The sequence below is a fragment of the Mytilus galloprovincialis genome, chromosome 1 (genome assembly GCF_965363235.1).
Source record: "Mytilus galloprovincialis chromosome 1, xbMytGall1.hap1.1, whole genome shotgun sequence".
NCBI lineage: Eukaryota > Metazoa > Mollusca > Bivalvia > Mytilida > Mytilidae > Mytilus > Mytilus galloprovincialis.
The window spans coordinates 87701065-87823201 of record NC_134838.1 but is presented as its reverse complement, the minus strand read 5'-3'; the positions used below and the strand labels follow the sequence as shown (position 1 = coordinate 87823201).

Here is a 122137-nt window from a genome sequence, read left to right as displayed (position 1 = left end):
CTGAAATTTTATCCCCAACAAGTCAAAATCGTGCGGGGCAATTGGCAACAAACGAAAAGCCGCTTTTACGTCACACTGACTTAATCGGGCAAATGTTTTGTGTCTATTAATCAAACATGCTGCTTCGTCCACTGAACTGTACTGCACTGAACAATGATCTTTATCAATAAAATCGTTTATTGAATTATTCTCAGGATAGGATAAATGTTGAATAAGTCTGAAATCCCCATCCTTTTTTGGCACTAGCCCCATTGGTGATACCTGAAGTGTGGGAAAAGGTGGGTATCTGAAAGGACCAGCTATGCGACCAAGTTTAACTTCCTTCATTAATTTTTCTTTAAAAATTTTGGGTAACTGTAATGCACTTTTTAAATTGGAACTCTCCCTTGGTTCCCTAGAGCCAAAATATTGTAATGAAAAACCGTATTTGAAACCAGATATAATTTCATGTGCTACATTGTTAAGTGGGTAGAATTCTAAATAATTTTCCAAGACTGATACTTTTATAGGAGTATTTCCCAATGAATAAAAATTAATACTTTTTGTTATTTCTTCCTTGCGCCCGGTTATTACATTGGGCTTTTCTGTGTTTGCCACTGCATATTTCACATATGTGTTTAAACCTACAACGAGGGAAGTAGGGAGCGTCAGTACCATTATTATAGTATTTACATGACATATTTACACTTCCACTAGTTACCTGTGATTTTTAATGTGTTCTATTGTTTGGAAGTGTAGCTGCATTTGAGTTATAATTACCACGATTTTGTGTATCTGTTCTATAACCCTGTGATTGCACTGACTCACTGTTGTGTACTGTGGGAGATGTGATGTGTAATAGCCAATATTCACCGTGTATATTTCCCCAAGATAAATTAGGATTCTTTTCTATTTTTAGCCTAAATTGCTCGTCATAGGTAGCCCAGTTTTCTGACCTAGTTGCCGCTAATCTTATATCGCGCATATATTTCAACAATTCGTGTGCCCGCGCCCGTGTGCTGTATTTCTCAATGTAGACACTCATAAAAATCATGAATGCTGAAGTCCATTCATTTATTGACAAATAAACCCCCGACGATCTTTTTTCAATGCAAATTTTCCCCCTTTTTAATTTCAAATCGCCCTCGTCAACCTTTTGTCTCACAAAATTGAATTTGGTTCACAAAATTGAATCTTGTCTCACACAATTGACTTTTGTGTTTTAATTTCCATATCAGGTAACAAAAGTCAATTTTGTATGCAAATAAGTTTATATTTGCATACCTTTTTGACAAAATTGACTTTTGTCATGACAAAATGAATTTTGTCTACAAAAATGAATTTTGTCTACAAAAAAGAATTTTGTCATTACAAAATTGAAGTTCTCATAAAACAAGTCTGAATCGCATATTTTTGTAAGACAAAAATGATTTTGTTATGACAGAATTGAATTTTGTATACACAAAATTGATATTGATTACAAAAAGTGCAAGTCCCATTCGGCGCCCCGTACCTACTCTGTACTACAATTATCACTGTATGTATTGTCACCATCGAGAAAATGCTTTTCTTAAAGTAAATAACATAAACGATTCCAATGTCACTCCACCTAATGATTATTTCTTAATATCATGTCAGTGGTGATTGAGGTAGCTGATAACACCGAATAAGGACTTAAAGTATAGTCAAAATCGGCAAGAAAAGATTCGTGAATCAAGATTGTTTTGGAGAAACAAAAATGTGTCGAAATCTTATATAAACGTATGCCTTTTATAAATGTCGTTGACAAGACACCATTAAAGATAATTATTAATATTTTTAATACGCTTATTTCAAATTTAGAAGAAATACATTTTAAATTAACCTTTCGCAAATACTAAAAGCCGAATGATCTCTTGATAACAAAATTTATAAAGCATTTTCCATTTTCAAATGTTGGAAAATATATCCTGATATAGAAGGTGAAAGTTTCTCTAGATTAATATCTACTGAATATTACATAAAATCTAATTTCGATTCTGTTGAATGTTTTGCGATTAAACGATACGTCCCAATTATGTTTACACCATTTTATATACTTATACGGAGTTATTTCTTTCCAAACAATATATCTTTCGTCTGAAGAAACAACCATGATGAAATCAAATTTAAATGAAAAGTGCTTCAAGGCAAAGTAAATGACATATGTTAGGCTATTATTTACCCAGATGATATTGCAAACTACAGTGTCTTAAAACATCATTTGATAGTAATCGTGTGTTGTTGAGGTTTTCTTTACAATCGTCCGTTTTAATATTCCTTAAATGTTTTAAACTGAAACAATCCTTCACTTGATTTATTATATTGAAAACGTATACAATGCACACTTTTGCGAGACAGAATTAGGTATTATTCTCTCTGGATTCTACTATTTTAAGAAAAATTGTATTGCCAGGCAAAGAAAGAACAATGTATATTAAATAGGTCAATTTTCAATTGCTGAAAAAGAGATTTCTTGTTTGCGATAAAAATGTCATAAACCAGAGAAAAAAAAAACATTACATCCCTTTATTCAAGTTTAAATTAACCAAGTAACTTGATTTTGATGCGTTTTGTTATTTGATTTTGTCATATGATTATGGACTTTCCGAATTGATTTTCCTCTAAATTCAGTATTTTTGTGATTTTACTTTTTGATACACTGACACAGTTATTTTATTTCTTGCTTCATACTAATACAATAAATTTCAATCAAACTTGATAGTGATTAATAACGTTAAAATCTAGACAAGGATTATAATAGTGGGTTTAATTTCACCTGGTAGTTGACCCGTTGTACTCTATTTTCATTTGATCGGCAAAATGATACAATTTCTTGCACATCTTATCCTGTGTAAAAGTATTTTTTGCTGAAGAAAATAAAAAATTTTGACGATATATATGAGTAAGATAATGCATATTGTAAGTTTTTTCTTGTCTACTCTTATAACACAACTTTGGGTTTCAGGTTTACCCAAAGAAACACAAATCCTGACACCAAAAGGCGTGCTATACGACAAGAAAAACTTTAAAATATATTCATAAAAAAGTAAAATAACAAAAATACTCCGAGGAAAATTCAAAACGGAAAGTTCTTATCAAATGACAAAAACATGTTTAAGGGTAGAAAACATTTGATAAAGCAACACAGTATCAGAATGTTTGTGGTCAATAAGACAATACACGAATAAATATAAAATTCATACCATTTTTTAATTAATTATTTCGTTTCTTTTTCAATCCGATTCTGACAGTGAGATTGATGATCGTTATTTTTTTCTTTCTTCGCTCAATACTTTAATTTTGTTCTGTTTGTTTGTGGAATAAGATTCTTTTTCATTTATATATAGAAGTTAAAATGATTTTTTCGCAAAAACTACCTTTAGAAGTTATGCATAACATGATTGAAACAACATTGATTGCTGGATTGATTAATTGATTGATGTTAAACGCCTCTTGTGTATTTTTGTTGTCTTTTTTTTTATAAGGAGGGGAGTATTAATTGGTGAAGGGACCCGGAGATCCGGGAGAAAATCACTGATCTCCTGTAAGAATACTTTTATTACTAATATAATTAAACAGAGAAACATTCTCTGGATTTTCATGTAAATTTGAATTTTAGAAATTGACTATAATGGTAATTTGTATTTATAAGAGAAAAAAACACCAAATTAATTGCAATTAATTTAATACATTCATTCATCCGGTGTGGCCAACACAATTGTATTTGTTATCTACCGTGTGGAGTAGTAGCATAGAACAAAAAGAAAAATATCAGAATACAGAACTCCAAGGAAAAATGAAACGGAACGTCCCTGAACAAATAGCAAAATCAAAAGTTCAAACCTCGAGACTCAAACACATCAAAGAAATGAGAAACAGCTTTCATATTCCTGACATGGTACAGTCATATCTTTTATGTTATAAATGGTAAATAAAACCTGGTTTGAGAAGTTGTGAATATCGTATAATAGATAAATCAAAATTACCTTAAAAATCACGCGTGATAACTGATTAATTGTACCTATCAAAACAGCAGAGAAGCAAATTCTTGTGGGATTTTATACATGTCATACTTTGTTAGGTTTGATTTCATTATGATGTATAAAATCAGTTGTACCATTCAAATATTTGCAATCTTCCGATCGTTATCGCAAGTAGGAGTAGAGTGGGCAGAACATTTAAAAAGTTATATTATATTGACTTAAAGGAAGAAAAAGTGAAGAAATGCAAAATAAACTTACATGACAGTTAAATGTATTGACAATATTACAACATGGAAATGGGTGTGCGAGCTATCAACCATCTGGTATAGTTAGTTATTAATTGGGTATAAATTGAGTATCTTCTACGTAAAATGATAACAAAGAAGTCTCATTTACAACACATCATTTTACAATGGCAACGTTACATATTTAAATGCCAAAAATTATTTCAAAAATTTTACAGAAATTGACAACGTCCAATTTGATTAAAATCAACAGCAACTGAGATTAAAATCTCATATCAAATTATCCCGTGTAAAAGTATCTGTGGCATACAGTTTAATATATTTTTGTCGTGTTTGAGATAATTATTTTAAATTGTCATTATAATGTATGATCTTGTACCTGGGATGTAAAGATCAACATCAATAAGATGATAAAATGTTTAAACCAATAAACAGTAAAAATCAAATGTTAACGTCTCATGTGGTCCTGGGGATGTGAATAACAAGTTATTTCATACAATAATAATGTTCATATTTTATCAAGAAAGAAATAGTCTACTTTTATCCTGGCTGTCTAAATTATTTGATTCATAAATTATGTGGGCCTATGGATGATCAGCAATGAAGGGAGTAATAAACGGTGTCGAATTTTTAGTCATTTACACAAGATATGGATTGATAAGTTGTATAAAAGTATGCGTATTCTTCAAGTTATGGATTTCTTTTTAGTAGAAAATATATGCAAATCGGGAAAATGTGAAACTAGATCGAAATATCAATTGTCAATACTGTACAATCATTGAATTTGAATCGTTTTATATTTAAGATGTAAGCTTCTCATAAATGGAAGGCCTTAGCCTCGAAGATATCAGATGATAACATCTTATATACATAGAAGTAGTGAATAAATATTGTACATGTTCTCTGTCTAGGAGAGGGCTATGAATCAATCAAATTAAGGTCATCATTCAAGAAATTTTACGGTCGCCATCATGAGCTGATTGGCCATTATGACAAAAATGTGTCAGAAATCATATCTGATCTTCTTCCTCAGTCATAATAACCTTCCATCATTATCGAACTGAACAAAGAAATAACACGACGGGTGTCATATACGGTGCAGGAAATGCTTACCCTTCCGGAGCTCCTGATTTCACTCCCGGTTTTTAGTGGAGTTCGTATTGTTTCTTATTTATTATGTATAACTGTTGATGTAAATGTCCTTTGGTTTTTTGAGTCTTTGTTTACTCCTTTGCTTTGATTGTTATTGTCTCTTACTCTGAAAACAGCAACTAGTTTTTAGGAATTATATTTTGAGCTTTCTGTCTGTGACTGTGGTCTTTAATAAGATTTATTTAAGACATTTATTTTTGTTTCTGTTTACCCAAGGTTTTGTTATTTATTGTATTATAGTTATAAAGTTAAATGCTTTTCTTGTATTAATTGTTATTTATTGACGCTGTTAAGGTCACACCAATTCAATTTCTTGTTCTGCGGATTTTTGGACTCCAAAAATTGGGGCGATCAAAAAGTAAAATCACAAAAATACTGAACTCCGAGGAAAATTCAAAACGGAAAGTCCCTAATCAAATGGCAAAGTCAAATGATAAAACACATCAAACGAATGGACAACAACTGTCAAATTTCTGACTTGGTACAGGCATTTTCAAATGTAGAAAATGGTGGGTTGAACCATGGTTTTAAAGCGCCAAACCTCTCACTTGTACGACAGTCGCATCAATTTCCATTATATTGACAATGATGCATGAACAAAATGTCACAAATAGGGGTACAAATACTACACGGACCCCACTAAAAACTAAGGATGATTTCAGGTGCTACGGAATAGGAAGCATATTCTGCTCCAAATGTGGCACCCGTCGAGTTGCTCATGTTGTTACAATGCCGGTAAATAGTCCAATTCGGTAGGTCACATTCGTGAAAACAGAAGGGGATTGTAGTTACGACATTAGGAACATATCCGATATCATCTGTAAACAAAGAATATTCCCTAGCAAGCGATTCGATAATTTTAATGAAATAAAATTCAATTTGCAAATATTTGAGGCGAAGCTTGAAAAGTAAAGGCGATTTTTTTTATTTTTTTTTTTTTTTTTTGTGAAAACATAAGATAATAGGTTTTGACAATATTTATCAAAATAAGATGGTTTAAAAGTTGATTTATCACATGTACTTTGATATGAAGTGTTCTTTTTTCCTGTTCACCATGAAATATTCAATTATTTCAATTGCTTTAGATGATCACCATTCAATAGTCATAAATGTTTTTCCTCCTTCATGGGATACGGCGGCTGTCTTGCAAAACACCTGTGTTTACCTCTATTTTCTAATCTTCACTCATACAACCGAAAAAGTATCACAACGATTGTATGCGTAAAAATTCTTTTAATGACAATTTCATTTTATTTCATATCCTCAACCCAATAACAAATGATAAAAAAAAACAATTCGAATAAAAAAAAATCATTATGGCATTTTGTTTTTTTCATACTGACTTCATCAGCTCGCCCTTGTGGACTCGCTTTATATCCTTGCTGATAAAATTAGTATAAAAAAACTAAAAATCCATTGATTCTATATATATTGTGCTTATCATTTAATTATATTGTGCTTAACATTTTAATATTTTCGTGCAAATCATATTAATAAAGTGTGCATTACATTTTGGTTTATCAAGGTTATTTTATCATTTCTGTGTATATATTGTGACTAACGTTTTAACATATTAAGGTTATTATCTTAAATATTGTGCCTAACATTTAAATATATTGCAATATGTTATATTTTTAATATCATTTCAGTTATTCTGTATAATTTACACAATTCCTGAAAATTTTAGACTAGTTTCAAGCTATCTAGCAATTCTCATCCTGCAATTCTCTTTATGAAAAACTATCCTGCCATTCGTACGCGTCATCCTGCAAATGCGTTTGGAAAACTACTTGAGCGACAATTTTATTTTTCTTTAAAATCATAGTTTTTGACTTTTTTGTTCGAAAACAAGATTTTATATCCCATTGTATGGCACGCGGGAACCACATTAATGAGATAATCACAGATTATCGGCGACAATGATAGATGATCGGTCGACCATTATAGATGTACGGCGTAAAGTATACTTTACGGTTGTAAATGCATTTACGAAATTATCGTCGACCATCTATCATTATCTAACATAAATGCATTAACGATCGACAATATATGATAGATCAAAGCGAGAACCACATTATTGGATAAGAACAGTTTAACGGCGATTCGTAAATATATTTACGCCCTGTTTTCAGTAGCAATTCATATGTACCCAATCACAATGCGTTATCGACCATGCTAATTAATTCCGACCAATCATATCCATCGATACAAATGTCAACACATTTGGCCGCCATTTACAAACAAACTGCAAAATAGATCGTCTAGCTCGTTCTCATCAACCATCAATTGACAGTGTGTTAGAGCGCGTCTCAACAGTCCTTCTTCAAACACAAAGAAAAGCTCAATGTGGGACACTAGATCCTGCCAGCACGGATAAAGAGCTTTCAGAATTAATTGCAAATATAACACGAATAGAAGGTACGTACATTTGCATCACTGTACAGTCTTTATTTACATCATAATCTGCAGTCAGCACCGGGGGAAATTTTAAAGATCGCACACGTTAATTATGGATAAATTTTATTTCAATGTTGATCTGAATATATATAAGAGTACTACATTGTTACACATGTTACATTGTAATACAGTTGTTTTGAGAATTAATAAATCTACGAAATAAAACTACAAAAAAACAGCATCCATGTTTTAATGTACAGTACGTATACCTGGCCAAAAGTATTCGTCACCTACATTTTTTTGCTATATAATTCATGTAAAAACACAATTTTTCAATGAACAATGACAACCCTCCATCCAAGTCACAATGTATTAAAAGCTAACAATTATAGGTCAGAGTACGGTCTTCAACAAGTAGCATTGGCTCCAACGAACAGCAAACAAAAGGGCCCCAAAATGACTAGTGTAATACAATTTAAACAGGAAAACCAACGGTTTAATCAATATAAATAAACGAGAAACGAAAAATAACCTCACCAACGCACGACAACCACTGAACAACAGGCTCTATATCTATTATCTATAACATCTCAGAAAACTTCACTCAATATATCATAAAACAAATGTTTTAAAGATGATTGGTATGTAATCTTAAAATTTACCCAAATTATGTTTTAATAAAAGAACGTGTTTCTCGGACAATGTACCTCATGCATGTTAAAGAGCGGATATTGGAAAGTTTCAACTGCGAGATTAAACACACTTGGATAGTTGTCTCATCGGCAATCGTACCTCATCTTTAACTATACATTTTGGATAAATGAAATTTTAAGACTGCAATTTTTTGTTTTTTTTTTTGTTTGTGTTTGTTTGTGTTTTTGTGTGTGTGTGTTTAGGGGGAGGGGAGATATCATGCTTATACAAAGCATGAATTGCAAATAAGTGTGATTTTGTTATACTCCTTACTATTCTGAATCTGAGAAACATTTAACAAAATTGCAACATAATAGAACTCCGGATTTCCATTTTAAATTGAATGTGAAAACATGTCATCTGTGCAAACGTTCTAAATTTTGAAACACCTGCGATGTACATTTACCAAGGACAACTATATGATAATGATGTCGTGATTAATTATACGCAAACATAATATCATTTTACAGCATTAACAACACAATATATTTATAGTTCTCTTTAAATGGGCAAAAATATATAAATCACCATCAACCTTAAAAATTTCAAATCATTAACTTTCTTATTATGTTACATTTGTAAGTGCATTGATAGGGTAGTTGCAATTATTATCCATTGTGAAAGGAGAGATATGCGATCTGTCCTGCAAAATGCAAGACAGTTTTAATTGAATTGTCCTCTTGTTTGAAATCATTTTATGATATACTATACTCTATATTATATCAGAGTTCCACATAAGACAGCTGTGGCGTTCCATAGTTTTACGTGCCTACTTTTTTTTTTCGTCAATATTTTTAACAAAATTAGACCACACCACACAGTGCTGATATATTAGGTACACTAAATGTAAAATTGATTACCTTGATATTGATGTTTCGCCTTTTGTTAATGGTCATTCGAATAAACCTTCTAAAAAAGTCGCCGAAATTTTAGTTTCCTCTATTGTGAGATTATTCGACGAGTTTAAAAACTCACCTAAAATTAATAATCACTGACCACACTTTGTTGTCAATTATGTCAATGTATTTTAAGGCATTTATGCTCCCTTCAAGAAAAGTTATAGTTCACATGCCATAGTAAGTAATACATCCCCATATCATCAAACTATAGTTGCGCTGGAACGGAGGGCAAATACAATCCATTAACCACTCTTCTCCGACTTTTCTCTAGACACTGACTGAGGAATTTTGCCAGATGACTACGTTGCACTTATCATTGAATATCACTTTACTCCAGTTTGCATTTCCTGTTTTATGTAGATTTCCTCTGCAGTATGCCATTCGTTTTTTCTTGTTGACCTGGCGGATACGATTCTGTTTCTTAACTGACCGCGTGAAGAATCCATCAAAATCTTACTTACGTTCAACAGATCTTTTGGAGAAACGATAAGACCACATTATCAGCGACGTCATATTGTGTCAGGAGACATTATCAAGCTTGATTTCGTCATGTGTCAAACTGTCTTAGGAAAATAGATAAGACCAGTTCTACAACAATTAATAGATAATTTTCTACGTATAGATATCGTACAAATATCAGCCGCTCGACACCAATTGAAGTTTTTTATTTCGTTTGCTGCGCTCAATCGACAAAAAGTTTCACATGGTGGCTCGTGGCTAAAATTTTACGATTACAAAATATGTAGAAAAACCGATAATCTATATTCTTGTGTCTTTTGCTTTAAATATACATCAATGATCTTCTGATAAGGAAAAACTCTGCAGGTAGAAGATCTGCTTTTTAGTTTGATATATTCCTCAAACTTGATGTAGATGAGCAACTTCAAACTAAAACCTATAACACTGTGGTCTTTTAAACATTACAATTGTTAACTTGCTGTTTCTCCGATGTTATATATCTTCTTTCCAGTCGTATCTTGTTTACATATATGAATTAATATTTGCTCTCGTGCATATCAACACTGTCGGTTCTTCTTAAACAAGGATAATCTCCTTTCAAAAACACTGCCCCAACTCAGTAATGATAAAGAACGATTGAAATCAACACAATGTAAGTTTTAGGTCTTAACCGAGACTTTGGTTGAAAAATATGATGTGTCTTTGTCTTAACTCATAGGTGGCATATCATTCGCGATCTTTTGTATTTGAAATCCGTGTCGGTGCCTTTTACAGCTGAATATACGGTATAGGTGTTTTTATATTTGTAGGTCGCTCGTTTGTCAATAATTGCTTACAACCACTTCAATTGAACTTTGGTTGTTAGTTGTCTAATTTTTTAAATCATACCACTTCCCTGTATTTGTATAGTTTATTAAGGAATATCTTGTATTACATTTCATCTTATTTTGCCATATTGAAATAAAGATTTATTTATTTCCGTGGCCATCAATTTTCGTAGATTATGAAATTTGCATTTTCGAGAATATTTGATTTCGTGGTTTTTACCAATATCAGCATATAAATCCTGTGAAAAAATTGTATTTCGTTGAACATTTAAAATTGGTGATCACATAAACCTACGAAATCTACGGAAATTAATATCCAACGAATAATAATGATTCCACAGTAATTGATAAAGGAAAGATACATAATATATAAATTAAATCACAAAAATACTTAACTCAGAGGAAAATCTAATCGGAAAGTCCATAGCCACATGGCAAAATCAAATGACAAAACACATCAAAACCGAATGGACAAGAACTGTCATATTCCTGAATTGGTACAGGCATTTTCAAATGTAGAAAATGGTGGATTAAACCTGGTTTTAAAGCGCTAAACCTCTCACTTTGATGACAGTCTTATCAACTTCCGTTAAATTTACCTCCATTTTTCATCGAGATTTTCCCCGAATATTCAATAGACAATATATCTTTCTTTGTTAAACTGCTGTAACAATGTTTTGTTTAAAACTGTCCTAATATTTTTAGGCGGATACATATAAATATGAATCTAAATCGCTATGGGCGTTCTAACCGCTATTATCACGTTGATGCACTATAGTTTGACCCTAATTTACGAATGTTAGACGCATAATTACTAATGTTTGACGCTTAAGTACTATAGTTTGACGCTGATGTACGAGTGTTTGACGCTAAATGACTAACGTTTGGCGCTTTAGTACGATTGTTTGACGCTGAAATACGGTTTTATAACGCTGAAGTACTATTGTTTGACAATAAATTCAAGTTGTAATGTTATTATGTTAAAAAGTGATAATTTTTTTTATTAAATGACAAAAGCAAAAGCTCAAACAAATCAAAAGAATTTATAACGTCTTTCATATTCTTGATTTAATACAGGCATTTTCTTATATAGAAAATGGTGGATAAAACCTGGTTTTATAGCTAGCAAAACCCTCACTTGCATAACAGTCGCATCAAATTTCATTATATTGAAAATGATGTGTAAACAAAACAAACAGACATAATAGATTGAAAAAGTAAAAAATTGTAACTTCGAAAAAATAGTAAACAAGCAGCTGACTGACCATAAAACAAACAGAAATCAATAGACATGCAACAGTATACAAACAACAATATAGAATTCTAAAGACTGAGCAATTGAATCCCTCTAAAAAGGGTTTGTGTTCGGAGGTGCTCCACTTGGATTTTTGTATAATAATGTATTTTAAACTTTGACAATGCAAACTTATATGCTATCATAAGTTTCATACAATAACGTATCAGCTGGATAAAAAAAGTATCTCACAATATGAATTTTTGATAAATTGCATAGTTCTCTATTTTCACTTTAAATAAATGCAGGTATTTGTCAAGTTCCTTAATAACCCACATTAATCACACTTGTTGAACTAATATGAATATTTTGCATGGTCAATAATATCCGGATGTCAAGGTTAGTTATTTGCCTCCAAGGCCAATATCGATATCAGCCACAGAAATCCATACTTAGCCCCCGAATTTGACTTCCGGTAACATCTCAATAAACAATTATTTGTAAAGAAAAAGTCATCTGAAGGAGCCATACAATCGGCTTTATCCCAGTGTCATTTCACGATGCAAGAAATGCTAAATGTTCTCATTGTTGAAAACCATACTGTGACCTATAGTAGTTAATTTTTTGTGTCATCTGGTCTGTAGTGGAGAGTTGTCTTATATGCATTCATACCACATCTTCTTCTTTATAATAACAAACCTTCCCGTAAATGTTGAAGTCACACATGTCATAATCGAAAAAATATGACGCCACAATGAAAAAGTGATTGTTTTACGACAAAACTTTGTTTACTCACTGTTATACATGTTTTTGGAATTTTTGTTTAAAATATTCAACATAATTTGATAGATGCTTTTTTATCCAGCTTGAAAATATGTGATAAATAGATAATTGCATGTCATTTTCCATATTGACCGTTGTATCAAGCCCTCGGGCTTAATATAGGATACGTTTTCAGCGACGTCACAATGTGTGCAGAGACGTTATCAAGCTTGCTTTCATCAAACGTTAAACTGTCTAAATGAGGAGGAAGAGGCCATTAATAGAAAGATGAGTAGACAATCGGGGTTTCCTAGAATAGATATTGTAAAATATCAGCCGCTCGACACAATGTGAAGGTTTTTAGCTCGTTCGCTGCTTCCACTGGCCAAAAAGGTTCACACTGGCGTTTGGCTGATATTTTACAATATAAAAAAGCAAAAAATCTAATGATCGATATTTTTGTGCGTCCTTTGCATTAAATATACCTCAATAAAACAAAGATAAGGTAAAACTCTGCAGGTAGAACTAGAAATGATTGTGCATTGGTCATATCAACTTGTAAGTAGTCAATTTATAATTTCTCGGCAGTAATATATTTTCTTTCAAGTCGTATCTTGTTAACATATCTGAATTGATATTTGCCCTCGTTCATATCAATACTGTCTTTTCGTAAACAAGGATAATCTCCTTACCAAAACACTGCTCCAACTCAGTAATGATAAAGAACAATTACAATCTACACAATATTAGTTTAAGGTTAACACCGATAATTGGTTGAACATTATGATGTGTATTTGTCTCAACTCATAGTCGGCATATTATTCGCGATCAGTTATATTTGAAAACCGTGTCGGTGCCTTTTACAGTTGACTGTACTGTATCCTGTGTATTGGTGGTTTTCATAGTTGAATGCTGCTCGTTTGTCGATTACTTTCAATTCATATGAACTTTGATTGTTATTTGTCTCATTTTCAATCATGACACTTCTTTTTAATTTTATTAGATGATAACTTGTTTTATATACAATCTAAAAAAACACCGAGTACAATTTAAAAGACAAAACAGTATTTATAAATATAATTATATGTTGTATGGACCGCCTTTGTCGTTCTTACCGTAATTATCACGTTGAAGGATAATAGTTTGACGCTAATGGACTATTGGATGACGGTTAAGTAAGTGTTTGATGTTGAAAGACGATTTTTTGACGCTGAGTACGATTATTGGTCGCTGAAATACGATTGCATGACGCCGAAGAACTATTTTTTTACCCTTAAGTACGGTTTTAATGTTTTCTTATTAAACAAAGATGTATTATATTATCTACAATATTTTTATGTTCCTGTGTCGATAAAAACGTATTGTTTTATAATTTAAGTTCGTTATCTTCGTCAGTATGCAGAGGAATAAAATAGGAGGATCTAGCATTTATCGGTAAACTTTTACTGGGAACATTCATATTAAAAAAGGTATTCTTGTTTATCAAATGTTCCAAATAAAATTGAGAATGGAAATGGGGAATGTGCCAAAGAGACAACAACCCGACCATAGAAAAAACAACAGCAGAAGGTCACCAACAGGTCTTCAATGTAGCGAGAAATTCCCATACCCGGAGGCGTCCTTCAACTGGCCCCTAAACAAATATATACTAGTTCAGTGATAATGAACGCCATACTAATTTCCAAATTGTTCACAAGAAAGTAAAATTAAAATAATACAAGACTAACAAAGGCCAGAGGCTCCTGACTTGGGACAGGCGCAAAAATGCGGCGGGGTCAAACATGTTTGTGAGATCTCAACCCTCCCCCTATACCTCTAGCCAATGTAGAAAAGTAAACGCATAACAATACGCACATTAAAATTCAGTTCAAGAGACGTCCGAGTCTGATGTCAGAAGATGTAACCAAAGAAAATAAACAAAATGACAATAATACATAAATAACAACAGACTTCTAGCAGTTAACTGACATGCCAGCTCCAGACTTCAATTAAACTGACTGAAAGATTATGATTTCATCATATGAACATCAGGCACAATCCTTCCCGTTAGGGGTTTAGTATCATACCATCATAACATATATGAGAAGAACATAACCCGTGTCAAACACCGTTTAAAGAGGTGTACATTATAAAATGATTAAACTATACTATTAGTCTTATACTTACTTGGGTGATGATTAAGTAAGTGTTTGACGCTTAAGGGCGCTTGTTTGGCGTTGAAGTACGATTATTTGACGCTGAAATACGATTGTATGACGCCAAAGAACTATTGTTTGACCCTTAAGTTCGGTTAAAATGTTATCTTATTAAACAACGATGTATTATGTTATCTTGTTTATCAAATGTCCAAAACACCGTTTGAAGAGGTGTACATTATAAAATGATCAAACTATGCTATAAGTCTGTTACTTACTTGGATGACGGTTTCGTAAATGTTTGACGCTGAAGTACGATTATTTGGCGCTTATTTAACAACGATGTATTATATTATCTTGTTTACCAAATGTTTCAAACACCGTTTAAAGAGGTGTACATTATAAAATGATTAAACTATACTATTAGTCTGAAACTTAATTGGATGACGGTTAAGTACGTGTTTGACGCCAAAGGACGGTTATTTCACGCTGAAGTACGATTATTAGACGCTGAAATACGATTGTATGACGACGAAGAACTATTTATCTTATTAATCAATGATGTATTATATTATCTTGTTTATCAAATGTGCCAAACACCGTTAAAAGAGGTGTACATTATAAAATGATTAAACTATACTATTAGTCTGATACTTAATTGGATGACGGTTAAGTACGTGTTTGACGCTTAAGGACGGTTGTTTGACGCTGAAGTACGATTATTTGATGCTGAAATACGATTGTATGACGTCGAAGAACTATTGTTTGACACTACAGTACGGTTAAAATGTTATCTTATTAAACAACGATGTATTATGTAATCTTGCTTATCAAATGTCCAAAACACCGTTTCAAGAGGTGTACATTATATATCGATTAAACTTTGCTATAAGTCTGATACTTACTTCGATGACGATAAAGTAAGTGTTTGACGCTAAGGACGGTTGTGTGACGCTGAAGTTTGATTTTTTTTTACGCTAAAATACAATTGTAAGACGCTGAAGAACTTTTCTTTGAAACTAAAATGCGGTTTAAATGTTATATTATTAAACAATAATGTATTATATCTTGTTTATCAAATGTTTCAAACACCGTTTGAAGAGGTGTACGTTATAAAATGATTAAACTATACTATTAGTCTGATACTTACTTGGATAACGGTTAAGTAAGTGTTTGACGCTTAAGGACGCTTGTTTGACGCTGAAGTACGATTATTTGACGCTGAAATACGATTGTCTGACGCCGAAGAGCTATTTTTTGACACTAAAGTACGGTTAAAATGTTATCTTATTAAACAACGATGTATTATATTATCTTGTTTATCAAATGTTCCAAACATCGTTTAAAGAGGTGTACATTATAAAATGATTAAACTATACTATTAGTCTGATACTTAATTGGATAACGGTTAAGTAAGTGTTTGACGCTTAAGGACAGTTGGTTGACGCTGATGTACGATTATTTGACGCTGAAATGCGATTGTATGACGCCGAAGAACTATTTATCTTATTAAACAATGATGTATTATATTATCTGGTTTATCAAATGTCCCAAACACCGTTTAAAGAGGTGCACATGATAAAATGATTAAATTATGCTATCAGTCTGATACTTACTTGAATGACGGTTAAGTAAAAGTTTGACGCTTAAGGACGATTGTTTGACGCTGACGTGCGAGTATTTGACGCTGTAATACGATTGTATGACGCCGAAGAACTATTGGTTTACGCTAAAGTACGGTTAAAATGTTATCTTATTAAATAATGATGTATTATATTATATAGTTTATCAAATGTTCCAAACACTGTTTACAGAGGTGTTCATTATAAAATGATTAAACTATCCTATAGGTCTGTAACTTACTTGGATGACGGTTAAGTAAGTATTTGACGCTTAAGGACGGTTGTTTGACGCTGAGGTACGATTATTTGACGCTGAAATACGATTGTATGACGCCGAAGAACTACTGTTTGACACTAAAGTACGGTTAAAATGTTATCTTAGTAAACAACGATGTGTTATATTATCTTGTTTATCAAATGTTCCAAACATCGTTTAAAGAGGTGTACATTATAAAATGATTAAACTATATAATTAGTCTGATACTTTATTGGATGACGGTTAAGTAAGTGTTTGACGCTTAAGGACGGTTGGTTGACGCTGATGTACGATTATTTGACGATGACATACGATTGTATGACGCCGAAGAACTATTTATCTTATTAAACAACAATGTATTATATTTTCTTGTTTATCAAATGTCCCAAACACTGTTTAAAGAGGTGTACATGATAAAATGATCAAATTATGCTATCAGTCTGATACTTACTTGGAAGACGGTGAAGTAAAAGTTTGACGCTTAAGAACGATTTTTTGACGCTGAAGTACGAGTATTTGACGCTGTTATACGATTGTATGACGCCGAAGAACTATTGGTTTACGCTAAAGTACGGTTAAAATGTTATCTTATTAAATAATGATGTATTATATTATATTGTTTATCAAATTTTCCAAACTCTGTTTACAGAGGTGTTCATTATAAAATGATTAAACTATGCTATAAGTCTGTTACTTACTTGGATAACGGTTAAGTAAGTGTTTGATGCTTGAGTACGGTTGTTTGGCGCTGAAGTACGATTATTTGACGCTGAAATACGATTGTAAGACGCCGAAGAACTATTGTTTGACACTGAACTAAGATTAAAATGTTACCTTATTAAACAACGATGTATTATATTATCTTGTTTATTAAATGTCCCAAACACCGTTTAAAGAGGTGTACATTATAAAATATATAAACTAGGCTATTAGTCTGATACTTACTTGGATATCGGTTAAGTAATTGTTTCACGGTTAAAATGTTTATTTTTAAGCAACGATGTATTATATTATCTTGTTGATGAAATGTCCCAAACACCGTTTAAAGAGGTTTACATTATGAAATGAATAAAATATACTATTAGTCTGATACTTACTTGAATGAAGGTTAAGTAAGTGTTTGACGCTTAATGACGATTGTTTGACGCTGAAGTAGGATTATTTGACGCTGAAATACGATTTTATGTAGCAAAAGAACTATTGTTTGACACTAAAGTACGGTTAAAATTATATCTTATTAAACAACGATATAGTATATTATCTTGTTTATCAAATGCCCCGAACACCGTTAAAAGATGTGTACATTATAAAATGATTAAACTATGCTATTAGTCTGATACTTAATTGGATGACGGTTAAGTAAGTGTTTGACGCTTCAGGACAGTTGGTTGACGCTGATGTACGATTATTTGACGCTGAAATACGATTGTATGACGCCGAAGAACTATTTATCTTATTAAACAATGATGTATTATATTATTTGGTTTATCAAATGTCCCAAACACCGTTTAAAGAGGTGCACATGATAAAATGATTAAATTATGCTATCAGTCTGATACTTACTTGAACGACGGTTAAGTAAAAGTTTGACGCTTAAGGACGATTGTTTGACGCTGACGTGCGAGTATTTGACGCTGTAATACGATTGTATGACGCCGAAGAACTATTGGTTTACGCTAAAGTATGGTTAAAATGTTTTCTTATTAAATAATGATGTATTATATTATATAGTTTATCAAATTTTCCAAACACTGTTTACAGAGGTGATCATTATAAAATGATTAAACTATGCTATAGGTCTGTAACTTACTTGGATGACGGTTAAGTAAGTATTTGACGCTTGAGGACGGTTGTTTGACGCTGAGGTACGATTATTTGACGCTGAAATACGATTATATGACGCCGAAGAACTATTGTTTGACACTAAAGTACGGTTAAAATGTTATCTTAGTAAACAACGATGTGTTATATTATCTTGTTTATCAAATGTTCCAAACATCGTTTAAAGAGGTGTACATTATAACATGATTAAACTATATTATTAGTCTGATACTTTATTGGATGACGGTTAAGTAATCATAAGTGTTTGACGCTTAAGGGCGGTTGGTTGACGCTGATGTACGATTATTTGACGATGACATACGATTGTATGACGCCGAAGAACTATTTATCTTATTAAACAACAATGTATTATATTTTCTTGTTTATCAAATGTCCCAAACACCGTTTAAAGAGGTGTACATGATAAAATGATCAAATTATGCTATCAGTCTGATACTTACTTGGTTGACGGTGAAGTAAAAGTTTGACGCTTAAGAACGATTTTTTGACGCTGAAGTACGAGTATTTGACGCTGTTATACGATTGTATGACGCCGAAGAACTATTGGTTTACGCTAAAGTACGGTTAAAATGTTATCTTATTAAATAATGATGTATTATATTATATTGTTTATCAAATGTTCCAAACTCTGTTTATAGAGGTGTTCATTATAAAATGATTAAACTATGCTATAAGTCTGTTACTTACTTGGATAACGGTTAAGTAAGTGTTTGATGCTTGAGTACGGTTGTTTGGCGCTGAAGTACGATTATTTGACGCTGAAATACGATTGTAAGACGCCGAAGAACTATTGTTTGACACTGAACTAAGATTAAAATGTTACCTTATTAAACAACGATGTATTATATTATCTTGTTTATTAAATGTCCCAGACACCGTTTAAAGAGGTGTACATTATAAAATATATAAACTAGGCTATTAGTCTGATACTTACTTGGATATCGGTTAAGTAATTGTTTCACGGTTAAAATGTTTATTTTTAAGCAACGATGTATTATATTATCTTGTTGATGAAATGTCCCAAACACCGTTTAAAGAGGTTTACATTATGAAATGAATAAAATATACTATTAGTCTGATACTTACTTGAATGAAGGTTAAGTAAGTGTTTGACGCTTAATGACGATTGTTTGACGCTGAAGTAGGATTATTTGACGCTGAAATACGATTTTATGTAGCAAAAGAACTATTGTTTGACACTAAAGTACGGTTAAAATGATATCTTATTAAACAACGATATAATATATTATCTTGTTTATCAAATGCCCCGAACACCGTTAAAAGATGTGTACATTATAAAATGATTAAACTATGCTATTAGTCTGCTACTTACTTGGATGACAGTTAAGTAATTGTTTGACGCTTAAAGACAATTGTTTGACGCTGAAGTACGATTATTTGACGCTAAAATACGATTGTATTACGCCGAAGAACTATTGTTGGACAAAAAATATGGTTGAAATTTTATCTTATTAAACAACGATATATTATATTATCTTGTTTATCAAATGTCCCAAACAACGTTTAAAAAGGTGTACATTATAAAATGATTAAACTTAACTATTAGTCTGGTACTTTCTTGTATGACGGTTAAATAAGTGTTTTCGCTAAAAGACGGTTCTTTGACGCTGAAGTACGATTATTTAAGCTGAAATACAATTGTATGACGACGAAAAACCAATATTTGACACTAAAGTACGGTTAACATGTTTCTACTTAAACAACGATGTATTATATTATCTTGCTTATCAAAAGTTCCAAACACTGTTTAAAGAGGTGTACATTATCAATGAGTAAACTTTGCTATTAATCTAATATTTACTTGGATGACGGTTAAGTAAGTGTTTGACGCATATGGACGGTTGTTTGACGCTGAAGTACGATTATTTACGCTGAAATACGATTTTATGACGCTAAAGAACTATTGTTTGACACAAAAGTACGGTTAAAATATTATCTTATTAAACAACGATTAATTATATTATCTTGTGTATCAAATGCCCCAAACACCGTTTAAAGAGGTGTACATTATAAAATTGTTAAACTATGCTATTAGTCTGATACTTACTTGGATGACGGTTAAGTAAGTGATAGACGCTTAAGGACGATTGTATGACACCAAAGAACTATTGTTTGACACTACAGTATGGTTAAAATGTTATCTTATTAAACAACGATGTATTATATTATCTTGTTTGTCAAATGTCCCAAACACCGTTTAAAGAGGTGTTCATTATAAAATGATTAAACTATGCTATTAGTCTGATACTAACTTGGATGACGGTTCAGTACGTGTTTGACGCTTAAGGGTGGTTGTTTGACGCTGAAGTACGATTTTTTTTTACGCTGAAGGACGATTGTATGACGCCTACGAACTATTGTTTGACGTTAAAGTACGTTGAAAATGTTATCTTATTGAACAACGATGTATTATATTATCTTGTTTATAAATTGTCCCAAACCCCGTTTTAAGAGGTGTACAGTATAGAATGATTGAAAAATGCTATTAGTCTGATACTTACTTTGATGACGGATCAGTAAGTGTTTGACGCTTAAGGGTGGTTGTTTGACGCTGAAGTACGATTTTTTTACGCTGAACGACGATTGTATGACGCCGAAGAACTATTGTTTGACACTAAAGTACGGTTAAAATGTTATCTTATTGAACAACGATGTATTATATTATTTTGTTTATCAAATGTCCCAAACACCGTGTAAGAGGTGTACATAATAAAATGATTAAACAATGCTATTAGTCTGATAATAACTTGGATGATGGTTCAGTACGTGTTTGACGCTTAAGGGTGGTTGTTTGACGATGAAGAACGATTTTTTTTACGCTGAAGGACGATTGTATGACCCAAAGAACTATTGTTTGACACTAAAGAACGGTTAAAATTGTATCTTATTAAACAACGATGTATTATATAATCATGTTTATCAAATGTCCTAAACATCGTTTAAAGAGGTGTCCATTATGGAAGGATTTAACTATGCTATTAGTCTGATACTTACTTGGATGACGGTTAAGTAATTCTTCGACGCTTAAAGACGATTGTTTGATGCTGAATAAGGATTATTTGACGCTGCAATACGATTGTATGACGCCGAAGAACTATTGTTTGACACTAAAGTACGGTTAAAATGTTATTATATTGAACAACGATGTATTATATTATCTTGTGTATCAAATGTCCCAAACACCGTTTAAAGAGGTGTACATAATAAAATGATTAAACTATGCTATTAGTCTGATACTTACTTGGATGACAGTTAAGTAAGTGATAGACGCTTAAAGACGAATGTATGACGCCGAAAAAAACTATTGTTTGACACTAAAGTACGGTTAAAATGTTATCTTATTAAACAACGATGTATTATATTATCTTGTTTATCAAATGACCCAAACACCGTTTAAAGAGGTGTTCATTAATAGAATGATTAAACTATGGTATTAGTCTGATACTTACTTGGATGACGGTTAAGTAAGTGTTTGACGATAAAGGGTGGTTGTTTGACGCTGAAGTACGATTTTTTTACGCTGAACGACGATTGTATGACGCCGAAGAACTATTGTTTGACACTAAATTACGGTTAAAATGTTATCTTATTAAACAACAACGTATTATGTTATCTTGTTTATAAATTGTCCCAAACCCCGTTTTAAGAGGTGTACAGTATAAAATGATTAAAAAATGCTATTAGTCTGATACTTACTTGGATGACGGATCAGTAAGTGTTTGACGCTTAAGGGTGGTTGTTTGACGCTGAAGTACGATTTTTTTACGCTGAACGACGATTGTATGACGCCGAAGAACTATTGTTTGACACTAAAGTACGGTTAAAATGTTATCTTATTGAACAACGATGTATTATATTATTTTGTTTATCAAATGTCCCAAACACCGTGTAAGAGGTGTACATTATAAAATATATAAACTATGCTATTAGTCTGATACTTACTTGGATGACAGTTATGTAAGTGATAGACGCTTAAAGACGAATGTATGACGCCGAAAAAACTATTGTTTGACGGTTAAGTAAATATAGTCAAGGTTAAGGGTGGTTGTTTGACGCTGAAGTACGATTTTTTTACGCTGAACGACGATTGTATGACGCCGAAGAACTATTGTTTGACACTAAATTACGGTTAAAATGTTATCTTATTAAACAACAATGTATTATATTATCTTGTTTATAAATTGTCCCAAACCCCGTTTTAAGAGGTGTACATTATAAAATGATTAAATTATGCTATTACTCTGATACTTACTTGGATGACGGTTTAGTAAGTGGTGTTTGACGCTTAAGGGGGGTTGTTTGACGCTGAAGTACGATTTTTTACGCTGAACGACGATTGTATGACGCCGAAGAACTATTGTTTGACACTAAATTACTGTTAAAATGTTATCTTATTAAATAACAATGTAATATATTATCTTGTTGATAAATTTTCCAATACCTCGTTTTAAGAGGTGTACATTATAAAATGATTAAGCTATACTATTAGTCTGATACTTACTTGGATGACGGTTCAGTAAGTGTTTGACGCTTAAGGCTGGTTGTTTGACACTAAAGTACGATTTTTTTACGCTGAAGAATGATTGTTTGAAGCTGAAGTACGATTATTTGTCACTGAAATATGGTTTTATGACGCTAAAGAACTTTTTTTTCACACTTAAGTACGGTTAAAAATATTATCCTATTAAACAACGATATATTATATTATTTTGTTAATCAAATGTCCCGAACACCGTTTAAAGAGATGTACATTATAAAATGATTAAACTACTATGCTATTACTCTGACACTTACTTGGATGACGGTTAAGTTTTTGTTTGACACTTAAGTGTGGTTGTTTGACGCTGAAGTACGATTATTTGACGCGGAAATACGATTGTATGACGCCGAAGAACTATTGTTTGACACTAAAGTACGATTAAACTGTTATCTTATTAAACAACAATTTATTATATTATCTTCTTTATCAAATGTTCCAGACACCGTTTAAAGAGTTGTACATTATAAAATGATTAAACTATGCTATTAGTCTGATACTTACTTGGATGACTGTTAAGTAAGTGTTTGAGCTTAAAGTCGATTGTTTGACGCTGATGTACGATTATTTGACGATAAAATATGATTGTATGACGCCGAAAAACTATTGTTTGACACTAAAGTACGGTTAAAATGTTATTATATTGAACAACGATGTATTATATTATCTTGTGTATCAAATGTCCCAAACACCGTTTAAAGAGGTGTACATTATAAAATGATTAAACTATGCTATTAGTCTGATACTTACTTGGATGACAGTTAAGTAAGTGATAGACGCTTAAAGACGAATGTATGACGCCGAAAAAAAACTATTGTTTGACACTAAAGTACGGTTAAAATGTTATCTTATTAAACAAGGATGTATTATATTATTTTGTTTATCAAATGACCCAAACACCGTTTAAAGAGGTGTTCATTAATAGAATGATTAAACTATGGTATTAGTCTGATACTTACTTGGATGACGGTTAAGTAAGTGTTTGACGATTAAGGGTGGTTGTTTGACGCTGAAGTACGATTTTTTCACGCTGAACGACGATTGTATGACGCCGAAGAACTATTGTTTGACACTGAATTACGGTTAAAATGTTATCTTATTAAACAACAATGTATTATATTATCTTGTTTATAAATTGTCACAAACCCCGTTTTAAGAGGTGTACATTATAAAATGATTAAATTATGCTATTACTCTGATACTTACTTGGATGACGGTTTAGTAAGTGGTGTTTGACGCTTAAGGGGGGTTGTTTGACGCTGAAGTACGATTTTTTTACGCTGAACGACGAGTGTATGACGCCGAAGAACTATTGTTTGACACTAAATTACTGTTAAATGTTATCTTATTAAATAACAATGTAATATATTATCTTGTTTATAAATTTTCCAATACCTCGTTTTAAGAGGTGTACATTATAAAATGATTAAGCTATACTATTAGTCTGATACTTACTTGGATGACGGTTCAGTAAGTGTTTGACGCTTAAGGCTGGTTGTTTGACACTAAAGTACGATTTTTTTACGCTGAAGAATGATTGTTTGACGCTGAAGTACGATTATTTGCCACTGAAATATGGTTTTATGACGCTAAAGAACTTTTTTTCACACTAAAGTACGGTTAAAAATATTATCTTATTAAACAACGATATATTATATTATTTTGTTAATTAAATGTCCCGAACACCGTTTAAAGAGATGTACATTATAAAATGATTTAACTACTATGCTATTACTCTGACACTTACTTGGATGACGGTTAAGTAATTGTTTGACACTTAAGTATGGTTGTTTGACGCTGAAGTACGATTATTTGACGCGGAAATACGATTGTATGACGCCGAAGAACTATTGTTTGACACTAAAGTACGATTAAAATGTTATCTTATTAAACAACAATTTATTATATTATCTTGTTTATCAAATGTTCCAGACACCGTTTAAATATTTGTACATTATAAAATGATTAAACTATGCTATTAGTCGTATACTTACTTGGATGACTGTTAAGTAAGTGTTTGAGCTTAAAGACGATTGTTTGACGCTGATGTACGATTATTTGACGATGAAATATGATTGTATGACGCCGAAAAACTATTGTTTGACAATAAAGTACGGTTAAAATGTTATCTTATTAAACAACAATGTATTATATTATCTTGTTTATCAAATGTTCCAGACACCGTTTAAAGAGTTATACATTATAAAATGATTAAACTATGCTATTAGTCTTACACTTACTTGGATGACTGTTAAGTAAGTGTTTGAGCTTAAAGACGATTGTTTGACGCTGATGTACGATTATTTGATGATGACATATGATTGTATGACGCCGAAAAACTATTGTTTGACACTAAGGTACGGTTAAAATGTTATCTTATTAAACAACAATTTATTATATTATCTTGTTTATCAAATGTTCCAGACACCGTTTAAAGAGTTATACATTATAAAATGATTAAACTATGCTATTAGTCTTACACTTACTTGGATGACAGTTAAGTTAGTGTTTGAGCTTAAAGATGATTGTTTGACGCTGATGTACGATTATTGTACGATGAAATATGATCGTATGACGCCGAAAAACTATTGTTTGACACTAAAATACGGTTAAAATGTTATTTTATTAAACAACAATAAACTATATTATCTTGTGTATCAAATGTCACAAACACCGTTTAAAGAGGTGTACATTATAGAATGATTAAACTATGGTTTTAGTTTGATACTTACTTGGATGACAGTAAATTGATAGACGCTTAAGGACGAATGTATGACGCCGAAAAACTATTGTTTGACACTAAAGTACGGTTAAAATGTTATCTTATTAAACAACGATGTACTATATTATCTTGTGTATCAAATGTCCCAAACACCGTTTAAAGGGGTGTACATTTTAAAATGATTAAACTATGCTATTATTCTGATACTTACTTGGATGACGGTTAAGTAAGTGTTTGATGCTTAAGAACGATTGTATGACGCCAAAAACTATTGTTTGAAACTAAAGTACGGTTAAAATGTTATCTTATTAAACAACAATGTATTACATAATCTTGTTTATCGAATGTTCCAAACACCGCTTAAAGATGTGTACATTATAAAATGATTAAACTATGCTATTAGTCTGATACTGACTTGGATGATAGTTAAGTAAGTGATTGACGCTTAAGGACGATTGTTTGACGCTTAAGGACGAGTGTTTGACGCTGAAGTATGATTATTTGACGCTGACAAGCGATTTTATGACACCGAAGAATTATTGTTTGACACTAAAGTACGGTTAAAATATTATCTTATTAAACAACGATGTATTACATAATCTTGTTTATCAAATGTTCCAAACACCGCTTAAAGAGGTGTACATTATAAATTGATTAAACTATGCCATTAGTCTGATACGTACTTGGATGACGCTTAAGGGCGATTGTTTGATGCAAAAGTACGATTGTATGCCGCTAAAGAACTATTGTGTGACACTTAAGTACGGTTAAAATGTTATCTTATTAAACAACGATGTATTATATTATCTTGTTTATCAAATGTCCCAAACACCGTTTAAAGAGATGTACATTATAAAATGATTAAACTATACTATTAGTATGATACTTACAAAAAACATCGGCATTACTATAAGTCTAGGAGATAATGCAATGGTTCAAAGTATAAGCCCATCAATCAAAAGAAGAACTTCAGGTTAGAATTGATTCAATTGCGGACCATGCAAGCAAATGAGTAAGATGATCACAAACGGTACACTTTATCTTAAAGGATCAAAGTTGATCGGTGATACATTCAGAAGCACGTTCAATATCTATGACGTGTGATGATTACGCAGATTTCTAACCATTTTAAGTTACCACGGGATGTGAATGCTTTATCTTCATCGTCACGACAAATATAATGTTGTTCGAGTAAAAAAAATCTTCAACAGTATTGCTTTCATGTCTCATTTAAGAATGGGATGCACTGCAAAACTATGAATCTCACATACATCAATCACACAATAAACACTATCCTCGAAAGATAAGAATTTTATAAATCACATATCCGTCTCATTTATCCTCCGGTAATGACATAACACATGATGATGAAAATCTACCATTTTCAAATTAGACTTCTAAACTTCATGAAATATCTATAATATATTTGGTTGATATTGTCCTAAAATTGAATTTAAATATAATAATATGTAAAATAACAAAATCAGTATAAATTCGTTACACAGTGTTCAATTGTCCTAATACGGAATTTATCGCGTCAATTTTATTGAACCGATAAATTCTCGTATAATGACAATTACACACTGTGTAACTATTAGTGTATTTGTTTCAACTCATAAGCGACATATTATTTGCCATCTCATATCCCTGCAAACCCTGTTGGGGCGTTTTACAGCTGACTATACGGTATTGGTGTTTTCATAGTTGAAGGTCGCCAGCTTGTCGATAATTGCATGCATCCACTTCAATTAAACTTTGGTTGTTAGTTGTCTCATTTTTCAATCATACCACTTTTCTGTGTTTTATTTTTTATTAGGTGATACCTTGTATGACATTTCATCTAAATTTGCCATTTCTAAAAAAAAAACAGAAAGTACATTCGAAAAGACAAACAAACACTGAAATTGTCTATTGTTTCTAATCTCACGAATATACTGCGGATTCATTTACTTTTGTGGGCATCAACTTTCGTAGATTGAGCGAAACTTGCATTTTCGTGGTGATTTGAATTCGTGGTTTTGCTTTTATCAGCATATACAGCCTGTAGAAAATGTGTTTTTCGTTGAACATTTGAATTGTTGACCAACTTAATCCACGAAACCCATGAAAATTGACATCCAACGAACAATAATGATTCCACATAACTAATAAAGAAAAAAACATTTTATATAAATTAACAACAACAAGTCTTTTTATCCCCATTTTTCATCGAGATATTTTCCGAATTATTCCATTCTTAATATAGCTTTCTTTGCTAAAATTCTGTAACAATGTATAGTTTAAAACTGCCTTAATGTTTTCAGGTGGTAATATGAAATTGAATCGCTATTGGCGTTCTACCCGCTATTATGTCGTTGACGTATTATAGTTTGACGCTGATGTACGAATAATTGACGGTTAATTACTAACGTTTGACACTTAAATACTTATGTTTGACGCTTAAGTACGATTGTTTGACGCTGAAATAGAAGTTGTAATGCTATTATGATGAAAAGTGATATTTTTTTTTTCAATGTCTTTTTTAATCAAATATCAAAATAAAAAGTTTAAACAAAAAAACGAATGAATAAATTCTGTATTATTTCTGACTTGATACAGGCATTTTCTTATGTAGAAAATGGTGGAATAAACCTGGTTTCATAGCTTGCAAAACCCTCACTTGTAAAACAGTTGCATCAAATTTTATTATATTGACAACAATGTGTAAACAAAACAAACTAATATAGTAGGTTAAATATGTCAAAAATAGCAACTTCAAAACAAAAGCAAATGGCAACTGAATGACAAAAAAACGAAAACAAATCAATAGACAAACACCAGTATACATGGTATACAAAAAGCAACATAGATTTCTAAATACTGAGAAACTGCAGGTGGAGATTTATTTTCCCGAGGGTATCACCAGTCCAGTAGTTAGCACTTCTGTGTTGACTTGAGTTATCATTGATATGTTCATAATTTTAAATTAACTGTTAGCAAAACATTGATTTTTTGACATACTAAGGCTTTCTACCTCAGAAATGGATTACCTTAGCTGTATTTAGCAAAACTTATATAGGATTTTTTGGTCCTCAATGCTCTTCAAATTATACTTAATCTGGCCTTTTTATCATTTTTTATTCGGGCGTAATTGATGAGTCTTTTGTAGACGAAACGCGCGTCTGGCGTAAATATAAAATTGTAATCCTGGTATCTATGATGAGTTTATTTAATTTCTCTAAAGATTGTTGTAATCAGAAGTGTTCCAACACGGTTATTTGTATAATAATGTCTTTTTATCTTGACAATACCAAGTTATATGCTATCATAAGAATCTGTATAATACAATTCGTATCAGCTGGATAAACAAAGTATCTCACAATATGAAATTCGATATTTTGCAAAGTTCTCTATTTTCACTTTATAATAATTGTAGGTATACGTCAGGTCCATTCATATATAACCCACATTTATCACACATTTTATACTAATATGTACGTTTTTGCATGGTCAATTATAGCTGGAAGTCAAGGTTGGTTTTCTGCCCCCGTGGCCAATATCGATATCTGCCTTCAAAATCCATATCCAGCCCTCGAATTTGACTTTAGATAACCAGTCATTAATCTACAATTTTTATGATAGACTTCAAAACTTTACACATACCTAAAAAAATTATTAATAGCAACCTAATTGAATTCCAAACATCTGTAGAATGTACTACAAAATCTGAAATCATTATCATTCATAGAATAACTAATCGAAAAATTCAAATAAAGAAAAATATTCAACGAGTGACCAAACAACACATTAATTCATGAATGCGCGTAGCGCATGAGTTGTTCGGTCACGAGTCGAATATTTTCCGATATTTGAATTCTTGAATTAGTTATTCTTTTTTTACATTGACAACATGCTTTTATGATGAAATTTAAGAAAGAAGAAAATGAAAGAAACTATATCTTTTACTTCGCACTCACAATTTGTTTTGATCCGACGTCTTGACAAAGAATATTATTATACGACGTCAGAGAAGTAAAATAACCTCGTTTATTTCACATTAGTAATCAATGTAATTCATTGCTATGTTATTATGCATTCAATTACATTTGATTACACTTTCTGGTGATTGCAAAACTATTTATTGAAATTCTATTCTGAAATTAAAAACATCCTTTGAGCCGCTCGACACAATGCGAATCTTTATAGCCCAACTAATACTGCGAACATGCGTAATATCAAATGAATTCTTGTTTATCAAATGTTCCAAACAGCGTTTAAAGAGGTGTACATTATAAGATGAATTAAACTATGATATTAGCAGAATACTTACAAAAGCCATCGACATTGCAAAACAGCTCGAAGAGTTCTAATCCAATGGTCCAAAATTTAGCCCTTCAAATAAAACAAGAAGTTTAGATTACCAATAGTGTAAGTTGCAGACCATGCAAGCAAATGAGTCAAGTGCAGTCAGATTGTCCCAAAATGGACACTTTATCAAAAGGGATCTAAGCTGATCGGTGATGCATTCAGAAGCACGTTCAATATCTATGAGTACGATGAGCACGCAGATTTCAAACTTTTTAAAATGCCGGAAGATGTGTTCCGAACACCATATTTATATTAGACTTAATTTTATACACACCTATAAAGAACATCAATAGTGATGATGTATATTGAAAAAGCAGTGTAAATCAGATTGAATTCCAAAAAATATTTAAAGCCTATTAAAAAGTCACCAAAAAAAGACGTTTTCAGCGACGTCACAATGTTTTTAGAAACGTTATCAAACTTGCTTTCCTCAAGCGTAAAAATGTCTGAGGAAGGGCAGAAAGGCCAGTATAAGAAGGGTGAACAGATAATCTGGTTTCTATGTAAAGGTATCGTAAAATATCAGTCGCTCGAGACAATGTAAAATATGATAAACTTGTTTGCTGCGCTCATTCGCCAAAAAGGTTCACATCGTGGCTTGCGGCTGATATTTTACAATATTAATAGTAGGAGAACCGATACTCTATACGTCTGTGCGTCTTTTGCTTTGGATATAACTCAATGCACCTCAGATAAGAGAAAACTCTGCATGCCAACATTGTCGGTTCTTCGTAAACAAGAATAATCTCCTTTAAAAAACACTGCTGCAACACATAGTCAGTGCCTTTTACAACTTATTACACGGTATTGATGATTCTTATAGTTGAAGGCAGCTCTCTGGTTGTCAATTGCTTAAACCCACTTTAGTTGTTAGTTGTTTTATTTTCAATCATACCACTGCCTTTTATTTTTATAGTTATTAGATGATTCTTTGTTTTATATATTACCAGAATTTACTTTATCTTAAAACAAACGAAGTACAATTCAAAGACAATACGGTATTTATAAATATATATATAGGTAATACCCGGCCACCGAAAGCTTCATTTTGAAACCCTGGTGGTTATGTGGTCTAGCGCGCCGGTTACAGTGCAGGCGATTTGGTGTAACGATATCTCAGTAGCATGGGTTCGAATCCCGGCGAGGGAAGAACAAAATATTTGCTAAAGCAAATTTATAGATCTAACATTGTTAGGTTGATGTTTAGACGAGTTGTATATACATAATGTACACAGCCATGTATCACCATCACTGCTGGTGATCCGATGGATAAATCTGTTGTAGAGATGTCACTGGTTCAAACGTACTTATAAATATAATTATTGATGTGACTGTATCGTACATTAATTCGTAGGATCCTTTACTATAGATAATTTAGCTGATCTGTAAAAATAACATCTTCATGCCTTATATATCATGTACAGTAGTACGACGCTAGATTAAAACTAACGTGGATTGGTAACACCCAGCCACCGAAAGCTTCATTTTTAAGCCCAGGTGGTCGTGTGGTCTAGCGCGCCGGTTACAGTGCTGGCGATTTTGTGTCACGATATCTCAGTAGCATGGGTTCGAATCCCGGCGAGGGAAGAGCAAACAATTTGCGAAAGCTTCCCTCGCCGGGATTCGAACCTATGCTACTGAGTATATATTAGAAAAAGCAAAAATAGTTGTGCGGAAACTGGATATGCAAAAGGAGAAAATACGAATGGAAATGAGTAACAAAATGCTATAGCTTTATCGTTTTCTCATAAAATTCAGAAAGGAAATGGGGAATGTGTCAAAGCGACAACAACCCTACCATAGAGCAGACAACATGCACACATTTAATAAATTGACAGTAAAAATCAAATTGAACTGTTATGGAAAGAAGGGACACTACTTAGTAGCATTGCTTGAAAACATTTACCCAGAATTGTAGGTACTCCGTACTCATCCGTACCTTGCCCGTGTTTGGCTATAATGTTTTGTCCTTTTTGGTTTATAGCTCTTCATCTTTTCAATAAGATTTGGATTTTCAAATATTTTGGCCTCGAGTATCATCATCATGTTAAGATGCGCATCCGGTGCAAAACATTTTGTACCGTTCATTTTGTTACAGACACACGCAAATGACTTTTGAAAATACTAGATAGTTTAAACAAATCTCCATTCTGTTAAACGATCTTAAACCATAATGAGTAAAGTACATTTTTCACCATATGTACTGCAGTTTTGGTTTACGTTTTTGTCATGAGAAACTTATTTCATGACACAAGAGCGAGTCGTTATTAAACCTTCCTTTAGATATGATCCTGATGTCACCTATTATCACCCATATGGGTTCATAAGAAACACTTTGATCTTAATGCCCATTTATTAACAGAGTTACAAAATTATGCTGACACTGCTCTTTTACCCATTTACAGATCAAAGGTAACCAATCATACCAATACTTGAGCGCATATATATGCAGATGAAAAGTTTATGTAAAAAAAGTTTATGTAAAATAAAACGTAATTTTTCAACCCTGTACACCATTATTCCCCTTGTGGAACCGAAAAATCGTTAAAAAATTAACCCACTATTCTTTTCAAAGTAAAAATGGTAGCATATATACGCTATAAAGTTATTGCTTTGCGATACCAAACGGCATAATTTGGTAAAAGTAAACAAAAAGGTATTACATGCTACACAGAGGAACAAGTAGTCAGTATGCTGAAGTTTCTTCTATACAACATATTTGTTGTATTTAGAGGTAGAATTTTTCAACAAATTGTAGACTTTCCTTTGGAAACGAACTGTGCGCCTCTACTTGCCGACCTCTTCTTATTTTCATATGAGTCTGAGTTCCTTCAGACACTTGTCAATAACAAAACGATACAAAAAACCCTGATCTTTTAATTACACATTCAGATGTATTGATGATGTTCTTTCCATTAACTATCCAAACTTTTCTGATTGAGTTCCATTGATAAAAAGGAGAAAATACCAGAATTTATGACAAACGAGAAAATTTCAATTTTGAAATTATAGATTTTCCCCATCTGAGCAGCAATATACCAATTTCACCTGCATATGGGGTATACGTTTTCCATCTCATTCGGTATTTACGAGACTTCAGCTGCTACTCAGTCTTTACAAAACGCTTTCAGTGTCCGAGCAGAAAGTTGATGAACCAGAGTTATGTCAAAGAATTCGTCGTAAGATACCAAGATCGTGTTGATAAATATTCCTTATCAACTTCACAAATAATACATGATTGTCTTGAAGTTTATAGGTTCGTTGTCTATCATCTTACATGTTACATGTTATAGTGTTCTTTTTATTGGTCTTTGTATATTTTTAACCTTCACTGTTTTTTTCCAAATTTGGTTATATCCTATTTGCGAGACTCAGTAATTATACTTCCCGCCATGGTGCTATGTTCATTTTTAGTCTTGTCTTTCATTTTCATATGTTCTTTATACATATTGTCTATATACCGTTTTGTTTTTCCTTGTTGAAATAGTTAGTTATTGTTATAGTGAAATTGTACCTATATTATGTCTGTTTATTTTACTCACACTTTGTTGTCAATATAATGGAATTATATGCGTATGTCATACAGTGAAAGGTTTTGCTAGCTATAAAACCACAGGTCTAATCCACATTTCTGTGCCAAGTCATGAATACGACATCTGTTTTCCATTTGTTTGGTATGTTTGAGGATTTGATCTTGCCATTTGACAAAGGACTTTCGGTTTTGAATTTTCCTTTTGAGCTCGGCATTTTTGCTATATTATTATTTTCGGTCACCTGAACATTGTCATTGACATTATTTCTTGGTTCAGAGACTGCGTAAATACTGTACAGGTTTTGTCACATCAATTTATAACTTATTATGAGTTATATGATATTTATGATTGAAATATGAGTCTAAAAGATATTGGCAACAAAACCACATCCCTTTGTTTGAGGATTTGATCTTGCCATTTGACAAAGGACTTTCGGTTTTGAATTTTCCTTTTGAGCTCGGCATTTTTGCTATATTATTATTTTCGGTCACCTGAACATTGTCATTGACATTATTTCTTGGTTCAGAGACTGCCTTTTTATACACCCGTTTATGTGACGTATCATGGTATACTGTTGACCGTCTGTCCGTTGTCAACATGTCGGTCATTAACCCAAAAACGCTTTAACTTATATGCATAAATCTTTGGTGAATTGTTTATATCTATAGACGTGAGCTCCCCAAGTTTCGTTTTTAATAAATTTCAGATTTACTGTTTCCGAGTTTTTGGGTTTTATTCACTACCAAGGTAACTATGATGAACAGACATTAGACTTGTTATAGATTGTTCGTACTATAGTTTTGATCAAACAGACATAATGTCATGTAATCTAGGATAACAGACTTTGCCATATACAACAAGAGATGCGGAATTATGTCTGTTTTTATTGTCGCTAAAGAGTAAACCTTGACATATTCCCTAATAAAGCTAATTTGCAATTGTGTCTTCACTGCTATTATTGATAATGCTGGTTATGTCTGCTTCACGCTAAAGAACAACTTTTAATTTGTATATACTCTATAGTACCGTATCTTGGAAATAAAATATAAGAATTTGATCAAACCATAATTGGACAGCTGAAGCCTCTTTAACTAGATATAAGAAGATGCCAATGAAAAAAATTTCCATCCAAGTTACAATTCATAAAGGTAAACCATTATAGCTCGAAGTAGTCTTCGTCACGGAGCTTTGGCTCACACTGAGAAACACTTATAAACCACATCAACAAACAACAACTACTAAACATCAGACTCTTAACTTAGGACAGTGCAAACAAATGCAGCGGGTTTAAACGTTTTGATAGGTACCAACCTTCACCCTTATCTGAAACAATAGTGTAACATCACAACATAGAAAGACACACAAAAAATGTCAATTGAAATGACTTAACTCAATCAAAAAAAGTAAAATCACAAAAATACTGAACTCAGAGGAAAATCAAATCGGAAAGTCCCTAATCATGACAAAATCAAAATTATTGACAAAACAAATCAAAAACGAATGGACAACAACTGTCATATTCCTGACTTGGTACAGGCATTTTCAAATGTAGAAAATGGTGGATTAAACCTGGTTTTATAGCGCTAAACCTCTAACTTTGTACGACAGTGTCATCAAATTCCGTTATATTTACAATGATGCGTGAACTAAACAGACATACTAAATAAAATAGTCAAAACATGGGTACAGAATTCATCATCTTGTTGCAATTTTAAAAGAAACAATTCAACAGAACACAAAAGCATCTATCAAATTAATAACACATTCATTGATGTGTCTGACGTCAGAAAATTTATACTTCACATATTTTTGTCATTCAATTAAGAATTGAATGCTTCTTTTTGTAACTTTATTGGGGTGTAAAAGCGTTGACCAAAGTACATTTTGTATGAAGCGCAGAAGCGCTTCATTCTAAAAATGTGCGCACGGTCAACGCTTTTACAACCCTATGAAGTTACAAAAAGAAGCATTCAATACTTATAATTACATTTTTAGCTAGGATCATAAAAACACGATTTACATCAAGTTTTTATTTAATTTACCTGTGCACTTTATTATGGGACCTCGTGTCATCATGAATGATAAGTTTTATTGTGTGATACAACTGCTTAATACCGCAGTCCCACTAGGCCACGATCGCACTACGATCTGTTAAAAAAATGCAAATTTTGATGATCGTAGTACGATCGTGTAGATCGCAGTAAGGTCGTATCACGGTCGTGGTTAGGTCTTCAAGATCGTGATGAGCGTGGCCAACTTTGAACATGTTCAAAACAATCGTGGTGCGATCGTGGCGAAATCGGGTCGTAGTAGAAGCGTAGTGAGAGCGCACTAAGGTCGTAGTAACATCGCAAAGGTCGCTGTACCATCGTAACGAGAGCGTAGCGAAAGCGTGATTCTGTTCGGAGAGACTGCACTACGATCTCACAGCGACGTTATTACGACCTCACTACGACCATCACGTTCTCACCGCGACCCAACTACGCTTCCACTACGACTATACCACGTTTACACCACGCTGTTCAAGACCATGGTACGATTCTAGCACGCCCTTGCCGCCCTTAACACGCTCTTCTTACGACCTGACTACGTTCATACTACGACCATCATTCTCATTGTCATTTTTACATAAAATATTTTATATACAATGTATCTACAGGTTTTGTTTGTCTGCATGTAGTTCTTGTCCATTTTCTCTAACGGCTCAACTATGCTTTTCGTTTAAAAAAAAATATAAGTAATTTTTGGGTCCTTTTATACCTTGCTGTTCGGTGTGAGCCAAGGCTCCGTGTTGAAGGCCGTACCTTGGCCTAAATTGGTTTATCTTTATAAATTGTTACTTGGATGGAGAGTTGTATCATTGGCACTCATACCACATCTTCCTATATATATTGACACATCTGCATGTGTCATCTCTGCTATCGTTCACTAAAATATCGTCATTTGAGCTTTATGTACCAGCAAAAGGTTGTAATTTAGGTTGGATTGGTCGGTCCGAAATCTCGCTTGATCAGGATTCGTTACTATCAGAGCTCCGTCTGCATCTACATCAACCCATACCACAACGCCCACGTGTTCTAGAAGATTGTGGTGGCATGACCGAGAAATCTATGTATTTATCAGAAATAGAAGGAATGGAATTGTATTGATATGGAACACGATAAATTAGTAAGATCGCGGTATGAACGTATTATAATCGTGGTAAGAACGTACTATAATCGCAGTAAAAGCGTGGTAAGATCGTGTTGCAATCGGATAACTCGTGGTATGGTCGTAGTGAGAACGTGATGAGCGTAGAAATATCTTGATAAGCGTAGTGAGGTCGCAGAATAAGCGCGGTGAGAACGTGGTATAATCGTAGCGGGATCGCTGTAGAAGCGTAATGAGGACGTAGAAGCATCGTGAAAGCATCGGAAATTTACATTTTCATGCCGCTCATACTGCGATCTCACCACGATCTGAATTTATTTTAGATCGCGGTGAGCGTAGTGCGATCGTGGTCTAGTGGGACTGGGGCTTAAGGAATAAGACGTGATGTGCAGTTAGCCAATCAGAATAACGTATTATAATGAAACATACATCTAATGTAATTATTGATTATACAAACAATTTAAAATTTTCACGTTGGCAATGTTAGCATACAAGGTTAAAACATCAAAAGTATGTAAGAATTAATTTAAGAAATAGTCCGAGATTTAAAATAGTCCAAAAGTTCGATAGAATTTATAAGAATTGACAAATGGTTCATTCCACTGCGTGATTGAATAATTTTGACGTTTGTGGTTTAACGTTTTTTTCTATTTTATAATAGAAATATAACATAATGACATTTTATAGAGCAATAACATACTGACGGAATCTTTTAAAGTACAGTCACGTTAAAAGACATATTAACAAAGTGAACATACATTGAACGAATAAATTTGATTTATGATACAATGCAAATACATTGTAAAAAACTAATAATTTGTAACTGAATTTTATTTTTTTTCAGTTTTGATAATGACTTAATTGCTTAATTACAGCACTTACTATAACAAAAAAGGGAAGGAATTTTCCCGCCTTCAACAGAAAATACACATAGATTGGGTCCAGTTTTGATACGCTATCTAAAATCATTTCAATGTTTCAGTGATGTATCTATTTTGATAAACATTTGAATGGTTCATAACGTTCCAACTGCATTATTCAAAATTTGCCAAACGTCATTTTATACTTTACTGATGAATCTTATCATTTGCCTTCTCTACACGTATTTTGACTTTGATTCATCAGTAAAGTATTAGTATACAAAATCGAGACAATGCCAGTTTGGAGAAATTATCAGAAATATGACTATGTTTTATCAAGAGAAGTCCCTTCAATGGAACTTTTGTATAGACCCAACTGTCTACATTACAACGCCCCTCCCATCCCACCCCCCAAACAAACAAAAAACAACCCACAATCTAACCAACAAACAAACTTACAACCTAGTGGTCATGTAGGCAAAGAGCAAGTCTGAAATCATAGCTCTAAAATTGATGCAGACTACAACATTTCATTTTGTACCAAATAATCTTTATCAAAGATAAAAATAAGAGTCCATTACTTTCCATTCTCTGATCATGATGTCGTAACTTTTATTATCCGGACTTGATATTTTATTAATTAATTCACTACCAGGTACAAAAACTGGCAAAAAATATTCATTATGTTCTACGTTTATATTTAGCATATTTGCCAGTATTCCAATATAGGCATCTTCGATTCGAATAACTTTGGAATAAGGTATTGCTTCCCTTAGTGTTTTTATTACCTGCATATTTGTTACTGCTGTTCCTCCAATCAAATACGGAGGCCAAACATCAAACTCATATTCGTTTACTGATATATACCATTTGGAAGAATTTCTGCGATACGGTTTTGCAGAAGTAACTTTAAACCTACCATTTTCATTTCGAATAATGGTATACTTTTAATTGCCAAGTCTAAAAGGTTTTGTTAATTGATCATCCTATCATCATCCACGAAATGTATAAACTTTGCCTGGATGTTACTATCACACAACCAAGCAATTGAGAAGACAGTTTTAAACACGAGGTTATCATATGTATCTTGCATATCGAACTGTAGAATATCATCGTGATGTTTTGATTCAAAATCAATAAATGATTGTAAAGGTTCACTGTATCCGATGATAAATATCGTCAATGTACGCATTCGGGTGTTGCTGCCCCATGTCTCACGAATGGCGGTTCTCTGGCTAAAATTTAACACGGAAGATTTTACAAGGTAGATCATATCAACATATCCGCATAGGCGAGATGCACATTTCCTTTGGAGCGGAATATGTAGAAGTCTATAAGAAGAAGTTAGATTATTCAATGGGTGCACCGATGTTTTCGCAGTTTTTCTAATTTGATCTACAATATCTGTCAAGTTGATGTTGATTTACTGCGATTGTTCAAATTCTCTATAACTCTGTATTTTATTCATATCTTTAATGAAGAATATAATAGACCCCATAATACAAATAAAACAAAATATATGCCTGAAATAGAAATTAGTAGAATCGTTTACCATTTCGCTAAAGTAATTTAGACGGCAAAAATAAAACGAAGAATTAAAACTATTGTATTTTTGGTTGTTAAAATACCTAAATTACGTGGAGACAAAAAAATATGAGTATAACATACAACATTTGAATTATCAATGCATTTTTTATCCATGTAGTAAAGTAAATAAATAGCTCGCACGAGGGAAAGAGGACGGGATTGTAATTACCACAACTAGAACACATCCGTCGTTATCTTTGAAACAGATGATTCTTAGCAGTCAAAATACTCGTGATGGCTTCCATAAAATTTTCGAATGATTTCTACTTTCCCACTCGGAACTTCAATCCTCCATCAAGAAAATCGTGATAGGTTATGCAAGTTCTGGGATATCGTATTAACTAAGAGATATAAGCTATAAATGCATAGACGCTGCTGGAATGTTGCTACGATAAAACCATCTCTTTTGTCGTAAAGTTTTGTTCTCCACGGACCCTCATTGTTAGTTTCTGGATGTTAGTCAAGATATAAGTCATACTTTACTGTATACATGTTGTATCCTTTATTTCAAGTTCGATGGAATAGATGCATTCAACATAGTTATTAACTTTGAATTATTCAGAAAAAGGACATCATCTCAAAAAACTGGGATAATGCTAGCTTCTTTTTAATTTTTTTCTTATAGGATCATGAATGAAGTCAGTCCATATGAATAAAGGATAAAGTTGAAAAGAGGAGCACACGAAGATGTCGATTATCTTCGAAAAAACACGTCCTCTGAACGTAACAAATTTGTTGTCAATTAAGAAATCAAACATCTTCCTAATGCTAGTTTCAGATAATTGTTCGTTTGAATCAGAACAAAGTACGATTTAGTCCTCTAGACAAAATAATTGTGTCTACGTTGGCCATCTTTTTTTAATGAAGCAAATTATGACAAATTCTTTTAATAAGTCTTTCAGTTTTCAACGATAAATACTTGTGTAAAGAGTATTCAAGTGAAATATTTCAATAGTATTGAAGGGAGAAATTTACTGATACAAATATTTGGAATCCGTGCATCGATAAAACACATAAATTGTTAAAATGCGCATCTGATGCTATCCAAATAGTGTAGTAAATATTATCAATAGCTTACAGAAAGAAATTTTATTATATGAATCATATTCAGTTACAAAGATATCTTATATCTGATACCGATATATGATTTTAAATGTTTTATGCCAAACGATCACTCCTGAGAATATATGACATAATTCTTTAGGTAAGCACGGTTGCTTTTGCATTCCGGAATTTAGGTTGCTTTTTTATGTACTCTACTTAAGTCAATGTATCTGAAAAGTGTGATTGGACACAAAAACAGTATCAACTGAACATACTTTCTTAAACAGAGGGATGAATCAGGTGTAGGGAAAAATGAAATAATTTTTACATACAGGTGAAAATAATTTTTATATAATTTTTTAAAACTTTTTATTAACTGCATGATAAAAGACATGAAAGCACTAGTGGCCTCAGGTTTTTGAGGATTGCTGATATTTTGATAGATGTCTGAAATGTAGTAAATCTATAAGTGATATAAAGTAATATTTATGATATTATGATTTTAGACCGTGGATTTGAATCGACAAATTGGCAATCGGAACAAAGCCCGCATGACAAACAGGTTGCTGTATACTCATGCCAAACATATCTACAAGGATATGAATTTGTTGCAGTGATTGATTTTGACGAATTCATTGTGCATGATAAATTTATGTCATACATGACCATGCTGAAGGTATGCAAATAATACTTATCGATATATTGACAATTAAACACAAGTCACACAACCGAAAGCCACATGGTAGATTTGATAACTAATTATATCAATTTTAAATCCTAGAATAACATATATTTCGAAGCAATTGGCTTTAAATGTCATTTGTTAAAAGAAAGTACACACTCTAGCTGTTTAGAGAAAAATACATAAAACAACCTGATTACTCCCACCCCTAAAGAAACAGATAATCTACATATCTACCAAATGAATAGATATTTTTTTACTAGATTCCATACAGTTGAAGTTTAATGTTGCACGTTCGAGGCGCCTTTCAGGATGTACATTCACCGAGAAGAGACTTAATTAAAATAACTAAATCAATCTAAGATAATTTATTCACGGACATATTTTGTTAGAATGAAGTAATATGTGAAACAATACTTGAACAGAACATGTGTTGAATAAAATGGCTCTTATTTTTTGCTACTGATAAATTTTTTTTCATGTTTAGTTAGAAAACACATGTTTTTAAGCGCTCAACAATGGTAGGTGGTGCAACAGCATAACATTAGAACATACTGTAAAACCCATTCGTAGCTTAATCCAAAAGATCAATTTGAGGCAAAAATTAAATTCAGTTGTAAATGTCTAGACTCCATAAATCGATTAGCACAAAGCAACGGTATAAGCTTACTTTCAGCTCATAAAAACTAGTTCAAATCCAATAACAAATAATACATACACCAATGTTCTCCCTGACTTAAGTATCAATCAGTACATATCCAACGGATGTAGCTTTAAAAATGTTATAAACGCAAGACTTTGTGTTAAGCAAAAAATAAGTAATAGTTTGTTTATAGGGATCGTGTTCACATTTACGGTTTCATAAACAACCTCATCGTAACAATTTTGAGTTGAAATCACGTGTTTTGATAAGAACTTTTCAGGTAGAGCTTAACGTTTTAACCACCTCTTTGTATTTATGAGATAATTTGGTAAAGTTTAATTTTTTTTGTTATAATGAAATTCCTACCTTAAACTATTCCAGTAATCAAACATAAATTACGTACATTAGAACAAAACAGTTCTGAAATAAACAATCCATAAGAATTGAACGGACAATCAAAAGCACGTAATTCATCCAACCATCCTTAGATGTTGACACTACAAAACAAGCTATTTTCATTATTTTCGCATGCTTTATAACAAACATTATTACGAAGTTCTGTTATGAAAGTGAGAGAATTAGTTAAAAGCACAGAAAGAGAAATCGTAGAGCACTATCAAGACGCTGAGATGAAACGAAAAGTGAAGGTTGTTTTGTAGTTTACGAAGTCAGTACATAGTAAGGGCTGTCAAACTTTCAGAGGGGGCTTAGAGCTGAACAGTAGCAGTAACATAATTATTTATCATTTGACTTGATGTGGAGCGCACGGCTTTGAAGTAGATGAATGTATAATTCATTTTAAGGACTACTATGTAGTTTTAATGTTATACCACTTCCACTTTGTCAGTCCTTGAATTTTGTTTTAGTCCTAGAAATCTGCTTATTACTACTCTTTTTTTTAAATTTCTAATTTATTTTAATAAAATTAAGACATTTATTTGAATAGGAAAAAAGCATCTTTGGTTACCTGACGACACTCTTTCGAATTAATTTTAGACGGTGGACAATATTTTGGTCCTATTTTAGAAATTATTTAACCTATCGGTCTTAAACAAGGGTATGTTACGATCATTAAAATGTAGTGTATAAGCTTATAATAAGTGCGAACTAGCGAATAGAAAAAAGTAGTAACTAGATGGGTGTTATTCCCTCAAATTCCTATTCATAGGTTTTATAACTTATTGAGAGAAAAAAAGCATAATTTTAGATCTTATGAAACAACTGACCTTCATCGTGTTATTTGCGCACCTTTATCATGTATTTATTATAAAGGTCTCGATGTACAAGAACATATAATGACCCCCATGTGACATATTCAATGTTATGAAAAGGTCAATTTCCATATAAGCGGGAGGTTTGGCTAGTCATAAAACCATGTTACACCAATATTTGTTCTGTCTTTAAATGTCATGAAGCAATACAAGAATATGGCAATTGTTATTAAGCCATTGTTATATCATAGTTCGTTTCTGTGTGTGTTCCATTTTAGTGTCGTGTTTCTGTTGAGTCGTAGTTGTCCTCTTATATTTGATATGTTTCCCTCAGTTTAAGTTTGTAACCCGGATTTGTTTTGTTTTTTCTCAATCGATTTATGAATTTAGAACAGCGGTATACTACTGTTGCCTTTTTTAGATAGTATGTTGCCTAGTATGTTGACGTTTACCTTTGTATAGCAGTTGAGTGTTTGTGTTGTTCCGTTGTTTTCCTCTTATACTAGTAGTTGATGTGTTAAGTTCGGTTTTTGTGTGTGCCACGGATTTGTGTTCGCTCAATCGATTTATGTTATTGACCAGTGATATACAACTGTTGTCTTTATTTCAAACAAATAATTGAAATCGAGCCTTTTAGAGTGTATTTTTCTATGTTTGTTTCGCAATGTTTATATCTGCAATATTAAGAAACCTGTCATAAAATGTCAGTAGGTGTTGTTTCATCAATGTTCCACATTTAATTGCTTCTCTGATAATGCGAACTCCAGAAAAAAATCCGGATTTATTACTTTTCAATAGTCTAAAACTATATTATCTTATTTTGACATTTAATAGCTTGATCATCAATAAAAAAGTCATTAGTATTTGATAGTCCATGAAACTTCTTTGTACAGTACAAAAAGGATTGTAACATGACCTTCGATGTGTGTATTAAAAGTCCCGTTGTCCTTGCTTTATATTTACAGAAATGCCGACTTTTTTTGGCACGTTATGTTGACATATCATTCAACTACTTCAAAAACATGTCCGAATAGCGATTCTGAAAATAATAATGCTATTTGTATATGCATATTGAAATATAAATGTGGGTATATGTCGACCGAGGGCTTGAATTTTATAACACTAAGATAGGAGATATGTATTGTTTTAGAAATAAATTGCTCTGTTTATATAACATCAAGTATGTACATCACATTATATATTGAAAGCAAAAAGCACTGTTACACTCTACATTGCGAATGAATTGTCTCAATATTATCTATTGTCATGAGAACACAGTTATTTCGTAGTGCATTTCTTTTAGAAAATGCATTCAAATTAAAAAAAGACGTAACAAAATTTGACCTTTCTCAACTGGACCAAATCACTACTTAACATAAAGATTCAGCACCCACATTTTTTTAACATGCAATTTCATCCCCGTACTTAATAATTCATTAAATATAAAAAAATTAATCGGGAAAGTGTATAAAAAAGATGCAAGTTATACACTGTTCACACAAGGGACTATATTCGTAGACAACGAAAATCAAAGGACGATAACTGTGTCCTTGGACCTATTCACATAAACGTTATTATCTATATTAATGATTTGTAATTGTTCATTAAGACTATGCATGTATTGACGATCAATATAATAAATTCAAAGGACCTGCTGAAAATGGAAAATTCAAAGTTTTTTTAAAGTTTTTTGTCATCGTTCCATTGTCCCGTGTCCATTGTGTTGATAAGTCGCCATTACCGAGTGATGTCACATGTTATCTTTTCTCGAAAAACATCACCCTTACCAATTTGGAAAATAATGGTTTGAATTGTTTTATGCTCCCATGAAATAACGACTATTAAAAAACAATAAAACAACTGATGATCTATTATTTCTATTTTCTATATAAATCACTAAAACGTATGCGTCGACACATCTGATACGACTAGAAACATTTTAAATACCAACCTCTTCAAATACAGATTTTTCAAAGTAGGCTGCCGCAAAAAGAAAGAAATTTGAAATAGAAGCATGAATAAATGGATTAGATATATTGTTATGTTACATATAGTTTGATTAAGCCTTAGAATTATTCTGTCAATTATTCTGAAAAGGTCCATATAGTTAATAAACGTAGTTGACTCATGAAAAGTCAATAACCTATAGATATTTACAATGTCTTGTTTAGAAGTGTTTTTTTTACATTATCTTTCTTTCAGTCAGAATTATTACCATCGTATCAACAGGCCGCTGCATTTACGCTCAATGTTTCTTTCTTTATAACGGATTGGGGAGTGTCAGGAGTAGAACCGTTATTAACAAGTAAATACATACAAGGGACGACTCCACGGTTTGAGCGCTATAAAAATATATATATTCCTAAAAGAACACAAAGCATAAACACTCATGAAATCCAGCCTAAAAAGGGATATAAACGGTACGTATCTTTCTTTTAAGATTTTACTAAAGTTTTGGTTCTTGATTTTAATAATATTGAAAGTCAATTGAATACACCAATGTCTATAAATCTTATAGGCTAGGATCTATCAATAATACACTGCAAGGTGTGAAAATGTATCTTATAAACATAACTTTAAGTATGTGAGAAAGTTCAAATATTTTTTAACTGGCATAAGTAATATTTTTAACTGGCATTAGATATATTTTTTATCTTATTGTTCAAAATAATCTAAAGTTTAGTATTGTGTATCGACTGCAAAGTATTGAACACAAACCAGCTCAAATATTTTATAAATTTCAATCATTACTAGTCAGAAGGTCACATAAATCATTTGTACAATTGTATACTGACAAAACAAAAACCAAATGATTTGCAATCCTTCGATTCAGGGGAGATAATATGTTTGGGTTTTGTTTCTATTGAGTGTTGAAATAAGGGTTAATGACATAATTTTGTTGGGTTTTCCTCTTATCCATTTTCTTTGTAAACAGGTCATCAACAATTATTTTTTTGGTTGTTAAAAAAAAAAATAACACATATTATCATATACTTAGACGACATAAAATATGATTTTTACTGTATGCTAATAGCATTAAATCAACGTATATTCCATATTTTTCGAATCGGTTCTTAGCGGGCTGATATGAAAATTTTATCATATGCTTCGACTGTTATCACATGCCTTTCCGTAATGTTATCGCATGGCATTCCGGTGATACTCGGCGAATTCCGGAAAATACACCTCAATGCTACGTTTTCAGTGAAAAACATTACAAAGAAGTGTAAAAACAGTTATTTGGATACTGGAAAGTATATTGTGTAAAATAATGAAAAAAAAAAAAAAAAAAAAAATATTAAATAAATGCATTTTTTAACCGTTTCAAACATAATTTAGAAGTTCCTTTAAAAAAATTGACTTTTCCAAACAGTGTTCATTATATATATTGTTGATGTTTATTTTTTTTGTCGATTCGTTCATATTAAAATGTTTTCTTCTCTGTTGAGGCATATGATAGAAAGATTTCATATCGAATGTACTAAATTTGGGGTTCAACGTCAGTGAACGTTCACTCTTTGAACTTCTATTTGGGATCCACGTACTAAAAGGATCAATATATGCATCTGTTATTTTTCTCCATTGTTGAAGCATATGATAAAAAGATCATAACATGTCATCTTTCATATCGCATGTATTATCAGCCCTCGGTCAATATCAGCCCTCGGTCAATATCAGCCCTCGAGCCATGCGGCTCTTGGGCTGATATTGAACCTAGGGCTGATAATACATGCGATATGAAAAATGCCATGTAATAATTTGATATTATTCTTACTTTTTTATTTATGAAAATTTTTATGTTTGCACAGTATTTACCAAGGTTTGTTTTTGCATGAATATAGATTAATATAAACTTGTTTATTCAGGTACAATATAACAGCTTTCTGTTTCCATAGACAATTATATGATTCAAAGTGTAATCAGAGGAATGAAATATATAATTTTTACTGTATATCTATATATATCTAAACTATGTAAATGACTAAGGATACATTAAAAAAACCTCCCAAGATTGAATTCTAAAAGAAACGGAGAGAGGCATTCGAATACTTATACATATTTACCGACTGCAACACACGCATTTTACTGAAATTAATCTGGTTTTATCATAATTTATAAGAAGTGAAAAATAGTCTTCAATCGCTCTGAAATTCAGCTTAACCCAAGTTTATATATAAGAGACTTATAAGTTGCCAGTTTTTCACATACTGTCTTGGTTTATCCCCAATGTGGTATACAAGTGATTATTCCCCTTTTTGAAATACTGATATTTCACCCATATAATACCCAAAGTTGATTGACTGTAAAATAAATATGCCTAAATCTATGAAAAAACATCTTAATTTTCATTTCTTTTAACTTCTATTAATTCTGAATAAGAAATTTTCACCTAAATGGTATTCCTTCATTTGTTAGATTTAGAGCATCTAAATATGAAACTTCCTTATTGAGATCTACGTTTTTCTAGTGTATCGTTTTTTTATACAAATCTTTATAAAAGTGTTTGGCTTCTATAAAAATCTGTAAATATTTGTTTTCTACAAAGACTGTAATTTTTTACTAGTCGTGGGATTGTTTTATTGAAACAATTCTTGGTTTCTAAATTGAGGAAATATTAAGATGATCTTTCATTTTCTGCTACCCATTGCAATATTGAATACATATAATATCAACACGCATTATTCTGGTCTTTAGTGAGAGAAAACGGCTCACTATTCTCCAAGTAGGTCAAAACATATGCATTATATTTCAAATAAAAAAGTTAAACCTTAAATATGAACAAGAGTGTTCCTTGATTCTCACTCAAAAGTATAATTGCAAAATTATTCATGTATTACTTTTTATTTTAAAAGATTCCAAAACGTCAGTAGTTTCAATACAGAATGATGTATCAAATAAGGCAATAAACAAACACGTGTTTGGTGTGGAAGGGTCAAAACAATAGAACATATACTCCTGACTTTTCCGTATACATCAACATTTCGGATAGACAATAACTTCTGCATATTTGAAAAGATAGAAATAAAACTAACCTTTGAATAGGTTTGGTTTTATTTGGTATCCTAACACAAGCAGATAAAAATCACATACGATAATTTACAATTCTGTAAAACTTTAATTAAATATATAGAATAAAATTAAGAATGTAAATTAGGAATATGTCAAAGAAATAACAACCAGAACAAAGAGCAGAAAACCGCCGAAGGCCACCAATGGGTGTTCAACGGGTGTCTTCCCATTTATCCAACTTTTTAATATACGGTATTATCATTTAGCCAACTTTTTATTTTTGTTAATTATTGGGTTGTTTGTTTAGTAACAATAAGGTGTATTTCTAAAATTTGACAGTAAATTTGTTCCTGTATGTTTTTATATTATTTAAAATATATATATATATATATATATATATAATAGGCGATAGAAAACTTGTTACATTTTATTTTTAAATAAAATTTAGTATATTTCAAATAATAAATAAATGTTTCATCATTTATACAGAAGAAACCCACAAATCAGCAACATTTTTATATTAACATTTTATGAAAGTAACAAGTGTGGACACATTTCAGTTTGGATACTAATAGAACGTTTGGGTGTTTGAAAGTGTTTTCTTACAAAAAGCTTTTAATATCAAATCTACATAATGGCCAACGTACTGTGATTGCTTCCCGTATCATATGTACACTCCTGTAAATAAATTTTGTGCATGTGCTTAAAAATAGAGGACCATTGTTCGTGTTCAGCATATTTGCTAATCAATACAAAAATCTAAACATTGTTCACAAGCCAAGCCCATATCTTCAAGTGTTAAATTAAAACTATGTAACAGTATTCAGCAATCTTTCCAAAACATGTGAATGAATGAATGAATGAACTCTATTCTTATAAAACTACATTTCATAGTTAGCTCATGTTGTAGTATATACAGCCATTCAATCCAAAATTCCATTATTGCACAAATGGCAAACCACAAGTAAGAGTACAACTAATTCCTCGTGCCAGAGGTCACTACCTAGTAGTTTCAGGCTACAGATATTGTGTTAAGACCAGAAAACAGGGCAGAGATGCAGAACTTGTATGCTTGAAATGGACTGCCCTGGCACCGTAAACACCACAGATAATGTAGTTACCAGATTTCCAAGAGACCATAACCACCCACCATCACATGCAGATATCAAAGCCAAGCTATTCTTGTCACACTTATCAGAGAAAGCACGCTCCTGCCTAGACCCACTACCAACACTCTATGACAGTGAAATAATACAGTTATTTCAAATGATTTTACATTACATCAACTAAATGTCAGTTGCACATTTTAACATGCTATGCTAAATAATACTACAGAAAATTTGTGTACTAGAAGAAAATAACCCGTATCATGTCAATAACTGGTTTTTGAATGATTGTTTAAAGGTTTGGTTAGCTTTTGAGGTGAGCAAATAATTGAAACAAACCAATATGATAGCACTAACATGTTATTTAACAGAAAACTTGTGAATAGAAACAACAACCTGCTGTTTCCTTTATTGTCATAACAACAAGAATAATCAACATATACACCATATATTATATCAATAAAAAATGTAATATTTATCCTTGTCTCGCAAACATATTATGTTATCATGTATCAAACTATTTCAGCTATGTTTATTTAATATATTGTATATTTTTTGCCCATATATTATATATTACATTTTGCATAAAATATATTTAACCAACTATTATTTTCATGTGCAAATACCATTTTTTATTTCAGGTGTGACAGTCATAGTATAATTTCATTTACAATGCACACACTTATCATACAACATTGTCATATACCATTCGAAACTGTTTAAACGGTTGTCAAATATTCTTAGCATGGATGCAGTATAAGTCAAATTCAATCAAAACTTCAATATCTTAACTTCCAAGGTGTCAGCAATATTACATATTGTTTCTGTCAAATAATAAGATGATCGATGAAATAAGAAAGCTTTTAGAATCGAAGTTTACTGTATCTAAAATAACGTACTTGAAGATAAAATCGTGTCCTTTTCAGAAATCACAAGTACGGCAATTTTGAGTGTTTCGTGTTTCCTTGATTTTTTATGCCCCATTTATGGGGATTATGTTTACTGGTCTGTACGTCCGTCGTTGGTCCGTTCGTCCGTCTGTCCTGCTTCAGGTTAAACTTTTTGGTCGAGGTAGTTTTGATGAAGTTGAAGTCCAATAAACTTGAAACTTAGTACACATGTTCCCGATGATATGATCTTTCTAATTTTAATGCCAAATTAGAAATTTTATCCCATTTTCACGGTCCACTGAACATAGAAAATGATAGTGCGGATGGGGCATCCGTGTACTTGGAACACATTCTTGTTGCTCTTTTTTGGTTTAATCTTTTTGGGGGTTTACCTACGTTTGTTTTTGCGTATTCTGATTCATCAAATATCAAATGCAAAACAAGAAAAGAAACCACTATAGCAAGCAAATACTGATTCTTACAAGATCGAAAGATCTGTTAGTGTATATACACTTAAATTTACCTTATGCCATAGTTTCCAACAGCTCATTTCACAAACCTGTGAACATTAGCGCATGGGATACATACAATTTATCAATGTTATCATCATTCAGACATTTTTAACAGCAACATATTTTTATTATTTCTGTTTGAGGAAAATATGCTTTCAACATTTATTCGAATTAATTTCTCTATTCGTATGAGACAGATTGCATAGAGATGTTGCCTAATAAGTATCATTTGCTCTGCTATTACTAGTAATATATACGGTTTTCAATTAAGACAATTTTTTAGAATTCCAATTCAATGGATGTTATTTTACATTTATAAAAGGAGTTCCTATGGGAAATTGCATTGTCAATATTTACAGAAATGCAACCTTAATCCGTATAGTGAAATAGTTATCAAAGGCACATTAACCAGGTTTATAATTGGATACGCCAGACGCACGTTTCGTATACATAAGACTCACTAGTGACGCTCAGATAAAAAAGTAAGACAGCCACAGTTAATCACACTTTATACTGATTCTAGAAAGTGTATTTTATTTGGCAAAATATAACTAATGTTACAATGGTATACAAAATGAAAACAAGACTATAAAAACACCATGCGTCCAAATAATACTTCTGGATCTGTCATTTAGGCTTAACGTTTAGATTATGAAATGAAGCTGCAGAAAAGACAGTATATACATCATTATTCATTATTCAACTATTTCCTTTTCAGAATTCTAGTAAGAACTCACAATGTTGTTCTATAAAAGTGGAGTAAAACACCAACAATCAATCAATCAATAAAACACGAGAAAAAGAAAAATGGTTATCACTTGAACAAAATATCCACAAAGACGTCTGTCTGGTATCCTGAATGTACCTCCTAAATAAAATATTTTCAAAACAAAGGATAAATAAGATACCAAAACTTGTGTTCTATTGTTTAAGACTGCAATATTTTTCCTGATTTTAAAAATCATGTATAGTTTTTATTTCAATCGCTATAAAACCTGGTTCAATCCATCATTTTCTACATATGGAAATTCCTGTACCAAGTCAGGAATATGACAGTTGTTATCCATTCGTTTGATGTGTTTGAGCTTCTGATTATGCCATTTGATTATGACTTATATCTAGAAATTGACTATGAGTGTCGGTTGAAAAAAAAAACTTTACGACAAAAGAGATGCTTTCAGCTTCCCAATTGTTACCTTCTCATTTTGAAAACCAAGAGATCCAAATGGTGAAGTTGTAATCATCAATTCGTTAATATTACGGACGCCATCACGAGTTGGTTGAACGTTGTGGAATATTCGTTATACTCATGATATCGGATATGTTCCTTATGTCGTACCCACAATCCCCTTCCCTTTTTACGAATTTCACCTACCGAATTAGACTATTTACCGGCTTGATAACAACATGAGCAACACGACGGGTGCCACATTTGGAGCAGGATCTGCTTCCCCTTCCGTAGCATCTGAAATCATCCCTAGTTTTTGGTGGGGTCCGTGTTGTTTTTCTACCCCTATTTGTGACATTTTGTTCATGCATCATTGTCAATATAATGGAAATTGATGCGACTGTCGTACAAGTGAGAGGTTTAGCGCTATAAAACCAGGTTCAACCTACCATTTTCTATATTTGAAAATGCCTGTACCAAGTCAGTAATATGACAGTTGTTGTCCTTTCGTTTGATGTGTCTTGTCATTTGATTTTACATTTTAATAAGGGACTTTACGATTGATTTTTCCTCGGAGTTCAGTATTTTTGTGATTTTTTGTTTCATATTAATACGAAGTCTCTGTTGCTATTCCTTCATCTTTGTCATCGAGTTTATTGCTGTTTATCATCTGAAAGTCACGATGATGCATTCAACACGGAACAAAAAAAACGTCGTCATCAATAGGCAAGTGAAAGACGGCTCCAGTTCACTAATTTGGATAGACACACACAGGAAATTAGAACACTTAAAACAAAACAATCCCTAATGACAGGCGTTAACCCCAAACAAACCATGCAACACACCCTTTAGTAACCAAGGCACCGGACGAGAGGCGAGGGACCGGCGACCCCGTAGAACATCCAATTCTCTAACAACCCCGAACAATACAAAAATACCAACCTGTTTAAAACAGAGTTTTAAAACTGCTAAAATTTTAGAAATATATCTGTTCATATAGCAAATTACTTATTATGCTAGTATATCTGTAGGACTCTAAAATCCGACGGTACTCTAAAGTCTGATGGTCACGCTAAAGTGCGATGGTCTACGCTAAAGTGCAATGGTGTTTCATGCTTGCAAGCGATGGTTGTTTGTTTGCTTAAGTGCGATGGTTGTTTTCTTGGTTAAGTACGAAGGCGATGAACCAATAGGGTAAGGTTCGAGGGATGAAAACGTTAACTGCAATGTAAATTTAAGAATGATTTAAATGTATCCATAAGCAAAATACAGGATACCTATGCGTATACTTTATATTGTATTCATATAGTTAAATGGTCGACTGCAAGACACAAAGTCCTTCTTCCAGCACACGAAAAAAAACCAACACATTTGCCTCAGCCGAACCAAGGTAAGGTTTAGAATTAAGTCATTTACATCTGATTTACAAGTTGTCCATCAAATATTTCTAATTCATCTTCTGGCTTGTTCATTTGTTGTTTGTATACACATACCACTGTGTATACCACTTTAGCGCAGACCATCGCACCTTAGCGTGACAATTGTAATACAGCGTTCCCCAATTTAGAACCCTACACATCTATTCAGTCTCTGTTGTTAATACATAACCTATGTCATTTATGAAGTTTTAGAATAGTACAAGCGTTGCGGTGTTCGGTTGTAATGTATATTTATTTCGAGATTATGATAGTTAAATAAGAGTAAATTGCTATGACTCATTTTACAGCATAATCATACTGATGAAGGATATCTGTTATCCAAAGTATTTATAGATCAAATACTTTTAATGTTTCCTTTTTTGAATATAGTCGTTTTGTACACGTTTTAGTCGTTTATATATTTATAGATAGATAGATATTTTTATTTTAAAGTACAACTGGTTACATATACATGAGATACAATATATTACAATTTTAAACATATAAACATGTTTATTTATACCAACCAGCCTTCAGAGGCTTATGATGCAATGTCATTTATGTTCGAAAATTTATTTGAAGAAATTTCAAAATCATATTTATTGTTATTATATCTGAGGCTTATTTCTTATTTGATATAATGTAGTTTCAATAAACCAGTTGTGTTTAATATTGAATAGGAAAAAAAAGATGAAAATATCTAAATAACTGTTGGTTTGATAATGTAAGGGTTGTACATGGAAAATTAGAAAAATAAGAGTTGTCTCTCTATGTACATATCCACATTATATTATGAAAAAAAAAAGAATTTGAAATAAAAGATAAAGAGAAATTATCACCTAGAATTGACTAAATTCTGACAGTTGATCTATATAGACAATCTTCCTATATCTAAGTCTAAAATATACTTTTCACATTTTTTGTCTTTTGGAAAATGTTGTTCGTGCTGTATTTAGACACCTCTATTAAACGTATTAAAATTGCGGTTTTTATCCAGTGCAATCATTGGTTTGAACGTTGTTTTCAATTTAGACTATTTATATGTTTTCGTTTAGGCTTGTATTATATTTTCCGTCGGGTGATTATGATCCAATCCACCTATTTCGACTCTTTTAAATTCAAGAGTCTATCCTTAATTGAGATAAATTGTATGGCCTTCCAAAAACCGTTTCGATCCCTAACATCACTGAAGAGACATTAATTGTCGAAATCCGGATATGATGTACAAATGTTTGCACCTTATGTTAGTAGTATATCATCTTCTTTGTATTTGTTTTTTGTTTGGGATTAAATAAATATCAAGATATCTTTTGTTACATCTGGTGATCAATTCATTTGGCAATCGCCAATGGAAGTCAGCAGGGTTTAAGAACATCTGTTGTTCGACCTGTTAGTCAAATGCGTTTGGTTAAAATATACTTTTCTGGAATTGTTAGCAATATACCAACTTCACCTGCATATGGGATATACATTTCACAACTTATTCGATATTCAAGAGCTTGCAGCTCCTACTCAGACTATGTAAAACGTCATCAGTGTCTGAGCAGAAAGTTGATGAACCAGGCAGGGGTATGTCAAAGAACGTCTCGTCCTTTTTCTGAAAAAGTTCGTCGGAAGGTACCAAGACCTTGTTGATAAATACTCCGTATCAACTTTACAAATAATACATGATGGTCTTGATGTAAAGATTCTGCGTACTGACGTTGTTTATCATCTTAACAACGTGTTATATTGTTTTCAACTGTCTTTGTTCTATTATAAATATTACTTTTACTGAAGGATTTTTGCTGTGATATCCATTTAACGTGGCTCGGTACTTATACATCCCGTCAATGTGTTTGTGTTTTCTTTCATTTTTGCTGGTGTGTCTTGTATATGCGTTTTTATGTTTTGTTGGTTTTTATAACGTGACTCTGTACTTTAAAAGATCCTATCAGTATGTTATTGTTCTATAATATGTCATTATGTTATATTTCTATTATAAATTAGAAAATACGTGGAACCATAAACGTCAAAATTATTTTATTACGTAGCTGAAATGAACCATTTGTGGATTCTTATAAATTCTATAGAAGTTTTGGACTATTTTAAATATCGGTCTATTCCTGAAATTAATTCTTACATACTTTTGATTTTTTAACCCTGTATATATGCTAACATTGCCCATGTGAAATTTTAAAATTGTTTGCATAAACATTGAACAACAAAAATATGTGACGTATAAATTTTCTGACGACAGACACGCGAAACTGTTTCTTTTAAAATTGTAACACAATGATGATTGCTGTACCCATATTTTGACTATTTTATTTATAATGCCTGTTTAGTTCACGCATCATTGTAAATCTAACAAAATTTGAATTTGTCGTACAAAGTGAGAGGTTTAGCGCTATAAAACCAGGATTAATCCACCATTTTCTACATTTGAAAATGCCTATACCAAGTCAGGAACATGACAGTTGTTGTCCATTCGTTTTTTATGTGTTTTGTCATTGATTTTGCCATGTGATTAGGGACTTTCCGATTTGATTTTCCTCTGAGTTCAGTATTTTTGTGATTTTACTTTTTAGCATTTCACATTGGTATCGTTCAGTGTATGTCAATTTGTGTTACTATGTGTTTTGATTGAGTGAAGCCATTTCAATTGAAAGTATGTCTGTCTATGTTGTGATTTTACTCTTATTTGAGATAAAGGAGAAGGTTCGGTACCATTGAAACGTTTAATCCCGCTGCAATTATATGCACCTGTCCTTAGTCAGGAATCTGATGTTCAGTAATGTTATGGTTCATAAGTGTTTCTCGTTTCACGTTTTTTAAATATAGATTAGACCGGTGGTTTTCCCGTTTGAATGGTTTTACACTAGTATTTTTTGGGGGGCCTTTATAGCTTGCTGTTGGGTTGATTCAAGGCTCCGTGTTGAAGACCGTACCTTGACTTATAATGGTTTACTGTTATAAAGTGTGACTTGAATGGAGAGTTGTCTCATTGACACTAAAAATACATCGTCATATAACTATTTTTCACTTTTTTGGTCTTTTGAAAATGTTGTTTATGCTGTATTTAGACCACTCTATCAAGAAATTTGTTTTCTATGCATAAATATAAATATTGCGGTTTTTGTCCAATGCAATCATAGGTTTGAACGATGTTATAAAAATTTGGAAAAATCTAATGTAAAATACTTAGAAAAAAAAAAATTTGTCCAACATCTTATTTGACAGAATTCTTTTATGAATCGAAAGATGATAGTTTGATAAAAAAAAATGAAGATCTGGTATGATTGCAAATGAGACAATTCTCCACCAGGGACCAAATGACACAGAAATTAACAACTATAGGTCACCATACGGCCTTCAACATTGAGCAAAGCCAATACCGCATAGTCAGCTATAAAAAGGCACCAACGTTACAATGTTAAAAAATTCAAACGAAAAAACTAACAGCCTAACGATAATATAGTTCAAGCATGAATTCTTGCGTAAACATTACAATGAGGAGTACACACACATCTTTTAATAATTATGTTTTTTTTTGTTTTTTTTTTAAACGCTTAGCTGTAATTGGCAACACTTTTAGGAATTTTGGATCTCAATGCTCTGCAACTTTGTACTCTATTTGGCTTTTTTAACATTTTTGGATTGGAGCGTCACTGATGAGTCTTTTGTAGACGAAACGCGCGTCTGGCGTATATACAAAATTTAGTCCTGGTATCTATGATGAGTTTATTTACAACCACTGGGTCGATGCCACTGCTGGTTGAGATTTATTTCCCCGAGAGTATCACAAGCCCAGTAGTCGGCACTTTTTGTGCTGACATGAATTATCATTGATATTGTTATATTTATAAATTAACTGTTTACAAAATTTTGAATTTTTTGAAATAATAAGGCTTTTCTACCTCAGGCATAGATTGCCTTAGCTGTATTTGGCAACACTTTTAAGAATTTTGGATCTCAATGCTCTTCAACTTTGTACTTTATTTGTCTTTTTTTTTTTTTTTTTTAACTTTTTTTGATTCGAGCGTCACTGATGAGTCTTTTGTAGACGAAACGTGCGTCTGGCGTATATACAAAATTTAGTCCTGGTATCTATGATGAGTTTATATTCATCTACTTTTGAATTAAATTTTATTTAAACTTTCTTCAAAATATAATTGAACAAGTGACATATCTTGACTTTGGCTTTGCTTCAGTGCCACATCTATTTGCATGATTAAGATATGGGAAACATAATTGAGAAATCCGTGATACACAGACTTTCTGTTTATGTTGTCTTCAGATTAGGGAAAATAGTCCCTCTGGCTTCGGACGCATTACATTTTTAAAGTGTTTGTTACATTGTATTGTTAGGCGATTTTATGTAAGCTTCTATATTGAATATGGAAAAACTAGTTTACAAACAATTGTGATTTGAAATAAAGAAAACAACGAAATCATTATTATTTATATGTAATACCTAATTGTTCTCTCACTTTGAGGACATTCTTTTCAATGTGTTTACCAATAACGTTTATGTCATCTTGCGTATATTGTCTGAAATCTGCACATATATTTCCGACTTTTTTCTTTTTTCCTTTGTTTAGAGCCGACAGGTATTTGACAAAACTATTTGCACAAGACCGGTAATGATGAAAGTCTAAAACAGTAGATGTTGCTGTATGTCTGAAATAAACTGTCGTTATTAGTTGAAGGGATTACTTATACTAAAGAAAGGCAACCACAAATGATGCAAACCAGATGGTGAACAAAACAATAAGCAAAGCAAAAACACTTAAAATTTATTAAGAAAAACTTAAGATTTTGCCTTTTTTGTAATTTTTCTTTTTACAATGTATGCTATACATTGTAAAAGGCTACTTTGTAGGGTTTAATTTGACCCCTTTCGTAAGCAGCTGGCTTTTTGGAACTTACCAAATAGTGGACGTTTGAGTATCTTTGTTCAAAATTCTTTAAGTGTTGAAATAGTTATATTAAATAATTACATTGCATGCATGTTTCATTATAATACGTTATTTTGATTGGCTAATAGCAATATCGCGTCCTTCTGAAATTGACATTCATTACATAATGAAATGTAATATTCATGATGACACGAGCTCTCACAATAAAGTGCACAGGTAAATTAAAGAAAAAATTGATAGAAATCGTGTTTTCATGATTCTAGCTTAAATAAAGACAACAGTGGTATACCGTTGTTCGAAATTCATAAATCCATTGAGAAAAAAAAAAAAAAAATCCGGGCTACTAATAAAAACTGAGGGAAACGCATCAAATATAAAAGGAGAACTACGACACAACAGAAACACAACATTAGAATGTAACACACACAGAAACGAACTATAATATAATAATGGCCATTTTTCTGACTTGGTACAGGACATTTTAAGAACACACATGGTGGTTGAACCTGGTTTTGTGGCATGCCAAACCTCCCGCTTTTATGGCAATGTTAAATTTAACATTAAAATGACAAAATTACGTGACAGGACAACAATACAAATAAATGGGAGAACATTTAGGACAGAGAAACACCCGAATAATAGCTAACAAAAGGTACCAGATTTAAAATTTAATACGCCAGACGTGCGTTTCGTCCACACAAGACTATCCAGTGACGCTCAGATGATAAAAGTTCGAAAAGGTACAAAGTTGAAGAGCACAGAGGACCAAAAGTTCCAAAACGTTGCGACCAATACGACTAAGGGTTTCTGCCTGGGCTAAGAACATCCTTATTATTTAGAATATTTCATACTTTTGCAAACAGTAAATTTTATAAAATGACTATATAATAGATATACATGATAAAACTGGAAGGTGACTAACTACAGAATAAAAACGGATACATTACATAAAACCACATAAACTAGCACATGAAAATACACAGCCGAGTTAGCCAAAGCCATCAACGCAGTGACGTCACATTTGAATTTCTAAACTGACGTCATATTTGAATTTCTAAAAAGATTTCTCAAAAATAAGATAGAATTAGGATTATTTTGAATAATTGAAAATTACTATACTAATTAATATCAAATTGTGGTAGTAATTAGATAATTAATTGTATTATCTAGCTATGTCGGTGTTTCTTCTGAATCGAACTGTAAACCAAATATATCGTATAAATTTCGTTGATCCAAACTAAATGCTAATAAATGAACTGGATGATGATGAATTATCTTTATCATAACACACGAAAACAACAGAAAAAAAATAAGATTTACAACTACAAACGTTAAGACATTTACCAAAATCCGATGAGAATAAAAAATATAACATCAAAACTAAATATATGAATTTGGGAAAGAAAGGTATCGTGACACGTCTTATAGCAATGCGAATTCACACTCAGCAAAACAGTCACAATCGGGAATAAGTCACGTTAGGTAATTAATTAAAAGATCAGACGACATAATGACAAACCACAATCTAACACTTTGTAAAAATGTCCTTAGATAGTTTGGACAAAGACACATCGTATGGATTAACCAATTCGTCATAAAGTCCGTAAAATTTACGGAGTGTCATTTTTAATCTGTTCTCCTCATAAATTTGTTGGAGTAGTTTCTGTGTTAGGAGCACACTCCTGTATATGAAGTCCGTATATTGTGAACATGCACGAGAATAACGTATCAACTGAGATTTGTAAACGCCATACGAAGGGGCAGAAGGTATGTAACTGCTAAGAAAGGTAATTATTAGTATTGTCCATTGACTTCTATATATTTGCAGAAAATAATTCTTAAAAATTGTTTTTTATAAATTAATAATTTTTTCCTCGATGTATGTTAATATATGATATATATACGAACTCTGACTATCAATTTCATAATTTTTGGTCAATAATTAAAAAAAGTTTCCCATTAGGACTCTATGTTAATTTTATTTTTTGAAGTGTTGATTACCTGACGGAGTAAGTATAAGCACTGTAACGGCTTATAACTGATTACATGACGGAGTAGGTATAAGTAGTGTAACGACCTCCCAACCAAAACAAAACCAAAATACATGTGCTTTTAATGATTGTTTATTTGTACCATGTGACTTTGTATATTTACATATTAAGATGACCTCTACTGACCATCAAACAAACTTAGATTTCATGTAATGTTATTGTAATGATTGTTATATATATGAAAGGAAACTGCAATTTCTATTTTCTGTTTAAAAAATATTAGATATAGTAAAAACTATATAAAATAGTATTTTTTAGGCAAAGGATAGGAAAATGAATATTGTTTTATATGTTTACCTTCATATGTTATGTTAGTGGACATGAGTTATGATAGAATTTACCAACTATAAAAACTTTTTTTTTATTCTCCTAAATTGATTGCTTCCAAGAAAAGCATTTTGCACATTAATAAATAACTGAATGTATATTAACTTTAGTCTGTTGTTTTAATAAACTTTTCATAGCCTCTTTGTATTGTTATACAACTCCCAATGCTAAACGCATGAAAAGCTTGTGTATTGTAAGTTAACTTGTATAATAATATGAAATCAATAATCAAAACTATAAAGTGATGATAATTTTCATTGATGTCCTTTAATATTCAAATCGGTATAGTCACATGGTACAGATAAACAAACATTAAAAGCACATGTATATTGTTTTTATTTTGGTTGGAAGGCCGTTACACTACTTATACTTACTCCATCAGGTAATCAAGACTTCAAAAAATAAAATTAACATAGAGACCTAATGGAAAACTGTTTTAATTATTGACCAAAAAACATGAAATTAATAGTCAGAGTGTGTATATATCAGATATTAACATGCATGAAGGAAAAAATGATTGATCTATAAAAATGAATTTTTAAGAATTTTTTTCGGCAAATATATAGAAGTCAAATGGACAATATTAAATGCTTCTTTTTGTAATTTCATACAAAATGTACTTCGGTAAACGCTTTTATACCCCATTGAATTAAAAAGAAAAAGAAGCATTCAATTCTTAAATAAAAGGATATATCTCCCACATACAAATTTCCTATTCCTTGTTAAGATTTGGCTATACTTTAGGTCTTTTGTGGTTAAATCAGCTGTTCAGGAAGAGGTGCAAAAGATACCAGAGGGACATTCAAATTCATAGATCGAAAATAAACCGACATAGCCATGGATAAAAAAAGAAAAAGACAAGCAGACAAATAATGGTACACAAGACACGACACCAAAAACTAAACACTAAGCAACACGAACCCTTACACAAATGGTGGTGATCTCAGGTGTTCCGGAACTTTCTTTTCAGGTGTTTTTTTTTCAAATATTTTATTATTGATCATCAATAAGGAAACTTAATTGTCAAAATGCTCATCTGGTGTTTAACATTGGTACCGTTCATGATATTAAAGTCATATGAAACGAATGTTATGTTTCATTTCAATTTGTTTAAAGGCAAGGGCCAAAATATGAAGAAAAAAATAATTGCACCATACACTTTTTGTTTTACATAAATGACGAATCCATAATGAAAAACAAAACAAAAAACGAAAAAAAAAATATAAAAAAAAATATCACATTTTCTATTTAAATTTGTTTTTGCAGCTGTTAAATAATTTGGTGCAACTTTTTTTTTCTCTCAGGCTCGAGTAACACTATCTACCAACATTTTTTTCTTTTCTTGTTTCAAGTTTCCCCCTCATATTAGCGATACGCAATGGTCGAAGTTCTTCCGAAATATTTCGTTGCTAAGGACCACTGCATACGAAAAAATAACAAGAAGACAATTATTGAATGGTAGTATATTTCTAAAAATAAAGGATTCTCTTTAATATCGAGATATTAAGTCTGACTTATGTTTGTTTCATGTCTTAACACACAGTTGATAATTTCAAAAAAGATATACACAAATAAAAGTATGTTACAAACTTAAAAGGTTTTTTCATTGTATAAATTATGATACTATAATCGATATTAAGCGAAAAGACATTTCGTTTATTTCAAATACATATTGAATAAAACTTATATGTGTTCATTGAATTAACATAGCTTTCTCAAAACAATTCATGTAAATATGCTTATAATACAAACAAATATGAAAGCTCGTGTTTCAGGTCAAAGAACAAAATCTTTTCGTTTCTAATTATAAAGATCCCTTTAGGTCTTATTTTGCCATTACGTCGTAGCTTATTCTTAATTGTGCATGCAGCGTGTTGATTAGCAACTAATCAAAACATAGCTTATTCGTTATTGTGCATGTTGTGCGTTGATTGAGAACTATTTCTGTCGTACATTGTAATATTTTGTGACAGACCTTCATAAATTAAAACTGAAGCAGACTTGGATTGGTTGTCATGCACTACATTTGATTGATGAACTTAACAGAATTTCCATTTTCAGCCGACCCCTAAAAATTACTAAAGTAATAAACATTTGATATCCGTTTGTATTCTCCCGACAAACGGTTAAACCTTTGCCAAAGTTTTGCGACTGTTTGGCTGTGCAAGTCCAATAAGTTCGCAGTCACGTCCACTCGCAATAAGGAAGTTTTATGCTATGACTCGTGTTGAGAATGTGTAAAGCCCTCTGTACGTCAAGAACCCTTACAGCAACTTATTGGTGGATCCGTTCGTGGATAGTTGCAAGGCTAAATGTCTCTCCTTATTCAGTATACATTTTCTTTCTAGTGGCAGTCTGATTTTTTGCACACTCATCCAGACCGGTTTCTATAATACGAACTACTGTTGTATTTATTGTTATTTTGTTCTCGTCCTGAACATGCATTAAATATTTGAAACTGGCCTATTAGAAGCCAACCATCAATAAATCAATCAATATTAGTTTATTAAATTTTACGAAAAAAAACATTGAACGCCTCTGATGACCAATATTGCGACAATATCGCCTCAGTCTGAATTTTATTATTTACTCCTGCTTTTGTATTATAAATTCTTTTTAGCAAATTTTGCAGACAGAAGTTTACAGTGTTATTAGCGCTCATGCTTTATTCATATATGCTCTATATCTATAAAAATGTTAACAATTTTTTTATTACTTTTCATCAGAATTTGCTGCGTATGAATTTCTAGTAATTTGTTGAGTTTTTCTAATATTTTCTGTTCTGTATTCAAACTGAACAGCAATAATCGATCACCGGTAAACTACTATGGCCTCCAATGAAACAAAATTTCAACAGTTTCATTGTTTAAATAGACCATTGCATATAATTATTTAAATTTTTTACCTTCTATATCCACTGCATGCCGTAAATCCGTGAATAGTTGTCGATCCGACAACCGTACGTTCAGGCATGTATACGTATTTATGTCTGTCGGAAACTGATGTAGTGCTATTAAGATATCTGCTGATAAACAAAGTACTTGATCGGTTGTAAGGTGTCCATGATGTGACATGTAATTTTGGGTTTAGCTGAACGCCTGCTGTTGATTTGTCAAAAATGTGCTCCTGCAATATGCAAAATATATTTGAAAGGATGCGAAAATGACAACAGCATATGGTATTAAATGAATCGAGTATAACTATAGAGATACAAATTAACATCTACTACGACAGTAAATTCTATATTCGTCATGCTAACATGTGTATATTCATCATTATCGCGGTTGGTTCAAGGTCAATTGGTATAATGTCATGGTCTGTTGACTTAGAATTTTTGCATATTTAACTATTAGTTTGTGATTATGTCAGTTAATGTGGTAGGTCAACGTTATTTGGCATGTAGTTGTATAAGCATTGTCTGATCTAATTTTGAAATAAATTATTTGGGCCCGCCCCCTCAGTCATGTTTTTTTTACTTTGAAACTTCAGTTTACGGCGAAGCACTTGTAGTAAGTCAATGATATTTGGTATGTATTTTTATACGCATTTTCAGATTTTATTTCTATGTACATTTTTGTCCCTGTCCCCCGTCAAAAATAGCCTATTGAGTTTGAAACCTTTCCTTAGTTGACATTTATAAGTTTGTGATTAGGTCAGTTTAAGAGTAATCATTAGACTAGTGGTAGGCTAATGATAATTGATGTACAGTTGTATAAGCATTTGCAGATCTCATTTCCATGGAGAATGTTTGGTTCATACTCCACCAGCATGGTCTATTAACTTTACAACTTTTACTCAGTTTACATGTATCAGTTTGTGATTAGATCAGATTAAGATGAACACGTATGCCAAGTCGATGGTATTTGGTATGGAAATGAATTTGTAATTTGCAAGTTTCATATCCATGGAGATTATATAGCCCCACCCACATCATGGTTCATTGATTTCGAACTATTTACATAGTTTACAAGTCAATGTTTGTGTTTAGAAAATAGTGAAATAAGAAAAATACCTAGCTCCTAGAAAAAATTTTACGGAAAGTATAATCAATCAAATGACAAAATCCAAAGCTGAAAGACATGAAACGAATGGATAACAACTGTTATATTCCTGACATGATACCGGCATTTTCTAATGTAGAAAATGTTGGATTAAATCTAATCTTATAGCTAGATAACCTCTCACTTGTATGACAGTAGAATAAACGATTTTTGAACAAACCAAATAAACATTTGATAATAAGAACATTGTCAAAAATAGAGGTACAGCAATCAACATTGTGTTATAATCTTAATCACTATAAAACAAAATAATGTGTCAACAAAGAAAATCAAACAGTCATATAGACAAAGCACATAAACAAAAACGAAAGACAAAAATACAAACATTTACCAAAGCACAATGAAAAAAATATGACAGGATGTATATATACCGAGCTATGTCAAATGGATATTACGAAAAAAAAAAACTAAACAATAAAAGTAATAATTTGCAAAAACAAATAAAAGAATAATTTCATAGTAATTGAGGATAAACAACGTCAGTAACTTTGATTTCTCTTTATCTTTACATGTATGTGATTCATTAACAAAATTACTGACTCTCATTTCATTTCATGAAATTGACAATAATATAAGAATTTGATGGCATTTAATCTTACATTCGAAAACCTTACTTTTAAATGGGTCTGAAAATTTCTTTTACATTATTTCATAGACCTCTATTTTTCTGTTAAATTGGTAACAGATTTGATAAATCAGAAGAAACCATAAAGACGATGCTATTCAATTTTGTACTTTATTTGTCCTTTAATTTTTTTTTTTTGTATCTATATATAAACCTGATGTGATGTATGATTTGTTAATGGAAGATATACGTACCAGGGATTTCCTCAGTGAAAACCCAAACTTCGTAATATTTGGCACCACAAATTCATCCTTGTCGCACATAATGACATACTTAAATCCAAGAAGTCTTGAATTGCAATCAAGGGAAACAACTTCTTTGTCAGTCCATTGCCTTGCATTCTGCTCCCCAATAAGTCTAGGATATTTGTCTTAAATTAATATAAAGATATGTTTTATTTTTTTATGGAAGTTTAAATAGTTTGCAATAGAAACAACAATACAGTAAGATTGTAAATTCATGAAACCTCTAATAACAACACAATTATTTAGAAAACAAACAAATCACGTTCCTTACGAATAAACCAACAAAAAACTGTAACAATTAAACGAAATAAAAGAACAATGCAGTTTGATCCAATATCGTATTAATCCATCAAACGGTTTTCATAGCCCATAATAATATATACGTGATTTTTAACTAAAATTTCATTATTATTCAATATGATGCATGCTCCAATTAGATGATAAGGTTGTTTTCTTATATGTTGTGAAGATTTTCCAAATATTTAACACTGTTCTTAAAAGAATGATTTTTTTTTTTTGCTTTTATAGAACCTACAATTTGTATATTATTATAATCTTATTCTACTTATAAATAAAGATGGATAGATTTTAAAATTTGGATTTGATTGAAGTTTCAAATTTTATTTTATAGTTGAAATGTAGTATTAAAATGTAATATGATTTGAGACCTAATTTATGTGAATATTTTGAAAAAAATATCAATTCCTGAAAAATATAATTATAGAATGATGTGTGTTTAGCTTACTTTCGTTTATAAAGAAAACATATTCGACCAGTAAAATAATAATATAAGTATTTTGTTTAGAGATACAAAAAGTAAAATAGCAAAAATACTGAACTCCGAGGAAAATTCAAAATCCAAAATCAAAATCTCAAACACATCAAATACATGGACAACAACTGTCATATTTATGACTTGGTAAATGCATTTTCTTCAGTAGAAAATGTTGAATTAAACCTGGTTTTATAGCTAGCTGAACCACTCACTTTTATGAAAGAAGCAGAAAATTTCATTATACTGAAAACCATGTGTGAACAAAACAAACAGACATAATAGGTAAAAATGTAGAAAATACGGGTACAACCGTTTACATTGTGTTATTATCTTATCACCATAAAACAAACAACAATATACACAACCATTTATCTTGGCACAATAATACCATGACGAGATGTATAAGTACAAAGCCACGTCATATGTAACAAAGAAACACAAAAAAGGCATAAAGACAAAGCGTAGTAGTAAAAAGGAATAAAACCAATCTTATTTGACAATGAAAATTAAGCTTAATAAAATTACTTAAGACAGCAGAGGAGATAATTCTGTTTTAATTGTTCATTGCTAAGACTTAGATAAAGAGTGAGTTATCTATACTGATAATTTATGATGCCTTTAGTATGGTCAAAGGGTCAGAGTTGTCCTACTTGATTGAACGATAAATTGTTGAAATTAGATAACATGTTTTCATGTGCAGAGAAATTTCACTGATGACTAGTGCATGGTTGGATTGCATCTTTCTTATTGGTCAGTGATCTTGCGGGGTCTGCGCGAGTTTTCATGTTTTTTTTCCCCAACCTTTGCTATTTTTGGTCATTTATTCAATTGATATGATGTTAGTTGATGTAATATTGTATTAATTATGTATTATTATTTCGTATTCGATATGAACTTTTATGTCAAATGTTTTATTTTCAAATGTAGCTTTTGCATTTTATGATTTTAAATAAATGACCTTTTTTCGACAGTTTAGTTTTAATATTATAAAGCAAATCAAGCTCAGATTCTGTCCTGTGTATACATAGTGTGTTTATGATATCTAGCTGTCTGTCTTAAATAACAATACACAAATTATAATAGAACAGAGCAACGTCGAAGGAATATTCCTTAAACAGACTAATTAATAAAAATAATATTCATAAAGACAAATAAAAAAATACTTTAACATATTATTAAGATGTCTAACATCGTCAGTGAAAACTAAAAGAATAAATCAAATTGAAATTTTTTTATAAAAATATAATGGCCTGCAGTATAAAGTGTCTAACATATATAAGAAATTAACAGTTTTGTATATAAGACTTAATTTTTCGATATATTTATTTACAAATGTGCTTGATTACAATTGACTTTGGTATATATTACGGTGATCGGCAGTTGGAAAGGCATTTGAGCTGTTGATTCATTTTAAATGAGATGAATATGGACTGTATAACAATAACTACAGAATATGACGGCAGAATTTTGATAATGCTGAAGTATATCTGGTATTTATATTTACACAATTTGTAATTTGCCAGAAAATTGTTCACTATACTAGGTCAAATTTCCAAACAACTACAATGACTTTTTTAAAACTGCAGCTAGCTGTGTTTATTTCCTAAATACAGTAAGATATCTATATTTTGTATAATGTCAATTTCATCATGAAACACTTTCTCCACAATCAGGGGCCCATTGAGAGATGAAAAAGTTTGACATTTATGTTGCGATTTAAACATCTATCCATTTATTAATTTAAGTTGCAGTATAAAAAAAATATTAGGTCAATGTCATAAAAATATAAACTTTTTTGTATTCAGCGTAAAACTGGGGAACGGCTCGGTAGAACCTCGCTCTTCCCCAGCTACTCAGCCTAATACAAAAAAGTTTACATTTTCCTGACCTTGACCTTATATTGTATATTAGCGGTTTTGTTTAATTCAATTGCATGCATGTTATAATTTGTTGATGGTTTATGTAACACCATTTTGGCTAATGGATCCAAGCCATTGTTACTTGAATCAATTACGTGTTAATGTCGTTATTCACAATTTTGGCAGAAACTTTATACAACTGTCACAAAAGTGGAACGAATAGCTTAATAGAAAAAAAAGGCTAGGTTTAATCCACCATTTACACCGGAAAATACCTGAAACAAATTAAGAATATTACAATTGTTCGCATGTTGTTCATTTGTTTCGATATTGTCGAGCATTGGGACGTAATGTTTCATGACTTTTTTTAATACATATTTTGAAAGTAAGTTTGTTTTAAAAGACAATAAATTAAAGAAATAATATAAAGCAAACACTCGACCACATACCTTTTTCTGGCATATCAAACTCTCGTATCACTTCAGCAAGTCCTATTGATTCATAATAGTCCAGCACTCTCACTGCATCACTGTTAAGCTCCTGTGTATACGTTAAAATTTTATCCACACCTAGTAAACGTTGTGCTTCAAACCACTCGACTAAAATAGCAGCATTTTGGGATCTATACGATATAAGAGAGCATATAGCTATTGTAGAGTCATTTGAACCCAGTGGTAATGTTACGTGTACATAATTTGATATGTCATATTGACATGTAGCTTTCATATCATTTATAATTGATACGTATTCAATCAAGTTGACCTCTACTGGAACTGGACATCTATATTGAATTCTGCGAAGTGGCATTTGTGCATATATACTAGACATTTTCTGATTCGAATTAATAGATAGTGGTTTTCCATTTTTTAAACGAAAGCAACACGTGAAATGATGGCTTTTCACATGATATTCCCACCCGTTTACAATAATGTCATATTGATGCTTTACACAGTTTGATAAATTAGTATATAAAGCAGATGTAAGAAATGCCTTTCCGTCCGATGTCGGCGTAAACTGAAATGTTGTTTTTGTCTTTTTTGTGTCGGGAATAAGCGAAACATTTTTAAAATGAATGTCACGATAAAGATAATTATGATTAATGGTGATAAAATAAAACAACACAAAACATAATAATGCAGATAAAGTTCGTTTCGTTATCAAAAGTTTAACTTGCGAAATACTAAATTTCATGATAGATCCAAGATTATATTCTAAAACAAATTGGAACAAGTAATGATGTATATTGATGCGACTATAACGAAACTTAATGAAAAAACATGAAAGTGAAATCAATGGACCATGACGTATTTTTGAATTGTTGTTCAACACACAATAAATTTGAACCGTAACAGTAGTAACTTCAAAAAGAACAAGACTTAGTGGAAAATGGACAGTATTAATTTTTAGAAAGGGTAGTTTCACATAACCGTTTACAGGTATTTATGAAAAAGATACACTTTATTACAAATTCTAAACATTCACTGTTTTATATTAGTATTTCAAAAAGACGGGTATTTTACAATATTCAATTGATCGAAGTTATTGTCAATCTATAGATAGTATATTATACTTGTGATGAGAGTACAATTTTCGTAAATGGAAAACAATATTATAACCGCTAAATTCGTTTGATACTTCATTAAGATGAAACATGATTTATCTATTAGTTTCGAAATGGATTTAAACAATCTTTCAGTTACTGAGAGTAATCTTACGTGTTCATATTTTTTTGTTACCGTCTATAGAATTATTTTATACAACGTTCAAATTTTATAAATACACTAAAAAGGTACAAATGCAAACATAGACTGAAGGAATAGCATGAACTCAAAAAGAAGTAAGATAAATTGTTGAAACAGGATGCCTCATGTGATTATGAACAAACTAGATTCTAGAACATATCATGATGATATAAATATACGATTAACGACATTCTTTCACTACTTAAAATACCTTATTTTGATGATATCTTTGTTCGGTGAGAGAAAATTGTAAGGTATTTGCAACAAAATAGTCTTATGACAAACCAATTATACCTAACGTAAAAGCAAAAGAAAATAAGATTGTTTTGCCGGCAAAAACCAAAAACAAAACTAGCGACATGTTTCCATAGTCTGATATCTTGAGGTTCTAGTATGGAAGTGTAATCTGTAATTGTGAAAATTGTATCCTATTCCGGATTTTGACATTTTGACAAAATGTTGATACGCACGTCGGGAATGCATGTAAAGCAGATGTCACTCACCCTACCGAGGAACATTTGCTCCTGCAATTCCCTCAGTGTTTCTATAGAATAAACAGGTGTCTTATTATTGCCAACTAGATAGCTCCCCGCCAGAAATCAAATGTCGTAGATGTAAGCGACAACTTGCCACTGTAAGCATTCAACAATGAGCAACACCCATAACACAAAGAACCTAATATTAGCCAATGGAGACAAAAAGAGAAAATAAACGGTGTGATTTAGGAACAAAGGAACTTTTCATTTTTGAAAATATATATATTTTTATTTCATACCTTTAATTGTATTCTAGGTGTAGTTTTGATATTTTGTAAGTTTGTAAATTTAAATTATTCTATTAAGGTGAACACTATACACAATTGGTATGAGTAACATAAAATATTATGAACTAACAGAAGATAAAACTTTTCAATACGGTATGTACATTGAAGATGTAGGAATTTTATTAGATTTAATGTGTCATAGTCTGCGTCTCACTAATAATTGTAATTGTTTTCTATTTTAAAATAAGATTTATCAAACTACAACCATATTAAACAAATTGTTGTTTACAAAGATTTTATGTGAGTATGATTTGAAATGTATTAACCTACATTTTTCAGATGTACGTAGAACCTTTTCAAAGGAAAACCAGACAACATGCTTAAGATTATTCACATGCAGCAGGGTAATTTTCGGAAGAAAGTTGTACGTCTGCTTCCATTCATTATATCACTAGGACTTGTATTTCCAATGTTTTGTTACATAAACAGCAACGTCAGATCTTTAAAGTTTAATGTAAAACCCTTTGTGATATATGATACTACAAATGACACAAAAGATGTTCTTGAAAAGTTAAAAACTTACACAAAACTTAAAAAAATACACACTAGCTCGCAAACAACTGTTGAACTAAATCAAACTTTAAGTAGCAGTACTGACAAACATGATCAAGAAGAACAAATAGATGGGCAACACAAATGCACTGGGTGCTTTTCAGAGAGCATTCACTTAATTATCGATAATAAGGACATTTGTAAACCTTTAAACATGTCTATCGATATATTGGTTATGATAACGTCTTCTCCACAAAATAAGTTGATTCGAAACGCTATAAGAGATACTTGGTTGAAGCATACGAAAATGACCAAAGGTAATATTAGATATGTATTTCTACTTGGAGAATCGTCAATGACTAAAGAATTAGAGAAGGAAAACTTACAAACAAAGGATATTATTTTGGGAAGCTTTAGGGACACATACAATAATTTAATTATAAAACATTGATGAGTTTTCAATGGGCAACAAAACACTGCAAAAATGCACAGTTCGTTATGAAAACGGATGATGATGTGTATGTACATATTCCTGAACTTAAGAGAGTCATAAAAGGCAACGCTGATGCGTTAAAAACCGCCGTTGGAGGAAGCTGTTATCGGGTTGCAAATCCTATACGAGATAAAGGGTCAAAATACTATGCTTCATTTGAAAGCTACCAAGAAAAAACATATCCGGGGTATTGTTCTGATACTGGATACGTCACAACTTTAAACGTCATCACAAAAATAGTGAAAATATCAAAAGAAGTTCCGTTTTTTCATCTTGAAGATGTGTATGTTGCTTTGTGTATCAACAAAATTGGATTAAGATTATATCATATTATAGGTTTTATGCTAGCTTATGATTTTGATGTTTGATGTTGAGACGTATCTGGGAAGTACCTTGTACTCAAATTAAGTATGACCGAACCATGAAAAATAAATTCAATATATGTTGATATTTTTATAGATGAGCAATACTAATAATGGCAAAGAAGCAATAAATTTAATATTTCTAATTTTAATAGGATCGATATCTGAAAAACGAACTTTTATGCACTAAGAGAGCTTTAGCAAATTTGAATTATGGAGATCAAATTGAATGTTTTAATTACTTATGCCGTTTTAATAAGTTGTCATAACACAAACCATATTATCTTTCAAACATAAAAGATATTATAGTGGTAAAATAAACTGTCAGTGAGAAGGCACATGTATCACTATTACGGGCTACATTAATTACACCCTTTCAGTGGGTAAGGGTTTTCATAAAAAGTGTGTTGTAACCTATTCGTTCCTTTTTACCGTTATTTGACACATCGTTGAATAGTTATTCCTTCCAAGTCCATCATGGTAATTTTTTCAAAGGCACCAGGATTACAATTTAATACGCCAGACGCGCGTTTCGTCTACATAAGACTCATCAGTGACGTTAAAATCAAATAGTTATAAAACCAAACAGGTAAAAAGTTGAAGAGCATTGAGGACCCAAAATTCCAAATAGTTGTGCCAAATACGGCTAAGGTAATCTATTTCTGGAATAAGAAAATCCTTAGTTTTTCAAAAAAAAATCAAAAATTTTGTAACAGAAAATTTACAAAAATGACCATATAATTGATATTCATATCAACACCGAAGTGCTGACTACTGGGCTGGTGATACCCTCGGGGACGTTACGTCCACCAGCAGTGGCATCGACCCAATGGTGTAAATTGTTATCAAATGTACCAGGATTACAATTTAATACGCCAGATAAAAAGTGTTTGTTCACGATCTAGAAGTCAAAACTTAAATGAATGGTAACTTCTATGGACTGGTACTTTCTTTATAAAATTGCAATAATACATAACGTAATGTCAAGGTATGATCAAATACTAACTGGTCTTTCAATTATTGTTTACGATCCTGAATGATATGATATAGTTACGATAAATACGTTTTTGTCAAGCGCCCAATGATAACTATTTTCTGTTTTCATTGACGTCAAATAAAAATGTAGATGTTAGGCTACGAATGCAAATTTCAATGTTTATATTTAATATATCACTTGTTTTTTTGAAATAAAGACAAGCTTTCACAATTTTATGGATTTATAACGGCCAGCATCATCACATCGTTAAGCATTATTCAGTGTCACATTAGAACTCATGCATACCGCATCTGGCTGTCAAGTTGATCAGAACTTCAAAATAATAAATCTTCTAGTCAACTAATCTGAATAGGTGCAGTATGTAACAATGAACTATGCGATAGTATTTAAAGTTCATCATCGTCATAGTCATCATCGTCTTCATCAGCGTCATCATCAGCGTCACCATCATATTCGTCGTCATGTACTTTGCTGTATATAACCAAAACTATATATAACTATAGCTTGCAAGTTCATAAGGTTAAAGTTTTCACAATATCAAGACCTTTGATTTTTATAAATGATCTATATGTAACGATATAGAAAGTTTACATTGAAAGATGGAACCATCAAGCCTGCTCCGAACATGTCCAAAAAATATAAATCCAGAACACGGTAATACCACTTTGTTCGGATAAAATCCAAACAACAGAAAGGTTGTGTTATCAGCTGGGTCATCTGAAATGAATAATCGAAGGGTCCATCTCGGTGCAAAGATATTTCTCATGTTAGTCACACAAGAATCTTCACTAACAAGTATGTCGAGCGTGTACACTTAGAAAATGTTACTAGATCATAATCTATTTTCTTCCACTCAATTTTATTATCGGCAAATTAAGTTACATATGTCAACTTTGCTGATGAAAGAATCGTAATACCTTTACATGTGAATAACGATGATAAAAAAGCATGCACTAGTAATCCGGGCAATGCATGTAATGATGGATAAATGATAAATCATCATGGAGTTTCTGCCAATTTGCAAATAACTGCGAGCACATCAAGGTGGCTGCTTTGTGTTTTTGCCTTTAATTTTTTTTTTTTTTTTTTTGTTTAGATATTGAGATAGTAATTGTTTATGTATATTGTTATTCTCTTGTAGCACCATACGTCTGCTTAAGCTGTAATACATTGTTTTGTCTTGCCAATGACCTTAGTTAGAGTGTTTGAGTGCTTGCAAACTTCAATATTAACATTTAAGGCCTGTATGATGCTTATTCAAATCAGAATCCGGTTGTAAATCAGTGCATTTGTAATTTGCTGTTTTTGATATTGTTTTTCTTATGTTCAATGTTTTCTACATAAATTAGGTCATAATTTTTTCCCTTTGTTTCACATCTTTTCATGTCGGGTCATAATGCTGATTTTACGGCGTCACAGCTGTCATTTAGCATATCGAAAAAATCAATCGTGACAAAATAAGAAACGGTGGATCTAGTAATGTATCGTAAAGATTATCTCATTAAGAAGACACATGCAAGGCCAATAAAAGATATATAATATCATGCACCACGTTTCAACTCTAGATTCTACTGACGGGGAAAGGTAACACTAGGCCACTGAAAGCTAAATTTCAGTTCAGTCTAGGTGGAATAATGCTCTAGAGCGCTTGAAACTGTACATGCTGTGTTGTCTCGATATCTTAATAACATGAGTCTAATCATGGTGAGGAAAACAATAATATACTTCAGTAAATTTGCAAATTTAACATTGTTGTGCTGGTATGTAATGAATAATTATGAATATAATATGCGTTTTAGTTATATATCATCTTCACTGCGATCCTATAGATGGATCTGTCGTAAAGTTTTCACTTGTTTAGACGTTTTTATTATATTAATATCTATCTATCTATATAAATAATTCGCCTAAATATCAGCCCAACAATGTTAGATCTGCAAATGTTGGTTCTTCCCTGACCGAAATACGAACTCATACTACTGAAATATCGTGCTACCAAATCGCCTTGCACTATTACCTGCGCGTAAGACCACTCGACAACCTAGGCTCGACAAAAACAAGCTTTCGGTGGCCGGGTGTTAACTTTCCTCGTCAGTTTTAATCTGGAATTGTAACACAGTCAATGTTATATAAGATGAAATTTTCCAGATTAAGAAACTAACGTAGAGAATATTACGAATTAATATAGGATGTACCCACTAAAAACAATTATATTACAAGAACGTCTGAACTAGTAACAACTCTACGACAAGTTTTATCTATCGTTGATCAGCTACATTATCTATCGTGTATATGTAAAAGAAAGAAATAATTTCAATTATGATTCATAACTATTTTATAGGCTCACTGAGTTGCATGAAAACGTTGTTGACACTATTGAATCAAGGCGGCATTCTCTTTATTATCCAAACTAGTAATGACTGGTACTAAATCTCCCGCAGTGAACTGGAACATGAACTTAATAATTGAACAAAATATCAATCATGCTTGCGATATTTTGAGACATTTAAGATCGGTTCAGTGTTAAAACGTTTCAGTAGTACACACTGTTATAAGCGAATCCCCCCTAAAAAAAAGCAAAACAATATTAAATCATACTTTTTTGTATTTCATCGTTTGACTATTTGTTCTGGACGAGATTGTACTATAGTGCGATGAAATGTGTACTTAAAATCTTAAATTATTGCACAATACAGATAAATTGTGAACACGTTTTTCTAAGAGCAATTTTCATCCTTTCAATTACAGAAAACAGAAATATCCATATACTGTGGATTCATTATTAATCGCTGGATACGCATTTTCGTGGATTTTGTTGTGACAGGGAAACTACGAATTTAAATGTTCAACGAATTGCATATTTGCTGTATGATTATATGCAGACTTTTAGAAAACCACGAAATTAAATATCAACGAAAATGCAAATTTTCCTCGATTCACGAATATTGGTACCCACGAAAATAAATTAATCCTCAGTAGTCACACGTCTTTTGGGATAATACATTTTTTTTCCACAATCCATGTTGTTAAGTTTAATTTTTGACTTCTTTTATACTTCTTATTGAGTTTTTCACAAACGGAACAATACATAAACTGCAAAACCTCCTGTCGTGTATATCCATTCGAAAAATATTTATCTTTAGCTTTCAAATAATTAGTGTAAGCAAATTCATTACTTCCTACATTTTTTAAGTACAAGGCAAGTTGCAAAGGCGATCTAAAATCTAATGAAGAGATAAAGGTGCCGTTAGGTAAAATATCCTTTATATTACTGGCTCCTCGGTAAACAGGAATAAAGTCAAAACCATCCTGATATAGTCTAAACACTTTTTCAGAAACGTAGTCATTACAGATGGAATTTTCAAACGCCAAGTAAAACTTATATTCTTTACTCAAGTCCTTAAAGCATTTATCACTATTCCAAGAAGAGGAGCATGTTTTACCACATTTCCCATATATATCTATTTGTATGGATTGCATCATCTTTTTAATATACTTGTACCTATTTGATACTGCTTTACAGTTGCTAGCTACCCAGGCAACACTTTTTGACTTATTTTTGAAAATATTTGTATAATTTTTTTCACTTTGCGAGTGTCTTCTGTTCAATACCCCATATGGAAAAGATATATCAGCATCAGATCTGTAGCTGAATATCCAATCAAATTTATTGTCCCATTCCTTTTTCAAAAAGTGCTTTACAGTATGTGATTCAGATTCATATGACATGAATACCCATATTTGACCGGCTGTTTTATTTGGAACTTTTACATTCATCTCTGTGTGATGAAATAATAAAGCATCACACATTTCATGCGAATTGTCATCTGATGATTGACGGATTATGCAATTCTTAAACGCACAATTTCTAAATTTATATGCGAGGATATCTTTTGAAGCCCAGATAGGTTTTGTGTGCCACATTATTGAATACACATGGTCTATATTTGTGTCTTCATTACCTGTCTGTATGTTTTCAATTGAATGTGCCATTTCCTTCACTGTTGCTGTGAACCTTGATTTATTGTATGGTCTCAAAAAGTGATGAAGTTTTCCTTCGACTAACATTGCGGTAAAGTTTGTTTTAAAACTACCATCATCAAAATATCCATAAATCATCGTAATTGAAAATGCTATGAAAATGCATATTCCAACGTACTTTATAATTGTTTTGTTGTTTGTAAACTGCATCTCAAGGACCCCTACAAGATACAAAAACCATACATTTTTTTAATACTTTCATACAAGAAAAAACGAGAAAAAATTAAAATTTACACTAGTAAACAAATAGTAGTCTTCAATTGTCATTTTGATCTTAACAGCATCTTAAATAAAGGAACCAGTAGTAGTATATCGCTTTTCAAAAGTCAAAAATCGATTGGGAGAAAACAAATCCATGTTTATACAAACTAATACCGAGGGAAACACACCAACTTTATGAGGAACACAACGAAAAACTGAAGTGGAACAAAATGCCACATACATAGAAACGACATCAAACGAATGGACAACAACTGCAATTTTCCTGACTTGGTACAAGACATTTTTTCAAGAAAAAATGTTGGGTTTAACTTGGTTTTGTGGCTAGCCAAACCTCGTGCAAGTCAGGAATATGACAGTTGTTGTCCATTCGTTTGATGTGTTTTATCATCTGATTTTGCAACTTGATTAAGGACTTTCCGTTTTGTATTTTTGTGATTTTACTTTTCATGACAATGTTAAATATATCCAAAAATGACAATATTACAGGACAGGAATACAGTTCAAGTAAGTGCAAGAAAATTCAGATCAAATACATAAATCCATAAGATAATAGTACGTTTTGGCATGTTAACCACATAATAACAACGAATACGTTTAATGATATATAGGAGAAAACATAAAAACAGCATAATAGAAATACGTACTGTTCGTCACACGAATTTATCAACGCCTCAAAATGTGACGTCACAGGTAAATTTTAAATCATTTGATATAAATCAAGATGAGGTTCGTAATTATATTATTTGATGTTTTTTATAACAAATACAAGAATATTAATATAAATTTAAGAAATAATTCATTGGGGCTTGAATATATATCGTGATTTTACCACAGGTTGGCCCTTTATGACAAATATTTTACCCTGGCATAAAGGGACAACCCGTGATAAAATCTAGATATATTCAAGCCTCCATGAATTATTTCGATTCTAATAGGACAAATACGGCAATTCTTTTGGATTGAAGCGCTCTAGGCGGAGGCAAATATTTGCCGTTCCCATAAAAAACACGCACTATTAAATTTGCGTAAAAGAACGGAGCTAACTGAATTAGTGACATGCTTAAACTATTTACAATAGCGTATTAAGATCGTTTGAAATGAATTTAAATGATAATTTACTTATATGTCTTATATGTTTAAATAAAAATTGCTTATACCACATTTTAGCATTGTTTCTTTACGTTTCCTTGTAATGATTTTCGGTTTCACAAGCGTGTATTTTCCCGTAAAATGCTCATTTCTTACGTCATCGTTCTATGACGTCGGGAAGCTCATTCATAAAAAACCATAATACGTGGGAGTACGATGGGAACAGCCCAGGTAGTGTATTCATATTTTACCACGATTGTGTACTCAAAACGTTTGAAGGACGTCATCTTAGAATGTGTTATATATAATAATATAATATAGTAATTAGTTAATTAATTGTATTATCACTGGGGTAAAGCTGATGACCGTAACTGCATTCATGGTCATCCAAAGATGTCGGATGAAAAATTAGGTCAGTGTCTGTTAATGGGTTTCTATATCATTTTCGTTATCAGCATTTCCCCAGTGATTATCTAGTTATGTTAGTATTTCTTCTCAATCAAACTGTAAATCAAATTAATCATGTACACACAGTTACTTTAAACTGAGAATAAACTATTCAGTCATAGTGAGCTTTTGGTTTTCCATTCGCTTGTTCAGTTAGAGCTTTTATTTTTGCCATTTGATATTGGACTTTCCGATTTGAATTTCACCTTGGTGTTCGTTATTTTGTTATTTTATTTTCAGACTTATATATTTTCCAGACAATTTGTTTGTAGTCGTTTTAGTACTGTTCAAGAGCATGTCAATCAACTAGTATGATGTTGATTTGTATAGCTAATTACTGATATGTACACTACTAACGAATACTCTGTTCTTAGAATATAGCAACGAGCTCTCGACCAATGAAAGTGTAGAATTTGGTGTTCCTTAATTGTGAAGAATGAGTGTAAAGCATGTTCTTAGTAAAAAATTATCCTATTGGGTAGACCTACTTACAATTCAATACGAATAGTTTTTATAAATGAGTTACAACTGCCCTGAAGCATATTTACCAGATTGAAAGGACTTATCACAGTGATTGGATTTGACTAAAAGTTGCATTGTGAAACAAATAAAAAATCAAAATAAGGTTGAAGTTTACTGCTGCAGTAAAATTTGTTCCCATAATGTTATGAAAATAAATGACTTCAATTAATTTACCTAAAAAATAAACAAAAGAGATTAATTATTTCCAATATTCCGATAAAAAACACAACAGAATTTTGATTTAAATTTAAAACTTTTGAAGGCATTTTATTAGAACATTTCCCAGACATAATAAAATAGTTTTTAAAAAGTCGGACTGAAGTTTTGGCTGACGAATAAAATTCGTTGTAACTGAAATCTATTTCTTGATTGAAACTGTAATTATAAAAAGGATAGTTGTCAAGAAACATATACTTTGTACTGCTGTGTCACCTTACATCTTGTCTATTACACATTATTTTTAATATTTCCCAAATTAAAAGAAAGTCCTTACATCACTAAAACTAGCCCATAAATAAAATACTGCAAAATGAAGTCATACATCAATTATAAACATTTAATTTACACCAACAATGCAAAAAATTCTTGAATACAACCAATCAAGAGATCATTTGCGCCTTGAGCACTTTACAATATTCTAAGTGTGTAAGAGAATGATAGCCCCTTACTTCATGATAAGTACTCGCTATTGCTCGTACTTAACCATGAAGAAAGGGATTATCATTCTCTTACACATGCATAGACTGAAAACGAAGTGTCTGAACAGTACTGAATTCAACTAACTAACTTTTTACCATTAGTTTTCAAAACACTCATCTCCATTAACAGGTTTGTAAAAGACAATATTTTCTGAAGCAAAATAGACATTGTAAGAGTAAATATTTTCAAAATACAGATAAGCAGGGTACAAATGCAAATCTTCTGCATAACATGATGGAAAGGATATTGCATTTGCTTGACCGGATATTTCTATGAAATATTTTACAGTTCAAATAACTGCCGATGATGCATGCAGCTGTTCTTCAAGGATGAACTCTCATGGATTAACGAATAAAGTTGTAAATGAAATAATGCATCAATGTCGATATCTCTTGGACAATTATGTCTTACAGTTCTCTATTTATATGTCTTACTAGGAAGTTTTTGCCTGTTCAATAAGGCAGTATATCAAATTTTTAGCATTATACTGTTTGACGTGGACATCAACGATATTTTAGAATCTAAATGCAACAACTTTGCACACAGCGCACAATTGCTCAATACAATTCAAATTATGTTACCCTATAATTTGAAATATAATGATAAAAGCCATAATTTTCACGAGTTACGAAAAAATATGTATGGAGCTGAATAGTAGCGCCTACACAATATGAACGACCCAAATTTAGGTAATCACCATGGTTATAACAATGATAATTTGTAAATCAATATTTGAAAAATGCCATTCTAAAGTGTATATTTTTGTTCAGCCAACGCATCCAGTCTCGCTATACTTTAGGTCCTTTTTTTGGTTTAATCAGCTCTTCACGAGGAGAGGCAAAAGATATTGCATTTGTAAAATAGTAACAGACTAATAATAGTACACAAGACACAACACAAATAACTAAAGACTAAGCAACACGAACACCTCAATACAATCTGTATAATTTGCCTTAATTTCAGTATAATGTTGTTGAGTTATAAGAGGGTTTGTTTTAGTTTAATTGTATTTACGGAGATCAAATAACATTTTCGACTGGCAAAGTTCCCATGGAGGGTCTTTACAATTTTCAACTTGAGCAACATATTTTAAATCCAAAGTGGTTAAATGTGGTTTTTATCGACTTTCTAGTGGAGAAATTTAATTTTCATGTTTTGCAAATATATATTCATGACTGGAATAAAAACTCGGTTGTTTGACAACGGAAATTGCGACAGAATTATATTGATACACAGCTACTTTTGCATAGGTACTATTTCTGTACTAAAAAAATGCAGTACTGGAAATTTACTTTTAATATTTAGTACTATTTCTTTACTTTAAAACTAATGCAATATTTATGTACTTGTATTTTACAGTACTTGATTTGTACTAAATATTTTGGTTCAGAAATAATACAATATTCCATGTTTGAAAATCATAACTTTGAGAGATTTGAAATAGAAAAACTTTCAAAATGGTTAAAATGTAACGGTAGTAACCAAAAATCTGTAGTACCTAAATTTCAAGTACAAATAAAGTACTGTAAAATACAGGTACCTAAATATTACAATAATTTTAGAGTAACAAAATAGTACTGAATATCAAAAGTAGATTTCCAGTACTACAAATGTTTAGTACAGAAATAGTACCTATGCAAAAGTAGTTGTGTAGTGTTGTATCGCCACTTGTATGCGGATTTGTTTGCTGTAAAAAATGATTTTAAATGTCTTATGAATAGTATGCTAAATGTTTGTCTTAATTTACACTCAATTTAGGAGTTCTTGTTATCTAATCAAGCATTATAGAGTCGAGTATATTATCAAATTGAAAAGTGCATAGTCTACAACAGATATAGGAGACATGCTTTGTCTTTTTTTTAAATCAGAAAATAGAGTGACTTAGTTATTTGAGGAGATTGTTTATTAAAATCAAGTAGTTGTTCTTCAAGTCAATCAAATGATCCTTATACGTAACTGTCTACATTTTGGTAAATTATTATTGAAATTGCGCTTGTATCTTTGATGAGTTTATTTTAAACTTCATATACCGTTTACGATAGAAAAATTGGAGTAACATCATTTTAACACTCACATGAGGTTTTCTAAAATGAAAGTTTTTTAAATTCGCTAAATTCTTAGTTAAATTGGAACTCAATATACATAACACGAAAATGTTAGAAATCGCAAAGCAATTCGCTAACTAAATCACTCCAAATATATTACATTGTTCAAAATTTGGTACGTTAGACCAGAGACGGGTCACACCAGTCACATGAAATGCGAAGTTGAACATAATCCAAATCCAAAAATTCACCAACGTTGTGCAAAATACGGCTAAGAAAATATATACCTGGGTGTTGAAAACCCTAATGTTAGTTACCTACATGAATTAAGTGAACCAACATTTTTTTTATAAGCATAACAAAAGTAACCTTTTAGCATGTCAGACGATGCCTAGATAATTTATAGCACATACTTTTTTCTGTGAATGATTCTGTTATATAACTTATTAGTAATTTTAGATTCAATCGCAATACAAAACATTATTGATTTGTTAAATCCGTTGGGTTCCTAAAAAAAGATAAACTTTAATAACTTCTATTTACTAAGTGACATGTTATTGAGATAATGCAAATTACATGTTTAGATTTTTTTTTAGCCAGGAATTCACGGACTCTCCTATGTAATAGGCGTGTTAACACGTTGGTCACAATTATTGTTTAAGCATCAACTCTCCACGAAGTTATACAAAAGAACAGATCTAGATAATTCGATGATGATTGCATTTTTAAGGGTCACCATTACATTACTGATGTTATACAAGATGCGGTGACGGAGAGCATTCAAACATGATTGACTATATTTTGATAAAAATAATGCTAGATTAGTGATTATTTGCGATTTTTTTAACTTCTCCCTTGAATTCGATTCCTGATTTAGAAAAAAATTGATTAGACTCACGCGTCGGAATGTAAATATAATGAGACCTACACAATTAGCTTTGTATACGACCATTTTTGTAGTTCGTAGCTTAAATTATCGAAAAGGAACGGACATTTGGAAACTATTTAGTATTTAAAGAGGATTTCTGTTTTTAATACTTACATAAAAATGTGTTGAAGAACAAAGTATTTCTCAGTTGGATCTAAATGTAAATGAGTATCGATAAACATTCATGTATAATCTCAAATTATCATTCGTGCATGATAAAAAAGGAACTATAATTGTTCATTGAATTCATTTTACACAGTAGTAATTTCCAGTATCACTACTTCATATTTATCTTCCTATATTGTTAGCAAACAAGCACAAGTCTACAGATCACCAAACTTAATACTTTGTAGCACTGGTTGATAATCGTGGATGGTTAGGAAGGGTTAGCTGATCCTATTGCACATAGTAATGACACGTTATGGTCCTGTAGCCTACAGTATCAATAAGTACAATTTTTATTGATATAACGTAGACACGCATAGAAGACCATCAAATCTCAACCAAATGTTTAAGCGAGAAAAAAGTTTACTGGCATTTCCTGTTGAGCTTTTCTGGAACGAAATATCAAAAAGATCGATAGATTTATTGTTAATCTGTAAAAAAAAAATCTTAAATAAGAGAATGTCATGCCATAGATAACTGATTGAGAGCTTGTTTCGTTTATTACTCAGACCAATGTAATTTAAAATACCATCGGAATGACTTTCATCCCGCAATTAAGTGCGGTCAGCACAGTGAGTTTTTGACAAAATGGCAATGAGTTCACCAATACGTAACGTTTATATCAGAATATAAGTGTTCTTCTTCGTTACTATAGACGGTTTATCTATATCTTAGGAATTTAATTTTTATTAAGCTGAATATGTTATGAAATATGCCAGGTTGAGATTGTCTGGTACTGGTTGTGATATTCTGGAACAATGTTGAGATTGTCTGTCATAAAAAAAAATCCAACAAAATATTGTCAAACAGATATGACCGTCAAAATTCATGAACTCTCTCTGTATAGTGGTTGTCATTATAGCTTGTTTTTGTTTTGACATTTGTTTTGTATGTTCGAACTTCTAGTCTTGTAGGTCTATTAATAAAGTCATTAAAGACTTGCCTTATTAAAAAATATAAGAATGTTATTTTGTGGATCGAGTCAGTCAATCAAATAATTTTCCTTTGTTTCACTTTCAATGTTGACATTTTTCTCCTTAAAATAACCGAACACGCACACTGCATTCGTTATCTATCTCTAGGTAAGGGTTAACATTGAAGTGTACACGAATACGGATTCAATGAGGTCGAATTATTCACTTGCAAGTGAATAATGCATCATCAATGGTTTTTGGCTTAATTTGACAAATTTTGAGCATGCCAGATGTTAAAAGCGTATTATTATTTCACTATTTCATTTTCATCATTTATTGAAAAAAAAGCATTCTTCAGATTTTTTTATATATCTCGTAACTAGTGCCGCTTTAACATTATTGATTTTTGGGCCATGTTATCAAATAAGTCCACATTGAGGTCTATAGTGTTCAAAATTCAAAGTAGTCTGATTTGTTGATTTTATCAAAAATTGAATTCTTGTGGGTCTGTGATGTGCTGATTCTAGCCATGTATCTATATTTTGAATATTGGATCATAAAAGGAAAAAGTCCAATTTCAACTTTTTCAGTTCTTTGATCACATAAATTCGGTGTCAGAAAATATGCTGTGTCAAATATCTAATTACATTTCATATTCAGAGCGGTATCAAGCTTGAAATTGTGCCAATACTTGGCCCTGAATGTTCAAGTAAGACCCCTTGAGTCACATCACGCTACGCCTTGTGGAGCATTTTATTGAAAATGTTTAAGATATCAATGATTTTTTTCTTTTCTTGTCAGACACACAATTTAAAGCTTATATTTGTAATCTATTATCTTAACCATTGCTACTGAAGAATTATACTTTATGTAGAAGCTTAAGTATTAAACGCTTTGTATTTTTCATCAAATGGTTATCTTTATTAATGTTTCATTTTTGATTTTTGACATAGCTTTAATGTACAGTTCCCTCCGCTGATTCCCTTTAAGGCTATTACAAAGTTTCCAAAATAAAGGCAACAGTGGTATACCGTTGTTCGACATTCATAAATCGATTGAGAAAAAAACAAATCCGGGTTACAATCTCAAACTGAGGGAAACGCATCAAATATAAGAGGAGAACTACGACACAACAGATACACAACATTTAAATATAACACACACAGAAATGAACTATAATATAACAATGGCCATTTTCCTTAATCGGCAAAGGACATTTTAAGAAAAATAAATGGTGGGTTAAACCTTGTTTTGTGCCATTCCAAACCTTGCGCTTTTATGGCAATGTTAAATATAACATTAAAATGACAACATTACATGATAGGACTACAATACAAATAAATGGGAGAACATATAGGACAGAGAAACACACGAATAGTAGCTAACGAAAGGTACCAGGTTAAACATTTAATACGCAGACGTGCGTTTCGTCCACACAAGACTAACCAGTGACGCTCAGATGAAAAAGTTCGAAAGCCAAAACAAGTACAAAGTTGAAGAGCATTGAGGACCAAAAGTTCCAAAAAGTAGTGACCAAGACGGTTAGGGTTTTCTGCGTGGGAATATCCTTATTATTTAGAATAATTCATACTTTTGCAAACAGTAAATTTTATAAAAAGACTATATGTGCCTGTCCCAAGTCAGGAGCCTGTAATTCAGTGGTTGTCGTTTGTTAATGTGTTACATATTTGTTTTTCGTTCATTATTTTTTATATAAATAAGGCCGTTAGTTTTCTCGTTTGAATTGTTTTACATTGTCATTATGTGGCCTTTTATAGCTGACTATGCGTTATGAGCTTTATCATTGTTGAAGGCCGTACGGTGACCTATAGTTGTAAATGTCTGTGCCATTTTGGTCTCTTGTGTCTCAAAATAAGATAGAATTAGGGTGGACTTCAAGATTAGATTTATAAGATTGATATAACATTTATTAATAACAAAGAAAATTGCAATGCTAATTAATATCAAATTGTGGTAGTAATAAGATAATTAATTGTATTATGTTGCTATGTCTTATAAATCGTGGACATATGTTTTAGAATTATCGACTTCGATAGCATCTATTGAAATTATTCATCCATGGCTATGTTTTATATTGACGTATGATAAAGACAATTTGTATATGGTTGAAAACAAAAAGTACATTCTTATCATGCTGGTTTTGTTTTTCACTACTGATTTAGTAATGAAATTGAGAATGGAAATGGGGAATGTGTCAAAGAGACAACAACCCGACCATAGAGCAGACAACAGCCGAAGGCCATCAATGGGTCTTAAATGCAGCGAGAAACTTCCGCACCCGGTGGAGTCCTTCAGCTGGCCCCTTAACAAATTTGTTACTAGTTCAGTGAGAAGGGACGTCATAGTAACAATACATTAGGTCCGGTGTCTATTGATGCATAAACTATGCATGGTTCAGGTTGTGTTTTTTGGCTAAAGTGTAATTGAGAAAATTATGATAAAAAACGATAAATTCGAAAAAAAGACTCTCTAAAGATTTAAAGAGACCCTAACAAAAATTATTCAAGGCATTCAAGTAAGATTTCTACTTAAATTACAATTATTGATTTCGATACAAGTAACAGAATTCCACAACTCACTTATTGTTGTTTTAATTATTTGTATTAGATTCAAAAAAATGATCAGCCTTTTACTCTAAATAATGCACCGTTAAATAACAAAATGCTTACGTTTAGAGATGTTATACGAACATTGACTATGCCAATTTTGTAAAACGTCCAATGTGTGTATGTATTTCAACAACTGTAGGCATTAGAAGCAGTATTCTCTTATATAAAAAAGTATTCCACGTTCACCTAAATTTCTTTATTTTTTGGAAAACATCATCACCCTGCAGTCGTTTCATCCATTTATAGCCTTTTCCCTTCATAAAAGAAAGAATTTGATCTCGAAATTGATCTGTTTCAATCGTAAAAATATCAATATTTATACTTTCCCATTCAATTGAATTCAAAATGTGCATTTCCGCACCTTCGACATCTAATGAAAAGTAATCTATTTCATTGCGCCCAATTATTCTCATTAACTGGTTGAACTGATAACAATTCACTTCTACTTGTTTACTAGTGTGAGCCCAGTGTTTGTGTTTAGCATTTTTAATGTTATCTCTTTCTATACGTTTTCGATGCTTCTCTGTAAGTGTTGCGTTTGCACTGCTTAGTGAACCAGCTAATAAAATTGTCATTGTTGAAACACTATTACTTATACAGGCATTCACCATGTAACAATTTCTGTCTTTTTTTAGCATTAGTTCATACATAAAAGGACTTGCTTCGACCAGCAAGCCATTCCAATCTCGTACTTTTTCAAAAAACAAACTGTTCGAATAAGTTTCTCCATCATAACCTCCAATCTCTATAAAAAAACCTTTTTGTTTTTTATTTAGTAACATGTCAATGTACAAGTCCTGGTCATATTGGGACCAACTAATCACATTCTGTTTAAGGCCATTTGGGTGCTCGAGTATGTAGTTTCCCTTTCCTTTTACAATAGTTTCTGCTACCGGATTTGTTTCTTTTTGGTGCAAGTAGGGTATTGAATTTCTATTTTGAATTTTCGTAAAATCGAAATCATATCTATGTTGTTTTATTTTGCTGTTCACGTATCGTCTTGTATTCCGGAAGTAAGGTATATGTGAAAGCAATAAAACCAAAACGGCCAAAAGAAATATCAAAGCAAAATTTCTCAAATTTGTGTTCATCTTCCTTGGCTTAATATCCAATACATTCAACCTACAAAGAAAGTAATATTTGTATTTAAACAAATACCATAAAACAACTTGTGTATGCGTCAATTGTTTGATAATATCCTTAACGATCATGATCAGAAGTAAATGTAAACCGTGATAAATAAATTCTGCTATCTGCAATGAACAAGCAAATGCAATTTCATATTGATCTATCTTTTATATTCATCGAGAACATTCAATTTTATGATTGTTTAACTTAGTAATATTATTAATATTAACTGTATAAAAAAAACAATGCTGTCTTGGTCGCACGTTTTGGGGCTCGTTTTACATAATATCTAAAAATGTAAATGTACCTCCTCCACTTTTACGAATGTAATTAATGACCTCATAAATCGAAAAAAAAATTCACGGTAGCCCTCACATATAATTATCTTACAAATAAGATGGGAACAGAAAAGAGCTCTATCCGGAACAGCATGCTAGAAATACAAGTTTTGGTGAAGCAAGGTAGGGAATATTGACGATTTGTATCAATTTCAATTTGATTCATGTGTATTTTGTCAATGTTCCCCGTTAATGTAATTTTATGGCCATGATTTGTATGTAACAGTGACAATGTACATAGAGACATCACACATGCAATATTGATCTTCAAGTTTTCGAAGATTAAAAAATCAAGTTCCAATTCAATTTGAACTAAGAAATAAGTTATAGTTCCCTACACAAAAATATCTCATCTTACGGATCAAGTATAAACGCATAATTCTTGTTAAACATGTAGATAGTGTATCGCCTCGTTTCAGTTTGAATTGTTTGCCCTTTTCAGATCGTCATGGAAAATTGTACCAAAAAAATATTATGGTTTGGAATGAATATGCAGTATGGAATTTCCTCATCGTTGGAGGTCGTATGGTGACCTATAGCTGTTAAGTTCTGTGTCAATTGGTCTATTGTTGTCTCGTTGACACTCATATCACATCTTCTTTTTCATCTTGACTCTATTTTCTGAAAATTATTTGTATTTCAACAATAGAAGAAGGATAGTGTGTGTCCTTTTATGCAATTGCGATGATATATTACTAGTATACTTCTAATTCAAGATAAAGATTCACCCTAAGCAAATGACGCTAGAAATATTGACAACTTGATTATGTGTTGTCTCGAAGATACACTTCAAAATAATTTATTATTTATTATTTATTATTTATATCCATATCAAAATGCACGTAAAACTGCGAATACATAAATACACCTTAATAACATGTGTTCCTTAACAGAGAGTCAACGTCAATTAGAAATCATCTTTCACTATTAAACCAATTCTAATTTTAAAAGGTCATATTCAACTGAACATCTCCTCAACGTCATTTTACATGTGTTGACTCATCCACTCAGTACTGTTGAAACAAGTAATTTTGATTCAATTCTGAACTGTTTGATAGCATTTAGAACAATTCAGTTTATTGTTGTTTTTTTTTAAACTAATGTAATATCTAAACACATACTGATAGTTCTGAATTCTCTGCTCGTGAATCGTCTAAGAAACACTCAATTTACTTCAGTGGTTAGGTAAAAAAAAACTAAAATTTGAAATATGTTCAGTATTGCTTTAATCAATCTATTAAAAGCTGTGCATTTTGAAATTATGTTTTTATAATTTCTCTTACAATTACACGAGGTTAACATATTCTTTTAACAAGTTTATTGTATTTACCATTTTCAGTTTAAAACAAAAACTATCGTGCACTTTTAAATCTTAATTGACTATCAGACATACTTGATTGATTAGGCACATAAAGTCTTGTAAACTGATCATTTGTTCCAGTGTTTTCTAAAATCAAACAATGTTATAAATCTACCACATCACGTCATTCATGTTATTAAAGGACATCTGTTCGTCGGATACTAGTTTTGTAGTGATGATGACATAACGGCTTTTAATTGATCAGAGAAAAATCCAAACATTAAAAAGGGCAAACATACTAAAAGGAGAATTTTGAATACTTAGAATTGAGAATGATCATAACTCAGACAAATAGTTTGCTAAAAATAGTGGTTTACAGAGATATAAATGTGTGTGACATATTTTTGTGTAAATAAATTGCTGCTCTTACATAATTCAAATAATAGACAAAATAAACTCGAAGGCAAAGTAAATAAGTAGAGGCAATAAAAAATGAGTGGCTTTACCGGACGGTATAGTTTAATGTGTAATGAACTAACATAAGATAAAGATAAATTCATGTGATCTCATCTATAGTATCTTGATCGGCCGATTATTAAATATTTGTACGGTGCAATATTCGTCAAATCCCGATGAAAAGTCAAGGAAAAACAATTTCTCGTATGTAGTAAATATTAGGTTGAAGAGAAAACATATACCAGACTTTCAAAAATGTTAACGGAAACATATGCAATTAAGATCCATTCCTTTAGTGGGAAATATGTTTGCATATTTGGTAAACTTTTGTGGCGAATGACGACAGCATTTTTTTAAAAGAACAGTTCAATCAAAGGTGGAATATGAAATACCTTAATTAATAAGATGTGTCCGCGTTGATATTTGATTACACATGATGTCAGTATTCCACTGATGAAAAAGGTAAAATCACAAAAATACTGAACTCAGAGGAAAATCAAATCGGAAAGTCCCTAATCACATGGCAAAATCAAATGACAAAACACATAAAAAACAAATGGACAACAACTGTCATATTCCTGACTTGGAATAGGCATTTTCAAATGTAGAAAATTGTGGATTAAACCTGGTTTTATAGCGCTAAACCTCTAACTTTGTACGACAGTCTCATCAAATTCCGTAATATTTACAATGATGCGTGTACTAAACAGACATAATAAATAAAATGGTCAAAATATGGATACAGTATTCATCATCGTATTACCATTTTAAAAGAAACAATTTCGCTTGTCTGACGTCAGAAAATTTAGACGTCACATATTTTTGTCGTTCAATGTTTATACAAATAATTCTAAAATTCAACGTGGCCAATATTAGCGTACAGGGTTAAAAAATCAAAAGTATGTAAGAGCTAATTTTAGAAATAGACCGAGATTTATAATAGTCCAAAAGTTCTGTAGAATTTATAAGAATCCACAAATGGTTTAATTCACTACGTGATAAAATAATTTTGACTTTTGTGGTTCCACGTATTTTCTAAATTTAGAGAAATTTTAGCGAGTATATTTATCAAAAACCCTGGTGTATAGATAAAGGAAGATGTGGTATGAGTGCCAATGAAACAACTCTCCACCCAAATCACAATTCATAAAAATTCATTATTGGTCAATGTACGGTTTTCAACACAGAACCTTGGATGACACTGAAAAACAAGGTATAAAGGGCTCCAAAAAATTCCTAGACGTGTAAAACCATTCAAACAGGAAAAACCAACGGTCTAATCTATGTATAAAACGAAAAACGAGAAACATTTATGAACCACATAAGCGAACAACAGCTACTGAACATCAGAATCCTGACTTAGAACTGGTGCAAACAAATACAGTTGTACATTTTCTTTAATGCAGATGGTTTCTTTAAAGTGAAATACGTCATTGCATTAAAAATCAATCAGTTTAAAATATATTACCACCGTATGATGATGTCGAAGTAACGCAACAATCAGAAAACGGATAATTCACAACCCGAAATGAAAAATGAAATCGTACTTAAATTCAAGTATTAGCTGACCGTTAGAGATATATTTTATGATCCAGAAAGTAACATGTTCATGGTTAGAGTTACAAAATATAGTTTTATGTATCGTTAAATCAACAGGTTAAAACATGATGAGTCTTTTGTGGGACGAAACGTGAGTCTGGCGTAAATACAAAATTTAATCCTGGTATCTATGATGAGTTTATTTAGACTTACCTTGATTAGATACTTTATGACGATTGTAAACAGTTGGTGACAGATATTGGTGTATTAATTCGATTAGACAGTGTAACAACATTTGATCGCATGATTGATTTTATTTGATGTGATTTGAAAAAAAAATGAAGGGCCAAACCTTTTGGTTGATTTGATTTACTCAGTATTGGAGGATGACATCTCATTATGTTAAATATAACTCTGTGATTTATATCTTATAATTATTTTTATAATTTCATTACATCAATGGCTTAAAGTGACATAACTGTACGCGCGTTGCTTATAGTTATTTAGTATGTTTTGTTCTACTTGTGTTCAAATAATCATTACTTTAATAAAAAAGAACCAGAAGAATAAGTGATATTCTTCGCATTAGTAAAAGTCTTTCCTGAATCATGAAAATGATTTTTTTAAATCAAATTTTAAGTTTGCAAATAAATTGCTATGTTGTATATTTGTCATGTCATGTTTTATCAATATCAATACCAATAAAACAATATACAAAGATCTTATAACAGAGTTGAATTGATAATCAGTCAGACTGAGTTTATCTATAGGATTGACAAGTTCACCTGTGTCATTTCTAAATTTCCTTGCTCCTTAAATAACATAGATCTGTTTTTATATCTATTGAAGAATTTATTAAAGGTTTTAAATCATTTGAGTTTTCTGAATGTCCTAAATTAGTAAACTGCAGCGCATTATTCTTCAATTTTTAATGCAAACTCTAAGACAAGTAAATTTTGATTCAAAATGGTCTAAATATATTATTCTTTCACCAAAAGTATCATTCTTCAAATTTGTTGGTTAGTTTAAGAAAACAGTGACATCGAAAGCACTATTTTGTGTCAGAGGAGGGCAAAGGTCACATTCTAAATTGGAGGGAGTAATTCGTGGTCAGTGGCGTAGCTAGGTAATTTTTACGTGTACGCCCGAAGCTCGGCCAGAGATTCTAAGGGTTCCAATTGGGTCTATTTCATAGCACCTGCTGGTAGTAGGTTCGAGGGGGGCAAGATATCGAGAATGAGATACCATTGCTTTCATAAAAAAAAATCAGCAAAAGCAACATTCTTAAGAATCTAAAACTTTTTTTATATGTTTAATTAATTCATTGTGTTAATTTGAAATTTTATGGTCATTGGTTTAAGAGAAAATGCCCAAAGCAGTTACTTTAAAATATGTTCATTCTCAATTTTATCAAATTAAAGTTACCGTGGCGTAAAGCAATTAATCGACAAAAATGCATTATCATGCAAAAATCTGTTATTTAATGAAAATGAAAATGTATACTAACTTTTCAAAAATGTTAAGGTGCACTATTGGAATTCGTAAAGGGTACTGTGAAACCCTGGTCCACGCCTGGGATTGCTTTACGACAAAGCTGGATCCGGCCTTCATCAGTCCTTTAGAAGATTAGAAAAAATGCTTTCGATATTTTTTCGTGAACTGGTCAATACAAGTTTCATGACAATCTATGAAGGTTTATAAATTTATCATGTAAAAAAAATTCGAGACGGTCTGTTAATTGCGGAATAATAAGTCTATTTGTCAATATAATACTGAAAAATGAAAGAAAAACAAAAACTTTCAAAATTTTGCTTTAGACAATAATCTTTAAAAAGCTACTGTCCAAACTTTCATGAAATTCAATAAAAAGTTTGACAAAGTCATGGATTATTTTGCTCTGCATACTCATTTGATCATAAACAGTTTCGGTTTCAGCTTCCATAAAATTTCATGAAGTTATTGATATATTTTTTGGGCCCCATATTACTAAACCTTATTATTGACGTAGCCGACGTTTTGAATCGCTATGTCTCGCATTGCGACACGAATGTCAAAGGCGCGAAAAAAAATCAAACCACATATCGAATTTAAGCAGATAATGAATTGCTACAGAAAATGACCAAAAATATAGTTCGATACCATTTGGTTAAAAAATGGAAATTTCGTTACTTTCAGTCGAAACTACAAGCCATTGAAGAAAGAATTGCAAGTCTGATGTGCTTATACCGGATCTCTTTATTTCATTTAGACTAAAATAAGTGTACGCCCGGGCGTTTTAACGTAAACGTAGCTACGCGCCTGGTGGTACGACACCTATATTGCTAAATTCACAGCTCAATTTAGATTGACTGTAAAGTATGACTTAAAAAAGCAGTACCTGGCTACAGGAACATTAACTTTCAATATCAAGATCAACTTTGGTTGATTTTCCTTGTTTGTCTTTTTGCTTTAAAGCCTCTCCATAATCTCTACACTGAGTTTAGTAAACAGTTCAATGTATTCAAGTGACAAAATAATGTATCCCTTTTTTCACCAGGTGTCATAAAAGAATAGTACTTGATCATTAATGAACATTGTAGTTATATTGATGAATTAATTGTATCATTTTCTCTGCTGTCTCAGATGATGTAGGGTTTATCAATTTGAGATGAATAAGCAACCCAGTATACACTAGTTTTATTCATCATCTTCTTCTTCTCTTGTTGTTCTTTTTTTTTTGTTTGTTTTTGTTCTTGTTGTTCTTTTTCTTGTTGTTCTTGTTGTTCTTGTTCCTTATGTTCTTGTTCTTGTTCTTGTTCTTTTTCCAATAATATGATAAAGTCTTTGACGATGGAGGTGACATATTTAGATGTAAGTCTACGCAATATCAAATGAAAGTTATGAAGAAAATCGTAAAATCTAATCGGCTTTCAACTGTTCAAAATACATATATGCTGATTATGTTTAATTAAGACTTTGCCCCAAGCTGATTTACAAGATGTATTTGTGCTAAATAATTTTACGTTTTAAGGTTAACAATAGAAAGCAATGAACATAAAATTGAGAATGGAAATGGGGAATGTGTCAAAGAGACAACAACCCGACCAAAATAAAAAACACAACAGCAGAAGGTCACCAACAGGTCTTCAATGTAGCGAGAAATTCCCGCACCCGGAGGCGTCCTTCAGCTGGCCAGCACGATTGATCTGTCAAATTAATTACAGCGATGATAATTTTAGAATTAAAAACAAAATATTAATGTTTTCAATACACTTTTATATCAAATCTATTAAACTTGTAGTCTCAGGGTTAAGGTGTAATACCACCATTGATTTTCCCCTATTAGTCTTTGTTAAATTTGCACTTTTCAAAAAAATGTGCAGAATTTATCTTTGTTTCAAATAAAGAAATACTTGGCATGAGTAAAGTTTCATCCTGTCCAGTACTATAGAAAAAAAATCACATAACATTTCATTGCATATAAGAAAATAACCACCATTGGAAGTTAACCAATCAAATGTCTCCCCTTATTTTATCTGTGTACAAGGTTTTGACACCATGAAACCTTAAGATTACAAAATTTTCTATAGAAATCCCAAATGAAAAATAATGGTGTTTTGAAATACCCAAGACATATGTTAATGACACAGAAATGTTTTTACTGCAATAAAATGTAGGATTAATTACCTACAACTGTCAAATTCAAGGGAATATTTTTTTAGACCTACTTTCGTATACAACCGAATGTGACGTACCATGATTTGGTGGTATTACACCTGTACAGATATTAAAACTACACTGATACTTAAGACCAAGCTTTATTCGAGACGAATAAGAATTTCTCAACCATAAATTCAGCTAGCTTTAATCTAACAGTGTGTACAGAAATGTTTTTTTTTTATAAATATCCGTAATTGGCAAACATATCTCAATGTGCATTTACGATAAAAGTAAAGTTACACATTTATAATTAGATTTAAGATAACTCTATATTTGTCCGTCTATGAAGCTATCAAAAACTTAATAAAGCGAAGAACCTATCTTGATTATTTTAACTTTTTTGGATTTGTATACCGTTCTTGTAAAGTCACATATATACCAATTTATGCTTATTTTTTTTTAAAGTAAAACTTCCATCCAGCTTAGCTCTGACCAAAAAATATAATTAGTCTTAAATAAGGCTGTAATGCCGCCATAAAGTAAGTGTTTGTTAAGAAGAACTAAGGAATGACAGTTTTTTAGTTGAAGAGTTGCTACCGTCAATTGGCGATTTGATGGTCGCACATGCAGTTTTAATGACAACGCGTAGCGGAATCAAGCACGGACATTTAGTACAAATGCAATTTTATGGAGTTGGCTATTCTTAAAGTAGTTATTTATTGGTGATAATAATTTTAAAGCTATATTTTACACACAATAGTAAATAAATACTGCATTTTCATAATATTATAATTGATATCATATGAATTTTTTACTATATTAATTACTAGCAGGCTGTTTCTGTATTTGCCCTTTTATAGATTTGAGGTTAGCTGTATTGTACCCGGAACTCGAAGATTGGAAGGATAATACAGTTGATCAAAAATCTATAAAAGGGTCAATACAGAAACATCCTGTTTATAACAACTTTACTAAATGGTTTTTATTCTTTTATTTAACTAAGAAACGTATCGTAAAGATACAGGATTTCATATCTGAACTTGTCTTTTCGCATTCACAATGGCTTTTTTTGTCAACCTTGTCAGATGTAATTTCTGATTTCCCGTCTGACCACATAATATAATAGTATTACAATATATTTTATCTAGCAAATATAAAGTAACTGGGAAGAATTAATCACACGGTTTAATTAACATTCGTTCTCTTGAATGGTAAAATGCAATGTCTTTTTGGTGTATTCATGGCAACAATCTACATTAATCTGCTATAACATAATGCAAAAAGGGAGTAAAGATGTCACATAACTCCCCAAAAACATAGCCAGTAGTAAAATTTCAATCCCTTGTAGTAATCCCTTTTTGGAAACTTTTTAGGTATACATGTATCTATTACGAAATAAAAAAAAAATCATATGTGTTCCTCTCTTTTTTTTTGATAAAATTGCTTATAAAACTTGGTGTAGAAAAAAGTGTCTGTAAACATAACATTAATTTCTGGACCTATGACCGGTCTAGCTATGAAAATACGTACTGTCAAACAGAAAATAGCCCATACAAGATGTAAGCATTACTCTTGATGTTCTAATAAACCAACAGTGATGACTTAATAAGTACCCAGGTGTCTACAATGAATGTAATTGCACAATATGTATTGAATCGGTTTGTTGCTACCTTAGTAGTACAACTGTTTTTTTTTAACTTTCCATTTTATTTATTGTCAGTGTTCTGCCAGCTAAAAAAAGTTAAATGGCCTTTTATTTTTGAAAATTGGTTGAGTTATTAATATTTCTCGAAGGTTAGCAGTTTTTAATGAAATGCACAAACACTGATTTAAAAAAGGTGCCATATCAAAGTGTGCAATTTCAATTCTACCTCAATTTTTGGTTACATTTTAAAACTATTCATCTGGTTGCAGTTCTTTAATGTTAACATTTTTAATAAGATCCCTGAAGATGCAATTAAAAGCATAAACATACTTATCTTTATGTTTATTGCAATATAATAAGCATGTATTGTCGTTCTTAAACACTTTTTTCCCGCAACAATTGATTTAAAATTTAAATATCAATATATATTTGGTATGAAAAGTCTTGAATTATGCAATTCTGAGCTTTGTTAGTTTGTTATACTGTGTGTATTGCTGTGTGCTTGTTTTTTCTTCATTGGCTAGATGTATAGGGGGACGGTTGAGATCTAAAAAACATGTTTAACCCCAGCGCATTTTTGCGCCTGTTCTAAGTCAGAAGCCTCTGACCTTCGTTATTCTTGTATGATTTTTAATTTCAGATTCTTTTATAGATTTTGGAGTTGAGTAAAAAAGTGGAATAAGACTACTCACTCAATTGATAAATGTTAATCCAACATTTTCCGATCTTAGACCGCAAATAAAATTCGATAATTTCTGCGACATGAACACATTATATAATATATAGGGAGTCTGCTTTAGTGACACTCTTAACAATCAACCAAATTGTTTCAACAAAAGGGAGGTCCTGAAATTAGTCTCACTTTACATTTCTTTACCTTATTTACATCACCATCTATGTAATGATTTTTGTATCGAACTTACAAATGTTAAAACTATGAAAAAAGTATGAGACATGTACACATTTGAAAAAAAAAAATAACAATATGGATATAGAACGAAACAGCGTCACTATTATCATACATTTTTGTGTAGCGTTTCCCACTTAAAACTGAAATATCAAAATGTAGAAAAGGACGGTAACTGTTATACCTTTTTATAAATTTAATGCCGTACATTAAGAGAGTGCCTAATTATTGTTTAATTTATCCAATAATTGGAATTTAGACATGTCTCTTCTGAGTTTTGCAATAAACTGTGATTTGTGGTGTAAATCAGATGTGGATTTAAGAAAATTTCAAAAGAGTTATTGGTAAATTTACAATCTCAATCATTAAAACATTGTACCAACATTAAAACCTTTGATTTCTCAACTCTTTATTCCACTATTCCACATGTACATACTAAACTTAAAGCTCGACTGAATCAACTCGTCAGCTTATGTTTCTTTAACAAAAAGGGCATTAGACGCTTTGAATATCTAGTTTTGGGCAGGAATTCAGCTTACTTTGAAAAATCATACAGAGTCAAAGAAAAAACACATCGAAGAGGATATCACTGCCATGCTGGACTTTTTAATTGACAACATATTTGTTGAATTTGGAGGTTTGGTCTTCCAACAGACTATTGTAATCACAATGGGTACCAATTGCGCTCCTCTTCTTGCAGATTTGTTTTTATATTCCTATGAAGCAGAATTTATCCAAGGGCTTATATAGAAAGGAGAAAAGAAATTAGCCCAGTCTTTTAATTTCACCTTTCGGTATATTGATGATGTACTGTCTCTTAATAATAATAGATTCAGTGATCACTTACATTTAATATATCCAAGTGAACTTGAAATTAAAGATACTACCGGCACAGATAAATCTGCTTCATATTTAGACCTTTTTCTCGAAATGACTACTGATAGTAGGTTGAATACCAAAATTTATGACAAACGCGATGATTTTAATTTTCCTATAGTCAACTTTCTATTTCTGTGTAGCAACATCCCAGCGGCACCAGCATATGGAGTATATTTGTCTCAATTGATACGTTACTCTAGAGCTAGCTCAAAGTACGTTGAATTTGTTGAACGAGGAATACTGCTTTCTCAAAAGTTGCTAAGACAGGGCTGTGAATCAATCAAATTAAGGTCATCACTCAAGAAATTTTACGGTCACCATCATGCGCTGATTGGCCATTATGACAAAAGTGTGTCAGAAATCATATCTGATATTCTTTGTCAGTCATAATAACCTTCCATCATTACCGAACTGAACAAAGAAATAACACGATGGGTGCCGTATACGGTACAGGAAATGCTTACCCTTCCGAAGCACCAGATTTCACTCCCGGTTTTTAGTGGAGTTCGTGTTGTTTCTTATTTATCATTTATAACTGTTGATGTAAATGTCCCTTGGTTTTGTGAGTCTTTGTTTACTCCATGGTTCTGATTGTTATTGTCTTGTAACAATAAAAGTAGACATATGCTATACAAGGAGCGCAAGTTGTACCAATAGGAATACCTTGTTGATCGACTTTGTTGTGAAAATGAACATATATGTTGTAAAGGTGGAAATTTACAACCATGACGCTCACTTTCTAAGAATAATAAGACTTATACAAGTATTACTGACTCCCATCCCTACTCGCGAAAAGTAACAATCATTAATAAAAATAAAATGTATAAATAAGAACCCTGCAATTTATTTTTATTTTTCCTATTTATAGTTTTTTATGTTTCTTTAGAAACTCATTTTTAGGAAGCGTATTAGGGCCATCCTGTTTTTTCTTCTTCAAAAATTGTCAAATTAATCTTGGAACTGTCAGTTTTAATCTTGGAATTTTTAACTTCAATCTTGGTTTTAGCAACATCAAACTTGGAAATTCCATATTAAAACTTGGAATTTCAAACATTAATCTTGGAATGATCAACTTTTGTTTGCGCCGTTAATTTATTAATGTATACAAATCGATGATAATTGTTAAAAGTGTTAAAACAAAATTGGCGGAAATGGTAAAAAAAATTATTAATTCCATAAAACACGAATACAAGTTGTGTTCCTTTACATATACAAAATAAACAAATCTTAATTAAGGTCTTTCCTTTTACAAAAGGGGAAGACCTTACTGTATTTCTTCTGTTTATTATTATTATTCTTCCGCCAAACTTTGACAAATTTATCCTTGTTAACCGCAAGGCGTGTCGCTTTCATTTTCACAATTTGTATCGGTCTCATGAATACCTATCCTGAACTCACCCTGTTAGTCGAAATATTTTGTCGGTTCGGAGAAATCCCTCCGAAACCCAAAAACCTTGTTATCGTTCCAACACCGTAACAATAATAGGTAGAAATAAAACGAAGGGTGAAATTTGTTCAGGACCAGACCCTGGTTCTACGTTACATTTGGATCGAAAAGATTGAACGACTCATTGGTAGGGTTATTAACTGGTGTCGGTTGGCCACCAAAACTCAGAAACCGTAAGTCGTAGACACCTAGGATCTTTACCATTCATCGTCATTTCATGTGACTTTGAAAAATATCTCAAGGTCAAATGTGTATGTTGACCTTGACCTTTGACCTAACACCTTGTTAGCGGATAATCTCAGCAACCTTAATACTTTCAAAAGTGTTGTATAGTGGAAAATGTTTGGGTCATTTATGCGCAACTTTGTTACATTTTGACCGAAGAAATTTGACCTTTCTGTAAGGGGCATAACTCTTGTTTTAGGTTTCGGAAAAGGCAAAATAAGCTTTTACTATATGACCAAAGGTCCTAGACCCATGGGGTCTTCAGCAATGACATTGGGGACCAATGACCTTGATAAAGGTCAAAAGGTCAAATGTCAAGGTCATGTCCCATATAGCGAATTATGTGTTTTTGACCTTATTTAAAGGATTTTCAGTGTGTTTTAAAGCTTTTCAATACATTCTACGTCTATTGGAACATGTATTTTACATTACAAAAGGAAAGACCTCTCAATTGTTCAAGAACAATTGACATTTTAATTGTGTCTGTTTTTTTTACTTATACATTCAGGAGAACTTGTTGCAGTTTTAGTACAGATATTCACAACTTGTTTAGGAATCGGATCAAATAAGTACTTAGAACATTGCTTAGGTTTCTGTGTACTATTAATGACCTCTGTTGAACTCTCTTGCAAAGATTGGTTTTGTGTTATTAGGTTGATGTCTCATTTACGATGCCGGTTAATCAAATTCCTAACAAACAGCATATTCCAATTTATATGAAACACCTCCATCTTCAGTTGAAGAAGCAATCAAGTTATATAATTAATTTTATGATATAGCCATAATTAAGCTTTTAGTTAATTCGTTTTCATATGCTTTGTTGTGACGTGGTCATTGGAAGCACGATATCATGAATGTCGATTTCATTTAGAAATTAAATAAAAATTTTGATTGCGTCCCGATGGATGTCAGCCATTGAAAAGGACGGATTCTTATGAAACATACATGTTATGTTATTATTTGTACAAACAACTCTTATTGGTCTAGAAACAATGCACGTTTTACAATTTATTATAAAGTTTATCTTGATGTGACTGACTCATATAAAAGGTTAAAGACTCATTAAAAATTATATTTCATTACAGAACCTAACATCATTTTATTGATGGTTCCTCTTGAACAAACACAATAAATGCCCCCTTCCATCATTTGGGGTTAAAATGCCGTTTCCATATATCAAAACTAAGCCGGATCAATAACCTGGAATACTTCATTTCCATATCATCTATAGTAAGCATGCTGTGCCGTTATACAACACCGAATTATTAAATACGGACAAACACAACATCCAATGCCATACCGTCTCTGTTATTACCATGTTCATTATCTAATTGAGAATGTTCCACATAACCTCCAATATTTTGAAAAAAAAATCGTAAATTCTGTAGTTTCTGTAATGACTTATTTACAATATTTTTCTTTCCATCCCATGTCCTGTATTCAATAGACCAAATATTTACCACTATTTTTCCGGATATCAGTTTGTTTCTTATTGACTCCAATATAATCATTTCTGATCCTTCAACGTCCAAAGAAAAGTAATCAATATGTTGCACGCCTATTTGATCTAAAACTTCAACCATGTCAAAACAAGGAACTGAAATTGTTCTTTTAGTTTTAATCATCTGCATATGATCATTATCTAATTCTGACGCCATGCCACCAACAGCTCCGCTCTGAATAAATTCAGTTTTTCTTAATTTATCTGATATGCAAGCACATAGACGCCAAACATGCCTTTTCAACGCATCTATCTGACGACACAGATCGGGGTTTGCTTCTATCAGCAGTCCAGTCCAGTTATGTTTTCTTTCCAACCACAAAGTATTTGAAAATGTTTGACCATTATAGGCTCCCATTTCTACAAAAAACCCGTTTTTTTTGGGAGAAATTTTATACACAGTTTCATCCTGGTGTGCTTGTGAGTAGTGTTTATTAGTGTTGTTTACAGGAAAATACGGATGTGGTATTGTCAGGTAATAACCAAGCGTTCTTGTAAAATTTGCATTAATTTTAGTAAAAACATGCACGCGTTGTTGTCCATGGCCTCGATAATGCTGTTTCCAATTTGTTGCCAAATATGGATACCTTATCTTTCCATACCATCTACCGGCATTAAATTTGATATGATCCCTTTCATAACTGTATTGAACCCCAATGATTAATGATCCTCCTTCTTTAGTTACACACCATCCCCTGGCAATCGCAATTATGTCTCCCCATGGATTAAGTCCGTCACCATACCTGCCTAAACCGGAATGTTCTATCGAACTAAAAGTTACAATAGCATCAAATCTACCTAAAGTTTTGTTTAAGTAACTTTTACGAAATTGATCGGGAATCATTGTTTTTATTTTAGGGTGTTTTGAAACAACTTTACCGTATTCTAACGTGATAACCTCGCGTGCTCCTGCTTCTAACGCGCATGCTTCTACCCAGGGAATTTCTGAACCTATAACCAAAACTCGACCATTCGTAATGCCAGGTGCATGCTTTAAACCATCTCGCAAAGCATTTGTTTCTGATATGCCATACGTTCCTTTTAACTTATTATCTTTTGCCAATGAAATATAATCCTCGATCAATTGTTCTTTCCACACTGCCATTTTTGCTGTCTTGCCCAAATATGCTTGATTAAAATACCATGTTGACAGGTTTAGTCTGTGTTTCATCGTAAAATCAGTATGTAAATGTTTAGGTATTGTTTTTGGAGCTATAGATAAACCATGGCCACGATCGATGTATTCATTTGTAAAGAGTGCGACGCAATCAACGGGGACAGTTATTTGATCAAAGTATGGTCCGGGTATCCCTTTAACATTTGTTTCACAAAGCTCTCCGCAATCCTTCCTTATGTATTCTACAGCATCTAATGATTCATGAAGGGATTGTGCCTCTGGTTTGGTATTATAAGTGAATGATTCCTGCGGGGTATTTCTCCTTGTTTGTATACCGGGTATCTTTGATGAGTTGTTTTTATAGTAAACTTTATATATACACACGAAGAGTATGACAAGAGTAACTAGTACCAATTGTTTTCGTTGAAATTTTCTGTAGCACATCATTATTGACAGGACTTTTTCTTTAAAAGAAAAGACAACATAATATATAGAATGATCCCGTTTTACAGGAAGAAGCTGTATCAGTTGATCATATATTTGAAATATGTTGAATCTAATTGGTTGAAGATTGATAAAATAAAACACAAATTCAAAGGAACATCAAACACTTACTTGTTTTAAATAGTTTTCATAAGGTAATACCTAAATTAGATTCCTTCCTAGGTTACGCATTACGTTTTTTCTCAGTTTCTTCCTTTGTTTGAAATTTAATGTTGACCTCTTGATTAGATATATAGAATTACTGAGATGCCATTCAGATGAATTATTTGCTCTGTTAAGTTTTTGAAGTTAAAATCAACTCACCATATCCAATGTATACGATTGGGTGTATCAAAAGTGTTATGCTGCAAATTATACAAGGGTATGACACTACCATCAGTGAAATTCTGAAATAGCCTATATCTGTACTCGATTGTACTGATTTTTACTCAAGCAGTCTGAATTGGTCTAAATTTTAATTTATGCTACTCGAACCCAATCTGAACCATACTCGACTGTACTAATTTGTACTTATCTTTGCTATTGGAAATAGTATAAAATTATTACTCCACCAGAGTGAAACAGTCTTAACCCATTCGCATTTGGACCTGTATTATATCTCCCTTCGGTTTATATTTATTTTTTTACACAAATAAGGCCGTTGGTTTTCTCGTTTGAATTGTTTTACATTGTCTTATCGGGGCCTTTTAAAGCTGACTATTCGGTATGGGCTTTGCTCATTGTTGAAGGCCGTACGGTGACCTATAGTTGTTAATGTCTGTGTCATTTTGGTCTTTTTTGGATAGTTGTCTCATTGGCAATCATACCACATCTTCTTGTTTTATATTATATGATTCGTTCATCCTACTTAGAATCTTTAAAAATAAAGAGTCTATCCTAAAATGAGGTACATTATATGACCTTCCAAATACCGTTTCGATTCCTAACATCATTGAAGAGACATTTAAAATTGTCGAAATCCGTATATGGTGTACAAATGTTTGCACCTCAAGTATTTCTAAAAAAAGATCTATATATATATTACGGATTACAATTCTATTGAAGACCTGTTGGTGACCTTCTGCTATTGTTTTTTCTATGGTCGGGTTGTTGTCTCTTTGATACATTCCCCATTTCCATTCTCAATTTTATTCAAGCAGAATGATGATAGATTATATGATGTGGACCAATAATGGATCAAATATTTATCTCATCTGCCTACAAACTTTTAATTATTATACAAAAGATGACTTAAAAAGGATAAATACCACTAATGGACCTCTTTGTCTTCAATATAATGCGGTATAACATCTGTTTCGCAAGTTTATTGTTTTCTGTTTGGTATAAGAAAAAAAATATAAGATCCATTTGTTACATCTGGTGATACGTTTATTTTGCAATCGTCAATGGCAGTCAGCATGGTTTACGAACATCAGTTGTTCGACCTGTTAGTCAAATGCACTTTGTTGAAATATACCTTTATTTTTTGGGCTTTATTTGTGCTGTATTTAGACCCCTTTACCAATGCATTTGTTTTGCATGCACATGTATAAAATTGCGGTTTTTTATCCAAGCAATCATAGATTTGAACGTTGTTTTTAATTAAAATTTGTATAAATACTAGTATATATTTATATTACGGATTACAAATGTGTCAGGTTTTGTGATTGGATAACAACACAGAGATGTCAGTATATACAGCTAACTCGAAAAAACTAATACACATATGTCAAAACATGACCTCAACGATTTAAAAGGATTGAAGAGTTAATCTGACAGCACACGTGTAATTAAATTTCCGGTTACTGACCACTGTATTGATTTATGACATGCTATTTCCACGCGTGTTTACCTAAGATTATCTTTTTTAAACATTTTATAAATAACTAATGATACATTGTTAATGTTCATGAAAAAGTATTTAAAATGTTTACAAAAAACAATTAATCGTGATTTACACTGATGAGCTTGAATGTGTATAAAGTGGGGATTAAGACTTTCTTGTTGGTAATCACCTACAAACTACTCAATCGGCGCCTTTAATCTTTTTGTATTCTCTCTTGAAAAGAAAGAATGAGTGAGATGAAACGAAATGAAGAGAAATCTAAATTTTCTAAAATCTCTTGTATCTGAGAATCATAATAAACAATTTTGTCAATTCTAAATGACATAAGTAAAAAGAATGTTATTATAAAAATGAAAGATCATGACATACTAATACATCGATCTGATACCAGAATATCGACCCCTTCCCATATTTATCCATATTTATTTTAGCTTTACCAAGCCAAAAACAAGAGTTGTGTCCCTTGATCTGTCAAACTTCCGCTTTTCGTTTGAGTCGAACTACGTATATCTTGAAATATTTCTCTGGTCCGACTAACTTCGAGATTACGAGAGTCGACTGTATAAATCATTTATTGACATTCCTGTATCTTTTTTTTTAATTAATCAAAGTTTTATTGCACTTTTGCTGTTAACAATTTAGTCAATCTACAGCTTCAATTAAGTATCCCTTAAATTAGTTATTGAATATCATGGTGAAAATATTCAATAAAGTATATATCTATAAAGTTAGTTATATTTTTTAAATACATTAGAGCAGTTCTACAGAGTACAATGTTATACCAGAATACGGTACGTTTCTTATAATCCTGGAACCTTTGATAACTGTCTTAACCTAAACTGTATTTGATTTAATTATTAAAGCTTCACTGAACCGTGAATGATGATAATCTTTGCTAATGATAGCATGACTTTTCATCTGACAGTAGAATTTCGAAATTTTTGTTAGTTTACTCCGTTGGATTATAAAAAAAGAGTCTTAAATGATGAGGTAAGATAGATGTTTTTTTTCACACATTATATATACAACATAATTTTTAACAGTAAATGTTATTTTTTTTTTGTGATCAAACCAAAGATGAAATGATCGAAAGGACACGTGGTCTAATTACACATGAATGCAGTTCCGAAGCATTGTTTTGTGTAAACTAATAACCATACTAATTCAGTGTAGCTATAATATACATGATGAATTATATAGACATGATAAAAGAGTAAAATTGCAAATTTCATTAGATGCATATCACCTGACCGGACACAAGTGCAGTCATAAATTAACGAGGTCGCAGCTTGAACATGCTTTACATTTATAAAATTTCGAAATATTCCAATATTTTAAGTATAATTCTCTTGGGTTTTTTTTTTTGCTTCTAATGTTATTCATGTTAATTATGTCCCTGATTTCATTTTATAAGATTTTAAAGATATCATTGACCTTGTCTTTCTTGTCAGACATGTAATATTCTTGATAGATGGAAAAGAAAATTATAGTTAATAGATTGTTCATATCAAAATAAGCTTCATCTTCACTTTTACAGTCTGTTACTAAACTTCCAGGACTAAGTATATGCTTATCAATTTTTAATAGTGTTAATAGCTGGTCAACTTTATGCAATTAAATAAATGAACATTATACGAACTGGAAAAAAAAGAAGGGTTTATAATCATCATGTTGCTTACAATGGGAGCACAAACTGCTTAGTACTTTTTTCCATTTATAAAGTAATTCATTACAGGCTAATATATAATGCATTATTTTCCATTTTAACATTTTAAATTTGTTGATTTCAAGGTAGTCAAAAATAAAGTTGAATGTGAATTTTAATTTTGTAGACATTTTTTTATGCAGAATTCTTTCCCATATTACAATTCCTGTTAGTTTATCATTTGTAAATTGACTTTGTAAGGACGTGTATATTTCTTTGTTGCTCGTGTCTGGTGAAATTTCATGTTTAAGTAGAATATTTAAGTTCACTGATTTCTTTATATTGACAACAGTTTTGTAAGAGTTTTCTTGTTTTAAAATATTTTGCCAGTGCTTTGGTATAGCATTTTTAACTTTAGAAAATTCTCCTATCCAGTCTTGTTTATTGTTTAAATTTCTTGGTACAATTTCTGAAGAGATGTGTCCGTTTGCATTTTTTATATTATTGATGTACAAAATATTACTACTTATCCAATTTTGAAAAAAACAGACATTTCCCACTTTCTTTGATAAAATGATTTCCCCATAAGATGATTTCCCCATATAAGTTGTTTTCTAACCTCAAAAAAGTTTTTAGGTGTGATAGTTTGACCTCTTTTTACTTCTACCCAAGTTTTAATTTATTGTTGATAGAATTCAGGTAAAGATTTATATTCTATTTTATTAAGCAAATTAACATTTGTTAAATTCATTCTGAGTAAAAGAAAATATTTCCCAAATTTATTTAGATAAAATCTTGGAATTATTTTCCAGTTATCGCTTTCCTTTTTTATTAGTTTTAAAACCCATCTGATTTGTAAGGATTTTATATAGGAATCTAAATCGATCATTTGTATTCCTCCATCAAGATATGGTTTACATAATATAGAGCGTTTAACTTTATCTTTTTTTTCCCACTCCATATAAAATTATATATTACATTTTTGAACTTTTGTTTTATTTCATGTGTTATTATCATACATGATGCAGTGTATGTTAGGTTTAGTAAAATTTAGGACAAATATATACACTTTAGTCTCTCAGCATTAAGGCCTTATATAATCTCGATTGATGATATATCATGTATTGCCTAACCTGACACAATGTCCATATAATGATAAGCACTGAACCACATGGGGGTGACATAGCCCCTCAAACTCCAAATGGTCAACACTTAAATTTAATGGAATTCTTCCAAGCAAAATTTGGTATATATCCTCATCATCGTATTCACTAATTTCAAAATAAAGTTGTGAAAAATTCTCGATAATAATATCCCACCACAAATCGCGCAGCTCTAAAGTGCAAATGCAGGAACAACATGCATGTACATAGACATCACTAAAGTCATTTTCGCATTCGACGCACTTATCTCCTGATGAATTTTGTATATCAGCTAACAGTTTTGTAATAAAATATGAATTTCGTATTTCTGCAAACGATTGTGCTTTTTTCCAGAAGTTTGTCAGAGAAACTGTTTTATGAATATTTCTAAAACGTATAAAATTGTTATCTAACGCAATACGGTTTAACCAGTTGACTGACTGTTGTTTGTTAACTGTTTTGTGAACAATCGATTTCCATTGACTTTTTGATGGGAAACTACCAGTATCGATATATTCAGTAAGATACTGAATAAGTCCATATGTTCTTAGAATGTCAATAATATCAGGAATGTGTTCATAGTGACGGCGGTGAGGGTCTATGAGGAATGAAAATAGTCGAACCAAAAATATTCTTTTTGAAAGATAATTGTTATCTAACATACACAGTTTTTGAAAAAGAACAGTTTTCTTTTGTGAATAAAACTCATAATCGGATGAATTCCAATAATGCTCTCGCACATATCAGATTTGGTAGAAGTTTTTAAAGCTAAAATGTGTTTGACAATGAAGTGCTGAAAACAATTAAGCGTCGTTATTTCACAGAATTTGAGGTTACTCCATGTTTCGCAGCCATAAAGAACGCTTGGTAAGACAACAGTTTTGTATAATTTAACTAATACAGACGGATTAGTTGTTCTTGACATTACTCCTTTCAATGCGAAGTATGCGTTTTTACCTTTTCTACAGGCATTTATAGTTATGTTCTTAGTTTTGAATCGAGAATTAAGTTCAATAACTAAATGTGTATAGTTGTCAGATAATGGAATATTCTTATTTCCAATACACCAGTGGAAATTAACATTGTTTTCTCTTGTATTTATTGAGAATTGCATAATACTTGATTTGCTTGCGTTAAAACAGAACCGCCAGTTTCTAGAGTACTCGAAACACACATCAAGCATGCGTTGGAGAGACAGTGGGGACGTGGCAATACATGATATGTCATCAGCAAGAGCAGGTGCACCACAATTGATACTGTATATACCTGTGTTTTGATTGCATTTCTCAATTTCACATATTTAATCATTAATAAAAATTAAATACAGTAAACCAGACAGCACACTGCCTTGTCCTGCACCTTCTAACACTGGGAAAAAGTTTGACTGGTGCTGGTTAACAACTATAGCACTTTTTGTGTTTGTATGAAAGTCATTGACTATTACCCATAATTTGTTGTTAACACCTAGTTGAAACAATTTGTACATAAGACCAAGTCTCCAGACTGTGTCGAATGCTTTCCTACTATCAAGAAAAGCTACAAAAATCTTACTACAAAATTCAAGATTATGGAAAATTGTCTCATGTAGATTAAAGGAAGCTGTTAGACAACCGAGGTTCTTCTGAAATCCTTGTTGTTGACAGTTAGGGAAGTTTATGTTTTCCAATATGATTAGCAAACGGGTTTTTATAACATGCTCAAAGACCTTTGAAACACACGGCAAAAGTGTAATCGGGCGGTAGCTGTCAGGAGATGTTTTAGGTTTATTGTTTCCTTTAAAAAGTGGTACTAGTAAACCAAACTTCCAGTCATAAGGAACACGACCTTTCTTCACTATGAGGTTAAAAAATGAAGTAAGGCAACGGATAAGAACTTCTCCGCCGTATATTAAATGTTCGTTTTGAATTTTGTCGTGTCCGCTGGCTTTTTTACGCATCAAGGTTTTGACAATATCGCGCACTTCACATTCTTTGATGACTCCACCAGGTAGGTTCTCATTGGAGTTACAGCAGGTGTTTAAAATCTCTGAATACGCACTGTCAATAAATTGTTTCTTTGACGTATCAAAAGTTTCAGTATTGTTCGTTGTACAAATGTTTGAAAAATAGTCCATAAAGGCATTCGCAATGTTTTCTGGATCATTACATGTACCACCATTATGGATAATTTCCGGATAAATTCTTGATGTTGATGGTTTACATCTTTTTACTAGTTTCCAGAATAACCAGATATCGCACTCAGCTGCTTCGTTTATGACATCGTAACATTTTTGAATATATTGTTCGTAAGCTGCGTTTTGAACATTCCGAAATTCGTATTTGGCTTTTTTGTAATGTTTAAACGATTCATGACTCATTCCTGTGGGCCGTCCATCTGCCAGCCATCGTTTACGCATTGACCGTTCCGTCTTATGAGCTTTCCTAACATCGGGTGTCCAGTATGGTTTTGAATATGGGTTAAATACGCACTTAGGAATAAGGAAATTTGCCGCTGCATGTAAAATGCTTTCGATTTCTCTACATCTACATTGTCTGAATTAATTCGGTCGGTTAACAATTCTATTGGTACGTCCATAGATTCTTGATAGTTTCTTATGTGTTCGTCATTAATTTTATGCCAAGCCGGAAATTTGCTATACGAATTCATTATTCGGTGTGGATTATTATCTATCAAAAGTTCTACTACTATCGGTAAATGATCGGAAGTACTGCTAATCGAACCTTCGTCAAGAATTTCACAAGACCTCAGTTGCCTAAGTACACTCTTATTTACAAGAAAGTAATCAATCATAGTTTTCTTAGTTATGAACGTATAATCAGGCCCCGTATGCTTAATTTGACCACCTGAAAATAACAAATCATGTCTTTTAACAAATTTTTTTGGCAATCAGATTTACAATGGTTTGAATGTAATCTGTCTTTAGTACGACAACTAGCATTAAGGTCGCTTGCTACAATAACACTGCCATAATTACAACAATAAGAAACTAAAGTATCTAACGTGTTCAATTCATTTCTATAATTATCTAAGCTATCGTCAGAAGGTAAGTATGCTCCAAAAATAAAAATTGACCCATTTGATTTGGTTTTTATCTGTAAACCTACAACTCTTTAAGAGTTGATATCATGTATCTCACTAACAGAGAACTGTAGTATATTGTTATACAATTTAGCAACACCGCCTTTCCCATGATAAGCGTGATATTTATTTGGTAAGTCTTCAGCTTTACCTATACAAGTGTAGACCTGTTCAATAGTGGAAAGGTAATGTAGAGAATTCTTTTTAAGTTTGTGTTCAGAAACTACACAAATATCACAATCTGTTTTTTTTTTTAAAGACTACTTAAACAAACAGTGGAGGGCATTATGCCTCTTACATTCCAAGCTAATAATTTGAGACTAGACATAATCAAAAACAAAATAAATATACGCAAAATACAATAGTTAAATTTTGTTTTACACATTTTGAAAAAGAGTTTATTCATGGTGCTGTTCGTTTTCAGTTTCATTTGAAAAACGATGGTTCCACTCATAATTACTTAACCACTTTCTACATTGTACTCCATCCGGCCAAAAATTATAAAATTCAATCTGCGCAATTTTCAACAACATTGAGTTTGGCAGATACTCGCTGTACACTATGTTTTGGGTTAAACAATCTTAAGTAAGTCACATGTACTTTTTCTTTATGCCATTAATGAACATTATATGAACTGGGAAAAAAAGAAGGGTTTATAATCATCATGTTGCTTACAATGGAAGCACAAACTGCTTAGTACTTTTTTTCCATTGATAAAGTAATTCATTACAGGCTAATATATAATGCATTATTTTCCATTTAAACATTTTAAATTTGTTGATTTCAAGGTAGTTAAAAATAAAGTTGAATGTGAATTTTAATTTTGTAGACATTTTTTTATGCAGAATTCTTTCCCATATTAAAATTCCTGTTAGTTTATCATTTGTAAATTGACTTTGTAAGGACGTGTATATTTCTTTGTTGCTCGTGTCTGGTGAAATTTCATGTTTAAGTAGAATATTTAAGTTCACTGATTTCTTTATATTGACAACAGTTTTGTAAGAGATTTCTTGTTTTAAAATATTTTGCCAGTGCTTTGGTATAGCATTTTTAACTTTAGAAAATTCTCCTTTCCAGTCTTGTTTATTGTTTAAATTTTTTAGTACAATTTCTGAAGAGATGTGTCCGTTTGCATTTTTTATATTATTGATGTACAAAATATCACTACTAATCCAATTTTGAAAAAGCAGACATTTCCCATTTTCTTTGATAAGATGATTTCCCCATATAAGTGAAAAGTTTTTAGGTATGATAGTTTGACCTCTTTTTACTTCTACCCAAGTTTTAATTTATTGTTTGTAGAATGCAGGTAAAGATTTATATTCTATTTTATTAAGCAAATTAACATTTGTTAAATTCAATCTGAATAAAAGAAAATCTTTCCCAAATTTATTTAGATAAAATCTTGGAATTATTTTCCAGTTATCGCTTTCCTTTTTTATTAGTTTTAAAACCCATCTGATTTGTAAGGATTTTATATAGGAATCTAAATCGATCATTTGTATTCCTCCATCAAGATATGGTTTACATAGTATAGAGCGTTTAACTCTATCTTTTTTTTCCACTCCATATAAATTTATATATTAAATTTTTGAACTTTTGTTTTATTTCATGTGTTATTATCATACATGATTCAGTGTATGTTAGGTTTGGTAAAATTAAGGACTTTACTACAGTAATTTTCCCTATCAATGTTAAATTTCGTGTTTCGTTTCTATTTATGTTGATTTTTAATGAAACAGCGTAATGATCAGTGTGTTGTAGAACTATAATTGGTCTTACGTCGCATGTAATGCAATTTTTATTAACTTCATCACTTACTAAAAAATAATCAATTCTTGTAAATTCTGATAATTTTTTCCTTCTCCAGGTAAATTGGGTTTTATTTAAATTTTTGCTTCTCCAGACATCAGTTAGTTTTAGATTCGTAATTTACATTTTAAGGTTGTGAACTGGTTTATTAAAGTTTTTATTTCCTAATTTTGTTCTTTGTATCTTTAATAGCTAATATGTCGTTGAAGTCTTCCCCAATTATCAATGGGCCAATACTGTAGTTTTCAATTAATTGTTTTACTGAAAAAAAAGTGTTTCTTATTTTACAATTATTAGGTGCATAAAGGTTCACTGATGTGTATTTATTGTCATCTTTTCTATATTAACTAATATGAATCTACCTTCTGAATCCTTATATTGGTCAATAATCTTGAAGTTTAATATACTTTTTATCCATATAGCAAACCCTCTTGCATTACTTAACCCATTACTTCACCTTTGAATTCTTGTTTTAGTTTTGGTTCTAAGGTTTGAGTAAATGAGTTTCTTGTAGGAATACTTTATCACATTTGTGTTAATTAACCCATTCAATAATTTTGTTTCTTTTTCAGATTTTTGAAATCCGTTGGTATTGACAGTGCAGACATGGATACAGATTTTGTTTGTCATATTGTATTAAAATTAGGAAGGTAAAAAAATACAGAGATAGTAGATAGAAAAAAACATGACTTTAAACTAAACACAAAGTAAACAATTTTTTTTTAAATGTTTTTACATGTAACATAAAAATACATACTGGACTACTATTTACATAATATCAACAGAGCCAATGTTGTATAGTATTACTGGCTACTTGATAAGCAAAGTTAAACACTAGTATGTTTGTGATAAAAGTTATAATAATAGAACTTTGTTTTGATTTTTGTAGGTGTGATTTATCCTTTTGAGGTATGGTGTATGGATTCACAGATGATAATCTAATATCCGCTTTAATCAAACATATTGAATGATTTATTACAATTATGCAGGAAGTTTTTAAATAGCTTTTGCATACAAAAATGTTAAGTAAATTTACTTGTGTAGCTATACAACAAGTGTCAGCAAAATACACAAAGAATTTTAATGAAAAAAGATCTAAAGATTTTGAGATTGTGCACATGCTAGATATGAGAATATGTGCATAATTGTCAAAGGAATGCAAATTTCTTCTAAAGGAGGATACTTTTAGCTGTTGTTATGTGGACTGACAATTAAATGGTATAACATTAAAAGACTTATAGTTAAATGGTCAGCTAATGTTTGAAATGTGAATAAATCATACATGTACTAATAATAAAATATAATTTATTATATCATTATATTTATATTGTTGTGATATGGATTCTTATACAAACACAGGTACAATAATTACACGTATGTATATAATTAGGTATCGGTTGTTTTGGACCTCTTGGCAGTAGAATCACTCTCTTTGTCGTGAAGCTTCTCAGTTGGTGTCACTGGAGACTTCAGAAAGGTAATGCTGACAGGCTGCTTTGATGGAGTTTGAGATTTTGTGGTTGATTCTTGTGTGCTCTGATCGTTACCAGACATGAATGAGGTTATTTGAGCTTGACTTGGATCACTATATTTTTCCTGTTCTTTTTTTCCTTTATCTATTCATTTCTATTTCTTTAACTTTTCAATGCCTCGTTTGGAGCAGTTGTATATGTGGTGCAAGTACTGTTATTTATCTCATGGTTGGAAAGATATCTTCGACTGTTGTACATTTGATGCACCATATTTTGTATTAGCTCAAACATATACGGTATGCAAAATAAGGGGAATATACACAGCAACCCAGATCAACGCCTAGTGTTCATCAATCAGATGAGTATATAATTCACAATACGATAACAATCAATACAACGAAAGCATTAGATTTAAAACTATTGTATACTAGACAATAAAACAATGGGGATAACCGAAACAAATATAAATATTAATTACTTAAATAATATTATCAAAGACCGCAGTCACAGACAGAAAACTCAAAAATACTATTACCAACACATTTTGCTCTTTTTAGAACAAGAGAACAGATAGATACAATATTTATTCCCTACTTCTATGTATATAAGATGTCATCGTCTGATATCTTCGTGGCTAAGGCCTTTCATATATGAGAAGCTAATATCTTATACAGCAAAATATTGAGATTCAATGCTTATACAGTATTGATAATTAATATTTCAATCTACTTTTATGTTTTGACCAATTGAATAATTTTTCCTTTTATGATTAAATGCATAACTTGCAGAATACGTATACGTTTGTACAAATTATCAATCCATATCTTGTGTGTATGGCTAATCTCTCTGCTTCGGTTATTAGTCCCTTGATCAAGATCGTACGTAGTAAAACGTTTAATTCATTAAAGTTAGCCGCTTGTATTATTGGTCAAAAGAATTTATAATTCAAATAGTTTGGACAGCAGTGCTTAAAAGAATATGTTTTCTTTGATAAGATATTAACGTTATCATTTATGGAATTATTTAGCTTGTGCCATCCCGAGGACCACACGAGACGTTAATATTAGATTTTTACTGTTTATTGATTTAAACATTTTATCATCTTGTCGATGTTCATCCTTTACTCCCCAGGTACAAGATCATATATTATAATGACAATTTAAAGATAATTATTTCAAACACGACGAAAAGATATTAACCTGTACCACACAAACACTTTTACACGTGATAATTTGGTATCTTTTAATTGGATTTAAATGATAAAAATCTCAGGAGTTGTTGCTTTTAATCAAATTGGATAGTGTCAATTTCTATAAAAAATTTAAATTATTTTTGGCATTAAAAATGTGTTTCTTTTTTAAATTACGTGTTGTATATTTGACCTCATTGTAATCATTTTACATAGGAAATTAGATGATACTCAATTTATACCTTCAGCTAATTAATATCTAACTATACCATATGATTGATGGCCCGGACAACACTTTTACGTGTTGTAATATTGTCAATAAATTTCAATGTCATGTTAGTTTATTTTACGTTATTTAATGTTTTCTTGCTTTCACCAATATAATGTAACTTTTAACATGTTCTGCCCTCTATTCATATTTTCGGTCGAAAGATTAGTTTAGTTTAAACATATTTTATTTGCGTAAATGTGCAAATGGGATGAGACACAAGTTAATCAAACTTATAAAGTCTTCTCCCTTCGAAAGATTGCAAATATTCAAATAGTGGCACAGAGGAGTTTATACACCAAGATGATATTATACATAACAAAGTATGAAATCTATCAGCTAATATAAGAATTGGCTTTTTAGTTCTCTGCTGTTTTAGAAGTCTTTTTTTAAATGTAATTTAAATTGTTTGTAGATAGATGTTTTTCTGTTCTGTTATATTGTGCCTTTTAAAATTGTTACACGATGATGACTGCTGTACCCATATTTTGACTATTTTATTTATTATGTCTGTTTAGTTCACGCATCATTGTAAATATAACGGAATTTGATGAGACTGTTATCAAAGTGAGAGGTTTAGCGCTATAAAACCAGGTTTAATCCACCATTTTCTACATTTGAAAATGCCTGTATCAAGTCAGGAATATTGTCCTTTTTCTTGTCCATTCGTTTTTGATGTGTTTTGTCATTTGGTTTTGCCATGTGATTATGGACTTTCCGATTGGATTTTCCTCTGAGTTCAGTATTTTTGTGATTTTACTTTTTTCTATTATATTATGTTCACGACCTCTCATTTCAAAGACAGTACATCGATGTTTTTCCTATGATAAAATTCTAACCATAAAACCAGGTTTGATTTACCATTTATAACATAAAAGAAATGCCTTATCATGTTTGGAATATGACAGTTGTTTCTGATTCATTTGTTGTGTTTGAGCGTCGAGTTTTGAGCGTTTGCTGTTGCCATTTGTTAAGGAACTTTCCGTTTTGAATTTGCTTAAGAGTTCGGTATTTTGTTATTTTCTTTTATTTCCATACTACTAAGGATAAGAATTACTATTATCATACTCACTGTCAGTAGCAGTTTGATAAACAAAAGAACGAAAAAATTAAAAGGAAAAAGGTGTGAATTTAATATGTTTTTCTATTATCTTTAATGACTGCAACCATTCTTGACTAGATTTATCATTGATATGTTCATAATTTTAAATTAACTGTTTACAAAACTTTGAATTTTTGAAATGATACAAAGGCTTTTCTACCTCAGAAATAGATTACCGTAGCTGTATTTTGCAACACATTTAGGTATTTTTGAACCTCAATGCTTCTTACTTCATTTGGCTTTTTACAATTTTTTCATTTTCGAGCGTCAATGATTAGTCTTTTGTAGACGAAACTTGCAACTGGCGCAAATATTAAATTTCAATCCTTCAATCCTGGTTTCTACTATGAGTTTATTTACTCATTTATCGTCACGACACACATACTTTTACACGTGATAAGATGTTCAGAAAATTGTATCCCATTGTGCCTATCAGATGAAAGTGAAGTTTTATTTTTGCATGTGTTTAGGCATAATAACGCACGGCCGGTCAATTACCCGGTGAAATTAAACCTACTAAAATCTTAATCAAGATATTAACGTTATAAATCACTATCAAGTTTAATTGAAATTTAATTGTATAAATTAAATCAACAAAGCAAACAACTGACTCGGTGTATTAAAAAAACAAATTACTTGGAACTCATTTTTATAATTTAAACAAGAAATTGTGTTTTACAGCATTTAAAAATTTACTTTTTTGTATAATTATTTTCTTTCTTTCGCCTGGCAATACAAATTTTCTTAAAACAGGTAGAATCAGGATAGAGAATAGCAGTTCTATCTCGAAAGATTTTTTTTCTGCTTAAAGCATTTAAGAACTATTGAAATTGAAGATTGTATAGAAAACCTTCAACAACACACGACAACTATCAAATGATGTTTTAAGATATTGTAGTTTGCATAATAATCAGGGTTAATAATGACCTAAAATATTTCTTTTATAATGCCTTGAAGCACTTTTCATTGAAATTTGATGTCATCTGGTCTGTTTTTTAGACGAATGACCTATCTTTCGGAGATAAAAAAAAATCCGTTTATATAAAAACGCTGCAAACATAATCGGGATGTATAAAATTAATACCAGAACTTTCAGCTGCATTGAAATTAGATTTTATTTGAAATATTCAGTAGATGTTCATCTAGAGAAACTTTAACCTTCTATATATGGATATTTTTTTCAACAAGGGAAAATGGGAAATGCTTTACAAATTTTGTTATTCGACTTTCGCGAAATGTTAATTTAAAAACGTGTTTTTTTTTAATTTGGAATAAGCGTATTATAAATATTAATAATTATCTTTCGTAAATTAAATGGTGTCTTGTCAACGACATTTACAAAAGGCATACATTTATATAAAATTTCGACACATTTTTGTTTCTCCAAAACAATATTGATTCACGAATCCTTTCTTGCCGATTTTGGCTTTACTTTTGGACTTTTACGGTGTTATCAGCTAACTCAATTACCACTGAAATGATATTAAGAATGAGCATCTGGTGGAGTGAAATTGGTATCGTTTATGTTATTAACTATGTGAACAGCATTTTGTAGCTAGTGGCAATACATACAGTGATAATAGTAGTACAAAGTAGGCGGATCTCCATCCTGTCATTTAAACAATTTATGTGACACAGGTATTATTTGGCGTTTTTGAAGTAAATAATAAATAAAATTTCTCGTTCTGGATATATCCTTATTCTGTAAGTTTACTGTTTTGCAATATAGTTATGTATCCTGTCTTTTATATATATATGTCGTGTACAAGTTGCAATTGCATGCTTGATGTCAATATTTGAAATTCCAGACAATCCCTCACTATTATTGACTGCAGAAATATCAGAAAGCGCTCTCTTACGACGAAGTATACCAGTAGATGGCATGCTGAAACTTGCTTCATCAGCCATGTTGGCATCAGTTAATTCAATTAATTATGTTTCTAACTCAATGGTCTGTTCTTTGTTGTCTGCTTAATCATGATCATTCAACTCACCATTAGTTTCATTGTTTTTGTCAGTAATAATGTCCGTCTTTGACATTGTTTTGTCAGTTTCAATTTCACTGTATGTATTATGTTCTGTATCGGCAATCGGGTCTTCACTATCAGTATTATTGGATACAGACGTTGCTTCAAATAATGCTTCTACACTGTAGTTCTTCTTCTGTTTGGTACCAGGTGAGAATACCGAATGATGTGTATTGACTACCTGTGTATTTTTAAAGCCTTCAAGTTGGTAGTGGTGTATTCCGCCATCTTGGATTGTAAATAACAGGGAAATTAGGTTTAGTTGTTCATTCAAATAAGCCAAATTAGATGCGGAATGTCAAAAAAAGTAATCAGAATGTTTATAAAAATTAATAAATTTATTAATTAACTTATCGATATCAATATTTTTACAGGCATAGATTATTTTTGCTTGATTTTTAATGATTTTAAAATTAGCAATTTATGGGGGTAATACTACAAAATAGTGCATTTCTGAAGGAATGTACATAAAAATTTGGCAATTTTTTTATTTTAACCGGAAAATAGCTATCTTCTAGTGTTTTATTTTACAATTCTATCATTTAATCACATAATGTTGTTTTTTCTGTAGAATCCAATGGCATAGCAAATGTGTCAAAGGTAGGCTAGCTTACAATATATATTACATTTTGTCAAAGTATGAACAAATTCTATCATTTTAGACCCCCATACCACATTAAGGAATAATAAAGTAATTATAAAAACTATTTATCTGGTCATTAACTGCATCAAAAGGATATCAAACTAAACTTAATGAAAAATAAGAAAAAAAAATGATGAAAATATTATTGAGGTTGATGGCATGCTTTGTAATAATAGAAACATATTTTCATTTCAACAGTTAAAACCATTTTTAAGCAATATTTTGTACATGTTATAACATGTATGAGATACTTTTGTACACGTTATAACTTGTATTTTTTGCATTGAACAAATTATAACATGTGCAACATTTTTGTATATAACCTGTACAAAATCACAACACGAAATATATACAACTCGTCTAAACATCAACCCAACAATGTTAGATCTGTAAATTTGCGAAAGCAAAGGAGTAGGTCCGGTAAGGGCCGAATTTGGCCTCAAATTTCAGGTTCATCTAACGAAAGTTTTTGGACACTTTTTAAACACTTAAGCGTCTATTTCAATTGATTCGATGAGTTTATGCGAAGGATTTTAAGTGATTAAGTCATTAAAAACGCTCTGATTCAAGCTTAAATATGAAAAATCTATCAAATATGCCAAAAAACGTCACTTTTCAGATGGTTTTTGTCAAAAATGAAAGTGGCCGCATCCGTGTTCACCCTCAACCTTTGTATATGTTTTGTATTATCATCAAATACAACTTACATTTCAATATTATGAATGAACACGAATGCGGCCACTTTCATTTTAGACGGAAACCGTTTAAAAATTAACCAAAATCCTAATATTTTGAAGATTTCAGTAATTTAGCATGGCTTAATGATGCTAGAACGCAATATTTGTGCATTGTATTGTCGAAAACAGCTCATATTTATGTAGCAGAAGCATTTTACTTTCCAAAATATAGCTTAAAAATTTTTAAATTTTCACAATTTTCTAAAACTGCTATATTTTGGGGCCAAAAAGGGGTCTTACTGAACCTACTCCTTTACAGATCTAACATTGTTGGGTTGATGTTTAGACGAGTTGTATATACATTATGTACACAGCCATGTATCACCATCATTGCTGGTGATCCGATGGATAAATCTGTTGTAGAGTTGTCACTGACTCAGACGTACTTATACATGAATATATATCAGTCTAAAGATTTGCACAACGGTACTGATATAAGATGTTATAATACGAAAATTTTGTTATTAAATCGTGTTGACAAATATTTCGGCTCTTGAAGAAGGCCATTTGTTGAGCCGAAATATTTGTCAACACGATTTAATAACAACATTTTCGTATTATAACATCTTATATCAGTACCGTTGTGCAAATCTTTAGACTGATATAATTTTTTCCTTATCTGCATAGTATCGCCTATTTTAGACGATCCGGTACATAGTAAATTTGCTGGTTGGTCGTTTTTATAGATTTTTATATATATATATATATATATATATATGAGTCTGAAAGATTGTGTAACAATACCGATAAATAGATGGAAAACAAAGCACTAAAAAGTGTTGAATATCATTGCACAAAGATGGAAAAATTGAACAGATGATATAAATTATACAATAATGTATAATTTATATCATCTGTTCAGTTTTTCCATCTTTGTGCAATGATATTCAACACTTTTTAGTGCTTTGTTTTCCATCTATTTATCGGTACTGTTACACAATCTTTCAGACTCATATAATTTTTCCTGTTTGTGTGGTATTGTCAATTTTGATGATCCAATACCTATTAAGTTTACTGGTTGGTAGATTCTTATAGACTCTATATATATATATATATATATATATATATATATATATATACAACTCGTCTAAACATCAACCCAACAATGTTAGATCTGTAAATTTGCTTTCGCAAATTTTTGGTTCTTCCCTCGCCGGGATTCGAACCCATGCTACTGTGATATCGTGACACCAAATCGCCTGCACTGCAGCCGTCCCGCTAGACCACACGACCACCTGGACTCTCAAAAAAAGAGCTTTCGCTGGCCGTGTGTTACCTTTCCTCGTCAGTTTTAATCTAGCGGTGTGCTACAGTACATGATATATAAGGCATGAAGATGTTATTGTTACAGATCAGCTAAATTATCTGTAGTAAAGGATCCTACAAATTAATGTAATATACAGTCACAGAAAATAATTATATTTATAAGTACGTCTGAGTCAGTGACAACTCTACAACAGATGTATCCATCGGATCGCCATCAATGATGGTGATACATGGCTGTGTACATAATGTTTATACAACTCGTCTAAACATCAACCCAACAATGTTAGATCTGTAAATTTGCTTTTGCCAATTTTTTGTTCTTCCCTCTCGTGACATCAAATCGCCTGCACTGCAGCGTCCCGCTAGACCACACGACCACATGGGCTTCAAAATAATAAAGCTTTCGGTGGCCATGTGTTACCTTTTTTGACATCTGTGTAAAAAGTATCGCCCTGCTCTTCCTGCATTTAAAAAAGATAAAAAAAGTACAATTGCTGTTATAAAGGTAGTCTGCAGCGTTAGAAATTAAGCAATAGTTGATTTTCTGGTAAAAAGTGCGAAACAAAAAGAATTAAACCCGATCAATTTGCGCAAACTACAGCTAGATCAGAATTGATTTATATACTAGAAAACGGATATTGTGATCAATAACGAAAAAAATATTTTAGAAAAATATTCTGCATTTTGGTTATTTTCTTATGGTTCATATGCTTGTAAAGGGTATTCCAATATATTTCATTAATTCAGATAATTTATTAGACCACACATTTTCTCTGTACTAAGTAGATATTTTAATAGGATTGATTGATTGTTGGTTGCTTAATGTCCAGTGGCAAATATTTCAGGCATATCTATCAGGACGAATATTTACACAATGTCTGTAAATTGTGCCATTTTAGGATAA

The 122137-nt window shown here is 31.6% G+C and overlaps 2 protein-coding genes and 2 long non-coding RNA genes across 5 annotated transcripts; 1 reads left to right on the top strand and 3 right to left on the bottom strand.

Annotated features, from left to right (window-relative positions):
- The first annotated feature begins 40817 nt into the window (after nucleotides 1-40817).
- LOC143043353 (uncharacterized) lies at nucleotides 40818-51627 on the top strand. The gene is made up of 3 exons (XR_012968333.1): nucleotides 40818-40983; nucleotides 45046-45263; nucleotides 51080-51627. It is a non-coding gene; the product is annotated as an uncharacterized LOC143043353 (long non-coding RNA).
- A 5488-nt stretch (nucleotides 51628-57115) lies between these two features.
- Nucleotides 57116-68954, bottom strand: LOC143043344 (uncharacterized). Its single transcript, XR_012968327.1, has 4 exons — nucleotides 68241-68954; nucleotides 65107-65282; nucleotides 63132-63352; nucleotides 57116-57609 (listed from the first exon to the last, which is right to left on the bottom strand). It is a non-coding gene; the product is annotated as an uncharacterized LOC143043344 (long non-coding RNA).
- A 16732-nt stretch (nucleotides 68955-85686) lies between these two features.
- On the bottom strand, nucleotides 85687-103232 carry LOC143043323 (uncharacterized). 2 transcript variants are annotated; one of them, XM_076215697.1, is made up of 2 exons: nucleotides 103139-103232; nucleotides 85687-87524 (listed from the first exon to the last, which is right to left on the bottom strand). In XM_076215697.1, the coding sequence occupies exon 2, from the start codon at nucleotides 87491-87493 to the stop codon at nucleotides 86585-86587; it is 909 nt and encodes a 302-aa protein (XP_076071812.1). In that variant the 5' UTR covers nucleotides 87494-87524; nucleotides 103139-103232; the 3' UTR covers nucleotides 85687-86584. The 2 variants fall into 2 exon arrangements, with proteins under 2 accessions (XP_076071812.1, XP_076071809.1); XM_076215694.1 differs by lacking the exon at nucleotides 103139-103232 and adding an exon at nucleotides 91377-91434.
- LOC143043311 (uncharacterized) lies at nucleotides 100901-103101 on the bottom strand. The gene has a single exon (XM_076215687.1). It carries the CDS (start codon nucleotides 102968-102970, stop codon nucleotides 101171-101173), a length of 1800 nt encoding a protein of 599 aa, XP_076071802.1. The 5' UTR covers nucleotides 102971-103101; the 3' UTR covers nucleotides 100901-101170.
- Nucleotides 103233-122137: the final 18905 nt, after the last annotated feature.

Excerpts from the sequence above, each read along its gene's own strand:
- LOC143043311 (XM_076215687.1), bottom strand. The coding sequence starts at position 102,970 with ATGATGTGCTACAGAAAATTTCAACGAAAACAATTGGTACTAGTTACT.
- LOC143043323 (XM_076215697.1), bottom strand. The coding sequence starts at position 87,493 with ATGAACACAAATTTGAGAAATTTTGCTTTGATATTTCTTTTGGCCGTT.